The 144,179-nt window shown below is 45.1% G+C and overlaps 5 protein-coding genes, 1 non-coding gene and 6 pseudogenes across 6 annotated transcripts; 7 read left to right on the plus strand and 5 right to left on the minus strand.

Moving 5' to 3' along the window:
* Positions 1-3,582: 3,582 nt before the first annotated feature.
* Positions 3,583-22,853, plus strand: LOC136535986 (L-type lectin-domain containing receptor kinase SIT2-like; annotated as a pseudogene).
* On the minus strand, positions 14,882-18,850 carry LOC136513128 (uncharacterized; annotated as a pseudogene).
* Positions 22,854-40,042: 17,189 nt separating the features above from the next.
* LOC136537706 (L-type lectin-domain containing receptor kinase SIT2-like) lies at positions 40,043-42,809 on the plus strand (annotated as a pseudogene).
* A 1,132-nt stretch (positions 42,810-43,941) lies between these two features.
* LOC136535987 (uncharacterized) lies at positions 43,942-56,349 on the minus strand (annotated as a pseudogene).
* Positions 44,983-45,119, plus strand: LOC136541066 (small nucleolar RNA Z247). Its single transcript, XR_010780171.1, has one exon. It is a non-coding gene; the product is annotated as a small nucleolar RNA Z247 (small nucleolar RNA).
* On the plus strand, positions 55,957-61,429 carry LOC136515474 (transcription termination factor MTERF8, chloroplastic-like; annotated as a pseudogene).
* A 402-nt stretch (positions 61,430-61,831) lies between these two features.
* On the plus strand, positions 61,832-63,355 carry LOC136537707 (transcription termination factor MTEF1, chloroplastic-like). The gene has a single exon (XM_066529667.1). It carries the CDS (start codon positions 61,896-61,898, stop codon positions 63,090-63,092), a length of 1,197 nt encoding a protein of 398 aa, XP_066385764.1. The 5' UTR covers positions 61,832-61,895; the 3' UTR covers positions 63,093-63,355.
* A 4,981-nt stretch (positions 63,356-68,336) lies between these two features.
* LOC136537708 (uncharacterized) lies at positions 68,337-69,675 on the plus strand (annotated as a pseudogene).
* A 5,257-nt stretch (positions 69,676-74,932) lies between these two features.
* On the minus strand, positions 74,933-78,085 carry LOC136537709 (hsp70 nucleotide exchange factor fes1-like). Its single transcript, XM_066529668.1, has 6 exons — positions 77,870-78,085; positions 77,419-77,561; positions 76,707-76,757; positions 76,388-76,609; positions 76,162-76,264; positions 74,933-75,781 (listed from the first exon to the last, which is right to left on the minus strand). The coding sequence occupies exons 1-6, from the start codon at positions 77,956-77,958 to the stop codon at positions 75,271-75,273; spliced, it is 1,119 nt and encodes a 372-aa protein (XP_066385765.1). The 5' UTR covers positions 77,959-78,085; the 3' UTR covers positions 74,933-75,270.
* A 7,274-nt stretch (positions 78,086-85,359) lies between these two features.
* On the minus strand, positions 85,360-87,570 carry LOC136537710 (uncharacterized). The gene is made up of 6 exons (XM_066529669.1): positions 87,440-87,570; positions 87,272-87,358; positions 87,102-87,164; positions 86,900-87,001; positions 85,954-86,212; positions 85,360-85,812 (listed from the first exon to the last, which is right to left on the minus strand). The coding sequence occupies exons 1-6, from the start codon at positions 87,515-87,517 to the stop codon at positions 85,703-85,705; spliced, it is 699 nt and encodes a 232-aa protein (XP_066385766.1). The 5' UTR covers positions 87,518-87,570; the 3' UTR covers positions 85,360-85,702.
* A 16,256-nt stretch (positions 87,571-103,826) lies between these two features.
* LOC136515490 (uncharacterized protein At5g02240-like) lies at positions 103,827-106,006 on the plus strand. Its single transcript, XM_066509064.1, has 7 exons — positions 103,827-103,955; positions 104,309-104,580; positions 104,675-104,711; positions 104,810-104,907; positions 104,996-105,057; positions 105,381-105,504; positions 105,661-106,006. The coding sequence occupies exons 1-7, from the start codon at positions 103,895-103,897 to the stop codon at positions 105,778-105,780; spliced, it is 774 nt and encodes a 257-aa protein (XP_066365161.1). The 5' UTR covers positions 103,827-103,894; the 3' UTR covers positions 105,781-106,006.
* Positions 106,007-106,424: 418 nt separating this feature from the next.
* Positions 106,425-109,419, minus strand: LOC136515481 (scarecrow-like protein 30). Its single transcript, XM_066509059.1, has 2 exons — positions 108,970-109,419; positions 106,425-108,884 (listed from the first exon to the last, which is right to left on the minus strand). The coding sequence occupies exon 2, from the start codon at positions 108,721-108,723 to the stop codon at positions 106,768-106,770; it is 1,956 nt and encodes a 651-aa protein (XP_066365156.1). The 5' UTR covers positions 108,724-108,884; positions 108,970-109,419; the 3' UTR covers positions 106,425-106,767.
* Positions 109,420-144,179: the final 34,760 nt, after the last annotated feature.

Below are 144,179 nucleotides of genomic sequence, written 5' to 3' on the forward strand. Positions count from 1 at the left end.
ACAGGTTCCATGTTGGTGAGGAAAAAAAGCAGGTTCCAGGTTCTAGACTTCCAACCCAGCAGGCATCAACAACAACAACAAGAGAACAATGCTCCATGGTGCCACCAGGATGTGTCCAGGCGTCCAGCACTCCAGCTAACCAACTTACCATTATCAAGATGCAGTAGCAGTAGTGCTATCCTTAGAAATGGCCAGGGCACCAATTTCTACAATAAGTGATCATGTTACTGCAATAAACTATCAAGATAAACAATAGAAATGATAACAACTTAGACTTAGCATTAAAAATTACCTTCCTCAATCTTGGCCAATGCTTCTGTGTCCTCTTCAACACTGATGTAGTTGTTTCCACGAAGCCAATCATTTGTACAAACGAGCCGCTCAACCATTGTTGGTGTGAGTGATGTCCTAAAATCATCAAGTGTTCTTCCACCTGAACTGAAGGCTGACTCAGAGGCTACTATTGAGATAGGAATTGCTAGAAGATCACGGCCCATACAAGACATTATGGAAAATCTAGTAGCATTGTTCTTCCACCATTTCATAATGTCAAAACTTTTACTAAGCTCCTCATTATCTTCTGAAAGGTATTTGTCTAGTTCAGACTTCACAGTGGTATTGGCACTCCTCTTATTGCTCATCTATTGTGCAATTATGGAGCTCATCAATCCAGAACAAAATTCTGGTGTTTCTTGAGTTTCAGCAGGCACCTTGTCACTTGGAGATGGAGCATACAGTTCTCTGTACTCCTCAAACAAAGCACAAAAATAAGTGTTGATTGTTGCCCACAGTTTCTGACCTATTTCATCACCAAACATTACCATAGTTGCCATCTTGACATAGTTAGAAAGTTTGAACCGAGGATCAATACCAACACAGAAAAAAATAACAATGTTAAGCAATTGATCCCCCTTGTCTTTCTCTCATCTCTTCTCTCTATCCCCCAGCCTTTCTCCATACTTCTCTCCTCAATATTTGTAATACTTCACTAACATTTTCTAGCCTATTTCCTTACATAATGTATCTTCACTGTGACACCATTGTCTCACCAGAACCAAAATATTAGCAATCTCATGAAAGTATGTGTGAGATGTTGGGTGACTTGTGGCAGAGACACGGAGGGTCAGCTCATAGAAGTATTTAAGAAATTGAGCCATTTTCCTTGCCTTTTTCCAATCTGATTTGATTGGAACTCCTGGTGCTTTCTCACTCTCTAACTCGAGACTATAGTATGGGTCTTCATCACTATACCTTTCAAAGGCCTTTTCATACTCTTGTGCAGTTTATAGCATCAGGTAAGTTGAGTTCCACCCAGTGCAGACGTCTAGGTTGAAAAATGCTTTGGTCTGAACCTTTGCTAACTCGGCACATTTCTTGAACTTTACCAACCTAGATGGTCCACTCCTAACATACTTAACAGCAGCCCGAACATGAGCGATTGATCTATCAAATTCTTTCAGCCCATCACCTACTATCAGGTTGATAATATGTGCAAAACACCTCATATGAAGGTACTCTCCTTCAGCAACGCGACCTTTTGATTCATTCAGGACCCTCTGCATGTACTTAATTGCAGTGTTGTTTGCACTAGCATTGTCTACTGCTATTGTAAAAACATTCTCAATTCCCCAGTCAGCCAAGCAATTCTCTAAAGATTTTCTAATGTCCTCCCCCCTATGGCCCTTAACCAAGAAAAAACCAATAATTTTTTGTGCAAATTCCACTCATTGTCAATAAAATGTGCTGTAACACACATGTAATTATGACTGTTCTTAGCCGTCCATGTGTCTGTTGTCAGGCTAACTCTTTCACGGTTGTCTTTCAAAAATTTTCTAAGTTTTTCTCTCTCATCATCAAACACTTTCACACAGGCTCTAGTGATTGTTCTTCTAGATGGCAAAACAAAACGTGGGCATGCTTTTGACATAAACTTTCTAAGGCCAGAACGTTCAGATAACACAAAAGGTTGCTCATCTTCTATTATCATCTCAGCAAAACTCCTCCTTAACTTCTCAGGATCAAATTTCCAAGTAGATAGAGTACCAACACTACTAGGGCTAGGGCTAGGTTGTAGTTGTAAAGTACCTTGATTATCTACTACATGTTTGTGAGGATTCTTCTTGCAGACTTTCAAATGAGCCTTCATGGAGGACGTACTATTTAACTTTGTGTCACAGTGGAGTTGCTTGCCGCAGTACTTGCATTTGGCTCTCTCCTCCCCATTATCAAGTTTGATCTTGCTGAAGTGTTCCCAAACATCTGATCTTGGAACCATGGGCTTCCTTTTCTTGCTTTCCTCATCTCCCACTTCCTCTCCATCCTTGGACTGCTGCTGCTTATCCTGCTTGTCATTCTCCCCATTTACAACTTCATTCTCATTCACTTGAACATTTAGATGCGCCACTGTTTCTTCAGTGTCCCCCATCTACAAGACATCAAAACAAAAACCAGCCATCTAGGTACTTAGTCAGGGTACAAACTAACTAACTAATCAACTCGCATTGTCACAAAGCAACCAACAGGCATCTGGATCTATTAGCCATTAAGCAAGAACAAGAAGAACTAAAGACTTACATTGGAGGACTGCTCTGTTCTTGCGGCCGTGGTTGAGGAGCTTGATGACGGTCGACGGTGGCATCGCCGCTGCTGGACGCCTGGCGCCCTAGCCTTCTAGGTGCGCCGCTAGCCGCCTGCCGTGCCTCCGAAGGGTTAGGGTTAGGAGCGAGAGTGCGAGGCTGGAGGCTCTGCGTGCGGAATGCGGTGCGACTCGATTCGATGCGGGGAACTGGGGAAGTGAAGTGGTGCCGTGGTGCGGGTGTGGCCGTGGGTGGTGGGCCGCTGCCTGGTGGGCTGGCGGCTGGCGCTCAGCGGCTCAGCGCTCACTCCGCTCAGCGCTCAGTGGCGAGCAGTTCAGCGGTTTCTCGGTACTTCGGTTCGGTATGGCATAGAAACCGAAGCCGAAGCCGAAAACTGAACTTCATAGAACTGGAAACCGAAACCGAACCGAAAAATCGAACTACCGACTTTTCAGTTCAGTTTCGGTTCGGTTCGGTTTGGTGTTCAGTTTTCGGTGAAAAAGTGCCCAGGTGACACAAACCACAAGCTCGTGTACCTACCCGCATCGAGATGACTCGCTTCTGTAGTTTAGCGCTGACACATTAACTGAGCTTCGGTCCCCACTTGCCAGCGAAACACAAAACAAAACAACGAACCAGATGGGCCTCACGATCCAACGCACAACGACAGACAGCCAATGATCATCGGACGACTGAAAAATCGTGTGTCCCAATCCAACAAAACAACCGGTTGACATTTAGATTTCAACTTAAATAAAATCAAACAGAATTGTCAAGTAAACAGAGCGTACAACGAAGTGGCGTTCCAGACGTTTAAGTCGCGCTGCGGTTTTTCAAGATAGAGCAGCCAGCCAGCACGCCCCTCCGATGCCGTTCCCGTCGCCGTCCACTCCCACTCCCATGTCCCTCTCCCCCGCACGCGGCGTGGACCACCCCTGCCCTCCCTACACGGGCGCACGAGAAACCCAGGCGCTAGCTCACCGCTGTAGACCCCGATCCATGACTTATTGCAGCCGGCCCGGAAGCCATAACTATAAGCCGAGCACAGCATGAGTTCGCTGGCTACTGTGCTGCGCTGACCTATGAGATCACCATCCTGTTCCAGCTCCACCATGGCGGCGGCGGCTGTTACTGCCGTGCGCGTGCTGGTGCCCGTCCTGCTGCTCGCTCTGGCTCGAGGCGTCGGGTCAGCGCTGGCCGCACCCGTCGAGTTCACGTTCATCGGCTTCGCGCACGAGAACGTGACGACCAGCGGCGCGGCCGTCACCTCTGCCGGCCTCCTGCAGCTCACCAACGCGACCAACTGGGTGTTTGTTCACGGCTTCTACCCGGCACCGCTGCGCTTCAAGGACGCCACCACGGGCGCGCCGCTCTCCTTCTCCACCACCTTCGTCGCCGCCATCCTGCCGCGGTACCCGGACGCGCACGGCCACGGGCTCGCCTTCGCGCTCGCGCCGTCCGTGGCTGGCCCGGCGCGGGCCGTCGCGGGGAAGTACCTCGGCCTGTTCAACACGTCGGACAACGTGGGCAACGAGACGACGAGCCAGGTCATCGCCGTCGAGCTCAACACGGCGCTGGACGTGGAGTTCGATGACATCAATGACAACCACGTCGGCGTCGACGTCCACGGCCTCAAGTCCGTCGTGTCCAAGTCCGCCGGGTCCGTCGACGTTGCCCTGGCCAGCGGGAAGCTCCTGCAGGCGTGGATCGAGTACAACGGCGCGACCACGTGCCTCGAGGTGACCATGTCGGCGGCGGCAGTCGGCGTGCCCAGGCCGCGTGTCCCGCTCGTGTCCTGCGAAGTCAACCTCTCGTCGGCGGTGGCGGGCCAGACGTACGTCGGGTTCTCGGCCGCGAACGGCGCCGCCTCGAGCTCGCACTACGTCCTTGGCTGGAGCTTCCACCTCGGCAGCGGCCACGCGCCGGACCTCAACCTGTCCAAGCTGCCGCGGCTCCCACTACTACAGAATTTAACTGTAGGGGTGGCTCTAGAGCCTTTGTAGGGGCGGCTGCGCCAACCGCCCTTCCTAGGGTGTTCCTACAGAGCCTCTGTAGGGGCAGTTTCCTGACTGCCCCTGCAGTGCCTCTGTAGGGGCGGCTGGTGTTTTCAGCCACCCCTGCAGTGCCTCTGTAGGGGCGGCTGGTGTTTTCAGCCGCCCCTGCAGTGCACTCCGCCCCTACAGTGACCTCTGTAGGAGCGGCTGGTAATATCAGCCGCCACTATAGTAGACTTCTGTAAGGGTGGCTGTATCACCAGCCGCCCCTGCTGTGTGTATTTGTAAGGGCGGTTCAATCAAGAACCGCCCCTATAGTGGATTTTTCAGAAAAAAAATAATTCAAATTCAAATCTGACCATATATATATAATTCAAATTTGAATCTGATCGCCACAAATATACATATATACATCCACAAACACAAGACCATTATTTAGAACATCATCACAAGTCATAATTCACAAAAGTCCATCATTACAACATAGTCCATTATGAAGTCCATCATTATAACATAGTCCATTAAGAAATCCATAAGTCCACATACAAAACAAAGTCCAAACCGTTCCAAAGTCTGATCCAAATCATACCACAAGTCCACATTGTCATCAACGGCCTAGGGATAGCCTATCAGTCTCACGAAGGTGTTGGTATAGAGGATTACTACCTAAGTCAGAAAGAAAATGATGGTAAGTGCCTTTATGGTACACAATCTGGTCCATTATGAAGTTGCAAAGGTTGCCGACCATCTCTAAGAGCTCGTCATCCTTGTATGGGTTTCTTCTCGTGTCTTTATCTTTCTCCAACTACAAGAGAACAAGTTTAGGTTTACTATATCACAACATATGCGAACTTTTCATACTACGAGCGAAGAGGTTCAAACTTACCAGATTGGGATTTCTATTGTAGCCACCGATGGTACTCATCATAATACATGTGTAGTATCCACAATGTAGACTCCCAGGCTTCTGCTTGGGGCACTATGTGTTTTGCATATGGAGACGTTAAGTAATGCTATTGATAGACACGCAATATATGGAGTACCAAAGTAAATGACACTTACCGCACATAGAGTTTTGACATACAACTTTTCCTTCCTATTTGGATGATGCCTCCCCTTATGTTCCTGGACATAGTACCTGAATGCCCTGTTCCAATGGTTTTAGCAAATGCAACTTGTTAGTATCCCACATTGAACCTTACAAGTATGTATACAAATATAGTAGCTAAAATGAGGATTGTCGATATGTATACGTCTTGACAATCGCTATGAAGTCTTTGTATGTCTCGACTGGGAAATCCGCTGAATCAAAGACCCATGCCATGCTATGTGAGAGTCAGACGCCTATGCAAATCCAGTGATCGCTGCATGAATTTAGTCATAGAAGGAACACATAAGCTCTTTTGCATCGAACAAAGTATATTGAACAAAGCTAAGTATACAGTCGAACTTACTTGAAGTGGTATGGTATCCATATATTATCGTGTTGTTGGAGATTTTTAAAACATAGGGCAATGTATGCCACAACCTTGAGGGACTCTTCCAATATTTTCTTGTTCCTGATATCCTCTTTTTCCTTAAGTGTCTTTCCACCTCCTAGTTCTTTGCAATCTAGTTTCCACTCTTTAGGGTAATTAAAATTTATTGATGCTATAGGTGAAGGGTCTATATACCCATGTTTCAGAGCTGGCCTCTTTCTCACAAAGTCCGCTTGCATTCTATAAATCACGGCGCGGGTTAGTTACAACAAAATCAAAAGATTACATTCATATCATATCGAGAGGCAAGGACTTACAGGCACCACATGCGAATTAGATTCATTTCCATTCGTCCGAGGTGGAAGTATGCCTGGATATCCTTAAACTCAATGGCAATTTGCCCACCTGGGGCTCCAAATGTGCTGGCAGGGATCCATGCTTGTAAGATTTCTAGTTCTGTTATCTGAGCATGTAAGTACCAATCGTGGAACTTTCTCATTCCACGTGGCAAGCACTATATGACTCGGTTTGGTAGGAAGTTCTTGCCTTTTTCATATTTATCCAGGCACTCATTTGACCATTTGAGGTTATCAACAGCTGGATACTTTTTAAACCCTTTGTGCAGTTTGCTAGTGGTGCCCTTCTCAGAAGCTGGCGCTCTGAATTCTTTTACTTGGTTCTTAGGCTTGAACTGGTCATGGGCCATCCACTTGTGCACCGACGAGACGTCATTAATGCCCACATACGATGGCCTTATCTTGATTGGGATTTTGTTTCGAGCTTCCCATTCAGGCATGTCCTTGTCAACTTGTGCATCACCTGCTCCAGGGGCCACTTGTTCTTCACGTATCGGCTGTTCACGAGGCAATTGCTATTCATGAGACACTTGTTGCTCATGTATCAGCTGTGCTTGTTGAGAAGGATGTTGCATCTCATCATGCCTTTGCTCGGTACGAGCTAGAGAAGGATGTGGCATGTCATCATGCCCATGCTCGGTACGAGGTGGAGAAGGATGTGGTATGTCATCATGCCCTTGCTCGGTATGAGGTGGAGAAGTATCTAGCGTGTGGTGGTCAAGGTCATGGGCCGGTGAGTATACCTCCCTGTCCTCGACGGGTTGCTCCAGAGGATGAACTTCAGTCAGAGTTGGTGAAGACTCGGTCAATACAATGTCCCGTCTGTGCCAGAGGATGAACTGGTTCATGACTTCTCTGAGTAACACGAGCCCCTCGGGAGTAGGGTGTTCTATCTTCTAAGTCATGAACTCGGGCTTCACGGTATGCACCTCGACCCGAGTGTAGTCCTGCGGGATGTCCCTATTGTGCCACGTGCTGCCTGGAGGATGTGCCACGCCCGTTGCCACCTCAATGATCATGTTTTGCCTGCCCATCGGAACCACCAATTTGCAACTGGTTGGTGCCCGTATGCGATCGACAGGGGTTCCGGTTGCATTGGAACCTTGACTACTGGGAACATCCAAAGGGCTGCCAACTACCACCAGTTCTCTGGGTGGCCCCATTAGTGTATGTGGCTCCATCGTAGACAGTCCTTTCTCCACCAACATCTTTTCAAATAGAGCCTTCACTTGGCACCCAAGATTAGACTCTCGGTCTCTGCCATATTTCTTATACATGTGCCTCTCCTCTACGAATCCGTGCTTCTAGGACATCCTCTTCCCTAGCCCCCTGGTGCGTCCTGTGTGCTCGGGGTTTCCCAAGGCAACGGTAAGCTCGTCCCTCTCTCTGGAAGGGTTGAATGCGCCCTTCTCCTTGTCTTTAGCAAGTTTCAGTATCTTTGATACCACCTCTCCGGTCTCTGGCTTAGCAAACTGGAGGCTACTACCGGATGAATCCACACTCCTCGCGTATATCCACTATTTGAGGCGTGGCTTCAACTTCGGCACTTCTGTATTCCTGGCAGCTTCGGTCTCTACGTCCATCTTCCTAAAGACCTCTTGCTTGCCAGCGTAGCCACCGGGGCCTAGACGAGGGTAGTGTTGGTTCTTCTTCACCTGCTCGCTGTTACGGGCACTGAGGGCCAATGATGCCTCTGAAGTCTTCTCAGCCACGAGCTCCTCCTATTGACTAGGAGTTATGTTGCCATACTCATGGAAAGGAGTTAACTTCTGTTGGATAAAGTTCTTGTTCAGATCCAACCGCCAACGTCGGAAGCTCTGCCCCATTATCTTAAAAGCATTTTCTTGTACCAACTCGTGCGTTCCCTCCGGAAACCTAAAGTTCTGCTTCAGCTTATCCCATAGGTCTACCTTTTGGCTCATAGGTACAAGATTCCAGCCACGGATAGCTGGGTTCAACTTATCTCTAACTACAAACCCGATGTGATTACGAAATTTCACCCTGTATGTATATGGCTCAAGGATCTGCCCGTCTGGCCCGACCTCCGTTATCACATAGCATGCCTTGTTGTGATATTGGTTTGGCTTTCTAATTCCCCCTCATTTCCTCTTTGGCTGGGCAGTCTCAGTCGTGGTTGTGTCCTGAGGTTGTGGAGCGGAGGCCTCATTGTGAGTATCTGTGGCTCCTTCCTCTGATCTCCTTTGCCCCGCTACGTATTGTCCGGCAAGATGAGCCGGAGGCCGACGTCGTCTTTTCAGAGGTTGAGTAGGGACGACTTGTGTTTACGGCAGGTCAAAAGTGTTAGTAGAGGTAACATATAGCCATAGCATTAGCCAAATTTACAAGCTTGTAAGGCTTTATCCGTACCTCATCGTTCGGATCAAAATCCTTGTCCAACTCGTCCTCCGTTGGCCTTCGTCTAGGTTCTAGTGGGAAAGAATCCTCGGGACTTACATATCCCCCTGATGAGGTGTCGTCATCCTCATCATCATCCCCTTCTTCGCCTTGGGCATCCTCTCCGCCTTCTCTTCCCTGGGCTCCCCCCACTAGATCTTCATCATCGACAAGGTCCTCCTGAGTAAGCATCACTTCTAGACCCTTTTCTAACTCGTTATCGAACTGCTCCTGAGTAAGCTGGTCATATAGTTCTTGCTCTCCATGGGATGGCTGCTCATCATTCACGGGGCATCGGGATGCACTCTTTGATGTTCGCGACATTTCGTGCCTTGTTCTATGAGATGCAAGAAAAAAGTAGTAGAAGTAGTAGAAGTAGTAGTACTAGTGGTAGAAGTAGTAGTACTAGTAGTACTAGTACTAGTAGTAGTACTAGTAGTACTTGTAGTAGTAGAAGTAGTAGTACTAGTAGTACAAGTAGTAGAAGTAGTAGTACTAGTGGTAGAAGTAGTAGTACTAGTAGCACTTGTAGTAGTACTACTAGTAGTAGTAGTACTTGTAGTAGTAGTACTTGTAGTAGTAGTAGTCAAACAAAGAGAAAGTAGGACTAGCCCACTGCATATGTTGTATGACTCAAACAAGATGGACAGAAGAAAAGATAAGCACAACAGTATGATACCTACTCTAGAGCGAGCTGAGGTCACGGCACATATGTTCAGAGATCAGGCTTTAGCTTATATAATATTGGAAAGCTGTCATCCCGCCAATATTAGGAATGTATGCTCAATAATTTTCTGTGGCAAAGTGAACTTGACCTGAACCTAATGATTTGTTTTGTTTGCTCTTGATTTTCCAAGACTCATACATGCATGCTTTGTAAAAGTGTCATATGTAAATGAGCATGGGAGACCCTCCCAAAAATCAGTAGAAGCAAGTGGCACTGCAGCAGAATTGATACCTATAAGCAGGATACTGATTACTCCCTGGCACCAGCATGATGTGAATTTGTGTTAATTAACAGGTGTTTTGAGGTGGTGCATGCAGGCCATCTAGATAATATATAAACACTATACTATTAGATAAACATATGGAACCAAATATATGAGTAGTGCTATTTTGGAAGAGATTCAACCACCAAGTCTTTTTGAGGATCACAAGCCTCAGCCTTTCAGGTGTCGTAAAAGTGTTAGTCAATTTAACACATGAAATGGCATCTGAACAATCCATTCAGACACTCGGTATGAGTGAGTTCTGTAACAGTGTGTGAGTCCAGCTTGAACAGCTAGCCATTGATACGATTGGCAACCAAATGAAACTGAAAATATCTAATGTGAAGGGCATGCATTCACTGCCCCCTTCAGACTTGATAGTTAATAGAGACAGATCACAAAATCAATGTCTTGGCATGCACCTTTTAGGTAGCAAGCTAACTGCATGTGAATATTTCTTAGAGTACTAAGCTCTCCACGCATGAGCCTCTAAGCCTCTCATAGCTATGAAAGTTTGCCGATGGTTAAAGCTATGTAAGCCAACAGTGGTGCCATTCCGATGTGTATTCAATCGGGAAATTTTGATTGTGCAATGCAAACAATGTGTCGTGGCAACACGTCCCGGGCAATCTACGGTGCCATTTATTTGTCCTAAAGAATTTCATGGTATAAGCTCAGGGCAACTTGCTTGTAGAGCATGAGTTTAGATATTTGTTTCCACTAACGATATACTATTTGCTCAGCCTAAAGATTTATCCATGCCTGATATGCCTGGGTTTTCATCATAAAGTCTCTCAACCCTCGAGTAATGATCAACAGTACAACAGTACAACAGTATCATAAAGTCTCTCATCATAAATCTCCTAACCTTTAAACTAAAATATGCACTGGCTGACAATCTCAAACCAGAAAAAAGACAACTAACACAACAATGACCATACTAAAATCCAAACAACTGAAACTGATTTCTATCCCATGTTATGAAAAGCACTGCTAAGCATAATTCATAAACAACAAGTCCATGAAATAAAATGTGCACTCCTACAGTACTAAAATCCAAACTATAGTACAATGAAGAAGTAAAATTCTTGTGATAGATAGATCTGGTGCTCACCTGCTGGATACTCGCTCCCGGATTACACAAATGGGGCCGCAGCCCAGCTGCTCTCGCTAAGAGAAAAAACCTGCAGTAGTAAAGAAGACAAGAGAGGATGAAAGTGGACTCGAGACAGACATGAATGTTGAAGATGAAGAGATGACGCATGAGAGATTGTGTTTCTAATATAAACGAGGATGGGGATTCATTTTCAGAGATCACAAGGAAAAACTCTCATGGAGGGTTTAGGATCCCACTCAGCGATCCTAAACAGCTAGCAGCATTCAGTCTCACACAATAAGTCACTAACCGTAAAGTTGAGGTGTAATTCACACAATAGGTCACTAACCATAATATCAAAGTTGAGGTATGATAGTGCACCAGTTAATTGATCAATACAGTGGCAGCAAGCTACTAGATTGGCCTGCCTATCATGGCATACAATTTACAAAGTCATGTTAGAAGGAGAAACGTGTACTATGCTATTTGGCCCCTGAGCTGCTACACAGGCTGTTACTTGTATTAAACACACTGAGCTACTGTGAAGAAGTGCCCAAAAAGAATATATACACTTACTAGTTTGGAAATGCGTCTACAAATCTTGATACTTCAACAGATAATCCATCCTTTCTATACATGCCACAAACAACACTAATTATACCTTCACGGCCAGGCTGCCTGTAAAGCACAAAATGGTTTAAAGATTGTCTTATCAAATTTTTTGGTCTGTTTGCTTGGTACAAGAGATCTACAGGATAATGTTAAGTTACAGTTCACATGGTCCACATGGTTTAGAGACTGAACATTGTAAGACTTTTAATCACTGAAGGAAGCATAAACAACATGTTGGTAAGCTAATTAAAGGATTGGTGCTAATCTTCTGATAGCTAAGGAAATGAACGCTGAGGAAGAGGAGATGGGGGAGCGGATCTAGAGGACTGACTGTACACATACATTTCTGTACTGACTGTACAAGAACTAATAAAATCAATTTAGTTGCACTTCAAAGCACAAATTGATTTCCATAGCAATAGGTGTTAGTTAAACACCAGGAACTGCAGGCTGTTGCTGATATTGGCAAATTAGCAAAATTTAGTCCGGCACTGTCGCTCACAATAAGACAGACCGCACTATAGTCAGACTCATGGTTTTTCTATGGTAAAAAGGCATCATAAAAGTCCAATATAGAGCCTGAGTGATCGAAAAGAAAATGCAAAACTAAAATACAACCATCGTATGGTTCACAATGAATGTAGGTACAGACTGTTCTTGCTCAACTCATCACGAAAACTACAGTATCTATCTGACGAACTCACGGCAAAGATAATGCGATTTCATTAAAAAAAATCTGGGCCGTTCAAATTTAGGTGGTCGACCTCACCTCCATGGGCACCATGATGAATCTGAGCGCCCGCGGCTGGGCGACAAGTTGCCCCTGCAGTAGGGGCCCTGAGACGGTATCTCCCTGCAACAGCGGCTAGGTGACAGCGTCTTCCCTTCGGCTGCTGCCCTGCGACGGCGGCCCGGCGTCCACGGCCCCAGCGACCTGCGACGGATGCACAGCGACTTCCGGTGGGGGAGGAGGGGTGACTAGGCGGTTTTGATGCGACCCGATTCACCGTTCCGGTCCGACGGATGCGCAGCGACGGATGCGTAGTCAGTACAGAAATGTTGGTAACCCTAGCCGCCGTCGCGGTTGCTTGCTCTCAGGAGGTCGAGGTCCCAAACCCTAACCTCGTAGCTGCGCGGAGGATAGAGTGGTGTGGTGGTCGGAGGGGAAGGGGAGAGCGGGTGGCGGCGCGGAGCGGGCGAGCGCCGGCGAAATCGGGCAGCCTGACGGTGTCTGTAACTGATTTCGCCCAACTTCTAGCTTCTAGTGCCCAGCGGACGGTAATATATCTTAGACCACGGTAGGGGCGGCTGAGCTTATAAGCCGCCCCTACAGTTGAATTAGCCACTATAGGGGCGGCTGAGGTTATAAGCCGCCCCTACAGTTGATTTTTTTTTTCAAAATTCTAAATCAAAATGAATTATTCACATGTAAATAATAAGTAATATAGTACAAAATTTTATATTTATTTTTTTATAGATATATTTACATATACAATAACTAAAACAACTACAACAGTTTAAAATTGCAAAATTGAACCTTAAAAATGTGAAAAAAATTTAAATTTTAAAAATTAAAATCAAAACTACTAAAATAATTTTGAGACAACAAATGATCTCAAATAAAAATTTGATAAACGTCAAAGTTGTAGAGGTCATGAAGATCTACAACTTTTATTTTGGTCATCTTGTCATTTTACAAAATTTGAACCTTTCGATTTTGAAATTTTAAAAAATAACAAGTTCGAACCAAAATTTGAGACCCAAAATGATTTCAACATAAAAAGTGATGAATATCAAAGTTGTTCAACTCATTAATATCTACAACTTTTATTTTAGTCATCTTGTAATTTGATAAAATTTGGACCTTTCAAATTTGAAATTGTGAAAAACGACAAGTTCGAACCAAAATTTGAGACCCAAATTGATTTCAACATAAAAAGTGATGAATACCAAAGTTGTTCAACTCATAAATATCTACAACTTCTATTTTGGTCATTTATTCATTTGATAAATTCTTAGCACACATTATTCACTAATTTTACATATGTCTCATATAGTTTATAAAACCTTACGAGAGATGTGTCACATTTGTGAACAATGTTATTACCACTTTGTCATATGAAGAAATGACAAATACAAAAGTGGTAGATCTTGATGAGTTATTCAACTTTGGTATTTATCACTTTTTCAGCTGAAATCATTTAGGGTACCAAAGTCTTGTCTGAAGTTGCATTTTTTTTAAATTCAAATTTTAAATTGCTCAAACTTTTCATATGTATATATTGACAAAACCAACAAAATAAATTGATAGAGCATGATTTTAAAAAATTTTAGGAAAAAAAATCATCAGATTTGGAGTTAGTATGAGGAAGAAAAACTAGTTACAAAGTTGACCCACAGATTAAAAAAAGAAATCACATTGTTCGCTATGATCATGTAAGGATCATCTAGAACAGTGTGATTTCTCTTTTTAATCTGTGGGTAAACTTTGTAACTAGTTGTTGTCTCTCATACTAACTCCAAATGTGATGGTTTTTTTTCTGAAAATTTCTAAAATCATGCTTCAGTATTTAAGTGTGATCAAACTTGGATGTGACAATGTTTTACACATTTTAAAATTTGAAATTTGAAATTTGATAAGTTCAAACTAAATTTTCAAACCCTAAATGATTTCAGATGTAAAAGTGATGAATACAAAAGTTGTTCAACTCATCAAGATCTACAACTTTTATTTTGGTTATCTTATCATTTGACTAAATTCGAACCTTTCAAATTTTGAAATTTGAAAAATGACAAGTTCGAACCAAAATTTGAGACCCCCAAATCATTTCAATTGAAAAAGTAATGAATACCAAAGTTGAATAACTCATGGAGATATACAACTTTTATTTTGGTAATTTCATAATTTGATAAATTCTTAGTACACATTGTTCACACAAACATACGTGAATGTAGTCTTAAACACACACATAAATGTAGTTTCAAACACACATACATAAATGTAGTCTTACATACATGAATGTAGTCTCACATACATATACATGAATGTAGCCTTATGAACACTGACACACTTACATAAACTAGCTAGCCCACCGTGATAACTTTCCCCTTGACACCTTTTCCTTCCCATGGCAATACATCTTTGGGTAGGTTCTTTTCCACAGCCTCGATCTTCTTACAAAAGTCTGTGAATAGCGGCATCTCATTGCACTTATTATAAGCTTCAACATCGTCCACGCCATCAACTCCGATGATATGTTGTTTCCCGGAGGCCACCACGTGCTTTGTCTTCTTCTTCGGGGGAGGTTACTTTGCAGGTCGTGCATATAGAAGACTTGCGCGACATGTTCAGCGAGCACCCAAGGATCATCCTGGTAGCCTACATTCTAGAGGTCGACGACTCTTTGTCCGATCTCATTGAATTGATGTTGCTTGATCCAGCAGCATCGAAATAGGGCCACCTTTATATCCCTTCCATAGTCAAGTTCCCATATATCTTCAATTATGCCAAAGTATAGGACCTTTCACCCCACTCCATCGAGAGCCTCTATTCGGACGCCGCTGTTCTGATTCACAGATTTCCTGTCCTTTATGTCGGTATAGTATGTGTACCCATTGATGTCATAAGCATTCCAAGACGTCACATGTTTCGATGGCCCGGCCACCAACCGACTGATGGTAATAGAATCTATGGTTTCTCCAGGCTGTATGTTCTGGTCCTTCAACCATGATGTCAGGCGTTGCTTATGCTGTTTCATGACCCAATCATCTGAACGGCCATTCCTCTCGGTCATAATGATAGCCATGTGTTCATCAATGTACAGTTGCATCACTGCCATACTCTGCAAGACACTATAATGCGCCCGACTCACCTCTCTGTAATCATTGTCAAGGAACACTTTCCGACCACTTGTGCCCTTCCTAGCTAGCCTTCCCTTGTGATGAGAATTGGGATTACCAATCCTTCTCTGTACTTTTAGCCACTCTTGGCAGCACTCAATGACTTCTTTGGAATTGTAACCCTCTATCATGGAGCCCTCTGGGTGTGTTCGGTTATGCACGTATCGGCTTAGAACCGACATGAACCGCTCGTAGGACCACATTTCATGCAAGAAGCTAGGGCCCAGCGCCTCGATCTGATGTACCAGGTGAATCATGAGATGTACCATTATATCAAAAAAAGCAGGAGGTAAACACATCTCTAGCTGGTTCTAGGTCTCCACCATGAATTCATGTAGGTCACTCAGCTCTTGCCTACGAATCGTCTTCTGTGAGATCTTCGAAAAGAAGTAGCACATGCGGGTGATGGTCATCTTTAGGAACTCTGGCTTTATAGCCCTGATTACAATTGGTAGGAACACTGTCAGCATCACATGACAATCGTGAGCCTTGCAGTATGTTAATGATAGGTCCTTCATCGACACTAGCTTCTTCGGGTTCGCCGAAAACCCAGTCGGCACTCTGACCCCCCTAAGGAAATTGCATATAGCTCTCATCTCTTCTAGGGTTAGGTTGAAGCTAGCCGCGGGAAGACTGTACTTGCCATTGTCCTGCTGTACCGGCCAAAGCTCCCGCATCACGTTCAGCTGCACCATGTCTTTCTGTGATCTGAGACCATCCTTTGACTTGCCTGTTTCCATCAAGGTAGCCATGAGACTCTCAAAGATATTCTTCTGCACATGCATCGCATCAATGGCATGGGGGACCTCCAAGTCTGGCCAATAAGGTAGGTACTGAAAGAAGATCGATTGCTTCTTGAATGGTACACCTTCGATGGGAGGTGTGCTTCTATATCTAATCGTTCCATCCGGATTCTTCTTTCCATAGACGACGTGTATATTTTGGACCATTCTGAACACATGTTCTCCATTATGATGTCTCTCTGGAGGGGGTTCATCCTCCGGGATGTTGCCATAGTATCTTAGGTACAATTTGCCGTGATACTTGTGACCTGTCTTTAAGAAGCGCCGGTTCCTTATGTAAACTATCTTCCTGGATCCATCTAGAAACACCCATTTAGTACCATCCAAACAGACTAAGCATCCAGTCTTGCCTTTGAACTGTCCAGATAGGGCAAACAGCGTGGGGTAATCATTGGTAGTAACAAATATTATTGCTTTGCATATGAAGTCCTCCCATCAGAACGCATCGTACATTGGCTCCCCATACCTCCATAGCCTCTTCATTTCTTGCATCAGAGGCTCCAAGAACATGTCTATATCAATGCCTGGTTGTTTGGGGCCGGAGATAAGAATGGTGAGGAGAAGGTACTTCCTCTTCTGACACAAATACGTTGGGAGGTTGTACATGGTCAAGATGACTGGCCATGTGCTATGGTCAGTCATCCTCTCATTGAAGGGATTCATTCCATCGGTGCTCAAGCCGAACCGTACATTCCGTGGGTCATCACTGAATTCTGCTTTGTACTTGGCATCGAACGCTTGCCACTGGCTACAATCGGCCGGGTGTGCGATCGTATCATCATCCACCTTGCGCTCATCATCCTACCATGTCATCAGTGCGGCTTCCTTAGGGTTTAGGAACATACGCCTTAAGCGGTCGATCACTGGCAAGTACCACATAACCAAGGCAGGAATTCTTCTCTTATTTGTATCGTTGCCTAATGGAGTTTCCTCTGGGGGCTAAGATTCTTGCACCACCTTCTTCCCACCCTTCTTCCTCTTTCCTGTGGAGGCTTCCACCCCACTTTGAAGATCATTGTTCTTGTACCGACTAGCCCCACACCTAGGACATGTATCTAAAGTCTTGAACGATGTGCCACGTCGAAAAAGGATATAGTGGTTGGGGCATGCATGGATTTTTTCAACCCACAATGTGAGTGGACTTATAACCTTCTTCGCTTGGTATGTGTTGGCGGGAACTGTGTTTGGCCGTGGGAGCAACCGTGACATGAGGCACAACAGATCATCGAAACTACAGTCTGACCAGCCGTACTTAGCCTTTAGGATGAATAGCTCAAGCACAAAACGTAGCAGTGTGAAGTATGTCGGACAACCCTTCTCAGCATCATACACAGTCTTCTTCGATGCTTTTGTCACCCTCTCAAGATTTTCTAGACCTCTCTTGCTCTTTTCTAATATTTCTGGTCCAAAGGCCCCAAGCATTTCGTCCAAGTTGTCACCGTCATCTGCATCCCCCTCACATGCTTCGCCATCATTGCTGGCACCACCAGCATCATCACCACCTTGTTCATTGCCAAAGCCACCACCTTGTTGATTGCCAAAGCCACCACCTTGTTGATTACCATAGTCATGATCCATTTGTTGCTCAAGATCGTCTGTGAATTGGGACAAGTATGCTTGGGTTTTAGCTTCATCAGCTAGATCATCGTCGCTGTCATCAACAACCACTGTTTTACCATGATGAATCCACACTGTGTAGTCCGGAACAAATCCTCTTCTAATCAGATGTTCTTTGATGGTACTCACATCTCGAAATGCAATAAGGTTCTTGCAATCTTTGCAGGGACAAATAATCGTGTCGCTATTCTCTTTCAACATCGCTGCATGCTTCTCTGCGGCTTTGATGAATTTGTCCACCTCATCACGGGAAAGAGCGTCGTGTCTTAACGAACCATACATCCAAGAGTTCCTGTAGTCCATCTTATAGAAACAAAATAACCAAAGAAAGAATATTACTCGAGAATAATTGTATATACCTGAGATACGCACCATGGTAGTAGAGGATAGTTAATTAATTAACTATTAATGCATAAATATTTTAAAATATAAATTAATTGGTTCAAATAAACAATTTCAAATAAAACAATTAGCAACATTTAATATTTCATCCACTACCTTTCATGCAAACTCCATTCCAATTTCATGGTAGAGGATAATTAATTAATGGCCTATTTATCCATAACTAATTAAAAACACATATTATAGAAAGGAATCAAAATAAATATTAAATGATAATTAGTAGCCATGGTAGAGGATATTTTACACATTAGCAACAATTAAAATCTTACACATTCACCTACATGCAAACCCTAGTCACATAAAGGAAAAATTGAAAAAAAAAAAACAAAATCCTAGATCTAGATATAGGGTTTCATGACACATGCACCAAACTTCACTAATACTACACTAAAATCAACAAAGATGTACTAATAAAGGGTGCAATCTTACTTTCCTACCTAATTTACCCTAGTATAGTGAAAATTAGGGTCTAATTTCACTCATAACTAGCTCAAGCTCCATGGAAGAGAGAGAAAACCTAAAATCAAATTACTCACTAACCAATGAATTAAACTTAAATAAAGAGTTGGAGAAGCATTTCCTTACCTTTTAGAGCCTCTTCACCAAAGGATTTGAGATCAAAACCTCCCCCATTAGTAGAGCAATTTTTAGGAGGAGCCCAAGGCCTCCCAACCTTTTTTTGTGTGTAGAAGAGTGTGTCCCGAGGTGAAAGAAGGGGGTGGCTGCTATTTATTCGTGCGCCATCAGTAGGGGCGGCTGGTGATTCAGCCGCCCCTACAGTCGGCACTACAGGGGCGGCTGGTGATTGAGCCGCCCCTACAGATCAACCCTAACTGTAGGGGCGGCTCAGGTTACCAGCCGCCCCTATAGTGACATCTGCTGTAGGGGCGGCTGGTGATTGAGCCGCCCCTACAGATCAGCCCCAACTATAGGGGCGGCTCAGGTTACCAGCCGCCCCTACAGTGACATCTGTAGGGGCGGCTGGGCTGCTGAGGCCCGAGGACGCCCACTATAGGGACACCCCAAACCCTAGCCGCCCCTACAGTAAAAATGTCCCCGTTCCTGCTGTAAGAATCTGGCGTAGTGTCCCTTCGCCGTCTGGGCACAAGAAAGCGACGGAGCTGCCGCTAATCCTATCACTCATCCTCCTCGTCGTCGTGGTGCTCCTCGCGGCGTCAGCGGCTGTCACGGGACTCGTCGTCTGGCACTGCCGGTGGTTCGTCAAGGAGCAGGAGGACTAGGAGGTCGAGTACGGCCCTCACCGGATCAACAACAAGGACCTACACGCCGCAACCAGGGGTTTCCGTGACGTCATCGGCGGCGGCGGCTTCGGCGTTGTGTACCGCGACGTGCTCCCGCTGCGGCCGGGCAGCGTCGAGGTCGCCGTCAAGAAAGTGTCCCACCACTCATGGCAGGGCCTGCGCAAGTTCGTCTCGGAGATCGCCAGCATGAGCCGACTGCGCCACCGCAACCTGGTCCACCTCCTCGGCTACTGCCAGCGGTGGGGTGAGCTGTTGCTCGTCTACGACTACATGGTCAACGGCAGCGTCGACAAGCACCTGTTCGGCGCCGGCGGCAATGAGCCAGCTCTGAGCTGGGAGCAGCGCGCCAAGATCGTCCGGGACGTCGCCGCCGGGCTGCTGTACCTGCACGAGGGGTGGGAGCAGGTGGTGGTGCACCGTGACATCAAGTCCGCCAACGTGCTCCTGGATGCCAACATGAATGGCAAGCTCAGCGACTTCGGCCTCGCGCGGCTCTACGACCATGGCAGCGACTCACGGACGACGCACGTCATCGGGACGCTGGGGTACCTCACGCCGGAGATGATCGAGACGGGGAAGGCCACGCCCAGCGCCGACGTGTTCGCCTTTAGTGCCTTCCTGCTCGAGGTGGCATGCGGCCACAGACCCATGGATGTTGGCTCTGCCCAGGAACACTCACACGAACGCAAAGAACAAGAAGCTCGGCGACGAATGCCCCGGCCGACGGACGGCCTGTATGTTGGCTTTCTTATTCATTGGACTTGGCAAATGAACACAGAGGAGTGAAGGGGCTACAAATAGGCCACGGACTGGCAAGGAGCTAACCTCCACGTCCGGCCATCATGCCATGATCCACATGACTTGCTCAGCGACATCTAAGAGCCACTCGCTCATCCAGGCATCACGGCTTCTCCATGCAAACCGGCAACACACGCACACCACTCACTCTTGCATGTCATCATGCAACGAACTAGTCTCCTAACAAACTATGACTTGATCCTAGACACTAAGGCCCCGTTTGGCAGGGCTTCTCCACCGGCTTCAGAAGCTGTTTGGAGCCGTTTTCTACCAAACAGGATAAAATAAAATAGCTTCACTTGTGAAGCCCCTAAAAACATGCTCTCATAGTGATTTGGGGTGGGATGGAGCCAAAAAAAGTGGCTTCTCCCGGCTCCTCCTCCAGACCCCTAAAAACATGCTCTCACAGGGAAGTCATTTTGCCAAACGGTTTACCAAAACCGCTTCAGCTCCACCAGTGAAACTGTTCGTGGAGCTGAAGCCAAAAAAATGGCTTCACTAGTGAAGTGAAGCCCTGCCAAATGGGGACTAACTCGCACCGCGGCTAGCCTACATGGCACGAACCTGGAATACCAAATTAACATGACACCACCATGGCGCAGCACACTAACACACACACCATGGCACTGTCGTGGTTTATTCTAACAATCGCCCCCTAAACCACAACACCCCCTACGCCCAGCCTACATGAGCGTCTGCTCGTTGTCGACATCAGCGAGGAGAGCTGTTTCCTTCTTTTTCCCACGGCAGTCCTTGCCCATGTGGCCGCGCTCGCCGCACTCATAGCATCGCCCATGGAAGCAGCTCCCGCCACGCCCGCTTCCTGAGCTCGTGGTGCTGCGAGCGTCATCGTCGTCGCGGCCACCGCCACGGCCGTTCTGCGCATCTCCCGCACGTGCACGATCCTTGTTGTGTCACTGACGACGACGCGCCTCCCACTGCTCCTCCGTGAGCAGCAGCTGCCCGGTGCGCTCACCTCCAAGCTCGCCGCCGCCACAACGCTCCTCGGCCACGCGCAGCCTGCCGGCGAGCTCCTCGAGCGACATCTTCTTGAAGTCGGCGAACATCTCGATGGAGCATGCAACTTGGTTGAACCTCGATGGCACAACCCGCAACATCTTCTTGACGACGCGCTCGTCCTCCATGTCCTCGCCCAACTCGCACAGCTCCACGGCAATGGAGCCGATCCTCACGGCGAAGTCGTCGATCACCTTGCCGTCCTTGAACGCCGCGTTCTCGAACTGCTTGAGGAGGTGCTGCGCCTTGGCTTCCTGCACATGCATGTCTCCCATGCGCAGCGACTTGATCGCCTCCCAAGCCTCCTTGACCGTCTTCTTCGTGACGAGCCTAGACTTCATCTCCGGTGGCACACCACGGAGAATGACAGCCAGTGCCCGTCGATCCTTGCCGCGCTCGGTGTTGCCGCCCTCCACGGCATCCCAGAGCTTCATGCCCTCCAGGTTGCACTGCACTTCAAGTGCCCACTCGCGGTAGTTCGTCTTCGTCAGCTTTGGGATCTCAATGCCACCAAAACCGCGCTCCACCACGACCGTACGCGGCGAGCTGGCTTCACCCTTCTCATCACCACCGGCCATCGCCGTTGCCACCGGCTGTCTGCGTGGGATCACACGCTTCTTCTTCGATGGTTGTCGTGGTGGACTGATGGAACCTCCGTAGTACATACACCAGCTCTGGTACCAAGTGTTGGCTCTGCCCAGGAACACTCACATGAACGTAAAGAACAAGAAGCTCGGCGACGAACGCCCCGGCCGACGGACGGCCTGTATGTTGGCTTTCTTATTCATTGGACTTGGCAAATGAACACAGAGGAGTACAGGGGCTACAAATAGGCCACGGACTGGCAAGGAGCTAACCTCCACGTCCGGCCATCATGCCATGATCCGCATGACTTGCTCAGCGATGTCTGAGAGCCACTCGCTCATCCAGGCATCACGGCTTCTTCATGCAAACCGGCAACACACGCACACCACTCACTCTTGCATGTCATCATGCAACGAACTAGTCTCCTAACAAACTATGACTTGATCCTGGACACTAACTCGCACCGCAGCTAGCCTGCATGGCACGAACCTGGACATACCAAATTAACATGACACCACCATGGCGCAGCACACTAACGCACACACCATGGCACTGTCGTGGTTTATTCTAACAATGGAGTCGCTCGGCAACAATGGTGACCCCATGGGGCTCGTCGACAGCGTCCTCGAGCGCTGGAAGGCGGGAGGATCAAAGACGCCAGGGACCATCAGATCGGCAAGTGCGACGAGGACGATCTCGAGCTGGTGCTCAAGCTCGGGTTGCTGTGCTCGCACCCTGACCCCCGCTGCCGCCCAAGCATGAGGCAGGTGGTGCAGATACTGGAAGGCGCTACGCCGGTGTCGGAGACGTCGCCGGAGGATCTAGGCGACGCCGGCGGCAGGATCTTTGGATACTACGAGACGTTCGATAAGTTCGTCAACGTGTTCCCGACGACGTTCGAGATCACCGCTGCCACAACGCCGCCACCTTGTTCGCCTTCCAGCGCCGAGCACCAGCAGCTAATCTCCGCCTGAGCTCTGTCATCACCATCAGCTCTCATAACTAATAAACTGAAAATAAATAACTTACTGTCAGTAAATTAAAAATTATCTTGTCACTAAACAAATTTATACTACCGTGCGTAGGATGCATGGTTGGAATTAAAAAGCAAATAGTTAGGGGATTAGGTGTTGTAAATCTTATCTACTAGAAGTAGGATATCGATCATCAGACAGTTTTAGGCATAATCAAAGAGAGATTTTGAACTTTTGATGTTGTACATATCCTGAGGCAGTAGAGCACTATATCAATCAGCTTGAATTATTTCTTGCATATTTGAGAAGACTCAAAATCTGTGAGAATCGAGAACAGACGAAAACTAAGGGCCCGTTTGGTAGGAATCCAGATTCTTCCAGAAACGTTTCAGATCCAGATTCAATCAAGAAACGTATTACTTGGTAAGAATATGTGAAACGTTTGGCTATTGATCCAGATTCTCGTTGAAATGAACTAGAATCACTGCGAAACACCTATTTGGGTGATTCTCATTCCTAGTAAAAAAATGAGAATCAGAAATGTTTATGTCACCTATTTAGGTGTTTGGCAGCGATTCTGGTGATTTACCTGAGAATCTGAAACGTTTCCATCATCCAAATGGGCCTAAGATCATCGTTACATTACGTTTGGCTCACATACAAGGTTTGATGAGAATCTGAAACGTTTCCGTCCTAGTTTTTGGATGTCATGGTCCCACCTTCTCGTTTGCCACTCCTTGTGCTATTTTCAGTAAAATCCGTGGTCCACTAGCGGTTGCAACATGATACGTGACCGCAGGCACGTCTTCACCGTTAGTGGCACGTCCTGAGTAGTCCACTAGGATGGTCCAGTCACAGTTGTAAGACCACCTAGGACGCTCATCAGAAGCGTGTCGTTTGTATGGTTAAATTCTTCTTCTTAATTACAATAATACACAAATCTTTTGCATAATCGAGAAAAAAAGGTTCGTGGCCTTTTCACGACCTCACGGAAGAAAGTCTTCTACCTTTCCGCCAATGCCTCGGGGGTGGTCTTACCCTCAAGTCAAGTTTTTTAAGGATAGAGTTATCGTTGTCTTGTGTTTGGTAGGATGGATATCAATTTGATTTCCTATTAGCAACCGTTATTGTGAGGTCCACATGTCATCCCGTTCTCACCTTCTTCTCTCCCCGGCCAGTCCTCATCCACCACGGCTCTGCTCAATTCGGCCTGCTGAACCCCCGCCATTCTAGCTTTGAGCACACTCCATTCACCTCCACCGTGGGCCGCGAGGGAGCTTGCTCCGCTGCCAATGGCGGGGCCTCCCGGTAGCCCCCGCGCTAGAGCTCAGTGGGGCTCTTCCTACCGTCCCCGATGGCCCCTTCCCAAGCACTCTCCTCCATGCGGAACATCCACTCCCCTCCTGCCCCCCTACCCACGTATGGAAGAGAAGCGAAGAGATGGAAGAGAACAACGTCACCGGGGGACAAGTGCCTAACACATTTTTGGGAGACGGATGCATCCCCAAATCTAGAGGAATATTTCTCTCTAAGGATGATTTCGTTCCCTTTGTCTCCGAACCAAACATCAGTGAAAGTGGGATTGCCCTGCTCCGTCCCGTCCCATTCTCTGAACCAAACGTTATTTAAGGACTTGTTCAGATCACGTGACTAAAATTAGTTCGTCATGGGATAATGGGCTAAACATGGATTAACCATGAACTATTTTTAAATAGTTCTAACCATCAATTAGTCTCCATTAGTTCTTTTAGTCTATGATTAGTCCATGTTTAGTTTTTCTATTTGACATCTAAAATCTGCACAATTTTTTGTCCGGGTGATCCGAACACCCCCAAAGAAGCAAGTGTGAAGCATGGCCTTGGCTCGAAGGAACTGAAAAAATATTTCAACCTGCTTATCAGGGGAAAAATGATCACAAGAACCTAAAAGCCTAGGTAAAACCGTAAAAGCCTGCTTTTTAACCGAGATGGACTGGAGCACCGGAAGAAGATATATATGAACTCTAAATATCTTAAGGGCCTAAATAGATAGTAAGAAACTAATAATAAATTACTCTGCTCGTCGTCTTCCTGGATAAAAAACACCTTTTTAATTTTGGAGCTTTTAAAACAGGTCTTTTAAACATTGTTTGTAGAAATATGGAAGAAAGACACATATGATTCTCTCCATGTGATTTGCTGGCTGCCTGGTTGAATAATCTCCATCCAGTTTGTTTGCTTAGATGGGCCACTGGGCCGGAGAACAATGAAGGTCTATCCACATTCCACAATGCAGTCACCTACTAGTTTGGTCATACAGTATTTCACTAAAAATAATCCAAAAACTTGAAACTCAAGGACGATGTGCTCCAAATTAAACCCAACGAAATTTGAACTTTAGGTGAATCTCGGCAACTCAGCATAGATAACGTATTATAAATGAAGCACGTGAAAACATCAGTAAAGTTGAGAGTTTTTGGAAAACTATCGTTTCCTAGATATATGGCAACCTAAAAAAATGACATCTAAACGAGTTCGCGGGATCATGAATGTAAGATGACCATGTAAGATTTACCCCTGATCATAGTGCCAATGTGAACAATATGAATACACGCTACTAATTGTGGATTATCTGTACTAAACCTCATGTACGTGTTGTTTTATACATACTCCTACATTACATGGTGACTTGATTGGGTGACAAACAATCCTAGAGACAACTAACCTAACATATCAACACGAATACTTCTGGACCCTTGCCAGATTCTCTAAACTGAGGTAGTCATAACATGAGCAACACGGGCGCTCATAGTAAAGCGGAAACCAAACTAAAACCCTTTTAATTTATTGCTGAGATACTAGTTGAGAGTAGCTATAGCACTAGGAATGTCACCATGAAAGAGGCTGTTACAAGAACAAATTACAGACACACAAGCACAAATAAACACATACACAAAATCAGCTTGATTGATAGCCTAGATAGTGTTGACAACCTTGATTGCATTTGTATATATGAGTTGCATTACGTAGTCGTTCATTATTGGCTAAAAAAGAAAAGTTTTATGCGTATGCAACATATTAAAAGATGTCATTTTGTTGGACTTGTCGCAATGAAACATAATGACCCTATTCTACTGCACTACTTTAGCAGTACTTTTCAGTGAACGAACAATGTTTTTCTCTCATAACAAATCAGCATAAGTCAAATTTCAGCGAAACGAACAGCAGCGAAATTGAAAACGGACAAGACACGAGAGAGCGACAAGAGTATTGAAAGAAATTAAATTGAATGGGGAGATTACGACGATGCTAGGGGACCACATTGAGCCTGTAGACAATGTAATCTGCGATCCAGGGTCAGTCCTGCACTGCTGATGCCTTGGCGCCGTGCGCCTCGAGGTGCTCGTTGATGAGAGCAAGTTTAGTAGTGAACGGCACGACACACAGTGATTTCGAAATACGTTCGCTGATCTATTGTGAGAGAAGAATACAGTAACTGATAAGTTAAGCCAACATCGCCAGTGACAAATTCCGCTCGTATATACAAGCGAGCGAGTACTAGTAGTGATTATTTCGCTCTGTTGGCTTAACTGCTTATTATCAGCTATCAGCCGTCAGCCAACCCGTGCGAAACGTTGTCTATTCTTGGGTCCCTTTCTGGAATGCAGGAAGCAGTTCTACCTGTTTGACTTGCATACAATGCAAGTAGCAAGGGTGGTTGTTTGGTTTGGTGCAGTGTAGTAGGTGTGTGGGGCAATGGACGATAGACACGGTGGTCAAGTACTCCTGGAGTTTCCCGTGATATGCGCATGCACGCAGTACCCTCTCCTTCTGCTTGCCCGGGCCGTTCGTCCTCAGTTGACTGTCGTTCAGTATCATCAGCTGCCGCGTAAGTTAGGCCAAGCCTACAACTTGGCCCTGAAGCTAACCCCGGCCCGGCCCTGGCGGTTTAGTTGCCCAGCAGCCAGCACACGATGTGCCTCTGGAGTATACTGCAGTACTCTCCAAAGACCCAACTATTACTAAATGCATGCAAATGCGACCACAGAAGTCTTGAATTAAAAGGGGGGCTCTAGTCTAACCGTCTACCTAAGTATTTGACTGGAAAGCGTATTTTTTTTAATGAATGGAAAGTGTAAAAATTTCACTACCACACACGTACTCTCATGCATCATATGCATGCATGCTCCTCCATTTTCACTGAGACTTTGGGGCGTCACCTCTTCTCATGTGACATTCAACCAGAGAGAGAAGGATATATAAAGTCCACAAAGAAAGGGGTGGAAGTGAGGAGGTGCTAGTGGAAACAAAAGTTTATGTACCACTGAAATGAATTGAGAGGAAAACCATATATATATATATATATATATATATATATATATATATATATATATATATATATATATATATATATATATATATATATATATATATATATATATATAGGAGGTGCTAGTGGAAACAAAAGTTTATGTACCACTGAAATGAATTGAGAGGAAAACCATATATATATATATATATATATATATATATATATATATATATATATATATATATATATATATATATATATATATATGTGTGTGTGTGTGTGTGTGTGTGTGTGTGTGTTGCGCTAGTTGGTATCCAGGGTACTAAATAATATTCAGAACTCGAGCCCCTCCGCTCCACCACCGTCCCGTGCGCCCTCAGGCGTGTTTTTTTGTGGTTTTTCCTCTGTGGCCGTGTTTTTTTCCACATATGGACCCGTTTTTCTGTTTTGTTTTGCGTTGACTGAGTTTCTGTTCCTTATTTGCGTTGACTTTTCACTTTTTTTGTCGTGAACTTTTCACATTCTTTTTTTTTTGCATCTCTTTTGCGTGGACTTTTCATGTTCTTTTTTGCATTTTTTTTTTTGCATTTTTCTTGGTAGTGCTCACGCTATATCGCCGTCAAGAACAATGAATTTTTGTTATCAGTATAAAATTGAGATATGCTTTTAATTGTTAATCCCCGTCAAGAATGACTTTTTATAGTTAAATATAAAATTGTTAACAATAAAATTGTCAAATCAAAGTATGTGCAGCATTTTTTATGCTCGTCTAGGATCAAAGCATAAAAGTAAGTTGGTGACAAACATGATTTGTTAACCAAAGTGACTTGGAAATTTGTAAATTTAATACAATTCTAGTGGCTACTTGACTGCTCTTTGTAACATGCCATGTATGAAGAATATACAGCTGCAAGAACCATTTATTGGTATCCAGGAGCACCGTGAGGAGGACATGCTGCAGCAGTAGCACTGTATAGGGAGCATAAGCAGAGCAGGGCACGAAACAGAAACAACCACCCTACTGAAAGCATAGGTTAGACAACCCCGAATATATCCTGCTTGATCAAAACCATTATAAGTAATAATATAATTAGTTAATTAAGTACAAAAATAGCAAACAAAATATAAACTATTCATTGTAGAGCAATCTCCCCCTAATATCTACTTAAGATTGTGAAAACTACAAATATTTATATTTTTTCTTTTAGATGAATATGGCTAAAAAGCGTGCTATCCATGGAGAATGTCTTGTCTTTTTCAGAGAGAAGAATATATATACAAAATATCTCTTTCAATTGAGTATATCTTAAATGTGTCATACATGCTATCTCAAATAATCTTCCCTCAGACCTGCAACATGTGTCCCAACAACATGCTTATTTGTACACGTCATGCATATCAATCGGCAAAAGATGGTAAATATCTGAATTGTATAACTGTATATGAGAAGCAGTAACATATTTTTATAAGCGAAGTATGGTGATTGTAGCGTGAGCATAAAAAACTATCAGTTCCTTCTGATTCTGATTCTAAAAGACACCCACTTCACAATTCATGAGAAGGCTACTTACAATCACTGCTACCTTTGTGCTACAATAAACATCAACCAACTAAGGGCCTGTTTGGGACTACTCTGCTCCACCTTTTCTAGCTCTGCTCCACCAACTCCACCACAGAGCAGCTCCACTGTGGAGTTTCTGGAGCAAGTGGACCTGTTTGGCACACAGTTTAGCTCCAGCTCTGGAAACATGAGGTTTCTATAGGAAATTTCTACTATGCCCCTGATCGATGTTTGGTGTATGTTCTGTTGTATGCAGAGCATGTGTAATTGAATATTTTTTTTACCAATTCAAATATGGTGTAAATATTATAATCTCATTTAATTTATTGGAGAAAAGTAAAAAACAAATATTTCGGCTAAATAATTCCATACTTTTGTCACGTAAATTTCAAAGCGCTTGATGGATAATTGATAAAGTTCATATTTCGGATACAAATAATTGTCCGTACATGACTAATGATAAATAAGATAACAAAGTCCATTATTCTAATAGAAATAGTTGTCCATAGATAACTAGAGAATAGTGACTAATACATAATTCTAGTTCCAAGCTAGAGAAAGAGCGGTGGCCAAGTCATCATGGAATTTGTCCATAGTAGGAGCATTCGGTGCATCAGTAGAGCCATTTGATCTAGCCACATATTTTAGGTACCTTTCCGGAATCTCTGGAACATAATTTGGATCACGGTCGCACCGAGCGAAGTCCAAGTCTTCACCGCCATGCTCACAAATGAAGTTGTGAAGGACCATAGTAGCCACAACAATCATTTTTGCTTGAACATCGGGTAGGACGCCATTTTATATAGAATCTGCCATTTCATTTTTAGCACTCCAAATGATCGCTCAATAACATTGCGGATGGATGAGTGAACACGATTGAACCTTTCTTTAGGAGTCTTTGGTTCCATTCCTCTATGCCACTCCGGCATATGATACCTCTCACCTTTATAAGGACAAAGGTATCCCGGACGATTAGGATATCCCGCATCGACAACATAATATTTGCCTATAATTATTAGAAACAAAATATCAGATCACATTTGTAAGCATTTGATCAAATAATAAAGTGCATGGTCATATTTTTAATACCTTTTGGAGGGTGTGGAAAAAAGCTCTCGTCCACTCTAATTGCATTGTACAGAACACTAGTATCATGCATAGAGCCCGGCTGTCCCGCCGACACATAAGTGAACCTCATATCAAAGTCACAACTTGCTAGAACGTTTTGAGTAGGTATACCAGACTTTCCAATATATCTTACTTGATCGTCAGGTGGTAACGAAACTCGGATATGAGTACCATCTAGATCACCAATGCAATCTTTGAAATGTGGATATGCTCTACGGTCATCTCTTATCCTCCTGTGAACAGTTCGGAAGTTGGGGTCCTTTGGTCTAATAAAATCTCTAGACATATCCATGTAAGCATTCAGTACCTCATCAAATTTCCTATGAATAGTTTCACCCGAGTGCTTGAACCGGTTTTGTGCTTTTCTATTAGATTCATTTCCAGATAACACAAATAAGAACACTGCCAACATCTCCTGAGTGTTTATATGTAGGGATGGTTTCAGACCATACCTTCCAACCAATAAATCATGAAGGTCATAGAACATCTGTGTGCTCATCCGAAGCTGCGAATGACATTCTCCCGGTGTGTTCAGCGTCTCTAGCAACCAGCCCATACCACTAAGGAGTAATGTCCTAGGTGGATTTTTGTCAAAATATAATTCAACATAAGCTACAGCAAGTTTAGCACCAGCCAATACAAGATTCCAAAATGCCATGCTCTCATTGTCAGAGGTATCAGTTTCATCATCACTCTGCATAGAGGTAAAAAAAAGGCCATACAGGATGCCAATTAGAGACAAAACAGCAACACACAGAGAAAAAAAGGACATACACAGAGAAAAAATAGACGTACATGCACCAATACATAGATAAATAATGGTCAAAATAATAATACATAGATAAATAATGGTTCAAATAGCAATACATGGTTCCAGGGTCACAAATAGTAGCATACAGGTGCACAAATAATAGCATATATGTGCACAAATAATAGCATACAGGTGCACAAATAATAGCATACATGTTGCCAAAAAAACTAACTTTCATATTTGTCATTGTGCCTCTTCCTAAGCCAATTGAGCCTAATTTCTCTAGTATGCAAGGTCATAAACATTTCTCTGTGTTCCTTCTTCACAAACAGCTGGGTGGCAATGTCATGCTCATCTGAACCATACGCCGCACCACAGTCCTTCACATGCTCCATTATTTTCGTGATGGTGATCCCTTCTTGCTTCTTTGCTGTAAATGAACTTGAACAGTCAGATATCTTTGAAATTGCTTCAACCATTAGAAGAGCTGTGCTTGACTTTGCCTTTTTCCTATCCACAGCAGCAACACAAGGTTTTTTATTTGGAACCGCACTTGGAGTGACTTCCTGAACCTCCTCATCCCCCTCCTTGTTGGCATCAAATAGGTCACCTTGGACACTATTCTCTCCATCAACATATTCACTGTCGTCTACATCAAAAGGTTGCTCTTGGCTAGTAGGGATAATAGGATTGTCACTAAAAGGGTTCCAATGATCTGCTTCCTCATTTGTAATATTTCTAAACATTTCCCTAAGCAAATCCTCATTTTGGATAGGCTTTTTCCTAAACTTGCCACACCCTGGAATATCCTGCAAAAAACATTAGTACATATATCATTACATCAGTACATAAAGCCATACAAAATTATTGATACGTTGATAGCACTCACATTTTTTGCTTTCTTCCACCACTCAGCCTCCATGTCAATTGTTTGGGTCGCATTGTTCCAACCAGTACATGTTTACCTCCTCTTCAACTTTAGCCAAATTGTCCAATCAGTCTTTAATTTATCCCACTTGTTCTTAATTTGAGTCTTTGATAATGAGATACCAGTCAGAGTTCAAATGAGTATTTGGGCGATTGCCTCTACTAACTTGTTCAGCCATCAACTCGTAGGCTAATTGCAAATGTGCATCGTTCCAGTCCATTTGATCACCCCGACCATGATATTGCAATAGTATGTTCAAGCACTCAGGACAATCTATTGAATTTTGCTAGCACTGTCGCACAAATACTATCTATTCAAGGCATCATGAAGCTCATTTTGAAGTTTTACAGCAAGGAGCAATACATGTTCATCTTTCTTCTTTGCTGGTAGTGGTCGTTTGCGTGAAGCACATGCCAGAGGGCATTGGTCAGCCGTGGCTTGTGGGGCGGCCTGCCCTGATCAGCCAGCAGCTGGTCCTGGACGGCCACCACCTGTCCCGGCCTAGACGGAGGCCACCGGCGGCGCTGCCGGAGGAGGCCGCGCCAGCCCCACCCTAGGCGCCGGCGAGCTTCCTCGACCCACGGACACGCCGGCAGCAGCTTCATGCGAAGTTGTGGGAGGGAAGACGGAGGGGATTTGGGGGTAAGAAAAGAGAGGATCCAGTTCAGGATCAACGGATCTATCTTCTCCGTCCATCACCTAGCCGGATGTCTTGCCGTGGTGGCTGGAATGAGCAGCGGCGTTGCTAGGGTTTGGGGAGGACGGGCTGGAGCCTAGAGGAGAGAGGCGACGGGAGTAGAGGATGATGGCGTCGGGTGGGGGCGACGGGAGGAAACATGAATAGAACAAAACGGTATTTGCGTAACTAGTGGCAATTGCGGGTAATTACCTTCAACTCCACGAGGACATACGAAACGCTGGTTCGTGGAGTACCCTCTGAGGAGCTCTGGGAAAAACATGGAGTTGGACCAAAACTCCATCTTTTTTTGGGAGCAGAGTTTGTGGAGTTGGACCTATTTGGCAGGAAAGTTTGGGAGCGGAGCTACAAAAGGTGGAGCAGAGCAGTCCCAAATAGGCCCTAAAGATCTCTACCGGACAAACTACAGTGCTTATAAGCAGCACCAAATGGACCAAGCAATTATCTTTGTCAAATAAATATGAGCAAACAAATTTGGTACACATATAAGCAAACTAAAACTCTTGTTTTTTAGAAAGATCAATTTCTGCAAGGAATGAGTACCAAATCAGATCGTTGTAAACATTTGACTATGGTGCAGAAATCAATGACTCTATCGTGTATAATGAAAATATAGTCCTAGTCCTAGCTAATGCCTATTGAGTAATGAAAGGAACAACATATCTGGTACATAGGGCAAAATACAGTATCAACTAACTTGAGATATGCATATTTAAATAGAGTGGGAATATTTGTGATCTAGAAGTAGCGTGAGCATAAAAACTATCAGAACAATAACGTGTAAGTTTTTACCATGGGACGCCGGAGCTAAAGAAAATGAGTTTATGAAGTTGTTCGATGAAGGTTTTAAAATGCGATAAAGAGATATGCACATTTTCCATGCAACACATACCTTGCAGAATGAGCCAACATAACGCCCTGTTCGCTTGGCTTATAAGTCGTACTTTTTCAGCCAACGAACAGTATTTTTCTCTCACAATAAATCAATCAACAGTACTTTCAGCCATGGCTTATCAGCCAAGCGAACGGGGCATAAATTAATAGGAATAGTTTCAGTGAAACAAAATCACAAACCAATTTGAGAAAACTGTACCAGCAAAAGGTCAAGTGATGTGATGCAAAAATTAATTTTAGTTATGCGAGTTAAAACCAACAAATACAAGATCCAAGCCGAGTAAAGAACTAGAACACCCAGGCAAATTCGGTAGTACTGGGCACGTACTACTCCATATTCTCCAGGGAGAGAAAGTTGAACCAAACACCACCATAGGCCACCATGCCAAACGGGCAATCATGCTTCCCCAACAAAAACAAAAACATCACTGCTTTACCTAACAAGCGGTCCCATTGCTGAGCATTGAACGATTTCAAAATAGCTGAAATCAAAATTAGCTAATGCATTTGATGCTTTCATCTCAAAGAGCTATAGGCTATATTGAATTACCTATGTGCTGAACACAATAAAATTAATTTCTCTTGTCAAATCAACAAAAAAAATTAATGAGTATGAATTATCTGAAATAGCATAAATACTTTTTCCTGACTTCTAATCTATTGTTGAATACATAGTAAATGAAGGGTACAACGTCCACTAACCATTCAAATATGATACGATTATAGGACCTTCAAGTTGACATAAATGGGAAATAAGTATGCAAAAATAATTTAGTAAGCACATGATACATTCTACATACTATAGAAAAAGGTGAAAGATAAACATAGTCACCGAATTAAAGTATTATACTTATACTCGTATAAATGGATCAACTGGAAGTCTTAGTGACATGCAAAAACTTCGAAAACACAGGTTTAAAAAGATACTTTACAGTTGTTGAAGTGCAGTGGAACTGACCTCTGCAGTGCACCTAGTCTTCCCTTGTTAGAGTTCTCTGCTTGCTAATTTCCTGCCATGCTGAATAAAGTATCTATCATGCTAAATCATAGTACAATTTTACAAGCACAAAAATCATGTTTAAAGTTAGTGCCAAACCATAAAAATCAGGTTTAAAAAGTGATTTGCTAGTGTCAAGGTACCAGGCAAGGTTACTCTAATGGCCTTGCTTTGTTTTCTACTCCATAAGCTCTGTTTTTCTTAGGCATATGTGCCTTAGATGAGCTACTACCGCAAGCACGCTACCCATGTATTAGTGATGGGCGAAATCTCATCTGTTTATATTAATGGCTTGCCAAATCTGGACTGAACTATTTATTCATGTGACGTACAAACATACATACAAGGAGTGAAAGCTGGAACTACAGCTTGCTGATTGATGAAATTTACTAATGCAAAACTGGACCTATGCTCTCTAATACTCACATTGACCTAGGTAACCGTGAGCAGAGACACATAATCTGTATGCACTATTGTGTTTCTAAATAATAATTTTTATTATTATTTAGTAGGCTAGGATTTCTATGACCACCTGTTTTCTGGAATAATCCTAAATTCCTAATATCTGTTTCTAGAAATGAATATTTATGGTGATAGCTAATTGGTTAACCATTAATTGTTCATTGGACCGTCTGCAGCTAATATGTTTTGCCTAACATATCAAGTCGGTGACACTTGGACACTTGAGAACCAAAATAGAAGAGATAGCCTGGCGGTACTACAACAGCTTGATCGAGCTCATGCATTCCTACTCCAAATGTAGTTGGATGCAGAAACATGGTCAATTTATAAATATGTATTTTGTGTAATAAAGAAGGGCACGATTCCTGAACCTTGGTGCTTGCACATCCATTATCCGCATGCCATGAGGATGTAGAAATTTGTGTCAAAAATCAACTTCATGCATGGTTCGAATCTAGCGAAGAAGGCGCAGCCGAGCAACATGCAGATCTGGCCTGCAGGACCAAGAGGATGGGAGAAATTCACAGGCGATCCTGGCACTGATGTTTCACAGGCGATCTGCACAAAAACAAGCCAATCATATTGTTGCATAATCCTGTTAGGTTCTAACGGAAACAAAAAAGAAAGAAAGAGTCGTAAGCTTGCCTCCGCGATAAAGGATGCAACGCACTTCATATAGATGAATTTGGGAGGGGATCATCCAACCAATCTCCTGGATTTAGGCAAAAAAAAAACCAAAACAAATCATACGATAATAGAAACAGTTGTGGTTCGTGGCGACGGCAAGCTGATTGGGTGAGGTGAATGTAGGGTCGAGATGGTGGACTAGAGGGGGATGAATAGTCCTTTCTAAAATTAATCACGTGCGGAATTAAAACTATCGGTCTAGCCAAGACTACACCCCTCTATTTATGTTCTCTAGCACCTTCCAAAGATGCTAATTAAGCAACAAAGGTGCCGGGCTAGCTAGAGCTCACCTAACCAATTCTAGAAGCAAGGTCACACAAACCTATGCCACTAGTACTTTAAGCAACAAGGGAGCTCCTACACATGCTAGTAAGCAAAAGCGCAAAGCCACCTAAGCTTACCAGCAATGCTCAATAACAAGGCAACCAATGCCAAATTAGAGAGCACAAATACTTAGCTACACAAACTAAGCAATGTGACTAACAAGGTTAAACAAACTAAATTAGCCACGCAAGGGAGCTACTTCTATGCTACACAAGCAAGAAGGTAACTAGTGAGCTACACAAGCTAACTAATTACAAGAGCAACTACACAAGCACAATGTATATGAAATTAATTACAAGCTTGTGTAACGAGGATGCAAACCAACGGGAAGAACAAGGTTGACACGGTGATTTTTCTCCCGAGGTTCATGTGCTTGCCAACACGCTAGTCCCCATTGTGTCGACCGCTCACTTGGTGGTTCGGCGGCTAATTGGCATCACCCACCAAGCCCGCACATCGGGCACCGTAAGAACCTACCCCAAAAGTAAGGGTAGCTCAATGACACGCTTTACTAGAGTTGCTCTTCGCGGCTCCCGCGGGGCGAGCACAATGCCCCTCATAAGGCTTTTCTCTGGAGCACCGCACAAGCTTCTTGCGGGCTTCGACAGAGACCACCACCAAGCCGTCTAGGAGGTGGCAACCTCCAAGAGTAACAAGCACCACCGGCTTGCAACTCGATCACCTAGTGCCACTCAATGCAACCTCACGATACAATCGCACTAGAATCGCTCTCTCACACAATCGGATGATCACTATCAAGTATATGTGAGATTGAAGGCTCCCAAGCACTCTCAAGCATGGACACAAAGTCCCCCAAGGTGCTCAGCCCCAGCCATGGCCGAGGCCACCTTCTATTTATAGCCCCACGGGCTAAACTAGCCGTTACCCCTTCACTGGACAAAACTAGGGACGATCGGACGCTCCGGTCGTATCGACCGGATGCAGGACCTCAGCGTCCGGTCAACGGATGCTCGCCACATGTCGCCTCCATTCAACCTTAGTCACTTGATCTCAATGGTCAAGTGATGACCGGACGTAGCTGCTCAAACTGACCGAACGCACCAACCCCAGCGTCCGGTCGTTTCTAGTAAGGTACTAGTCGCGACCGGACGCGTCCGGTCGGTCATGATAGGACGCATCGTCAGCGTCCGGTCCTTCTCCAACTTTTCTGTGTTGCCTACGTCACCGTACGTCAGCCTGACCGGACACACCCTGCCAGCATCCGGTCACTTCCAGTGCTAGCGTTCGGTCGAAGACCGACGCCTGCACGCTCTCTGCCGCCACTGACTGGATGCATGACCCCAGCGTCCGGTCACCACGTGACCAGCGTCTGGTCCACTCTGTGAGACCCTATCTTTTCTATATAGGGCGCCGGTGGTATCGTCGGACTATCCGCACTCTACGGGCGAACACTCCACCGGTGGAGTTTCGAACCCTTGCCTCCGTTTCATCGCCGAGTTGATCCACATCAATTCCAACTTCATCTTCTTTGTAAATGTGCCACCACCACTAAGTGTACACCACCATGTGTATGTGTGTTAGCATTTTCACAATCATTTCCCAAAGGATTAGTCACTCAACTTGCCACGCCACTCAATGTTAGCAACGATGCAAGGTTAGATCACTCGAGTGGTACTAGATGACCAATATGCAAATAAGTTTGCCCCTCTTGATAGTATGGCCATCTATCGTAAACCCGGTCATCAACTTCTCTACACACCTATGACCGGTAAAATAAAATGCCCTAGGTTATACCTTTGTCTTGCGTATTCCATTCCATCTCCTCCAATATCGATGCAACACATGCATCAACATGATCAACAATGATATGATCCACTTCATATCATCACGTGATCATATTGGTTCATCGATCTTGACTTCACTTGCTTTTCACCGTTGCCTTTGTCTATCGGCGCCAAGTCTTGCTCAAGCTTCACCGCCACGCGGTCCATCGCTCCAAAGCCTGCGACTTGCCCTTCACGCTTGCAACCAGTCCATCAAGCCAAGTCATGTCTTGATCTTCTCCACCTTGATCACATGACTCAATGCCATGTCTCATGTGCAATGAGCTCCTTCATCATCACATGTGTGAGCTTTGCAACATCTCCAAGTCATTTTCACCTTCATGGCATATGTTGCTCACACATATGTACCTGTGGACTAATCACCTGTGTATCTCACATAAACATAATTAGTCCACCTAGGTTGTCACTCAATTACCAAAACCATACAAGGACCTTTCAGTGAAGACGGTGGTGCTGGGTGTGCCCACAGCAGCGGCGAGGCAAGGAACGGAAGGGCGGCGGTGCGAGGAGGATGGCCGCCTCGGGTGCGACGGCGGCATATATAACCAAGTGTCACCGGAGTTTTGCCGGCGGAGGCACACGGGCAGTGGGGAAGGATGGCAGCCACGGACCACGGGAGCGACGGAGCCGGATGCAACCGATTCTCCCATGACCGGCACGGAGGGGTGGTCGGGGGGGGGGGGGGCTGAGGTCATGTGGTGGCGATGGATACGGATGAAACCAGTCAATTCTTTTTTACCGGGAATAATGGTGACCCATGGTGGAGCAGAGGGGGGTGGTGCGTGCTGGCTGCTGCTGGGTCAGCTACGGACTGGGGCCGTGGAATGGGTGCGCGTGGACGGGCTCGGGTACTGAATATTATTTGGTACCCAGGATAACATATAGGAATACTATATATATATATATATAGAACTACTACTCTGTAGCCACTTTGAGTTACGATAATTACTATATTAATTTACAAGATTATAGTAACTCCTTACTAAGTGGTTTACTATAACGTTATGGTAAATATCCCCATGTGTTATAGTAACCCAACTATCGTAAATATGTATTGACATTATCGTAAATTAGTATATAAAATTATCGTAAATAGAGGTGGCTACAGAATAACTTATTTTGTAGCTGACTATTGAATATACTCTCCACATATATATATATATATATATATATATATATATATATATATATATATATATATATATATATATATATATATATATCCCTTAGGATCGTTTGGTTCTTCAGGTACTATGCCCTGGAACAATTCCTACTAGAAATGCTCGACTAATTTATATAACCTTTGATGAGCTAGAATAATTACTGGGTAGATTCCTAGCTAACCGAACAAGCTCTTAGAGAGTCCTCCACCGTTCTAAATTCCTGGAGTCATTGGACTCATTGTCCACTGCTTGAATGCATGCTTTGTCAAAAGCTTTTGTGCTCGGTGGCCTACTGATCCTGTTATATATATATATATATATATATATATATATATATATATATATATATATATATATATATATATATATATATATATATATATATATATATATATATATATATATATATATATATATATATATATATATATATATATATATATATATATATATATATATATATAAAGAGCGAACGTAGTCTTCCTACGAGTCTTTGCCACATGTGAATGATGGACTACCCTCCACGGCGATGACATATATACATATAAGTAATCCGTATTCCTTTCATGCTACCACTAGTCCACTACTGTAGAACACTTCCTCATCAATATGCTAACTCTCGTCCGTGTTACTAGTAACTACTATCTGACTAGAACTATAGAGACGACGACCTGGTCAACATCAATGGCAGCAAGGATAACAGTGCAATCATGTCGGCTCTAATCATGTGCCGACATAAATAAGTATCACACAAATACTAATTACTATGTATTTGTGGGGATGATAGCATCTCTACCGATTTACTATAGCCAAACAAAAAACACAAATTCACACTACAATTTACAGCTGCCTCAGGTAGATGGTTGTCATGTCCAGAAGGTCATATTTAACTCGAATCAAACTAGTTCATTATTGACACAAACTGAATCTAACCTAATTATTTCATAGTTATCTACCAATCACATAGCAACTTGAATCTAACCTAACTATTTCATCATCCATAGCAACTCATCATCACATAGTTGTTTATCACCACGAAATAACTTGCTAAGCTCACCACCATCCACATCACAAACTAAGTAAATAACTTAATCTAGAAGTTCATAGTCATGTAGTAATTAATAACTTATCTTTCCACTCCTGTCTACGTTCCAAAAGCAACGAAGTAAGGCTGTGTTTAGTTGGGTGAAATTTAAGAATTTGGCTACTGTAGCACTTTCGTTTTTATTTGACAATTAGTATTCAATCATGGACTAATTAGGCTCAAAACGTTCGTCTCGCGATTTCCAACCAAACTGTGTAATTAGTTTTTTTTTTTTTTTGTCTATCGCAAGATTCGATGTGATGGCTACTGTAGCACTTTTTAAAAAAAAAACTTTTTAGAACTAAACAAGGCCTAAATAGTACTTAATTTGCCTGTGATGCTGATATCTCTAACAAGAAGCCGCCTTGACGAGACAGCCGTGGAACTGACAACTGAATTAACTCCCGGCATCTGAACACTACTGACTCAGCAGTCAGCTTCCACGTCCGTCTCGCGGACCACCAGCTGATCCGGGCTCCCGACGACCCGACCCCCTCCGGTGCCGTCCACTTCCACGTCCCTCTCGCGGACCACCAGCTGATCGAGGCAGCGACGACGCCACCAGCAGGCCAACACCTACGACCCGACCGGCAGCAGACGAGTAACCGATGGAGCGCCTCATTCCATTCCTTTCAGCAAGTCCCAGATTCCGTTCCACCGCGCCGGACCCGACCTGATATAAGCAGACGCACACCCGCGGCTTTGCTCGTCGCTGGCAGACACCCCAGTCCAGGTCACTGCCTGCCTCGTTCCGCGATGCCAGCGGCCGCTCTTGCCGTGCGGGTGGCCGTCCTGCTCCTCCTCGCCCGAGGCGGATCCGGATCAGCAGCCGTCGAGTTCGTGCTCACCGGCTTCGCGCGTGACAACGTCACGACCAGCGGCACGACCGTCCTCACCTCCTCGGGCCTCCTGCAGCTCACCAACGAGACCAACGAGGTGTTCGGGCACGGCTTCCACCCCGTGCCGCTCCGCTTCAAGGACCCCTCCACGGGCGCGCCGCGCTCCTTCTCCACCACCTTCGTGCTCGCCATGGTGCCGCGGCACGAGGACTCGCATCGGCACGGCATCGCCTTCGCGCTCGCGCCGTCGGTGGCCGTGCCGGGAGCCCTGGCAGGGAAGTACCTCGGCCTCTTCAACACGTCTGACAACATGGGACCGCTTAGGAGCGAGGTCGTCGCCGTCGAGCTCGACACGGCTATGGATGTCGAGTTTAACGACACCAACAACAACCACGTCGGCATCGACGTTGGCGGCTTGTGGTCCGCGAACTCGACAGCTGCGGGGTACTACACCGACGGCGACGTCGGCAGGTTCTCCGGCATCAGCCTCGTGAGCGGGGTGCCCCTACAGGTGTGGGTCGAGTACGACGGCGCGACCATGCGCCTGGAGGTGACGGTGGCGCCGGCGCGCAAGCCCCGGCCGTCCCTCCCGCTCGTGTCTTCCATCGTCAACCTCTCGTCAGTCGTGGCCGACGACACGTACGTCGGGTTCACGGCGGCGAACGGCGCGGCCTCGACCTCTCACTACGTTCTTGGCTGGAGTTTTCGCCTAGGCGGCGGCCGCGCGCCGGACCTCGACCACTCGAAGCTCCCGTCCGTCCCGTCGTCAAGGTTGTCCAAGAAGACGACGTCGCAGCTACTGGTGGTCACGCTGTCCCTCGCTGTCGTCGTGGTACTCCTCCTAGTGTCGGTGGCAGTCGCGGTGCTCGTCATCAGGCGACGGCGGTTCGCCGAGGAGGAGGAGGACTGGGAGATAGAGTACGGCCCTCATTGGATCAGCTACAGGGACCTGCACGCGGCGACCAGGGGTTTCCACGACGTCATCGGCGAAGGCGGCTTCGGCCGCGTGTACCACGGCGTGCTCCGGCGGCCGGTGGCCAGCGAGGTCGCCGTCAAGAAGGTGTCCCACGACTCCCGGCAGGGGCTGCGCGAGTTCGTTTCCGAGATCGCGAGCATGAGCCGGCTGCGCCACCGCAACCTGGTGCAGCTCCTCGGCTACTGCCGGCGGCGGGGCGAGCTGATACTAGTCTATGACTACATGGTCAACGGCAGCCTCGACAGGCGCCTGTTCGACGCCGCCGGCAAGCCGGTGCTGAGCTGGGAGCAGCGCGGCAAGATCGTCCGGGATGTCGCCGCCGGGCTGCTGTACCTGCACGAGGGGTGGGAGCAGGTGGTGGTGCACCGCGACATCAAGTCCGCCAACGTGCTCCTCGACGCTGACATGAACGGCAAGCTGAGCGACTTCGGCCTCGCGCGGCTGTACGACCACGGCAGCAACCCGCAGACGACGCACGTCATCGGGACGTTGGGGTACCTCGCGCCGGAGATGAGCAAGACGGGCAAGGCCACCACGAGCACCGACGTGTTCGCGTTCGGTGCCTTCCTCCTCGAGGTGGCGTGCGGCCGGCGGCCCATGGAGCGCAGCGACGATCTCGACTCGCCGGGGCTCGTCGACCTCGTCCTCGAGTGCTGGAAGGCCGGGAGGATCGTGGAAGCCAGGGACCCAAAGATCGGCACGTGCGACTGGTGCTCAAGCTCGGCCTGCTCTGCTCGCACCCTGACCCCCGGTGCCGGCCGAGCATGAGGCAGGCGGTGCAGATCCTCGAAGGCGCTGCGCCGGTGCCGGAGACGCCGCCCAAAGATTTAGCCAGCAACAACAGGTTGTTCTACGGATACAGCGAGTCTTTCGATGAGTTCGCCACCATGTTCCCAGCGACGTCGGAGGTCACCAGCGTCACCACGCAGTCGTCTTCCTCACACTCCACCGGCGAGGAGCAGCAGGTCTCCTCCGGCTCCGGCTGAGTAGTGGCACCATTTGTCTTCAACAAATCACCAAAGTTTAGTCATGTGTTTACAATAGCTGGATCAGAAATGCTATACAACCGCACGTGTATTTTAGCATAAAAAACATATAGATTTTCTCTCTCTTTTCAACTGTGGGCAGCCGTGGTCCATCAGTTGCGTCGTGTCTGCTGCGGTCGCGTCGTCGTCCGTCAGTCTGCTGCGCCGCGTTTGTTGCAGTCGCGTCTGCGGCGGTCGTGGCCCCTCGCTCCGATCAGACCTGGACGTGATTTGTCCTCTTGTCTTTACATAGAAAAAATTGTTTCTTATGATATGTGGGTATGTGGATAGGGCCATGTTTAGTTACTCCAAAACTTCCAACTTTGACACTATGCAAAAAGAAGATTCCCTGTCATATCAAACTTGCGGTACATGCATGTAGTACTAAATGTAGATGTAATTAAAAACTAATTGTACAGTTTGGTTGAACTTTACGAGACGAATCTTTTGAACCTAATTAGTCAATGTTTGAACAATAATTCACAAATACAAACGAAAATGCTACAATGTTCGCCGTCACATCGAACACTGTACAAACGCCAACTTTGCCACGAACTAAACGAGGCCTAGGTGATCTTGTGTGTGATTGTCTAGAGGTAGAAGAACGCTGGAGGTAGAAGAATGCTGGAGGTAGAGGGAGGATGGAGGTTGTTGGATCTTAATTCTATGATGTAAAAAAATTCATGTGTTGAAATTACATAAAATACATGGTTGTTGGGTAGACAAACTCTAGTTAGATAGGGAAGCAAATAGTCATCATATGTTTAGGTGTTGTGTGATATTTTCTTGGAAGTAAATATTGATATGGTCATCCATTTGTGGAGATGACCAAAAAAATAAAGTTTGATGTATAAAGCTTTAACTGCTGAGGGTGAGACTAGACCAATCAACTTGAACTATTCCTCGCTTGTTTGATCATGACGAGAATAAAAAGGTGAACACCAAGCCTTAACTGACTGTAGGTGAAATTCTTCAGGTAAGCAGTCAGATATAAACATCAAAAGAAACAATAATATGGTATCATAAATTCTGTTAAGAATCGGAATCAAGATGTCGCCTTCGCTCAGAAGGAGCTGAAAGACATCAACCTTCTTTATCATGGGAAAAAGATCGTGGCACACTGGCACGAGAACCTCAAACTTTATTATGATAAAAATGTGTGATGTGGACCAATGATGGACTTGGGAAAGATATGCAGCCTATTCGTTTCGGTTGGATTGGCTTATAAGCCATGGCTGAAAGTACCACTGACGGGTTTAGCGTGAGAGAAAAATATTGTTTAAGCCATGGATTATAAGTCAGATACGGGCAATCCAGCCAAAACGAACAGGCTGATTGAAGATATCTGAACTCTGAAGTATCTGAAGAGCTAGGTGACACAATAAGACGGCCCTATTTCGAAAAATACAGCACGCAATCCCAGATTTTAGCCATGCAACATTAGCTTACAGGTTAGCTGACTAGTTAATCTATAGCCTCAGCCACAAGCAGGATCATTGTCATCTCTGGAAGCCCTGTGCAGCACCTTGGATCATTTCGTCATCAACTCCTGAAAGGAAGTTTAGAACGTCGAATATTCAGCTTTTGTCATTACCCCACAGATAAAGCCTACAAAAGGAAATGCATATGGACGTACCTTCAATGAAGAATTCAGATTCATCTTCAATTGGTTCCCTTGATGTGATTCGGTTGACTGATTGATTAATCTGTTAAGAATATCCAATAGGATCACATAACCGTAATATCTAGTTGATTGATATCTCCTGAAGATTGGTTATGCGCTCAGGCTTGGATTGCGGGTGAATGCAAGTATCACGGCTTCGGTTAGATAGGATAGGTATCTCCTGATTGATGTAATCTTGTGATGTAATCTAGAGTTACCAAATTAGTTAGCTTCTTCTTGTTGTACAAGTTGTACCGCCACGCCAGGGGCTCTTCCTGGCTATATTAATAAGAAGCCGTGAGTCTGAGAGGGCATCACGTTCCAACCATTTTCACATGGTAATCAGAGCTAGGTTAGTCTACAATATTCTCGATGGCTTCCTCTTCCGCGCTTCAACAATCGTTCTCTCTGATCAGTTGTCCCGTTACCGAGAAGCTGGGCAAAGAGAATTTTCCCCTATGGAGCGTCCAGGTGCTGTCTGCTCTTCGCGGTGCACAGATAGCGCATTATCTCGAGCCCGACATTGTGGTGCCGGCGAAGTAGATCCCCAAGGCGGCCGACAAGCTGACTGAGCCCATCCCCAACCCTGAGTATGAAACTTGGGTTGCGAAGGACTAGCAGATCGTTAACTATCTGCTCTCCAATATCTCCAAGGAGATCCAGGTGCAAGTCTCCAATTGCGCCATATCGGCCGAGATCGGGAAAGTGATCTCAGAGATGACGGCTTTCCAGTCTCGGGGCTGTATCATCAACACGCGCATGGCGTTGGCCACAGCGTAGAAGGGCTCGTCTACAATCGCCGACTACTTTAACAAGATAAAATCTCTTGCTGACGACATGGCGGCCGCCGGCAAACGTCTTGAAGATGAAGAGATCATCTCCTATGTACTAGCCAGACTTGACATGGATTTTAATCCAATTGTCTCGGTTGTCGCGGCGCGCATGGAGCCGCTATCTTTGGGCGAGCTCTACACCCAGCTAGTGAGCTAGGAACAGCAGATGGATCTCCTGCACGGTGGATCTGGTTCATCTTCTAACACGGCTACACGTGGAGGCCGTGGCGGTTTCAACCGCGGCGGTGGTGGCCGAGGACGCGGGCGTGGCCGCAACCGTGGCAACAACAACAACAACGGGCGCTCCCGACAGAACTACAACGGCGATAAACCCATCTGCCAGCTCTACGGCAAGGAGGGCCACACCGATGAAAGGTCCTAATATGGCTAGAGGGGGGGTGAATAGCCTATTTAAAAATCTACAAATCAACTAGAGCAATTTGATTAGTATGACAAATAGCGTAATGCAAACTTGCTCTATCTCTACAAGGGTTGCAAGCCACCTATCCAACAATTGTAGTTGCAATGATTACTTAGGCACACAACTTCCAAAGTAATTACTCACTAAGAGCTCTCAATCTTGCTACTCTAAAGAGCTCAACTAGATGAATGTAAATAATAAAGCAAGCTCTCAATTCTAATTACACTAAAGAGCTTGTATCAACTAGTTTGCAAGAATGTAAATAAGTGAGTAGGGTGATTATACCGACGTGTAGGGGATAAACCAATCGTAAGAAGAATATATAGCCAATCACCGGGAGAATGCCAAAGACAAGAGACAATTGATTTTCTCCCGAGGTTCACGTGCTTACCAACATGCTATGTCCTCGTTGTGTCGACCAACACTTGGTGGTTCGGTGGCTAAGAGGTGTTTCACAAACCTCATCCACACGATTGGACACCGCAAGAATCGACCCACAAGTGAGGTAACTCAATGACACGGGCAATTTACTAGAGTTACCTTTCGGCGCTCCGTCGGGGAAGGTATAACTCCCCTCACAATCACCGGAGACGGCCACGAACAATCACTAACTCGTGCCGATCCTCCACCGCTGCACCAAGCCGTCTAGGTGGTGGCAACCACCAAGAGTAACAAGTAAAATCCGCAGCGCAACACGAATACCAAGTGCCTCTAGATGCAATCACTCAAGCAATGCACTTGGATTCTCTCCCAATCTCACAAAGATGATGAATCAATGATGGAGATGAGTGGGAGGACTTTGGCTAAGCTCACAAGGTTGCTATGTCAATGAAAATGTGCAAGAGATATCCCTTGAGCCGGCCATGAGGCTATAAATAGAGCCCCCATCAAATAGAGCCGTTATAGCCCTTCACTGGGCAAATCGCGCTCTGACCGGACGCTCCGGTCATACTGACCGGACCCTGGACACAGCGTCTGGTCCACAGATGTAAGCCATGTGTCATTCTAAGTTAAACTTGAGCCGCCAGATCACAACGGCTATTAACTGACCGGACACTGAAGCCCCAGCGTCCGGTCGTTTCCAGTAAGCTCCCCGAGGCGTATTTCTTCGACCGGACGCGTCCGGTCCACTTTGACCGGACATAGACCAGCGTCCGGTGCTAAACCCTAGTCACTGTGTCGCCATGTCAGTTTGACCGGACGCAGAAACCAGCGTCCGGTGCATCTCAGGTCGAGCGTCCGGTGCAACACCCTCGGTACTGTGCAGACCCGTCAGTTTGACCGGACGCACGCTGCCAGGGTCCGGTGCTTTCAGAACCAGCGTCCGGTCAGTTGACCGACGCCAGCGTCTTCGTGATCAACTCGTTTTCACTTCTAACTTCTTCACCATTGCTCCAATGTGCCAACCACAAGAATTTGCATCCGGCGCAATAGAAAATAGGCATTCCATTTTCCCGAAAGCGCCGAATCCATCTCAACCCTGCAAACACCGCCTCCTTTGTAGATGTGCCAACACCACCAAGTGTATCACCTTGTGCACAAGTGTTAGCATATTTTCACAAATATTTTCAAGGGTGTTAGCACTCCACTAGATCCTAAATGCATATGCAATGAGTTAGAGCATCTAGTGGCACTTTAATAACCGTATTCCGATACGAGTTTCACTCCTCTTAATAGTACGGCTATCTATCCTAAATGTGATCACACTCACTAAGTGTCTTGATCACTAAAACAAAATGGCTCCTATATTTTATACATTTGCCTTGAGCCTTTTGTTTTTCTCTTTCTTCTTTTCCAAGTTTAAGCATTTGATCATCACCATGCCATCGCCATCGTCATGATCTTTGCCATTGCTTCATCACTTGGAGTAGTGCTACCTATCTCATAACCACTTGATAAACTAGGTTAGCACTTAGGGTTTCATCAATTAACCAAAACCAAACTAGAGCTTTCAACCGGACTCCGCTGCTTCAAGCGGTTTGACGCTTCCTTTACCGGCCCACCAGAGCAATCCCGATCTGCCTCCTCTGCGTCATATGGGATCTACACCAACTGGTACACCAACACTGGTGCTACCGACCATATCACGAGAGAGCTGGAGAAGCTCACCGTGAGGGACAAGTACCATGGAAACGACAAGGTTCATGCTGCTAAAGGCGCAGGTACGAGAATCAATCAAATTGGTCAAAGTTTTGTTCGTACCCCAAATCAAAATCTCGTCCTAAACAATGTTCTTTATGTTCCTGAAGCTAACAAAAGCCTTGCATCTGTTCATCGTCTTACATCCGATAACCATGCTTTTATTGAAATATCATCCCAACTATTTTTTGATTAAGGACCAAGCGACAAAAAAACCCATCCTTAGAGGGGAATGTGAAGGCGGCCTCTACCCGTTGAAGTCTAGGCCGTTATCGAATAAAGGGGCGTTTAGTGCTGTCAAGTCTCCTTTGTCAGGTGGCATAGTCGTCTCGGCCACTATTCTTTTGCAGTCGTCCAGCAAGTCCTTAGCAAAAATAGTATTTTCTCTGTTGTCGATTTGAATACAGAAACTGTTTGCGATGCTTGCCAAAAGGGCAAAAATCATCAGCTACCCTATCCTAGATCCACGAGTATCTCATTGAGTCCCTTAGAATTTGTGTTTTCTGATGTATGGGGTCCTGCGTCGACTTCTGTTGGCAAAAACAGTTATTACGTTAGCTTCATTGATGATTTCAGCAAGTTTACATAGATTTATTTGCTTCGTCATAAATCTGAAGTTTTTCAAAAATTTCATGAATTCCAAGCTATGGTTGAACGCCAATTTGATAGAAAAATTCTCGCTATGCAAACTGACTGGGGAGGGGAATATCAAAAGTTGAATGCCTTCTTTCAGCACATTGGCATCTCGCATCATGTCTCATGCCCTTATGCACATCAACAAAATGGCTCCGCTGAACGCAAACATCGTCATATTGTTGAAGTAGGTCTCTCGCTTTTAGCCCATGCTTCTATGCCCTTAAAATTTTGGGATGAAGCTTTCATCACTGCCACCTATCTTATTAATTGCCTCCCTAGTAAAATTATCAATAACCAAACTCCTCTTGAACGCCTGTTTCATCAAACACCAGACTACTCCTCTCTTCATACTTTTGGCTGCGCATGCTGGCCGAATCTACGGCCTTATAACGCTCGTAAGTTGCAATTCCGCTCTAAACGTTGTGTCTTCCTAGGATACAGTAACATACACAAGGGGTTCAAGTGTCTGGATGTCAATGAATGGCATGTCTATATTTCCTGAGACGTGGTCTTCGATGAACACGTCTTCCCCTTCGTCGAACTCTACCCAAACGCCGGTGCTCGATTACGATATGAAATTCTCCTCCTTCCTCCAACTTTGACAAATCCTTCACATGATTTTGGGGACGACAACTCTTCAGATCATTTTGATAATGATTCCCTGCATACTAACCCTATGTCTAAGCGTGCAGCACATAAAAAAAATTCGGCGTCAAATGAACTAAATTTGGCTGGAAACGGGCGTCATTTCATGCTCCCCGAGCAATTTCCCGTTTTGGCAGGAACAGGCGGCGATCCCCAAGCTGATTCACCTGCACCTTCCACTGCGGAGCCGATAGGATCGGTCTTGGATCCGGCGGCATCAGCTCCTGCGCTCGTGATGAACGCGTCAGCTCCACCGGCATCCTCTCTGCGTGCGCCACCTGTCTCGAACTCGCCTCGCTGGCTCCACGGACGGGGGGACAGGATATTTCGACCGGTGGTGGAGAATCTCCCTTGGGTCCACCGCTCGCCGGATCTTTTGCACCAGCCACAGATTAACCCACCGGATCTTCGCTCGCTGGATCTTCTGCGCCAGCCACAGATCAACCCACCGGATCTTCTACATCGCCTGCAGCACCGGCTCTCCAGCGACCCACCACGCGTCTACAACAAGGTATACGCAAACCAAAAATTTACACTGATGAAACTATTCGATATGGTCAGTTAGCAGCCACCACTGAAGGTCCTATTGATTTGCAACATGCCTTAGTCGATAATAATTGGAAGTGTGCTATGGATGTTGAATTTGATGCATTGATCAGGAATAAAACTTGGCATCTAGTTCCACCTCAAAAAGGTAAAAATGTGATAGATTGCAAGTGGGTCTATAAAATCAAAAGAAGATCAGATGGTAAAATTGACAGATATAAGGCATGCCTAGTAGCAAAGGGGTTCAAACAACGATATGGCATTGATTATGAGGATACTTTTAGTCCTGTTATGAAAGCAGCCACAATTCATCTTGTGCTCTCTCTAGCTATGTCTAAGGATTGGTGTTTGAGGCAACTCGATGTTCAGAATGCTTTCTTGTATGGTTTCCTTGAAGAAGAGGTATACATGAAACAACCATCAGGTTATGAAGATAAGACCAAATCACATCACTTATGCAAACTTGACAGATCCCTGTATGGTTTAAAACAAGCACCACGGGCCTGGTATTCTAGGTTGTGTGGTAAACTTCAGAGTCTAGGCTTTGTTCCCTCCAAAGCTGACACATCATTATTCTTTTATCGGAAAAGAAATCATGTCATCTTTATGCTTGTATATGTTGATATAATTGTGTCCAGTTCATCACAGGAAGCAGTGGATGCTCTTCTTCGAGATTTAGAGAAGGACTTTGCAATCAAAGATCTTGGGAATCTTCACTATTTTCTTGGCATACAGGTTCAAAGAAAGAAAGGTGAATTGCTTTTGACATAGGAACGATATGCTTATGATATCCTTAAGAGAGTTAATATGTAGCTGTGTAAAACCGTCAAAACACCCCTTAATACTACCGAAAAGCTTTCAGTCACTAGTGGCACTCGGTTAGGAGTGGAGGACTCAACCAGATACAGGAGCATTGTTGGAGCTCTCCAATATCTCACCCTCACACGACCAGATCTGACTTTTTCGGTCAACAAAGTTTGTCAATTCCTTCACTCGTCGCCGACCGTTCATTGGAAAGCTGTGAAGAGAATATTGAGATATGTACAAGGAACAATCGGCCTAGGGTTAAAAATTAGAAAATCTAACTCTATGCTTGTAAGTGCTTTTTCATATGCTGATTGGGCCGGTTACCCTGATGACAGACGATCTACAAGCGGCTTTGTTGTATTTCTAGGTTGCAACCTAGTGTCATGGTGCGCAAGAAAACAACCTACGGTTTCAAGGTCAAGTACAGAAGCTGAATACAAGTCTTTAGCCAACGCTACTGCAGAGGTAATGTGGGTACAAAAATTACTTGATGAGTTAGGTATTCCACATCCTTTGGCGGCATGTTTATGGTGTGATAATCTTGGCGCAAAGTACCTATCGGCTAACCCTGTATCTCATGCACGCACCAAGCATATAGAGATCGATTTTCATTTTATACGCGAACAAGTTGCAGCAAAGCGCCTGGATATTAGATTCATCAGCACTACGGATCAGATCGTCGATGGCTTCACTAATCCTCTTCCAGAGAAGCAAATGATAACGTTCATAGACAATCTCAACCTCGCTGATAAGTTGTGATTGAGGAGGGATGTTAAGAATATCCAATAGGATCACATGACCGCAATATCTGGTTGATTGATGGTTGATTGATATCTCCTGAAGATTGGTTGTGCGCTCAGGCTTGGATTACGGATGAAGGCAAGTATCACGACTTCGGTTAGATAGGATAGGTATCTCCTGATTGATGTAATCTTGTGATATAATCTATAGTTACAAAAGTAGTTAGCTTCTTCTTGTTGTACAAGTTGTACCGCCACGCCAGGGGCTTTTCCTGGCTATATTAACACGAAGCCGTGAGCCTGAGAGGGCATCACGTTCCAACCATTTTCACATAATCTCCATCCAGTTTGGCTACTCAGCTGGGCCAGAGAGCATTGCACATCTATCCACAACCCAGTCATCAACTACGTCTATGTAGTCCACTGAGAGAGGATCAAATGCTTTCACTTTGCGTTGTTGTCTATCAAAATCATCACTCAATTGGTTAATCCATTCATGCTTTGTTATCAAGCAAAACATATCCCATTTTAGCAACTAATGGCAAAAACTCTCCGCAACAAGATGATTTCATTACCTTTGCTGCAGCCGTAGGTTGTATTGTACAAAGGTGAGATCATGCATTCGCTGACGCTCAAAACTGTTCATTCTTTCGTCATGAACTTGTTCAAAAGGAATGTTCGTCCGGTCACATCCTCTAGCGCTGCAGGTTTGACTGAGAATACGGACCGCTAGACGTGTTAAATTTGGGCAAGCTCCTCCATATGTATACCACCATTCAGCTGCAAGGTAATAACAATAGTAAAGAATAAAGTTCAGTACTTCACCTTATGGTTACCTCGAACAAAGGATGCAATAGGTTAACAAGGTTCCAATTTTTGAAAGAAGGCTAACAAGGTTTGTCAGAAAAGTTACATCTTGTTTGGTATGATCTAAAACTACAAATGTGTAACTCATGTTTGTAAAAAACAAAAACATAATACTAGCCAGTAAACTAGTTCACGAGAACTTTAAAACACTAACCAGGAGGTAAAGTTCGTCTAGATCTGACAGCCATCTGCCTACGAAAATCCCCTGCTGTTTCACTCCGGTACATGTGGAGTTCTCGCTGTATTTTATCTTGGATTTTCACATCAGATACCAGCCTTTCTATGCAGTCTAGCATTCCTGAGAAGATTCCGTTTGATATGTCACCTCGAATTCCATAAAAAAATAGAGGGTTCAGGATGAAGCCAGCTGAATGAAGTGGCTGTGGTGTCTGGTTGTCCCATCTCCAGTCGATAATATTCCAGTAAACCATGTAGTCGTTCTTACTCACCAGCTGTTTCTTGATTGCCGCTTTGGCCTTGTACAATCCAGCATATACGTACCCCATAGAAGGCCTCTTGTTGCTACTGACTAGCTTAAGAAGGTGCACAAGTGGCTCGGTGATGTGAATGACGGCAGCACAAGAGTTCCAAAACTGCAAACTATTAACAAGATTGCTTGCTTCAATCCCTCCTTTCTTTGGCAGCAAGTCTATCCATTCATCTGAGTTGACCATAGCTTGCAAAGCCTCCCTCAAACTGTACATGTTCTTCAATGTCACAAAGTTCATAGCCGCACGAGTCTCTGCAGGAACTAGCAGATCCTTCCCTTGCAGATACTTCTTCATCAGATTCAACGCATATGCGCTGTTGTAGACAAATCTCGTGATGGCCTTTGCATTGCTTATTATCTCACTGATTGCCTCCACCTTGCTGAAATCTTCGAGCATGCCATCAACACACTGGAAAGTGCATGGAAACCAGAACAATGTGGGAAATGTTTCGCCTAGCTTTTTTCCCGCAGCTGCATGGATCTCAGAATTGTTTGTGATCACTTGGACGACTTTTTTCTCGCCAACCTCCTCAACAATACTTTTCAGTAACTCGTACAGTGCATCTGAAGATGTGACAATGCTGGTTGCATCCACAGACTTGAGGAACGTAGTACCTTCCGGGCAATACACGGAGAAGTTTATCAAGGTTCTGCCTTTTTCAGTGATCCACTCATCAGCCAACACCGAGCAGCCCGTCCTGGTCCATGGACCCCTGAAGAACTCCAAGCGAGACATCACATCGTCGAGTGACCTCTTAAGAACGTGACCGCGAACGTCATGGTAAGAGAGCACCTCAGGCCTCCCTCCTGCCGCCGCAATGGCCTCAAGCATCGGCTGGAAGTAGACTGAGTTCACTGCTTCCAATGGCACACCAGCGTCATACAAGAACCTCCCAACTGCCACGGAAACCTGCTCCTTCTCCGAGGGGACAGCATGTTCGAAATGCTGTGCCGGTGCCACTGCGTCCACTGCCATCACAACCTGATGAAGAGGGTTCGTCTGAGGAGTAGGCGTAACATGCTGCAGCCCGTGAACAAGATTGGTCTGAGGAGTAGGCGGAACATGCTGCGGCCGAGTCTGGGGTAGGGTGTGTTTGGAATGAAGGAAAAATGAAGGAAAAGTATAGGAATTGCATTCCTTTGGAAAGGCTTTCTCTCTCACCGTTTGGAACGTAGGAAGTGCTACAAAACTTTCCAGAGGAAAGGCTTAGGAAGTTGTACTTTTGGAGGAATCTGAAAATGAGCTTTGAGCCGAGGGAAATTTTCCTGTGGTTGCTTTGCTGCTTTCTCATTGCATTTGAAGCTAGCAGCTTCGCTAATTGCCATGGTGCCGCAAGATTATATTTAATAGTTCTTTGGCTACCTGCAGTTGACTAACTTATGTGCTTTTATGTCAATTAGAAGTTTGGACTTTGGAACAATAGCACTGGTCAGGAAGAAAATAATAGGTTAATTTATATATCATTAAGCACTCATTATTTTTTTATAACTTGCATGTGTTTTGATTTCTGTGATAGGAACACATGTGTTCCAAACACCCCTTTCTATTTATCTCTTTTAATCATATCTCATGTTTTGGAAATCCTGTGTCACAGTTCCTGCGTTCCAAACACCCCAATCTATATTTTCCTATGTTTTTCCATTCCTCTGTTTTCCCACAACAGCTATACCATATTCCTGTGTTTTTTTTCTTTCCTCTGTTTTGCATTCCTTTGTTCCAAACAGGCCAAGTGGCGGAGCAGGGGCGTAGGTCACCTGCTTCCTCTTCTTCTTACCACTCAAAAAGAAAAAAAAATCCTAACCATAAGTGCACAAACCACAACACACTGTTTCTTCCTGTGTTGGGACTTAGGATTAAGCTATCATATAGAATTTAGGATTAGATTTTAGAAGATATTAGTTTCAGATTTTATGGGATTTGATGGTTTTAGCATAATTTCAAATTGTAAAATTATGGAACTAGGTTTTTGCCTGCAATTTAATGCTTTAGAGTTTATTTTTCTACTAGAATATGTGAAACTTGAGCCACATCTTCTCGCAGAAAAAAAAACTCATGCCACAGCACATAAGGGCCTGTTTAGTTGACAAATTTTTTTGCACAGTACCCATCACATCGAATCTTGCGGCACATGCATGAAGTACTAAATGTAGACGAAAAAAAACTAATTGCACAGTTGGGTGAGAAATCGCGAGACGAAACTTTTGAACCTAATTAGTCCATAATTAGACACTAATTGCCAAATACAAACGAAAGTGCTACAGTAGCCAAAATCCAAAATTTTTTGGATCTAAACGGGGCCTTAATGTAAAAAAAAATTGACGAGTGGAGAGGCAGGCTTTGCATGGACGGATGGACCACTAGGCGCCCAACTTTTGATGTAGGTTAGTACTATTATTATTATCTAGTCTACGGTATAAAAATTAAAAAAAATGTTTGAGAATATAACGTTCTTACCTTTTCATTATATCACTGGTTAAATGTTACTAATAGGAGCGAGCTAGGGTATAGAAATGTTAATATTAGTAGTTTTTCATGTATTAGAGTATATGAATTCACTTTTATATATGTTCGAAAATTTATAGTAGACATACATGATAAAACCAATAGTAATAAGGAACATCTAGGATTTTAATTTGCTACAATTACTATGCGAATTCACGTGCCGTGCACAATTCTAGTCATATTTAGGTCCTTCGTAATTTGAATCCAAACTAGAGGTATTTCCAATATAAGCTGTCAGAACTTAGAAGGGGTTATGGCGTCCATAGCTAGGCATCAAACTCTTAGGGCGTGATGGTAATATGCATGAGATTTCTCAACCAAGCTCATGTGAGACATGCTCACGGGAGTCAGGCTAGCAAGAATAGAAGTGCAAAAAGTAAGCTTGTTTGGTTACATGTATTTAAATAACTCAAGCTTGAACCCTTGCACATAACTAAACAACCATAAAACAAAAAGATGTTGCATGCACGCCCTACAGTGAACAACAAGGCACAATAGTTCGGTGCCATCCTGACTCATGATTCGTGAGAAACACCCTCAATCTATGTTTCTCTATAGCCTGGCTGAAGGCACTTTGATGTTCGTGTGCTGAGAAGATCGGAGCAGTGAACCAAATAAGTTGTTGCATGACGTGGACTAGGCCTAAACCTATTTAGGCTTTCGATCATGCCCTTAGTCTCTAAGTCATGTTGGGGTCATCACGTAATAAACTCTCTTAATTATTTTCATAATGAAAAGCATGCATTGCATATTATTAGGAAAAAGTTCTCTTCTTCTAAATGAAGTTACAACTTCTTCTAGTTCAAATACTGATAACTTTGGTGAATCAAAGTAATAATGAAATGAAGTAATCTCAAGTTAATGCCTGTCTAAGGTTCATAAGCTAGGACCTTTCCTATTGTTTATCCACGTGTCATATAACCCGGTACCAACAGGAAGCTAGTATTCCACAATCATGGCCTCATGGGATGTAGAGTTGGGATAGAAATACTACACTTAACTGCGAGTACCAAATCAATGTTCTGAGCGCTATTTGGAATGGGCTAACTAGCTTTGTTATCAAGTTTTTTTTAGGAGGAAGCTTTGTTATCAACTTATTACGTCACAAGCAATTTTGATGCCCAGCCCAAGCCCGCGAGGCAGGGTTGCATAACCGACGATTTTGATGGCCCAGCAAACCTTCTCCCAGCCCAGCTCGGCAGCCCGCCTCCCTCGCTCGGTCTCTCGCCGTCGCTCGTATCGCCATTCGCCAAACAGAGCGGCGGTGCCCTCCTTGGCTCCGGCGACGCTCCCCTACCACAAACCCTAGCGGCGAGTCCGAATCAAGGCGAAGGGCAGCGCGGGCGACCAGCAACCACGCTGGCCGCAAGGCAGGCGGGGGCACGGCAGCGGCCGTGCGCGCGCGACACATCGGGGCCAGGCGGCGGCGGTGCCAAGGCCTCCGCAGCCTCTCCGTTGCTCCGCCTCTGGTCCCTGGCCACCTCACCCGGCAGGAGATAAGCAGCAGACACGGCCATCCATCTTTCATTCCTTGCTGCTCGCTCTCGGACGACGGCCGGCCTCAGCGCCTCCCCTCCCCCCTCGGCCGCCGCCATGCTGCGCCTACGAAATTGCCTCCTCCCTCTGCTCCGCGCCGCATCCCCGCTACCCTTCCCCATCCACCCCCATGAGTGTCGCCTCCTCTCCACCTCCCCCTCCCCCTCCCCTGCGCCCTTCTCCCTCGAGGACTACCTCGTCGCGTCCTGCGGCCTCGCCCCAGCCCAAGCCCGCGAGGTGTCCAAGAAGGCGTTCCACGAATTATCCAGAGTATACAAGAGACCATTAGAGGAGCTCTACTACTGTCGCCTCATCTCTGCCTCCAACCCCGATGCCATCCTCGACTTGCTCTCAGGCGCCGGCCTCTCCCGCGCGGACATCGCCGCCGCCGTCTCCGCGGACCCGCTGCTCCTCCGTGCTTCCGTGAAGAACATCGCCCCCCACCTTGTTGCTCTCCGCGACCGGGTCGGTCTGTCTACTCCCCAGATAGCTGGCTTCCTCTTGGTCGGCTCACTCGCTCTCCGCAAAGGCGACGTCGTTCCAAAGCTCGAGTTCTTCATCTCCTTCCATGGCTCGTTTGAGCAAGTCCTGGTGGCCGCAAAGAAGTGCAAGGGCCCCCTCACGGCGAGCCTTGAGAGGGTAATCAAGCCTAACATAGCTTTGTTTCGCTAGTGGGGTGTTGGAGAAATTGCTAGGCTGTGTTTAGAAAAACCGTGGGTGCTTACCTTCAACCAGGAACGTGTGAAGGAGGTTTTGCTACTTGCAGAAGAACTTGGGGTGCCTACCACTTCGCGGATGTTTAGGCACGCAGTGACCGCCGTTGCCGATATTTCCAAAGAGAAGGTTGCTGCCAAGCTTGAGTTCTTTAAGAGGACTCTTTGTTGTTCTGAGTCTGAGGTTTTGATTGCAGTGTCCAAGATGCCAAAAATATTAGGATTATCTGACGAGAATATTGGACGCAAGATTGAGTTCCTAATCAATGAAGCTGCGATGGAGCCACAATATATTGTTGAAAGGCCTGTACTGCTCTCCTACAGCCTGGAGAAGCGGCTTGTGCCCCGGCATTATGTGTTGAAGGTCCTGCAGGAAAAGGGATTGCTGAATAGCAATATGAGCTTTTATACATTATCAGTAACTGGAGAGGAGACTTTCAAATCGAAGTTCATCGACTGTCACAAGGACTCTGTTCCTGGCCTTGCACATGCTTTTGCTGCAGATCGTGCTGGTATTGTGCCCTCTAGAGTGTAAGCATCACATTCTGTGGTTTAGGTGGATGCTGGAACAACAACTCATGCTCATTAGCGGCTGTCCATCCTGCAGGCTTTCTCCGTTCTGATATCTGCAATATAACCACTAGTGATCACTGACCAGTCATAGTCCAAGGTTATTTATGGTTATTTAGGAAGGAGCTGTGTTTGACTTATTTCTTGATCTTTAATGCACATTTTGTTGGTTTCATCTTCTGCCTAGCACATGGCTGAAGATTATCCTTAACTTTGTTTTCTACTGTGAAAAGTATTTGTACGGGAATGAGATACTAACAGCTGAAAAGAAATTCCAAGTTCTATGGGTGACGGCTTCATAGCGGGGAGTAGTTATTATCATATAGTTTTGTTTTCCACAAAATATACATAGCAAGAATATAACCCTTTTATACTGCCATCTTCATTTGTCTGCCTGTGATTGAAGCATTTGATCTCATATATAGAGAATGTGCCTCTTTTGTCCAAGGTTAAGTTATGGCATCTTGACTTGTTACTACCATTTTCTTCACTTTTGTGATTTTAAGTAGGTGTTTCTCTCGAAATATTTCTATTTTTATGCCTGTGCATGATAGTAGCAGGAGTCTATTACTAAGCCAGATCCTGATCCAATCTAACCATCGATGCCCTCTGTTTTGAGCTGCTGCTGAAATTCCAGATCTCTGGGGATATTGTGTGATCGATTGCCAAATTAGACCTGCTGGCCTGGATGCTGTGGTTGTTTTGGAAGTGTTGCACATCCGACCAATCTGAACTATGTCATGTGCACTGCTAATTAGTTGCCTCCGTTTATGTATGTTGGTTCTGAACTTCGGTGTCATGTCAACTTGAAAACTTGCATGAGTTACAACTGGCAACGCGAGAGCTGCAAAATGCATTGTGGTCCATCATGATTTGTGAACGGGTGAGTGGCAACTCAACCAAACAAGACTCATCACATCTATTAAAACAGCTTATCGCCATTTGTCATGGCTGAGAAGTATTTAAATCTTGCAAAACCCTACCATTCATCTCTTGTCTCATTGCTGCGCAGCAAGAGAAGGGGATGGCGAAGGACACCCCCCCCCCCCCCTCGCCCTCTACTAGAATGACCTGTCGAAGTGGAGCCTTGCCGACAGCAACGGCACCAACCCGCTGCACGCTCTCAGGTCTGCTCCTGTCACATTCAGATCCCCTGCTTCCTCCCTCTACTTTTGTCCTGTGTCAAAACCTTAATGACTCCTCCGTGTTCGTCATTTCATATGCTTAGGTTTTGCTGTATTAATCTGCAACATTTCTCCTGTCCATTTGTACTCATTTTGTTGGAAAACAAAAACCCTGTAGACCTTAGGGGCCAGACTAAATATGCTCAATTTTTGTTGTCTTAGTGTGTGTTTGAAAGCAGACAGGTGACGAGATTTAACTTCCTTTCTCTGATTCGTGTGGCTAGTAGGTTTAGCATCTCATAATAAAATTACTGTACTTAATTTTAGAGAAGTGGATCAAACGTTTGTGTTCTTAATTTAATTTTTTTGGTTCTGTAGGAAGGAAGACAAATAAATGTTTTATGGAGGCCATGCAAGCTAACGCAATGATGTTGTGAAGAGGATGAAGGATATCACTCTGGTTATGAAAAGTCAATAAGATGTCTTGCAGTCTCAGGGTGTGACCCTTGAGAACATTGAAGGTATTGTTTGGGCATTCCGATACTTCCTCAGTCGATTGCTATTCAAGTTGATTTGTTCAGTAATTGGTAAAGATTATTGACACTTCTAATCTGACTGAGGACGTAAGGGTATTTAACGCATTGGCATGCATGCAACTTTTAGTTTGTGTAGCATGGTATGGTAGGATCATAGCTTGATGTGCTAACACAATAAACAAATAAACTATATGATTGTAATGGTCTAGGCTGTTTATTGATCCGCCAAACGATTTTTGTAGGATGCAAATATAGCAGTGGAGGCACTTAGCAGTTATATAGTTTGTTTGCAAAAGGAATTCATAGCTTATGGTCATATGAGAGATTCGTTATTGAGGGTGTTCATGTGTTGTGATGTTGTCACTTACCTGTTAGTTAACCAAAGCTTCCAATGTTATTTTTGTCGTGTAATCATGTATCCTCCTTAGAATTTGACTTGATGAACATATATATTTGTCACCCTTAAGTTCTAGGGGTTGTTGGCTCCGGAATAACGATTTACTTGATCTGTTCAGGTATATTGGTTGTGCTACAAGAGCATGTTGAATCCATTGACATGGCAAATGGTATGATTCATAGTTGTAATTAAGACTTCCTTGTAAATGCTTATTCTAATGGCTATTGTGAACCTAATGCATATGCAATTATTCAAACAGATCTACATTGTACTTGGTTACTTGAAAAATTCAAATGCTTGCATCCGAGCAAAGGCGGCATAAGTTGCGAGTACAATTGTGCACTATTATCCGAAGAGTCAGCAACCTGCCATGGAATTTAATGGACTGGAGCCACTGCTGACAAACTTCATATAAGATCCAAGTACCAATGCACAGCTTTAGGAGCCATGTCCTGTATGTATCACTCAGTATCATGCAGAGTATAATCCTTTGGAGGAACTTTACAGTTAATTTTCACACGGTAGCTTCTGTTGCTCATGCTAACAAAAACTTTATACAATTGTTTGCAGCTCTTTTTCGTCATAATCAGCCTGGAGTTTCTACATTCCGCGTGGGAAATGGCTACGCTGGATCGAAGGATGCTCTTGGTTCCTATGATGCCGGACTTAAGTGTAATTTCGTATGATAACAGTATTCTCAGAATTCTGTAAGACATGTTTACAATTGGGTTGTTTATCTTAAATCAGGTGTCATAGACAGTAGATTTGGGGTAAATGGAGTGATCTGGACGGGGCTCTGGGTACCGAAATTATGCCTAGAATCCTAATGGACCCTGTGAACAAGTGGCTGTATACCAACAGAGCTATACTATCACATTGGGATAGTTCATGTGATATTGAAATTTCTGTGCTAATGGTAGTGTTGGTTTGAAGGTCATTTTATTTAGCTGTAGTACTCTATTTTGCTGAACTTCAACCTAATTGTATTGCCTGAAACTTTTTTCTGCTGGCAGAATTACGCAGCTGCAATGTGAATGACATAACTTTGTTGTATCGTTTCAGGAAAGCTCTGAATCTCATACCTGCTGCACAGCAACATGGCAGACAGGAGTGTTGCTACAGATCTTGATCTTCCAAAGCTGATTATTGACCTCGTTTCCAGTGTGCAAGGAGCTGCGCTAAGCGGTCTCCTTGAGTTGGTACAGCACAAGACATCTGGTAACGCTCTACGTGTCCAAGACAAGCTGAAAGAGGTCCTCTAGAACCAAAGGGATCAGCGCGATGGACACTGACAATCTCCATGCTGCTCGCGAGGAGCTGCATGTGGTCGACTCGCTCTGGAAGAAGTGCTAGAACGAGCTGTCGCCCCTCAGGGAGAAGGGCATCGTCGTGCTTCCTGCCTTGCTGGAGAGGACACGGCCAAACAGCTGCCACCAGATGTCACAGGGAAGATGTTTGAGTTGCGGCTTTGTGCATGAGCAGAAAGATGATTCTGATTCTTATAGTGGGAAGAAGGATTCTGATTGTTATAGTGGGAAGAGGATCCACCATTGTTGCCTGGTGTCGGGCTGTTGTCAAACCCCAATTCCGATTCTTTAGCTTAGTGATGGCCTGATGGGTGTGGAAGGCTGAAAGAGGCCTGATGGAAGTTTGGCCTTTTGTCCCGTGCAAATTCTACGTCATCATATACCCACCTGTACTCGTGTTCTGAATTCTGATGATATGTTTGCATTTTAGTTGAGTTTGCTTTGTGGGAGGATGATAGATATCTGTCTCTCTGATTCTCGTATTGGGCGCAACTTGAGAATTCTCTTGCACGAGTGTCTGATGCTTTATAACTGATTGATTATCTGATCCGGCTATTAGTTTCACAGTGTGCGTCTGCTACGGTACAAAAGACATGAACAAGAGCTGCTTATCGGCAATTTATTACTGCTACTATACTGGCACCGGCAGAAGGCTGCCTCACTTGGAGACTAGAGATCAGAAACATTGACGAAAGCAATTAATATATAATAAAGCTCGTTAGCTCTGAGTAACCCTACTTAGATTTTGATTACGCAGTGGCCCAGTTCGTCCCACCCAAGTCATCCGTTTGATGGCCCAGTAAGCGGACAATACGGCCTTCTCCCAGCCCAGTTGGGCAGCTCCGCCTCTGTCCCTTGTCGCCCGCATCGCCGCTCGCCGGGCAGCCTGACGCCGTGACGCGCATAGGCATAGCCCGACGGCCCCTCCGCAGCTGGCGGCCGATCCTGCGCCGCCGCCATGCTGCGCCTTCGAAATAGCTTCTTCCCTCTGCTCCGCGCCGCCTCCCCACTACCCTCCCCCATCCACCGCCGCGCGTGCCGCCTCCTGTCCAAGTCCACCTCCACCGCCATCACCCCCGCGCCCTTCTCCCTCGAGGACTACCTCGTCGCGTCCTGCGGCCTCGCCCCAGCCCAAGCCCGCGAGGTGTCCAAGAAGGCGTTCCACGAGTTATCCAGAGCAGGCAGGAGACCATCGGATGAGCTCTCCTCCTCCCGCATCAACTCCGCCTCCAACCCCGATGCTATCCTCGCCCTGCTCTCCGGCGCCGGCCTCTCCCGCGACGACATCGCAGCCGTCGTCTCCGCGGACCCGCTGATCCTCCGCGCCTCCGTGAAGAACATCGCCCCCCGCCTCCTTGCTCTCCAAGACCGGCTCGGTCTGTCCACTCCCCAGATCGCTCGCTTCCTCCTGGTCGGCTCACGAGCTCTCCGCGACTGCGATGTCATTCCCAGGCTCGAGTTCTTCATCTCCTTCTATGGCTCGTTTGAGCAGGTGCTGGTGGCCGTAAAGAGGTGCATGACCCTACTCACTGCGAGCCCTGAGAGGTTAATCAAGCCTAACATCGCTTTGTTACGTCAGTGGGGTGTTCAAAATATTGTTCAGCTTTGCACAGACAACGCGTGGGTGCTTACCTTCAAGCCCGAGCGCGTGAAGGAGTTCTTGCTGCGGGCAGAAGAACTTGGGGTGCCTCCTACCTCGCGGATGTTCAGGCATGCAGTGGCCACCATCTCCCGTAATTCCAAGGACAGGGTTGCCGCCAAGCTTGAGTTCTATAAGAGGATTCTTGGTGTTTCTGAATCTGAGGTTTCCACTGCAGTGTCCAAGATGCCAAATATACTAGGATTCTCTGACGAAATTCTTCTTCGCAAGATTAAGTTCCTGGTCAATGAGGCTGCAATGGAGCCACGATACATTGTTGAAAGGCCTGTCATGTTCGCATTGAGCCTGGAGAAGCGGCTAGTGCCCAGGCATTATATCATGAAGGTCCTGCAGGAAAAGGGACTGTTGGATAGCAATATGAGCTTTTACTCAGTAGTTGCTCTTGGAGAGGATACTTTCAAATCGAAGTTCATCGACCGTCACAAGGACTCAGTTCCTGGCCTTGCAGATACTTATGCTGCAGCTCGTGCTGGCATTGTACCGTCTAGAATCTAATTTTAGCATCTCATTTTGTGTTTTGGGTGAATGGTGGAACTGCAATTCATGCTCATTAGTGGCGGTTTCTGATTTTTTCTGCAATAGAAGCACTAGTGATCTGTGACTGCTCATAGTCCACGTTTAAGTCAAGACTATTTATTAAGGAGCCGTGTTTGGCTTATTCTGGATCCTTAATGCACATTTTGTTGGTTTCATCTTCTGCCTAGCACATGACTGAAGAATACCCTTAACTTTACTTTTTCTTCCACGAATAAGTCTTTATTATTGTAGAATTTAATGATATTTGGAATTTGCCCGTATTAGCTTATAACCATTTTTTTATCAGTGTGTTCTATCGCAACTGATGTTTTGCATGGCTCTCACTTTTTTTGTTTCTACTGATGCTTAAATTGTAGTACTTCGTTGAAGCTGAACTAGTAGTTTCAGGTAGTGGCCTAAAATGCTACCGAGAAACAAGCTATATAAAACAATTTTAAAAGCTGGTGTTGTTAAGGGCCAACGATGTATTCTTGATTCTGCCCATGTGTCAATGTGTGAAACATGGTTGCCTGTTTGGCTTGTAAGCTGGGAATGAGATACCAACAGCTCCTTTTGTTTCGAGCTGCATCTTAAACTCCGGATGTCTGGAGAACTCTTTTGTTGATGGCTGTGTGATTGATTGCCAAATTAAACCTGCTTTCCTGGCTGCTGTGGTTGCTTTGGAGGTGTTGCCTCAGGTTATGTATGTTGGACATGGTGTCTGTGGCTCTGAAGAATCTGAACCGTGGGCATGGTATGCCATTGCCATCTGTATTGCATTGGTGTTGCCTCAGGTTATGTACTCCGGACATGGTGTCTGTCGCTCTGAAGAATCTGAACCATGGGCGTGCTATTGCATTGCCATCTGTAGCGCTGGCTAGTTTAGTTTGTTTTGTTGCCTGATCGATCAGTGCGACTGACGGAATCCTGCGTAATTGAAGATTACCATCTGATAAGCGCAGTTTCATACTGATGGAAGTCTGCATAGTTGAAGATTACTATCTGATAAGTGCAATTGCATGATCGATCGATCGAGTGTGACTGACGGAAGCCTGCATAATTGAAGTTTACTATCTGATTAGTGCAATTGCATACTGATGGAAGTCTCCATAATTGAGGAATACTATATCTGATAAGTGCAATTGCATTTGAATCAGTCAATGTAAGGTTTACGCTGCATGCGAGGGGTGATGGAAGGCACAGGGCAGCAAGGAGGGCAATCGGTCCCAGGATGGATGGTTTCTCTATCTGCTCCTAGATACGTTTGGAGGTACTCTTTCGCCCTAACTTTTGTTTTGCTGTGAAAAGAGTGGAGGTATATATACGCTTGGATATTGGAAATCCCAATGGATATTGGATTCGCATAGAGCGGCATCTACGGAGAGAGAGAGAGAGAGAGAGCAGTGATAAAATCATCTGTAGACTGTGGATGGCAAGTAGAAAATGGGAGGAAAAATACTCAAATATCTGGCCGTTGACTCTTAGGGCAAGTTAATAAAAAGCGAAAAGGAACAAAGGGGACGATTTTCTTTCTTTCTTTCTTTTGTAAGAAAATGTATAAAAAGGATTTTCATTTTACTTCGTATATAAGCAGAGTACTGATACGGGGCAGAATGGACCCCATTCGTGGAAGTTTTTGAAGGGTTAAAAGGCTGAAACTTTTGTGAGTTCCAGACTCCTTGTTCGTGCGAGATGTGGATAGGTTAAAAATTGGGACAAATCAAAAAGTATGCATGAAGGAATCCTTAGGTTGAGCCTAGCCCTTTTTCGGAATAGAATGCGAAGAAAATAGACTAAAATCCCATCTAAATCTCAGAATTTGGTGTCGTAAAAAACTCGACGAGACGTGGATAGGTTTTTTTTGAAGAATTGGATAGGTTAAAATTGGGACAAATAAAAAAATATGCATGCAGGAATCCATCTAAATATCAGAATTTGGTACCGTAAAAAACTCGACCTGCGTGAATGACAGCCCTTGGATGTTGCATCAAGAAGAAAACCTTCTGCCTGAAATTCCTAGAACCCCCGCCCCACTTTTTTTAACCCAGACCACCTAACCAGCTCAGCTAGTGCCCCTTTCGCAGAATTTAGTGCCGTAATAGAGAGATTGCAGATTGGTGTTTGGGACAACTCCTCTAAATCTGGATTAAAAAATAGATCCACTCTATGAATTGGTTGCCACACATCCCTACCTTCATGAAATCTAGATCCAAAAAAAACATGAATGTAGGGACTAGATCCATGACTTTCACAAAGCTTCTCAAGGGTGCTCTGAAAACGTTTGTTTCGTATCTACTCACGTAGTTGAAGAAAATTACCCACCACTGCCACTTATTTAAATTCATTTTTTGTGTCCGCCTCCTCCCCTTCTTCGCTGTGGTACCCGACGGTCTCCATGGCCTCCTTCGTGTCCCCAGCGCGTAGCTCCACTTCATTTACCATGGGCGCAACCACTTGCTAGACGTTGGTGACATCTCCCTCCTCCGCATGTGCTCTGGACAACATCTAGTTGAGCGCGTCGTCATAGGAAGCCGGAGCGGGTCAACGTCATGGCCGCGCTCAACTCTGCCTTGGCCACACTCATAGCCACGCTTCGCCCCTGCCCCGCCATGGCCGCACCCCATGGCTATGTTCTTGCATTTTCTTTGATTTGGCAATTGAATTTGTTCCTTTCTATTTTTCATTATGTATCTAAAATTATTTTTATATTGCACATCAATCCAAGGACACAGGTCTATATTTGGAGTTGAGCTGCAACTGCTCTACAGTTACAAGCCGAATCCACGGTGGAGCTACTCCATGCTAGAGTTGTTACTCCGGATCTATATTTTCACGGTTGGAGCTCTTCCAAATAGGACTATACCATCCTTGCACGTGAAGAGAGAGCGACATTGGGGAGTCAGGAGGGAGGTGTAGCGGAGGCCGTGCTCCAACCAGAGGTTGCAAGAATGTTTATTCTTATTTAATTTGCTTGTGTTCAACCAATATGGGGTATAGATAGTTAAATGGATGGCACTAAAAGGCACTGTCTTTATTCTTGTCGTGTCATGTCGGCACATCATGCCGACCTCTCAGCCAGGCATAGTCTCTTAGTCGTGTCATGTTGGCACTGTGGGCATGATGGCATATGCTAGGTCAAAAGGAGCTCAAAGGCATGTTCGCTTGAACTTATCAGCCGGCTTATCAGCTAGAATCTACAATATTTTTCTCTCACAATAAAATAGCTTCAGCCGGCTTTAATACCAGCCGAACAGGGCCCAAACTGCTCTCCTCAGTAAGAACTTTTCAAAAACACAAATCACAGATTCACAACACATCATATATCAAGAAGAGAACTCATTAGTGTTTAAAAACAGATTGACAAATAACAGGGGATCCAAGTCCGTCAAGGAACACAAATCAAGAAGTATTTATATTTGTTGAACTAAAGTGTATATTGTGGTGGATCGATACAGTAGTTGCCGCTGTCACTGTGTGAGGCCAGTGGAGTGCTCCCACGCCTCCACCATCGCACGAGAGGGAAACGAGAAAGGAGAGGGAGACGAATCATGGAAAGGAGGCTAGGGTTTCATGTGCAACCACATCTATATATGCTACTCTTCGCGCATCCAATGGTCGTGGTTGACCTGTGTCCATCTAACGGCAGTGAAGGATCGAGCCATGAGCCACCACAGTGCATGACCCATAATTGCGGGCGCCATGCTTCGGGCCATGCCGTCACTAGCACTATAGCCATCGGGACAGGTCATGTTAGTGATATGCTCTTTAGGATCAGGTCTAGGATTGCCAAACCATGGCTATAGCATCAAAGCTAGCTTTTATTGTACATAACCTTATGTAGTCGTATCCTACAATAGGAGCGGAGCCACCCCATTTTCATGCTGTCACATGACAACAATGATGTCTTGTATTTTTACTTGTAAAATAGTGTTCATAGGTGAAGATTTATCATGATTTAGTGGAGGTGACATCAATGAGTTCTGAACTTGGATCCTCCCCTGCCCTACAACTAGAAAGAATAGTTAGGAAACATTAGTTAGTGCTTAGACTTTATTAATTGATATCCAGTTTTTTTAGAAAACTTAGGATAAAAATCATTATAATTGGAAAGTTGATCAAAATAGTTATAGAAAATTTTTCTGAGAGTCTGCGTGTGGAGATGTTATGTGGTATTCGGTTTCTATGTAGTAGTAGCAGATAGTATTTAACCAAATACATTTATATCTTATGTAATGTTACGGTATAAAAGTAGTGTTAATAGTAGTTATATTCAATTTCATTATAAACGGTTGGAATTTATTAATTGATATTCATGAGTTGGCACAAACCTAGGTCTTAAGGTTTTGGAATTAAAATATTAATTGGTAGGCATGTATTTGATTAGAGAATAGTAGTAATCATATTTTGTTTGTTAGGCATGTGAGAGAGATGTATAAAATACTCCATCCATCTCTAAATAAATCGATTTATATGTTTGTTTTATGTCATATATTTTTAAGTTTGATCCGATTTATAGAAAAAAACTACTAAAACTTATGACGCCAAATTAGTATCATTTGATGCACCATAAAATATATTTTCATAATATACTTATTTGGTTTCATAGATATTTATATTTTTTCTATAAATTCGGGCAAACATAAAGATGTTTGGCTTGAAACAACTCTAGGACAGAGTGAGTAAGCCATTACTTTTGAGGTGTTTTGTGCCACAGGTTTTGTGTGTTGAAAAAATTAGCTGGCACGGGTTAATACAGCATCGTATCAGGGATGGCAGGTGAATTAGTGGATTATTTCAGAATTTATCACGGGGACGGTGAAATTAGAACATGTGTGCCACCGGGGTACACTTGGCCGGCTTTCGGTATTTGGACACCAAACTGAATGAGGCGGCGTCACGCGGGCAAGTATTATCAGCGTGGTTGCATGAGATCTTTGGAGTGAACCCGTCGCAGCTACCAAAGTAGCAACGGTTCGGCCAGCGTGGAGAACTCTGCTTAGATTTTGATGGCCCGGTCCATACGGCCCAAGTCATGTGCCCGTTTGGCAGCCCAGCATTCCAAATCGACCACACGGCCTTCTCCCAGGAGCCCAGCTCCAGAGGGCTCTCGTCTCTCTCGACTGCCTCCCTCGCCCCCGAATCAAGGAGCGGCAGCACAGACGACTAGAGTAGCCACGCCGGCCGCAGGGCAGGCGGGAGCGCGGCAGCGGCCGTGCGGGCGCCATGCTGCGCCTCCGAAATCGCCTCCTCCCTCTACTCCCTACTCCGCGCCGCCTCCCCGGGGCTTCCCTCCCCCATCCACTCCAGCGCGTGCCGCCTCCTCTCCACCTCCACCTCCACGGCCACCGTCCCCGCACCCTTCTCCCTCGACGACTACCTCGTCGCCGCCTGCGGCTTCGCACCCGCCCAAGCCCTCGAGGTGTCCAAGAAGGCGTCCAAGGAGTTATCTAGAGAATCCAATGGACGACCATTGGAGGAGCTCTCCTCCGGCCGCCTCATCTCCGCCTCCAACCCCGATGCCATCCTCGCCCTGCTCTCCGGCGCCGGCCTCTCCCGCGCCGACATCACCGCCGTCGTCTCCGCGGACCCGCTGCTCCTCCGCGCTTCCGTGAAGAACATCGCTCCCCGCCTTGTCGCTCTCCGCGACCGCGTCGGTCTGTCTACTCCCCAGATCGCTCGCTTGCTCCTGGTCGCCTCACGCTCTCTCCGCCGCTGCGACGTCGCTCCCAAGGTTGAGTTCTTCATCTCCTTCTTCGGCTCGTTTGATCGGGTCCTGGTGGTCGCAAAGAGGAACTGGAGCCTCCTCTGGGTGAGCCTTGAGTAGATAACAACATAGGCACATAGCTATGTATCGTCAGCGCGGTGTTCCAGATGTTGCTAAGGCGTGTTTAAACAACCCAAGGTTGCTTACCTACAACCCGGAACGCGTGAAAAAGTTTTTGCCACGGACGGAACAGCTTGGGGTGCCTCCCACTTCGGGGCTGTTCGGGCACGCAGTGGCCGTCATTGCCTGTATGTCCAAAGAGAAGCTTGCTGCCAAGCTTGAGTTGTTGAAGAGGACTCTTGGTTGTTCTAAGTCTGAGGTTTCCATTGCAGTGTCCAAGATGCCACAAATACTAGGATTTTCTGATGCGACTCTTCTTCGTAAGCGCGTTCGGCTGGCTGGCCGGCTGGGGCTGGGCTGGCCAGCGCACTCACAGTGACACTGTTCACGTGAACAGCCAGAACAATTTTTTTTTTTACCATTATTTTGACTTATTTTTCGGTTCTCTCGAACCGCCTGAGTTTCTGGTCAACGAGGCTACGATGGAGCCACGGTATATTATTGAAAGGCCTATCCTGCTCACATTCAGCTTGGAGAAGCGGCTAGTGCCCCGGCATCATGTCATGAAAGTGCTGCAGGAAAAGGGATTGCCGAATAGCAATATGAACCTTTTCTCATTAGCTCATGTTACAGAAGAAGCATTCAAATCGAAGTTCATCTACAGTCGCAAGGACTCTTCATGGCCTTGCAGGTGCCTATGCTGCAACTAGTGCTAGTATTGTGCCCTCTAGAGTGTAATCTAAACGTCTCGTTCTGGCCCTGTTCGGTTTGCTGAAACTTGACTGAATTGGCTGAAAAATACTATTCTGGCTGAATTGTTGTGAGAGAAAAATACTATTACGGCTGAAAAAACAAGCTGAATAGTGCGGATTATAAAGTAAACCGAACAGGGCCGTGTGGGTTAGGTGGATGGTGGAACTGCAACTTATCCTCATTAGCGGCTGTCCACTGTGCAGGTTTTCTCAATTCTGATTTCTGCAATATAGCCACTAGTGATGACTGATTGGTCATAGTCCAAGGTTAAGTTACAACTATTAATGAAGGAGCTGTGTTTGGCTTATTACCGATACTTAATGCACATTTTGTGGGTTTCATCTTCTGCCTAGCACATGGCTGAAGATTATCCTTAACTTCGTTTTCTTATGTGGATAAGTCTTTGTTGTAGAACAGTATTTGTAACGGAATGAGATACTAAAACCTGAAAATAAATTGCATGTTGTATGGGAGACGACTTGATATGAGAGAGTAGTAATATAGCCCTTTTGGCTGCCTGTGATATATAGAACGTGCCTCTTCTGGAACTAGTCTCAAACTTGTGTATTACCATTTCGTTTAGTTTTGTGAATCTAAGTAGGAATTTCTCACGGAATGTTTCTACTTTTATGCCTGTGCATGATAGTAGCACGCATAGTACTATTTATAAGGTTTAGCAGCTCATATGATGGGTTTACGCCATCAACAAAACTTTACTAATTTATAAGGTTATAAGCAGCTCATATGATGGGTTTGCGCCATCTACAAAAGTTCACTAAGCAGGATCATCTAATTTTTTACAATTTGGCTATCTTTTTTAAGAAAATTTACGTTTGGCCCTTTGAGAGATTTAAACTCATCTTTGGACCCTAGGGGTCGGCGTCAGGACTCATGACGCCGAGGTAAAAAGTCTCGACGCCACAGATCTTGGCTCCGAGGTGCCTGGCCGTGCACAGCAGGATATCCTAGGTGGCGTTCACGTGACCGGTACCTCGGCGTCAGAATACATGGTGTCGAGCTTGGCGCCACATATCTTGGTGCCGAGTTCGACGCCAAGATATGTGGCGTCGACCTTAGAGCCATGTATTCTGATGCCGAGCATGGATTCAAAGCGTGTGACCGCAGTTATTCTGACGCCAGAACAGGGGTGAAGCACACTCGAGCAGGGGAAGAATGCGATGGTGATCGGCGCCAGATATTAACGATGGTGGTCGTCTCCGCACAAGAACAGGGGTGGAGCACACTCGAGCAGGGGAAGAATGCGAGCGCAGAGCTGCGGGGCAGGACGGCTCAGTGTGGCTGCAAGGAGAGGCGAGAGGAGCGCCCTTCTATAGACAGCCCGAGGCGAAGATTGGTTGGCCGGCTCGCTCATGGCCATGGCAGAGCTGGTACGTGGAGGGGCGACCGGCATGCGTGGTGCAGCAGCTGGTCGGCGCTGAGGCGACGCCCACGTTGACGACGCGCGCGACGAGACGGACAAGGCTGGCGAGGACGGCCGCAGCGACGTGGGTGTTGCAGGGCGACGTGCGTGATAAATGCTACCAGGAGTGTGTGTAGCTAGCTTGCTCTGTTGTGGTCTGCGTGTGTGTTTGTTGTGTGCTGTGCTTGCTGCTGCGAGCGGAGGAGAAAGGAGGGAGGTGGGGCCCATGACGTGCACGACACGACAGAAAGGTGGGGCACATGTCGTGGTGTCGTACGAGAAGGATGTTCCTTTTATGAATAGTAACATTTACATTTTTCTCTATTTCTTGGCAAATAATAAATTTAAATTTAAATTTTCAAAATGAAACCCCATCCTAAAAAAATGATTTATTAGCACCAAAAGCGAAAATAAAAGGAACTATATGTACAAGTGAAAGTGCAGCTTACTGATTTTCTTGGATTTCTCCTATACGTTACAAAAAAATAAACAAACAATTGTCTTTTTCTGTTTGCTAGGTTTACCATCTGCCAAGTTTTCTCTCTTTTTTTCCCTATATATACATAAAAAAAGTTCTCTCTCTTTTTCTAATTGGATGGAATACATGTACATGAACTTGCATCCTCAACCATTTGCTTTGGTTTGTTGCATCGATCACAGTTCGTGCACGTAATCGACTTGTCCGGCCCGGCGGCTCACCCCTGGCTAAGGATGAAAACGGTACGGAAATATTCCGAATTGATCGTTTTCGTTTTCTATATTATGATATCGTTTTTTATATTATGATACTATTTTTGAATTTTATCAAACATAAAAATTTGTCATTTTCAATTGGTTTCACAACCATTTTCAACTATTTTTTTTACTCTTTAATTGCTAAAATGTAAAAATATTCTGAACCGATTGCTTCCATTTTCTATATTGTAATACCGTTTTCAACCTCAGCTGTTCGTACGACACCACGACATGTGGGCCCCACCTTTTCTGTCGTGTCGTGCACGTCGTGGGCCCCACCTCCCTCTCCTTTCTCCTCCACTAGCAGCAGCAAGCACAGCACACAACAAACACACGCAGCCCACAGCAGAGCAAGCTAGCTACGCACACTCCTGGTAGCATTTATCATGCACGTCGCCCTGCTCCACCCACGTCGCTGCGGCCGTCCTCGCCAGCCTTGTTCGCCTCGTCGCACGTGCCGTCAACGTGGGCGTCGCCTCAACGCCGACCAGCTGCTGCACCACGCATGCCGGTCACCCCTCCACGTATCAGCTCTGCCATGGCCATGAGCAAGCCGGCCAGCCAATCTTCGCCTCGGGGTGTCTATAGAAGGGCGCTCCTCTCGCCTCTCCTTGCAGCCACACTGAGTCGTCCTGCCCTGCAGCTCCGCGCTCGCATTCTTCCCCGGCTCGAGTGTGCTCCACCCCTATTCTTGTGCGGAGACGACCACCATCGTTGATCTGTGGCCGCAGTTATTCTGGCGCCGAGCCATGTATTCTGGCGCCAGAATACATTTAAAAATACAAACAAAATAGTACTGATGCATAAACGCACTTCGACAATAATTCAGTGAACTTTTTACTTCAACTATCAGCTATAGCAGTAGAAGCTATCAGACTTGCAGAGTAGCAGTAGCAATCTCTGTCTCGAGGTAGCATTCAGCAGAGTACAAAATCAACAGGACCATGCAAGTTCCCATGTGAGTAGCAATCTCTGTTGCCGCATTCATTAGCCGGTCTACTTTTGCTATCTGGTACGGTCTTCTCGGCCATCAGCGCAGCAATCAGGCAAAGCACTATGCCGCAACACTAAACCCTATCTGAACCCTACCGGCGCGGCAGAATCGAATTGGATGAGTGGTCCATACCGCAACCCTAGGAGCCGCCTCCGTCGAAGATGTGGATCGTTGCCGGCGTGGAATCCCCTGGACGGCTACTTGGCTTCGCGTGGATCGCCGGCGTGGTCTCTCCTGGACGACTCGACTTCGCGTGTGGAACACCGTCGCTTGACGAAGCCCTTGGCGCGGGAAGGGAAGAAGCCCTGCGCGTGCGCGGGAAGAAGGCCGGTGGCACGTGTAGAATCACGATGCGAAGTCGTATCCCGCGCGCATATATGCGCGCTGGGGAGGCGTTTTTCCGAACTTGCCAAAGATGGGGAGGAGGAATGGGAAACCGTTGGAGGTGTTTTTTCTCAATTTGCCAAAAAATGAAGGATGGGGAGGAGGGATGGGAAACTGTTGGAGTTGCTCTGATGCGCCTTCGAAATAGCCTCTTCCCTCTCCTCCGCGCCGCCTCCCCGCTACCCTCCCCGATCCACCACCGCCATTGTCCCCGCGCCCTTCTCCCTCGAGGACTACCTCGTCGCGTCCTGCGGCCTCACCCTAGCCCAAGCCCGCGAGGTGTCCAAGAAGGCGTTCCGCGACTTATCCAGAGCACACAGGAGACCATCGGATGAGCCCTCCTCCTCCCGCATCAACTCCGCCTCCAACCTCGATGCTATCCCCGCCCTGCTCTACGGCGCTGGCCTCTCCCACGACGACATCGCCGCCGTCGTCTCCGCGGACCCGCTGATCCTCTGCACCTCCATGAAGAACATCGCCCCACGCCTTGTTGCTCTCCGAGACCGGCTCGGTCTGTCTACTCCCGAGATCGCTTGCTTCCTCGTGGTGGGCTCACACGCCCTCCGCGACTGCGACGTCATTCCCAGGCTCGAGTTTTTCATCTCCTTCTGCGAGCCCTGAGAGGTTAATCAAGCCTAACATTGCTTTGTTACGTCAATGGGGGTGTTCGAGATATTGCTCAGCTTTGCACAGACAATGCGTGGGTGCTTGCCTTCAATCCCGAGCGCGTGAAGGGGTTTTTGCTGCGGGCACAAGAACTTGGGATGCCTCCTACCTCGCGGATGTTGGCCACCATCTCCCGTAATTCCAAGGACAGGGTTGCCGCCAAGCTTGAGTTCTATAAGAGGACTCTGTGTCTCTGAATCTGAGGTTTCCACTGCAATGTCCAAAATGCCAGCTATATTAGGATTCTCTGACGAAATTCTTCTTCGCAAGATTAAGTTCCTGGTCAATGAGGCTGCAATGGAGCCACGATACATTGAAAGGCCTATCCTGTTTGCATTGAGCCTGGAGAAGCGGCTAGTGCCCAGGTATTATGTCATGAAGGTCCTGCGGGGAAAGGGACTGTTGGATAGCGATATGAGCTTTTACTCAGTAGTTGCACTTGGAGAGGATACTTTCAAATCGAAGTTCATGACTGTCACAATGACTCAGTTTCTGGCCTTGCAGATACTTATGCTGCAGCTCGTGCTGGCGTTGTGCCGTCTAGAATCTAATTTTTGCATCTCATTTTGTGTCTTTGGTGAATGGTGGAACTGCAACTCATGCTCATTAGCGGCTGTTTCTAATTTGTCTGCAATAGCAGCACTGGTGATCGTTGACTGCTCATAGTCCACGTTTAAGTTATGGCTATTTATGGAGCTGTGTTTAACTTATTCTGGATCTTTAGTACACATTTTGTTGGTTTCATCTTCTGCCTAGCATGACTGAAGAATATCCTTTGTTTACTTTTTCTTCCATAAATTAATCTTTATTATTGTAGAATTTATTAAGATATTTGGAATTTGCCAGCATTAGCTTATTAACATTTTTATCAGCATGTTCTATAGGACGGCCATCCTTGAAGCTGAAAGCACATAAGCGTGCAAGCAGATAAATCACCAACACCTCTCACACCGAAGTTAACAATCGGATTCAGATAAATCATGAAAACATCACAAAATGAAATTAACTATCGTGCAAGAGAATTCACAAGTAGGCCGGCCTCGTTCGTTTCGCTGAAAAGCCATAGCTAAAAGTACTGTTCACTGATTTATCGTGAGAAAAATATTATTCCTTCGCTGAAACAATACAGCTCATAAGACAAGCGAACAGGGCCTTAGTGTTTAATTTACGAGCATCACATAATACAATATATGTCATCGTCTGTGTCTCAGAAAGCAAACTCTGAACCAAAATGCAGGGCACATTATCAGAATCGCTACTGAACCATACAGGATGATGTAGTGTGTGCACAGGGCAAAAGACAGGCATCCATCAGGTCTGCCCTTGCAGCCTTCCAGACCCATCACCAAGCCTAAGAACTGGAATTGGTATCTGAAGACCATCAAAACTTAAGCATCAATGGCGGATCCTTCTTTCCGCTGCCAGAATCAGAATCGTCTTCCTGAGCAGGTCTTGCAGCTGCCCACACGCGAAGTGGCGGTTCAAACATCTTTCCTGCAACATCTGGTGGCAGCTGTTGGGGCGCATCCTCTCCAGGAAGCACAACGAGGCCCTTCTCCCTGAGAGACGAAGGCTTGTTATAGCACTCCTTCCAGAGCGAGTCCACCAGCTGCCGCTCCTCGCGAGCGGCATGGAGATCGTCAGAGTCCATGGCGTTGATTCCGTCGATTCGGCTCTTGAGGATATCTTTCAGCTTGTCTTGGTCAGGAAGAGCGTTACCAGCTGTCTTGTCCTGTGCCAACTCAAGGAGGCCGCTTAGAGCAGCTTCGCGCACCAAGGAATCATCACTGGACGCAAGGTGCATCATCAGCTTTGGAAGACCAAGCTCCGTAGCAACACTCCTGTCTGCCTTGTTGTTGTGCAGCAGGTATTGTATGAGATTGAGAGCTTTCCTGCATCGATACAACAGAACTATGTCATTCACATTGCACAAAAAATCGGACTTCAACTGCAGAAAAAATTCAGCTAATACAAATCGGATTGAAGTTTAGCAAAATATAGACTACCACAAGTATATAAAACATCTTTAAACCAACACTACTATTAACAAGGAATTTCAGTACGGCATGGGTAGTATGACTCTGTTAGTACACGGCTGCTTGTTCATAGGTCATTTACTCATTTAGGATTCCAGGGATAATTTTGGTAGGGATGTGCCCTGTCAGATCACTCCATCTACCCCATGTCTACTGTCTATGACACCATTTTAAGAAAAAATAACCTGATCGTACATGTCTTGCAGAATGCTGGGTGTGCTATTATCATGACATACCTTTGAAGTCTGGCATCATCAGAACCAAGAGCATCCTTCAATCCAGCATAGCCATTTCCCAGGCGAAATGCGGAAATTCCGGGCTGGTTATGACGAATTAGAGCTGCAAAATAATTGTATGGAGTTTTGTTAGCATGACCAACAGAAAATACACTGAAAATTAACTGCACAGTTTGCACGGTTCAATCAAAGGAATATACTCCACATGATACTGAGTGATACTTACAAGATATGGCTCCTAAAGCTTTTGTGCGTGCATTTGTACTTGGGTCTGATTTGAAGTTCGTCAACAGTGGCTCGAGTCTATTGGATTCCATGACAAGTTGCTGACTCTTGGGATTATTCTGCACAATTGTACTAACAACTTCTGCTGCCTTTGCTCGGATGCCAGCATTTGAATTTTTCAAGTAACCAAGCAGAGGATCCAGCCCACCAATAGAATGTAGATCTGTTTGAATAATGTATATGCATTAAGAGTTGGGACTTGTACAGTAACCACTAGGACAAGCATTTACAAGGAAGTGATGATTAACTATGTATCTTACCATTTGCCATGTCAATGGATTCAACGTGCTCCTGTAGCTCATCCAACATATCTGAAAATAGAGTGAATAATTTTTTATTCAAGAGCCAGCACCTATAACTTAATAATAAGGATGATAAATATCAATGTCCATAAAGTCAAATTTCAAGGAGGATACACAACCAAGTAACATTGGAAACTTCGTTTAGCAATTAGCAGGCAAGTGACAGCACATGAACACCATCAATCATGAATTCCTCATATGACCATGACCATGAACTATGAATTTCTTTTGCAAATGAAACATGATACTGCTAAGGCCCTCCAATGTTAAATCATTTGGCAGATCAATTAACAGCCTAGACCATTACAATCACACGGTTTCTTTGTTTATATTGTGTTTCCACACCCTGCTGCACATAATAAGTGTCGCGTGCATGCTGATGCGTTAAATACCCTCATGTTCCTTTGGCAGATCAATTAACAGCCTAGACCATTATAATCACACGGTTTCTTTGTTTATTGTGTTTCCACACCATGCTACCACACCTTGCTGCACATAATAAGTGTTGTGTGCATGCTCATGCATTAAATACCCTCATGTCCCTAGTCCAACTATAAGTGTGAGGATCTTCACCGATTACTAAACATATCAGCAATAAAGGTCAATGATTTAAAAATGAGCCATTTTTGTAGTGAAACTAAAAATCAACTAAGGAAGCACCAAACAATACCTTCAATGTTCTCTGGGGTCACACCCTGAGACTGCAAGACATCTTCTGGAGTTTTCATCACCTGAGTGATCTCCTTCATCCTCTTCACGACATCAATCGTGTTGGCTTGCATAGCCTCCATGAACCATTTTCTGTCTTCCTCGCTGCAGAACCAACCCAATGAAATTAAGAACCACACTATCAATTTATCCCACTTCTCTTCAACTAAGTGCAGCAATTTTGGAAACAGATATTAAACCTACTAGCCACACAAATTAGGGGGGAAGAAAAGGAACCCGTAGCAAGACAGCAAATTTGAGCATATGAAGTCTGACCGCTAAGAATCTAGAGTACAGAGAGTACGACAGCAAAATCTAAGCATATGAACTGATGAACACGGAGTCATTAGGGTTGTGACACAGGACGAGAGCAAAGGGAGGAAGCAGGGGATCTGAACGTGGGGGTCGCAGACCTGAGAGCACGCGGCGCTTTGGTGCCGTCTCCGTGGGCGATGCTCCACTTGAACAGGCCGTTCCAGTCGGGGCCCCCATCCTTCGCCATCCCCCTTGTTCTTCTTCTGCAGCTGGTGCTGCGAGATGAGGCGACACGAACTGTAGGGTTCTGCTCACGATAGGTGCGGATTACTTCAGCCGAGAATCGAGATCGATAGGGTTCTCGGCTTTCGCTCTGCAAAGCTCTCTTGTCTGCTTTTATGCCGAATTTTTTATTTTTTTAGCTTTTTTATATAAATTTTCACAAATTTACCCTTGAAGTTAAGAAGTTAAGATTTCAAAATCTGTACCCTTAACTCGGCGCCAGTACACGTCTCGGCGCCATCGTTGCTGGCGCCGAGCTCTTGGGCTCGACGCAGACGTGGCGGTGACATGACAGGCAACTTGGCGCCGAGCTCGGCGCCGTGCTTACTGTATAGGCCATCATTTCCTTTTTCTCTTGCTCTCCCTCTCTCTCGCACCGCCAGCGCCCGCCCGACCAAGGGAACCGCCGTCGCCCGCGCCCTCGCCCTCGCCCGTGCCCGGCCGCCCGCGGCCGCGGCAAGCCAGCGCGCCCCGCGCCCACGCCGGACCCCACGCCCTCTCCGCGCCGCCGTCGCCTGCGCCCTCGCCGTCGCCCGTGCCCGGCCGCCCGCGCCCTGCGGCCGTCGGTGGCCAGCGCGCCGGCGCCGCGCCCTCTCCGCTCGCCACTCCCTCCCGCCGTGTCGTGCCGCCCTGCCGCTCGGCCTCGCTCGCGCCACGCCGTGCCACCCGCGCCCGTCGTGCCGCCTCGGCCGCACGGAGCGCCAGCCATCCTGCGCCACCGTCGGCCCCGGCCCCTACAGCGCCCAGTCGTGCCACCGCTGGCCCGGCTCGTCGACCTCACCCACGCCCGGCGTCCGCTGCGACTTCGTCGACTTCCGCGACTCCGTCGTCGGACAGGTAAAAATTATGAATATGCAGTGTACATACTTAGTTAGCTTTGATTGTAGTGTAGTAGTTTTGGCATTGATTATTTACTAGTTAATGTGATGACTCAGGTAGTTGATTGAGTTAGTGATCTAGTGAGATAGATATGTAGATAGATAGAAACATACATACATATGTACATACATATAGTTAGATAGCTACTTAGATAGGTAGTTATATATTTAGTTAACTAAATATGATCTAGCTATTTAGTGAGTACACTATATATATACGTAGTTATTATCTTATTTACTTAGTTTATAGTTAGAAAGTACTTGTTAAGTACTATCTATCGTCTAATTTGGACTAAAGGACATGTGTTTCGTTATATGTTTGAACTAGATGGACAACCTAGTGACCATATATCATGGAGGCATCGTTGAATACGATCACTATGGATATGTTGAGTTTGTTGACATGCAAAGCGTGCCTGTGCTATTCAATGATAGGCCTTCATTTAGCGAGATGGTTGCAAGGGCTTGGGAGGAGCTGCATTGCCTTAGAGATGATGATGATGACATTGCAGTTGAGGGTGTACTGCACCTAGGTTCTCCTCCCAACATCCTTAGACGAATGATCCTAATTGGGTGTGCGGATTAGTGGGAGAACTATATGAGATCGGCTATGAAGAGTCAGTTGCAATATTTGGACGTGGTTGTGCGTCGAGTGTTAGTTGATCCCATCCCTCATGGGTTTTCCCCACCAATGGGTCAGCAGGCACACATCGACCCTCCCGTCCTGGAACCTGATATGGATGTGGAGGTTGCACCTACGGTTCCCGATGCTCAATCTACCCCCAATAAGGTAATTGGAGATGCTTGTCAGACTCATATTGTTGTGGCAGATCCTCCACATTAGACCCCTTTGACACAGAATTATCCGAGTAAGTGTCTTAACCGTATGGTTGTTGGGAGCTTACCCCCTTTCTTACATCCATTTCTTTCATTCTTTCCTTATTTCTCTACTTATGTTGCAGAAGACATTCCTGAGAATGTGGATGTGCCCCCTATTGCTACGCAAGTGCACTGTGGATATGGATTCCGTGGCTCCAATAGTGTTGAAATTATGAATGATTCGGAGCCATATGAGATGGCAATGGCTCTTGATTCTAATAATGATCGCCCTATTGGAGAGCTGATAGAGATTGATGTTGAGATGCTGAGGCGTATCTTTCCCGACCGTCGTGATCCAAGAGTTCACGAGTTCAGCGATCTTGCTCATTCCGATCAGGCGTGTGCAAAAGGACATGATAATGAGCTCCTAGAAGCTCCTAAGGGCGGCCCTAACATGGTAATTGAGAATTGGAGAGTATTCAAGGACCTCTCTGCATTTAAGAGGTGGTTGCAGGCGTTTGCAGTGATACGAAAGAGACCTTACAAGGTCTTGCATTCATATGCGCAGCGCCATTACATAGTTGTGTGTGATAAGAAACGCTGCCCATGGAGGGTTTGTGCAAGGAAGCAAAAGGTCACCGAAAAATGGAAGATCACAAAAGTTGTCGGGTCACGCAATTGTGCTGACCATGAGCTAACACTGAAGCATCGGCAGTTGACATCTACCCTCATTGCCAAGTGATTGATGGGAATATTGCAGGGAGAACCCAACATGAAGGTTAGGATAATTATCAGGACCGTTGAGGCGTTGTATGGAGGTTATGTGATAACTTATGGTAAAGCTTGGAGGGCTAAGCAGCGAGCGTGGAAGATGATATATGGGGACTAGGAGGATGGGGAGGGCTAAGCAGCGAGCGTGGAAGATGATATATGGGGACTAGGAGGATGGGTACGAGCAGCTGCTAGTACTTTTTAATGCAATCAAAGCGGTGAATCCAGGCATGCATTATGAGTACATCCTAAAACCAAATGCATGGAAGGATGGGAGGCAGATATTCTTTCATGCTTTCTGGTGCTTTCCTCAATGTGTCGAGGCCTCTAGGCACTATCGTCCCGTCTTCTCCGTTGATGGTACGTTCTTGATTGACAAATACTAGGGCACACTTCTTATAGCCATATCATGTGACGCGGACAATAAGTTGGTTCCTTTGGCATTTGTTTTGGTTGAGAATGAGAACAATGACAGTTGGGGATGGTTCTTGAGGCTTGTCCAGATACATGTGGTTGGGCCTGGTAGGGAGGTTGGCATCATATCTGATAGGCACCATGGCATACTTAATGTCATGCGAGAGCAGATAGAGGGGTATGCACCTTTGCACCATCGTTGGTGTACTCGGCACCTTACCGAGAATCTACTCCGGAAGGATGGTGTGAAGGGTAACTTTGATCTATTCCAGGAGGCTGCTCGACAGCTTGAGGACAAGTACTTTTAGAAAAAGTTGGAGCAGGTCAGAACTGCATCAAATACAGAAGGTAGACAATGGCTCATAGGTTTGATGAGGGATTTAGAGAAATAGACAAGAGCTCACGACGCCGGTGGATGGAGGTACGAGTTTCAGTGCATCAACATGGCAGAGTCATTCAATAAGTTGCTATTGAAGATACGTGGTATTCCCGTGAATGCAATCGTTCAATTCACCTTCTATAAGCTTGTTGCCTGGTTCAACGATAGATACGCCCATGTATTGAAGTTGCGGAGTGATAGAGAGATATGGGCTCCGAAACCAAAGGCACACCTAGAGAAGACAAATGAAAGGGCTGACACACATGAGGTTACATGCTTTGACCATGCCATAGGGACTTGTCAGGTCGAGCATAGGGGCGGTACAACGTCCGACGGCGAGGTCCGAGAGTCGAGGATGCATGTGGTTATCCTCAAAGATTTTAAATGCACTTGTGGTAAACCAAGGTAGTACCACTTTCTATGTTCCCATTTAGTGACAGCAGCTAGGCATCGCAACTATAATTTCAAGAGTAGGATACCTCACGAGTTCAATGTCGACACGCTTGTGCACAAATGGAGCCCCCGCTTCGTGCCTTTCTGGGACCCTAGAGAGTGGCCTCCATATGATGGGCCAAAGTACATTGCGGATCCAGCTTACCATTGGAACAAGCGTGGATAAAGAAAGATGATGAGGCACAGGATGGTTATGGATCAGATACCCGGAAGAACGAGGTGTGGGAGAGAAACTCCATTTCTTACTGACCCCGAGCAGTACAAGTGTGGTAGACTTGGCCACAATTCACGCAGTTGCCATTGGCAGATTAGTGAGGTGCGACTATTGGTTGTTTTCATTATTTCATATTTGTCATATTCATTTAATTAATTATGCATGTCTCAATTTATGCATGTAATTGTGTCAATTACTTGTACATTTCTAAGTTCATGTTTCATTGTATATTGAATTTCTAATTCATTAACTTTTTTATAGGATGACGCAATTCCACCTACTCGACCCGACGTACGAGGCGACCCACTGAGGACGCCTCATAGCTGAGGGGCAGGTAATAATCTATATGTTTTGTTCAATTTTTTGTGAGCGTACATATGTTCGTGAAGTAACAGGAGACTATGTTTTATTCTATGCAGGACCTTCCGCTCCTTCGTCCTAGAACCCACAATGGGTTCTTGGACATGTAGTACGACGACATGTATACACCCTTCCTGCAAAGAGCTAGCCTGGATGTCATCTCTTTTCAGGTTCGTCGTGGGTTGCCCAAGTTCAACTCAGCGGCCATAACTGTGTTGGTTGACAGGTATTATCTTCAATCATTGCCTCCATTCATGGTCATTTGTTCATGCGCTTACCTTTTTGACATGTAATCTTTCTTTGTCTAAAATGTAGGTGGCGGTCGGAGACTTACAACTTCCACCTACCTTTTGGGGAGATGACAGTCACGCTCCAGGACTGTCAGAAGATGCTAGGCCTGAGGATTCAAGGCAACACAGTCACCGGGCAGTGCAGGTCAGAAGGCTGGAGAGCACGAGTAGAGGCCTTCCTTGGGTGTGAGGTTGGCGAGCAAGGGGCTCGCACTTCTAGAGTTCTAATCTCCTGGCTCCGGCAAGAGTTCGCACAGTGCCTCGAGGAGGCAGATGAGGAGACAGTTGGGTACTACTGCAGGGCATGGATCATACACCTGTTTGCCTGTGTTCTCTTCCCTGATGCCACGGGTGACACTGCGTCATAGATGTGGGTCCACTGCCTCAGTGACTGGGACCAGGCGGGTCAGTACAGCTAGGGCTCTGCAGTCTTGGGTTTTCTTTACCGGTAGTTGTGCGAGGGGTGTCGTCGGACTTCGTCCACAGCGTCACTTGGTGGATGCGTGTACCTGCTCTATGGATGTGGGCTGGTCTACCAGTTGGCCGTCCCGAGGTTCTGGCTCGTCGTGAGTGGTTCGTAGGTCAGCCTCCGCCATCGCCATGGTCCGGCGACTGGAAGTACCCGCCCTTGGGCGGGTCCCGGCGCCTGCCGCCATCGCGACGGCCTTCTTCCTCGGTGGCGCCACCGGGATGCGGCAGTCCTCGCGCCTCGACATCTGCCACCCCTCCTCCCCCGCCGCCACCACCATCATCTTCTCGCCGCGCTCCACCTCCATCTCTCTCTCAGTGTCTCCCTCGGGATGATGTCTTGATCTCAAGCGGTGTAGTCCGTCGCTCTCCACCTCTCCCCTCGGCACGATAGACACAGAGCAAGCAAACAAGCAGGACAATGGCGACATAGCTACGCAAGCGAGAGCGAGTCTGTGGTGAGCCGGCGGAGGAGGGAGGTGGGAGGGGTAATATAGGCGGTGGCCGGTGGGTGCTGGACCTGCTGGTGGTTCAAGCGCAAGCGCAACACCACACCAGCGCGCGAGCTCAAGTGGAGTCCAGTCTAGCTCCAGCGGCGTGGCGGTGCCGTACTGGCGTGACGGGAGGGGGCGGGCCCACGTGCGGTGCCCGAGCGCTGCATGATTCGTGGGGCCGTGGTGGAGCCGAGCCCGGATGTCAGTGGGACGTGGGTGCGCGGTCGCTGGTAAGGGAGGTGGCGGGATGGTTGGGAGAGTTACGTGTCACCAACTCGCCAGTGCGCTGGAAGCGCGTTGGTCGAAAGTGGCGGAATGGTCTAGACCTCCGCCGAGGATTCTCTGTGCATCGCTTCGCAGGGTGTCTTTACAATGCACTAATTTCAATTGTATACAGAAATCACTTTATTTATAGAAAAACAGAAAAGAAACCTGCATTTTAAATAGAACCTAAAGAGGTCTGACCTTTTCTAAAAAAAATGGAGTCTCTACGACTCTACCTAAGTAGAGTACGTACTCCGGTTCTCTTCGTTTTACTTATGGCAAACAAAAACTTATGCAAGCCTAATGTGCACGTGTCTTATTGAAGTTACCTAGCTGTATGTATAAGAATGCCAAATACACAAGTATAGTAAGTGTAGCGGAAGCTCCCCTGTTGGCTTGAACGGCTTCGGCGGTACTTTTTAGCGAACGAATAGTGTTTTTTCTCAGACCACGGATCAATACAAGCGTATAAATCAAATTTCAGCGAAAAATAATCAAACAAAGCTAAGTTTTCACAGTGGCGGCAAATGACAAATTTGGAAAAGTAAACGCCTGGTGACAAGACTTACAAGTACTAGTATTTGAAAACCAAGGGAGGATAAGTACCACAATCCAACCGAGGAGTTGAGAGCGAGTATCCTAATCGCAGTGGATCCCAGGCTGGTGTGGTTGCTCAAATGCAGCCTCAAACATTGATTAGTCTCCGGAGAAGCCGTGGATGGATGGATAGGCTAGAAAATGGTACGGTCTCTAGCAGAGCAGACAAGCATGTTTGGTTGACGGGTTCGTATCGTTGCTGGTTTATTTATGAGAGAGAAAAATATTGCTGGCTAGTTTATATGTGTGAGAGAAAAATATTGCTGGTTGGTTCATATAAACAGTGTCCACGAGAGAGCTGGCCAGCCCAGCCAGCCCCAGCCGAACAAGCGTGTACGTGGGCTCCACCTCGCGCACCGGCAGACCAGGTTGTGATTGGGGCGCGACACGTGGAGCCAGCCGGTTGCTTGACAGACAAAAGGTTTGCGCCAGCGTGGCACGGTCGTGTCTCCGTGGCACTGTCTGTGTCTGTTCTCGGCTTCTCGCAGGTCCTGCAGTTCAGAAATTTCTGGCGCGCGTCCGCGTCTGGCACTTCCACCGGTCCATCACCGCGCATAGCTCGCTGAGACGCTAGGGTCAGTTTGGTCGGGCTTTTCGCTTTGGCTTTTGACTCCAAAAGTCAAAAGCCCAATTAAAGAGGTTGCTTTTTTAGACAGTTTTTTTAGAAACAGCTGCTTTTCCGTAGTACAGTTTTGAAAGCTGGTTTGATCCTGCTTTTGGCTTTTAGCTTTCTGCTTTTCAAAATTGGTGGAATAAAAAGCTCTTCCATAGTTGTTTCAAGAGAAATAAAGATAAAATATATATTTTATACTTGTTTAATTAAACAACTTTCAGCTTTTCTACAGCTCACAGCCCACAGCAGCTTTCTCACAGCTCACAGCCCACAATAACTTTTTTCTACAGCAACAGCTCAACCAAACACACCCTAACTCGCCAGGCCATCGCAAGCCGCAATGTGGGGGCGCCCCAGCTGGACCATGGCCCGCAAATGTTCTCGCTTTTCTCGGGGCACAACCTGAGTTGGCCTGGAGGAATGGAAATTAGCAACACAGAAAGCAAGTATTTCAGGCTCACAGAAAGGATTTAACTCAATCTTTTTTCTCCTATAGACGAACTACTAGCACGGTTCAATAAAATTTATCACACAGGCAACACCAAGGTTTTGCTGTATCTTTCCCTCGAAGGATCAAAACACAGTTGTGTCAAATTGCCAGTTAGCCAGCAGCTAGAACAATGGCCTCCAGTTCAGGGCAACTGAAATGACCTAGCGTCGTGGAGTCTCCGCTTGCCTTTATGAAGGCCTCCTTTCTACCGCAAACCTTCGCAGATCATGTAGATCTCCCTCGAGCTAGGTCGAGTCGCCTTGGGTCTCAACAAGGATACTTTCTTGAACTTCACCTTGCAGAATTTGCCAAACCCTGCGCCACGCAATGGTAGACAGTCAGGGTCAGTTTTAACTGGGCCAAATTGTCACTATGTCAGTTGAAACAGTACAATTAATTTAAGCTTTAGTGGAAGAGCAGCACTTAGACCAGATAATGGTCAGAACTTATAATGACCTGATATGTCCTCATTCTCAAGAAACTTCATTGCTAGGTTGCCTCCACGACGAAGAACACCATCCTCATCAGGATCAGGCTCGGTGGAGCTCAGATACTTCTCTAGAGTATCACTGTAATCAGACTCTTTTAACTTTATCTTCCCTACTGCCAACGAGAGAGCACGCATGCCCAACTCACAAGATATAGCTCCATCTTTGGTTGTGATCCCTGAAACTGGTGGACACATGTCTGACAGTATCACAGAGAATCCTCGTTCCTGTACACGAGGATAAAATATTATTAAAATCCATTAATCAAACTACAGCTAATACTGGTTACAAGATCACAGGACACACTATAACTGAAATGCTTGCTAAAGTCTTTCTAACCATATTTCATAAGCTGAAAACCAAGAAGGGAAATATTGGTTTTCCGATAGATGAATCCTCCTAACATTAGTATTGGAGGAAAGGAACGAGGGTTTGCTAAACGTAAATCACAAAGGGGAGTGCTGAGCAAAATAAGTGAGCTCTATGTTCAATTTAACAACTGACAATTGTTATTTTCATTTCACCGCTGAAGGCTGAATAAATACATGGTTTTCTTACAAATTTACAGAACCACAGTTAGCTCTACGTTCAATTTTCAGTTATTTAGAATCCACACTATCAATTACTGCATCTCTAGTCCCTACTTGGCTACTCGCTATAGTAAATTGCCTGACTCTTTTTGAAAATATAGGAATTCTTGCCATTCCATCTATCTAATCTAAGAACTAGCTTCGCGAGTTATACAAACAAAACAAGTAGTTAGGACAAATACGAGATTCAGTAAAATCCAAACCTAACTGAGCAACAGTAAAATCCAAAGCTAACTGAGCAATATGCCACGCTATTCGTTGTTGTAGCAATCATCACATCGAAGCAAGTATTCAATCAGTCCACTAACAATCAAGTATTCTAACCTGCGGCGACATCGCCTGAGCCTGCTGCTTCATCAGAGTCATGACATCTGCGCGGACTGTCCTGACCCGTGAGTCACAGTGCGCAGAGGGGACCTTCACCTTCTGCTCTGCAACAACCGAGTTACTGAATCAGACAAACCACCAATCCAGCAACAATCATCGCACCGACCAATGACAATTCAACTGCCAAGTGCCAACTGACCTTAACATCGACGCCGACAACAACGCCACCCTTTTCGAGGGGGCCCAGGTTCTGACAAGCCACCTGCAAGCAGCAGCCCCACCGAGCAAGTTAATCAAACACATGTGGAAATGAGGACTGATTGCGTACTCAGAGCTTGAGGAGACGACGAAGAGGTAATGGACGCTAACCTGGAGCCACGCGCCGGGGGCGCAGCCGAGGTCGAGTACGGCAGCGCCCGGCGCTATGAGCTTGTGCTGCTTCTGCATCTGGATCAGCTGCAGCGGCGAAGCAACTGCTCAGCGTTATGAAAGGGGAAGAGATAACAACAGGGGTTCAGGGTGGACGCGGGAGATGACCTTAAACGCAGAGCGGGCGACGTAGCCCAGCCGCTGCGACTCGCGGTAGAAGAAATCGGCGGTGCCCCCCGCGGCCATGTCTGCCTCGTCCCACGGCGACGGCGAGGTGGTTTTTGCTAGGGTTTTAGCCCTTTTCCTTTCTTCTCTGATCTGACGATGATGTGGGCAGTCAGCCCGTTCTATCGAGAGCGGGCCTTGTATGGGCTGGGCTGGGCTGGTTCGTGTCGGCCTACTACTTTGACAAGGGTGACGTGGACACCCTCCGCGCCGCGCGGCACCCTCTTGGCTTTGGGGCGTGTCGGATCGGCACGACCTTCTAGATGGTTCTCAAACCCACCTCCGGGCTACCGCCGAGGCTATCTACTAGGGCTTTTTATCAGTGTGCCATTATAAAAGATCCAAAGATGTATCATCGAATTTTTTAAAAGTTTCTCACCACCCTTGTCTAAAGTTTCTTTCGCCTGAATGCCACTCTCGTCACCTTACCGTTTGTTTTTAATAGAGCTGGCAGGCAACTAGACACGAAATGACTCCTTTGCCATTACTGTGTCCAGTCAATTCCCCATCGTCCATGGGCTTCTCGTTGGACTCTCTGGTTCATTCCCCACTCCTATCCAAACCCTAAGCAGACTAGCCACTCAGGTCGGCGGGGAGGGAGCTCGCGGGTGAGACACGGGCGCTGCAGGTGGTTCGCGCGTACGGGGAGGATCCGCGGGGGCGCGGGCTTGCGCGCGGGGAAGCGAGTCGCGGCGCGGTGCGCTTCTGCAGGGCTTCGCGCGGGCGGGCGAGATGGTGTAGCGACAGAGCGGAGACAGGATGGGCACGAGCGGGGGCGCTCGCGGCCCCAGGGCGCGACCATGGTGCCCAGGCAGGCAGGCTCATGGGCCCTGAGGAGCAGAGGACCAGTGGAAGCACTTGGTGGCGCTCGCCATCGTCGCAATCCTCGGCCTCGTCCTCGTCGCCAACCCCGCCGGTTCGACGCCGCCCGTCGCGAAGAAGGTGAAGCCTCCCCTTTCTCACGCGCCCAATGCTTAGGAATGAGAGATTGCTGCCGGCTTGCCGCTGTGGCTCAAGCGTTAGTCCTCCTTGATTGGGCTGGGGAGCTTACAGGATGGAAGGATCTGTTCATGTTTTTTCGGCCTGGTACACGGAAACGATGTAATTTTGGTTTTGGGCCTTTCGATCTGCATCTGTGCAGTTGATTTACGGATGTATGTATCCGTGATGTGGAGGTTGGAATATTTCATTATCTGAAAATCTGGGTAGTTGAATTGCCGTAGTGATCTGTAGATTTGGAGGGAGCTGAAGTAGAATAATGTGTGCATGTACTTATTTCAAGTTTCTTCTTGCTAGCTGTACGCTGATCTACCTCGTAAGATTGTTGGATGTGATGTTCTAGTGTACCATATGTATCGCAACCACTGCCTGATAGACTTGTATTAGCAACTCAAGGTACTATGTGGCAACCACTGCATGTTGCTTCAGGTGCGCAGGCAGGCGGGCTCACAGGCCCTGAGGAGCAGAGGACCAGTGGAGGCACATCCTGAGGACCAAAGGAGCAGAGGAGGGAGGAATTGTTGTGGATTCATAAAAGATGGTGGAAGGACGACCAGCTTGGCTTCTAGATGGGTGAGTGTCTGAAAGTGCATCTAGCCCTTTAGTGAGTTTTGGATGATTGAATGACAACACGATTCAAGGACTAACATGTTTGCTAAGTGTTAGACAGGAAATTGATTATCTCACAGATACTTGATGAAATTGTATAAAGCCAAAATGATGTATTGTTGTATAAACAATCTAGTTCAAGCACAAGACAACAATGCAAATGGAATTCATGCAAAGGCTTATTTATTGTGGGATTTCAATGATCTATGTGAAAGCAAGCACGATAAGAGTTAATTAATGAGACATGAGGGATTGCATATAGAATGGTCTCATATTTGAAGCTTGCTAAATTGAAATAAAAAAGGTGACAATACATGAATCGATGATTCAACACAAGATGTGACTTGATGGCTTGAGATGGTGAAGATAGCAAGGAAAGGCTTCGAGGTACTAAGCAAGGGTGAAGGGCAAGCGACGGCTTGGCGGCCGAAGAACCTAGCTAGGGTGAAGAAGGAAGTACTTGCATTTAGTTGAGGTACTAATCAAGCTATGATGGCCATATTTATGTGGAGGATCAAATCACTATTGGAATGTTTGATGGAAGTGACTTGATACATTTTGGAGTTATTCATATTTGATGAATGGAATCAAGTCACGTGCTCAAGATGGCTATGCTCAAGTGACAAGATCAATATTGACATGATTGGCACCCTCACTTGATAAAGATTGAAAGACACGGCATCAATTCAAAGAAGATCAACTCAAAAGGTTTAATTTTATTTTTCTTTTGATCTTGAGTTAATAGGTATGCCGTACTATTAAGAGGGATGCAAGTTTAGGTGGTCTGAGAAAGATAGAGTGCTCAAGCATAATAATTAAATCAAAAGAGAGACACTCTAGCACTTCACGAGCACATAGAATAATTTTCTATGACTGTCGGTGTCGGAAGTCCCGACGTAAGCCGGAACTCCCGACAGTCGGAAGTCCCGACCCAAGCCGGGAGTCCCGGCATCGATGGTTCTACTGACCTGCTGTCTGTGCCCGTCGGAAGTCCCGACGATCGTCGGAAGTCCCGACGTTTGTCGGGAGTTCCGACACTGACTTGACCTAGGCTGGGAGTCCCGGCATCAGTGGTGCTGACTGTTTGTTCAACTGTGCACGTCGGAAGTCCCGACGAACGTCGGAAGTTTCGACCGTCGGAAGTCCCGACGTTTGCTGGGAGTTCCGACACTGACTTTCACCCATGGACTTTTGACCTCGTGTGAACAGTGTTTTCTTCATATGTCGGAAGTCCCGTGATCTGCGTCGGAACTCCCGACGTAGATCTGAACGGTTAGATTTTGCCTTGGAGTATATATACCCCTCTCCTTCAATCTAACCGTTGCCCACTCATTTCATTACAACGAACACTCGGCCAAAACAGCCCCCAAGCATTCTAGGCTCTCATCTCTTCACTCCTTTGCTTCCAACTTCGATTCCCAAAGGGTTTGAGTGATTGGAGAGTGGATTAAGTGAGAAAAACACTTTGAGCAAGCTTGAGCACTTGATTTCTTCGTCAAGCCGGTTTGATTTGCATTTGTTACTCTTGGGGATTTTCCCCTAGCCGGCGAGGCGTCGCCCAAGAGCTTCCATCTTGTGGAAGAGCCTTGGGAAGTTTGTATTACCCTTGTTTTCTAGTGAAGAAACTCAAGTGACCTTTGTGGTATCCTTGAGTGAGGCAAGGAGGTGGAAGAGACTCCGACCTAAGTGGTCACCTCAACAACGAGGATGTAGGAGCTCCTTTGTGGTGCTGCCGAACCTCGGGATAAATTCTTGTCTCCCGCGTGCTTGTTGTTGTTGTGATTTGCTCGAAATTACATGTATTTGGTTGTCTTCCTCTCTCTAGCTATTTCTTAGGGTTTAGGCCTCGATCTACGAAGTGGTGGCTTATCAACATCAAGAGAGTGACCCAACACCTTACCTTACCACTAGGAAGTGGGTTTGTAAGCTATCGGCATCACAAAGTTCATTTTAGCACTTGTAGTTCATTTCCCATAGGGGTCGGAAGTGCTGACAGTTTGCGTTGGAAGTTCTGACCCAAACTGTTGGGACTTCTGACACGTCGGAAGTTCTGACCCAAACGTCGGGACTTCTGACACGTCGGAAGTTCTGACCCAAACGTCGGGACTTCCGACATTAACTGACTAGTGCATTTTGATTCAACTCTTTGGTTGCAACTGTTTGGCTCCCTAGGTTTATCTAGTATCTTTTATATACTTTGTGGCTAACTTGTGAGGGTGGTATTACTTTGATTTGGAGTTTCCATTTTGGAAACTCCTATTACTAATCGTTTCCGCTTTTAAAGGTGTTGATTTTTCAGAAACGCCTATTCACCCCCCTCTAGGCGACATCCTAGATCCTTTCAATTGGTATCAGAGCGAGGTTCTCACCTAAAGCTTCACCGCCGTGAGAAAAGGATGTCGACGCCTATCGAGTTGGAGCCGGTGCTTCTCCAATATGATGGTTCAAACTTTCTACCTTGGTCAATTCATGTACTCAATGCTTTTAGAGATATTAGTCCTTTTGTTGAGTATATTGTGTTTGCAAGCATACCTCTTCCTATAGTTGATTGGAGCAACTATAAGAATTTATCAAAAGAGGAAGAGATATGCGTGCAACTAAATACTCAAGCTATTAATATCATTTTGAGTACATTGAGTGCAGAGGTTCAAGATGAGGCAATATTCAATGGACAACCACCTCCGGAGAGTGCTCATCTCATTTAGACCAAACTCATTGAGTTATATGGAAAATCCAAATGCGATGATGCACTTGAGGTCGAGTCAATGGAAAATATGTCCATTATGTCTTCATGCAGCGAAGAAGCCTCACAAGATCTCAAGAGCGCTAAGCCGGAGCAAGAGGTGCAAGCCGAGGTGACTGCGCTGTCTACAAGCGCATGCCGGACATGTCCGGTATCCCTACCAGACGCGTTCGGTATGGCTGAGGCAGCCGGACAGCAGGCAGTCTATGATGATGAGGCTCAAGCTCGGTGGCGGCCAAGTGATGAGTCAACCTCAGTATCTCATGATACTCATCACTTGTGTCTCATGGCCAAGAAAAGCAAGAAGAAGGCTAGCAAGAAAGATCAAGCCAAGGAGATAGCACGAGTAGATGATCAAGAAGAGAGTGATATTGAAATTGAAGATAGCTACACTCTTGATCATCTAAGCAACAAAGACAAGCTCATTCTCATGAAGCTAGTTGAGAAGAATGATGAGCTAGAGGAAGAGAATGAGAAACAAGAGCAATCACTTCAAAATCAAGAAAAGTTTCTCATCTCCAAATTGCAAGAGCTAAAGGCCATAAATGAGAGGTATGAAAAATTATCAATTGAGCATGCTTTAGTTACTAACTCCTCTTCTAGTGTTTCACAACTAGAGAAGGAAAACTTTGAGCTCAAGGCAAAATTAGATGAACTCTCAAGCAAATATAATGTGCTACAAGCAAACTATGTTCATCTCAAGTGCTCTCATGAAGAATTAGTAGAATCAAGCATCATGCTTGAGGTGGCTCATGAGGTTGTGATTACAATGGTAAAATCATCTCAACCTCCTACTCACACACTCACTTGTACACAATCTCAATTGAATATTTCTTGTGCTAATGAGTGTGCTTCTCAAGCAAGCCAATCTTCGATTGAGCAAAAATTTATAGAAAACATAGAGCTCAAAGAAGAGGTGAAAAGATTAAAGAAAGATGTGATTCGATTGAAGGGTAAGGAGAAAGCACAATCTTCTCAAGATAACCGTGATAACATGGTGAAGAAGCTTGAGAAGGGTTCAAACCTTGCTTCCTTCAAAACCCAACAAAGGAATCACATTTCAAGCAAGGCCAACACAACCAAGAGCAAGAAACATGGAAAAAGTATGTGCTATGGTTGTGGATTATATGGACATGAGTGGGCTACGTGTCCACATAAGAATTGGGCCGACAAGGTTGAAGCCGCCACTCAAAAGGCTTCAATCAAGGAGGCCAAGCAAGTGAAGAGTGATGGACAAAGCGCTTGTCTCATGAGCAAGAAATTGGGGCATCCTACCAAGAAATGCCCAATATATCAAGAGTCAAGAAAGGTAGCCCAAGTTGCAACAAGAAGATGCTATGGATGCAATGAGATGGGCCACAAGGTTGATGGATGTCCATACAAGCAAAACAAGCATAGAGCAAACAAAGGTCGCATATGCTATGCTTGTGGAAGAAAGGGGCATCTAAGCTATGATTGCCCAAATGGTAACATCCCTAAGCCGAACACATTTGTTTATGATAATATGCTTAGGAAGACCACAAATGGAATTAGCACTAGCAAGGTGATGTGTTCACCACAAACTAGTACTAAGGCCATTTGGGTGCCTAAGCACTTGTTGACTAACCCAAAAGGACCCAACAAGAGTTGGGTACCAAAATGTGCTTAGGTTGATAATGTAGGTACTTAGTGGTGAGATGAAAGCTTCAGGATGGTTGAGCAAGTAAATTGAAAATATTCACTCAATCTATCAATCAATTCTTATCATAATCTCATATATGGTTGACCCGAAGATAAATTAATGACCATATCGTTTACTTCATCTCTACCATTGGTAACAAGTATCTAAAGACCTTATAGGATAGTCACTTTGTGTTTAGTGCTCAATGGCTCACAAATAAGCATATTTGTGAAATAATTGGAAGTGACTAATTAGTTTTATTTAATCATTATCATATTTGCCATGTGATGCTTTTAATGGCTCTCTAGTAGAGCAATGCATTTGTTCAGATGCAGGCATACAAGAAGTACTAGAGCTAAAACGAAGAATCACAAGCAGCGCTTCAATTGTTTATGTCCTGCGCCTACCAGACATGTCCGGAACCAGAGCACTAATTGGGATGCAATTGAGGTTTGATCCATATGATTTCATATATCCTTAATTTGCTCAGAAGCTTGTGATCTATCAAACCTAAGTGGGTTGTGAGTATGTCTCAACGAAATTTAAATATGGCAAATTACTTTGTGTTGGTCAAAATAGAAAATTGACTCCCAAATTCTTAAAAGAATAAAGTGCTTGTTGAAAGTCATTCAAATTACTTGTGGTACTTATTTAGGGGGAGCTCAGTTTCTATTTTGCACCATTGTGGACTAATAAATTTATCTAGCATTATTTGTAGTCCTTTAGATGAAAATTGATTTCATATATGGTATGATTATTTGACAAGTGAGGTCAACATGATGTTGTAATGCCATGTATTATCTCAGTGGTGATATTGTGGACTAACAAATTTATCTAGCATTATTTGTAGTCCTTTGGATGAAAATTGATTTCATATATGGTATGATTATTTGACAAGTGAGGTCAACATGATGTTGTCATGCCATGTATTATCTCAATGGTGATATTGTGGGCTCAAGGCAAAGGTATGTATTTACATATGTGCATTGTAAGTGCATCTAAGGCCCTTTATATGCTAGTGTGTGCATTTGTGTGATATAGGATAGATGTTTTACAAAATCCCTAACTAGCATGTGTAGGTGGTGTGGTTTTTGAAAATCATGTGGTTTTTGGGTCTTTGTGACCTAGTCATGTCATATTGTGATTGTTGCTACCCTTGGTTGATTATTTGCCTAATCACATGTGACATGGTTCTCTCAAGTCTATAAATATTCCTATGTCCCACTAAAATCTCTCTCAAGTTTTGAAAATCATAAATTTGCCAAATATTCGAAAAAGAGAAAATCAATTCTTGGCTAATTTATGTCCCCTAAGTGAGAATCCTAAGCCTATTTCAATTGATGCAAATATTATGCCTAGGAAGGTTTGTTATGGTACCCTATTGGTTAGTATTGCAAAAATATTCCGCTATTCATACTAAGGCTATGCCTAAGTATGTTGCGTCTAACATGGGAGGACCCAAACTAGTTTGGGTACCATCGAAAAGTGGATGATCGTTTATAGGTACCATGGCATTGGAGACTTGATTCAATGGAATTATTATTGTTCATCTTATGTTGAGTCAAGCATTGAAGCCTAGTGCAATTCTATCCCAATGCCAAGTCAAAATTGAGTGAAGTCCATATGCTATCAACATACAAGTGTCATATTCAAGTTGTGGGAATTTATTGATATATTTGAAGGCATGCAAATAAGTGGAGTTGAAGCTTGCAAAGATGATCATAAGCTATCAAGGTATATCTCTTGTTGATCAAAGTTTATTTGGGTGCATATGAGTCAATTGAATTGGATATATGTGCATATGTTGCTTGCTATGAGATGTTTGAATGGATTAAATGCTTAAGTAATCAAGTTTGAAGTTGGTTTGATTGGATATGTTCATAAGATTTCTTCTAGTAAGTGGTTTGAATGGACATATGTCTTGTGAGAGTATTCAAACAAGTTGATTTCAAGTTTGGTTCAATTTAGAGAAAAATGGCTCAATTATTGAAATCTGTCCAATATTAAAAATCTGAGCTAGCAGTGATCATAGACATGTTTGAGTAATCAAATCTATTTGTATTGGCTTGAAATTTGGTCTACATGCTCTACACTTATGGTATTAGTTGCTGTGCAAATTTCATGAGATTTGGATAAGTGATACTTCGGATTTGGAGTAGATCTTGTCAGCTATAGTGCAGCAGTTTTCAGCATGTAGCAGTGTGGAAAGATGTGAAATCTGGTAGCAATATAGAAGTCAAAAGAAGCTCAAATTTTTACAGCTACTAGAAGACTTAGTGTGTCACATCTTCACCAAATTTCGTGGTTTTTGGATATGTACTTTGGGAGATATGATTTGTTCTTTGAAGAGTACAGAATCTGCCAGGAAAGTGACAATTATCGGATTGATCAAAAGTCACTTAGATTCAAAGGTCCTCAAATTAGAATCATATCTATAAGTGATTGAGGTACCTATGTTTTGGGTTTGGTTTGAGATAGAAGCATGACAAATGATGAGTACAAGACAATTTGTTTGAAGAGTGTATCTGGTACACATTTGGTACTCAAGCTAGAGATCAAGACCAAGATCAAGATGAAGATGGAGTTTAAATTCTAGTGATAACTGGAGATCTTTTGATAGAAAGAAAAGGACTTAAAGAATGATTCAAAGTTATTCATCAAATTAAGTCCAACAATATGGATCAATCAAACAAAATCTTTCAAGTGGATCAAGTGATTTTCTTTCAAGTTATTTCAAGTGAGTATCAAGGATGGTTCTTTGGAGAGAGGTCACTTCGCCCTAGGCTTAGATGGCTAAAATCAAAGTGGTAATGTAAAGGGACATTTGAGGTACTTGGTTGAAGAAAATCAAGAGATTGGTCTAGAAAGCAAGCAACACCCAAAAGAGAACAAGTCATGAAATTTCAAGTGATATCATGAAATTTCAAGTGGTATTACAAGTGGTGCATCTTTTAGTTCTCTCAAGCAAGCAATGATCAAAGAAGAAGTAAGCCAACCACAACAAGAAGAATGCACTTGATCATTAGTGATTCTCAATTCATATGGGTGAAGAATAGGAATTCAAAGAATTAGTATCTATTGGTCTTCACCAAGCTTATAATTGGACTTTATGGTGCTATTGGAGAAATCTTCCTCTCCAACATAGCAAAGGTATCATTGTATTGTGCATAATCATTTTTTATCCCTTACTAGTATGCGGTTAGTGCATATAGTACATGCTTATAGGATCATGCATTACAAATGAAAATTTTTAGATTCATAGACTACCACTATTGCTTGAATGATTATATGATCTAGTGGTTAGTGTATGAGTTTGTTCATGAGCTAGTGAACCCATGTACTTGATATATTTTGAATTGCTAACAAGTGACAAGTACAACCTCTTTAAGATGACAAAGGGGGAGAGTTTAATACAAAGTTTGAACCTTAAGCACCCTCTGTGCTTTGTGTGACCCTTTTTGGCGATAGATGACAAAGGGGGAGAGATATGATTAAAGCTTAAGGAGGAGAGAGATGAAAGCTTAAGGGGGGGAGATATGTTTAAAGCTTTAGGAGTGCAACCTTGTGTCTAGCTATGACAAGGGGAGAGATATGACTTGAGAAATCTTTGTGATGAGTGCTATGTGTGTGATATATATGATGTATTTACTTTCATAAGGACCATGCATGTTTTAGAGTGACTTTGTATGGTGTGATGCTTTCTGTTTAGTCTTGTGTGATATATCATGTCATATGCATCACGGTTTTTTATTTTGACACACACTTGCACCCCACGGATACAATGATTTAAGGGGGGTCTCCTATGTATTTTAGTATGTGCAAATTGACATTTGAGGTCATTTATGAATTCAATTCATATTGCACATATTAAGGGGGAGCCTCTCATAAATCATTAAATCTAAAAGTCTAATTGTTTATATTTTTTTGTAAGCTTTAATCGGGTTGTCATCAATCACCAAAAAGAGGGAGATTGAAAGTGCATCTAGCCCTTTAGTGAGTTTTGGATGATTGAATGACAACATGATTCAAGGACTAACATGTTTGCTAAGTGTTAGACAGGAAATTGATTATCTCACAGCTACTTGATGAAATTGTATAAAGCCAAAATGATGTATTGTTGTATAAACAATCTAGTTCAAGCACAAGACAACAATGCAAATGGAATTCATGCAAAGGCTTATTTATTGTGGGATTTCAATGATCTATGTGAAAGCAAGCACGATAAGAGTTAATTAATGAGACATGAGGGATTGCATATGGAATGGTCTCATATTTGAAGCTTGCTAAATTGAAATAAAAAAGATGACAATACATGAATCGATGATTCAACACAAGATGTGACTTGATGGCTTGAGATGGTGAAGATAGCAAGGAAAGGCTTCGAGGTACTAAGCAAGGGTGAAGGGCAAGCGATGGCTTGGCGGCCGAAGAACCTAGCTAGGGTGAAGAAGGAAGTACTTGCATTTAGTTGAGGTACTAATCAAGCTATGATGGCCATATTTATGTGGAGGATCAAATCACTATTGGAATGTTTGATGGAAGTGACTTGATACATTTTGGAGTTATTCATATTTGATGAATGGAATCAAGTCACGTGCTCAAGATGGCTATGCTCAAGTGACAAGATCAATATTGACATGATTGGCACCCTCACTTGATAAAGATTGAAAGACACGGCATCGATTCAAAGAAGATCAACTCAAAAGGTTTAATTTCATTTTTCTTTTGATCTTGAGTTAATAGGTATGCCGTACTATTAAGAGGGATGCAAGTTTAGGTGGTCTGAGAAAGATAGAGTGCTCAAGCATAATAATTAAATCAAAAGAGAGACACTCTAGCACTTCACGAGCACATAGAATAATTTTCTGTGACTGTCGGTGTCGGAAGTCCCGACGTAAGCCGGAACTCCCGACAGTCGGAAGTCCCGACCCAAGCCGGGAGTCCCGGCATCGATGGTTCTACTGACCTGCTGTCTGTGCCCGTCGGAAGTCTCGACGATCATCGGAAGTCCCGACGTTTGTCGAGAGTTCCGACACTGACTTGACCTAGGCCGGGAGTCCCGGCATCAGTGGTGCTGACTGTTTGTTCAACTGTGCACGTCGGAAGTCCCGACGAACGTCGGAAGCTCCGACCGTCGGAAGTCCCGACGTTTGCCGGGAGTTCCGACACTGACTTTCACCCGTGGACTTTTGACCTCGTGTGAACAGTGTTTTCTTCATACGTCGGAAGTCCCGTGATCTGCGTCGGAACTCCCGACGTAGATCTGAACGGTTAGATTTTGCCTTGGAGTATATATACCCCTCTCCTTCAATCTAACCGTTGCCCACTCATTTCATTACAACGAACACTCAGCCAAAACAGCCCCCAAGCATTCTAGGCTCCCCTCTCTTCACTCCTTTGCTTCCAACTTCGATTTCCAAAGGGTTTGAGTGATTGGAGAGTGGATTGAGTGAGAAAAACACTTTGAGCAAGCTTGAGCACTTGATTTCTTCGTCAAGCCGGTTTGATTTGCATTTGTTACTCTTGGGGATTTTCCCTTAGCCGGCGAGGCGTCGCCCAAGAGCTTCCATCTTGTGGAAGAGCCTTAGGAAGTTTGTATTACCCTTGTTTTCTAGTGAAGAAACTCAAGTGACCTTTGTGGTATCCTTGAGTGAGGCAAGGAGGTGGAAGAGACTCCGACCTAAGTGGTCACCTCAACAACGAGGACGTAGGAGCTTCTTTGTGGGGCTGCCGAACCTCGGGATAAATTCTTGTCTCCCGCGTGCTTGTTGTTGTTGTGATTTGCTCGAAATTACATGTATTTGGTTGTCTTCCTCTCTCTAGCTATTTCTTAGGGTTTGGGCCTTGATCTACGGAGTGGTGGCTTATCAACATCAAGAGAGTGACCCAACACCTTACCTTACCACTAGGAAGTGGGTTTGTAAGCTATCGGCATCACAAAGTTCATTTTAGCACTTGTAGTTCATTTCCCGTAGGGGTCGGAAATGCTGACAGTTTGCGTTGGAAGTTCTGACCCAAACTGTTGGGACTTCTGACACGTCGGAAGTTCTGACCCAAACGTCGGGACTTCTGACACGTCGGAAGTTCTGACCCAAACGTCGGGACTTCCGACATTAACTGACTAGTGCATTTTGATTCAACTCTTTGGTTGCAACTGTTTGGCTCCCTAGGTTTATCTAGTATCTTTTATATACTTTGTGGCTAACTTGTGAGGGGTGGTATTACTTTGATTTGGAGTTTCCATTTTGGAAACTCCTATTACTAATCGTTTCCGCTTTTAAAGGTGTTGATTTTTTAGAAACGCCTATTCACCCCCCTCTAGGCGACATCCTAGATCCTTTCAGTGTCCCTTTTCTTCCTCAAATGCATACATTAGTTCCATGTTTTGGTGTTGTTTGGACTGAATTGAACTGCATAGATGTTAATAAATCGTATTTGTTCATGTGTAGGAATGACATCGAGACCAGTTTCAATCTAGAAATCAGGATAATTAGCCCAACTATGCGAGGACCATGGTATGGCATTAATAAAGTTGTTGATTCAGACACCATAAATTTTAAAGACCTTGTTGATAAAATTTTGTATCAGTTTCCTTGCGGGTATGGTGATGTAGTGAAGCTGTTCTATTTCTGTACTGATAGCAAGTCCAACATACAAATTCATTCAGACCAAGAGTTAATGCATATGTTCGCGAAACATATGAGCTCCAAGTGTTGTTGCATGTCAATTGCATATCATAAACCTGATGTTGATCCACTAGAAATCCCACTATGGGACAATGTTGACATCCCATGCACCCCCATCAATGCCAGCCCCTAGCTATGTAGAACCTAGCAAAGCAACCCAAACTAGGACTGCTACAGAACCAGATGATGACATGGTAGATGCTGAGGATACTTATCTTAAGAATCCTGAACCAGAGAATGAACATGTGGGGGTTGATGAGGAGGGTTTATACCTTGACATAGTACCTGCTTCTCATGCAAATGTTGACACAACTGACAAAAAGGATGAAGATTATGATTCAAGTTCAAACTCTGAATCTGATTCTATGTCTGACTCCGATATAGATGATGAGGTAGATGAGATTGTTAATGATAGATTGCCATCTGACATGCCTCAAGTTGCATATAACAAAGATGACCCTCCTATGGAAGTAGGGAGCATCTATCCAAACATGTCTGAATTTAAGTTGGCTCTTGCAACACATGCTATCAAGAAAGAATTTGAGTATAACATTGAAAAGAGTGAACCAGGGAGGTATCGAGCATACTGTGCAGGAGTGGAAGATGGTTGTAACTGGAGGCTTCATGCATCGATAATGAGTGATAAAGTTACTGTACAGGTAATTTCTCTTTTATTTATTTTAGTAATTTGTTTATATTTCTGAATTTATTTCAGTACTGTGTTCACACTTCTGAAATTATTCTAATCTAATTGAAACTAAACTTTGTAGGTCAAGGTGAACCCTTGTGATCATAAATGTCAAAGTAGTAGGAGGATTGGGAAAGTCAAACATGCTACCAAGTTTTATGGTAACAAGAAAGTGTATGATGGAAAGGCACTTGCTTAAGGATGGCAACGGGTATATACCCGTCGGGTATCGCCGGAACGTTCTCTTCCCCGCTACGGAGAATTCATCCCGTCCCCATCCCCATTAACTGTCTCGGGTATAGATTCTTGCCCATCCCCGTACCCGTCGGGTATCGGTCGGGTAACAGATACCCGACGGGTACTGCATACCCGATAAACAAGGACACTAGGGGTCGCAGCTTTGCAATAGGAGACGTTTCTTCTTCACTCGAGTATAAGTGTCGGAGTCTCGGAGATGCCGAGGAGAAGGAGCGAGGTTGCGAGGAGGACGAGCAAAGGTGGCAGAGAGACCGAACTGAGGAAGCGAGGGGCACGAGCGCTCGTGAGACAGGCGTGCTTGTGCTGCTGGCGGAGATGGTGAGGAAAAATTGAACGAGGGTTCTTAGAACACACAAATTATATATATGACTGTTCAGATTTGGACCAAAATATCTATGTTGAGCTTCTTTGGGCCTAATACTCGCATGACAGCTCAAATAGTCGGGTTCCCCAACGGGTAACGGGGACGGGTAAACAGGGAACGTTCCCGTACCCGCTATACCCGTCGGGTATGGATTCTTGCCCATTTAGATGCCCGCGGGTAAAGATATGATCCCATCCCCGTCCCCTAATGGATCAAATACCCGTCGGGTATCGGGTATCGGGTCCCCGTTGCCATCCTTACACTTGCTATGTACGAGTTGTATGGTAACTCACTAGCTCACTTGATGGCATTGCAGAGGTTATGGCAAGGGGAGGTTCTACTTACATGTTTGTTGTGAACCTAAAGGAAAGAACATGCTCTTGTAGAGCATGGGACGTTTCTGGATTACCATGTAAGCATGCAATTGCCTACATCACCTCTATACCTGGAGAGAAGATAGAAGATCATGTGGACAACTACTACTCTGTACAGAGCTTCAGGGCTGCATATGATGGTACAATCCCTTTTATACCAGACAAATCCATGTGGCCCAAAAAAGAACTTGGTTTCTTCCTGCATCGTCCATTGTTGAAGTCGATGGCTGGTAGGAGAAGGCAAAATAGATACAAGGGCGTAGCAGAGGGTGGCAGCAAAGGAGGCAAGGGTAGGCATCAGTGTCCGATCTGTCAGCAATATGGACATCATTGGTACACTTGTAAGGATGGTGACCCAGCAGACATAGCAGCAATGCTTACTGAAAGGTAACATAGAAGTGCCAATTTATTCTGCAATTATTTCCTTTTATAGTGCCAATTTATTCTGCAATTATTTCCTTTAGTGGTAGAAGACCATGTTCCTGTTCCATTTCTGTTCGCAGCAAGTCTTGCTTCTACTTGTGCTTGTGCAAATGGCAATGCCTTTGTCTTCTAAGTTGTAGTTCAAGTACATTCTAGACACAAACTTGCATAACTTGAGGAACATAATGATAGTGTCAGTAACCTTTGTACCTAACCTGACATATGGGGCATAGAACCATGGAACTTGATCATCAGATTATGCTGTGGGCTTGATCATCCCAACTCTGCTTCTGCCCTTACTGATCTACACGGCCCCAATTCATAGTCTGTTATTTCATAATGAGACTTTGTTGTTATTTTGACTGTTTGCTTGCCCAGTATACTCTAAGGCTATATCCATTGTCTGTTATCATTTATGTATTTGAGACTATAATTACTGGATGTTTACATTGTTGCTAACCTATCTGTCCATGCAGAGGTCCACCTAAAAAGAAGATAGAACTAGCTACTACTGAGACTAGCATTGTGCCTGCAGCACCACAAAGGATGGCCTTTCCAGTTCTACCTACTGTTGTGGATCTATCAAAGAAAAGAAAGAACAAATCATCCTCATCAACTCGTGCGAAGAAACAAAAGAGTACTTCCAATACTTCAACTACTAAGGCTAATGACCCCTCCGTGAGGTAAGCTAATTTTCTATAATTATCTTTTCACCACTTTAATTGATAAGCCAACTGTTTTATACCCATGTCTCTTTTTCCAGAGAATCTGGAACAGGATCAAATCAGCTAGACCCTTCAGGATCAAGTGAACAGCACACAACTGACAAGAGTGCAAGTCAGCACCAGCACAGAAGTAGATGGCCATTTCAAAAAGATTGACTCCAAACAAGGGTAATCCAACCATGTCAACCCGCGGCAAGGCCCCTAGTTCCCCTTCTAGTCCGGCCATGGGAACTAGAAGCAAGAAAAAACTTGATCTGTAATGAGTTTGCATCTCTGTGGCATGCTTTTGTAGTGACCAGACAATGTTTAAACTAGCAATGAGGTCAATGTGACCATCTTTTGTGTGCAAACTTGATTCAGTAATCAAGCTGACTATGCACATCATGATAAATTTGGACCTCTATTATGCCTGAATGTACTTAGTTTAAATGTTTATTGTGGTTGTCGCAATTATCGAGTATTTTGGATGCATTTTAAATTTATTATAATTATTAAAGTTTACCACGTGCACACACAAGCTGTTACCGGGAATTTTTCATAATGGTATAGAGAAAAATGCGTAGTTTTTGGGATCACATGAAGTGTTACAGTGGCATATGAGGAAAGAATGAAAATTTTGATGCATTCTATAACTGAGGACAAAAGCGTCTTTTTTGCTGGCTGTTAGCGACTGTTAGAGGCAAAATAGATAGAAATGATACCCGGATAAAAAAAACCTTAGATAATGATATTGAGAATTTTTTTCAAAATTTAAATGATACGTAGGTCATCTGAATGTTTTATAATGGCCCATAGCTAAAAAGCCCTATCTACAACACCAACCGCGAGGGTGTGGGTGTCCAGCACGAATCGAATCGTCGCGACAAGTCATGGCGGATTCGGCCGCTTCCCGTCCAACCGTCCTCGTCACCGGCGCCGGCGGCCGCACAGGTAGCTCTGCTTTCCCCGTCAGCTCCGGTAGCGCAGCATTTAGGCCCTCGCAGTCGCCGCGCGTGCTGCAGTACTGCTTCATAGGGAAGGGAAGAAACAGACTGATGATCAGCCGATTCGCCTGTTGTTCAAAGCTGTTGATATGGGGAATTTGGCTGGCTAGAGTGGTTAGGGAATGGTGATCCAAATGGGAACGGCCTTGGATTTTGGTTTTTTGCTCAATTTGGCTGCCGTGCTCCTACAGTTTAGTGCTGAATTGTAACGCTAGTGAGGCTGCAGTGGGTCTGTAGCTATTTCTGCAACTGTGTTTCTGTTTTCATTCACTGTTCACTCGGGAGTTAACTTGATGTTAGGCCAAATTGTCTACAACAAACTGAAAGAGAGGTCCGAGCAGTTCGTGGCAAGAGGGCTAGTCAGGACAGAGGAGAGCAAGCAGAAGATTGGGGGAGCCGGTGATGTTTACATTGCTGACATACGAGACGGAGATCGTCTAACACCTGCTGTACAAGGGGTTGATGCGCTCATAATCCTCACCAGTGCAGTCCCAAAAATGAAACCGGGTTTCGACCCTAGCAAAGGTGGGAGGCCTGAGTTCTACTATGAAGATGGAATGTACCCTGAGCAGGTGGGTTGATGAATCTTGTCCAAGATTGTATGCGCATTAGTAGAATTTGCTTGAACAGTTTAATTTGTGATAACATTGGTTGTGGTTGTTTTAGGTGGATTGGGTTGGCCAAAAGAATCAGATTGATGCTGGTATGTGTTCATTCTGCTCAGTGCTTCACTTTCTGATTTTTTGGTAGATCGTATACTTCAGAGCATAAATGATTGTTAATTTGGACCTATATTGGCAGCTAAAGCTGCTGGAGTGAAGCATATTGTGTTGGTGGGATCTATGGGAGGAACAAATCCTAACCATCCGCTGAACAGCCTGGGTAATGGCAATATACTGGTAAGCTAAAATCTGACTGTTCCATTAGGCAACTACTATTCACAAATTGTAAAAGTGGGATCTTGATTATTGCATATGTTTGCTGTAGGTATGGAAGCGCAAGGCAGAACAGTATTTGGCAGGCAGTGGAGTCCCTTATACAATCATAAGGTACAGAGTAGTATAGTACATAATATTTAGAACAGATAGAAAATTCTACTGCTACTTTTTGTTATGGTAGTCTCGATTCAGTAGATTATTACTCTTTGTTTTGTGCATGTAAAGAAGTAAAGAGGTATTTACCTGGACTCTTAAGGGACAATGTGCTGATCCTTGTTTTTGGACAACTGAAAAAATACTTTGTGTACTATCTAGTACATCTCTAGTGTAAAGCCTGGAAATCGCATGAGGCTAATACAAAAGAAAATATGCAATCTCATTTCCTTCTCTGTTACATAATCTGATGCTGCTTTCTTCTGTGCCTTAAATTTTAGGCCAGGAGGTCTACAAGACAAGGATGGAGGAGTGAGAGAGTTAATTGTGGGGAAAGACGATGAACTTCTCCAGACTGACACAAAGTCGATTCCTAGAGCCGATGTGGCTGAGGTTTGTGTCCAGGTATATATATATATATATATATATGCTCTAAGACACCATCTCTATACAGATCTGTCTGAAAGGACCTGGTTAAAATTGTGTAATAGCCATGGGTCGATTGGACAGCGTGGTGAGACAGCCATTCTGAGTTTAATCATTTTTCTTCTCTGATAATAGGCTCTGCAGTATGAAGAGGCCAAGTTCAAGGCATTTGATTTGGCCTCGAAGCCTGAAGGTATGGGCACACCAACAAAGGACTTTCGGGCACTGTTCTCCCAGATTACTGCTCGGTTTTGAGTGAGCTGCTGAGAAGCCTACTCCAAGTTCTAGATTTTATGGTGTCTGGAGATATAACCAGGTAGCTTGAGCATGGAGCTCCAGTTTGGTGCAATTGCAAAGCTGTATTAAAACTGAAGAAAGAAATTGGTGCATTGTTTGCAGTACACTGCTGAATGTCTAGTTGCCATTGTGTAAACTGTTAAGAGCCAATATGATAGTAATTAGGAACCCCTATTTGCATAAATCGTTGGGCACAATTTATCCAGCACAGTTAGCCACCTGCTTGGATTCTTCAGCTGCAACTTCCCCCGACGTTCCAGTGACATCCTAGCGGTGAAAGCTGCAGCCATCCTGCTTGTTTTCTGAACAAGGCAGATATAGGAGCTTCATCAGACCCCTATGGCCATGGGAGTGCTGCTGCTGACGACTATCACCTCAACGTTTTTAACTCAACTGAAGCGATGATTTCAAACATTGAAACCATGAAGTGAAACTTCGTGGTGCTACAGCCTACCGGTTCAACGAAACAAAATTAGCGTACTGTTACCCTATTACACAAATATGTCAGGCATATACCTAGAAGTTATATTTATTCCAGTCAAATCGAACTTAACATCTTTACTCCCGGAGAAGGTCAAAATTCATCAACATAACATCACAGAAGATTAATTGGCAAAACAGTTTACAGATTTGTAAAAGGTATCAGCTGAGCCTCAACATCTTTTACTCAAGAGATGGTAGCAAACAATGAAATGATACCCAAAAAAAAGTGCTAGTGTCTTCTACCCTATGATATAGGGACAAAGAGAAACCTCTTACACTATTACGCAAATATGTCAGGCACACAGACAAAAATCTTTTATGGCAGTCAATTCAAACTTACAAAACTTTGGTTCCTAGACGAGGGACAGATTCATTAACGTAATCATAATACAACAAAATGAAATGGTGAAAAATCAAGAAATTAATGGAAGATGTCAGCTAAGCTCACTAGGATTTACAAGTCTAGCTACTCCATACTGAGAGAGCATATATGACACGACCCTTCCAACCTTGTAGCATCCACTTGTTATCTTCGTCCACGAGGAAATCCCTCGGATAGGTCTTGCTAACCTTGTACCTTGCTCTCTTCATTATCTCTCTGTCCAGAGGTAGCTGCCGGAAGCCTGCCCTGAGGTTTCTCATCTGCCATTGTTTGTAGGTCTCTGGCCTTTCAATCCTCTCTGTACCCTCACAAGCAATCACATTAACAGCTTCCCGTCCAAAGAATTCTCTTTCTATCAGCAGCCTATGTTCATCCATCCGTGAGGCATTTGCTTCAAGCATATCAAAGATTGAAGAGAAAAAAAACATAGCCTCCTTAAACCGTGTCACAAAGAAGGGTGCATTGTAAGTACCGTTGACAATCCCATGAACGAACAAATTGGGATTCAACTTTCTGATTGTGTTCAAAACCCTTGTTCTCGGGCTGTCATCTGTCGCCGTCTCGTCCATCATGTTCCTCATTCGGTAAAGGCAGTTAACGACAATGAACTCGTCGCTCTTTATATTGAGATCTTTAACTTGGATAGTATCCCACTTGGCAGCAATGGCTTGATATTCAAATGGAACATTGAACATACGGGCATACTCATGTAACCGTCGCCCTGTCGCCTCAACACGCTCTGCAGGGCGGAATCCTGACAGGGGAAAGTCTATACCAGTGATTCGAAGGATTGGGGGGCCACCAGATCTCTTTGAGAGGTGCTGCATGAGGATTGGCCACTGGAAACCATACATTATCCCGTATTCTATAATGTGCAACCTTGTCACACTCTTTGTAGCATTTAAGATGGTCATATTTGCAACATAGTGCGATATTATCCTAAATGGACATGCTTTAACATATAAATTGAACGCTTTCAGCATATCACCAGTAGAAGTTCTCTTCGCAGCAAGTGAACGGTAGATGCTGCTACCAGTGCCAGCTAGGCGAGCCTCGAGCCCATCAGCAAAGTAGTGCGCCAATCTCTGGCCAGCATCTCCAGTAGCAGAAGAATGCTTCCTAGTCTGTTTCAGCAGCTCACTTGAGTTTCTGTGGTCATCAATAGCCGCAGCCTGAGCACAATGGATAAGTAGGGTTGCGAGATCGACTGGCTCCTGCTCTGCACCAGCACCGGATCCTCCCTTCCTTCGCCCTCTTCTATTTCCAGATCCTTTCACATATCCCCCGCTGATTTGTGCATCGGCTGGCATTGGTGACTTGAACGCACAATTCTTATCGGTACACAACAGCACTTTGTCAAACATCTCTCGGACAGTCTCCTCATCACACAATGCGGACTGTTTGCTCTTCCTCCCCTCCACCTCCAAGTCATCGTCACGTGGGTTCTTTTGACCCTTATGAACAGCACCAACTACATCCCCCTGAACCATTTCACCAGGCAATTGGGTAGAGTCCAGACTACTTGTGACCACATCATGAAATCTTCCACTTCCCGTGGAATGGCAATCATCAGTAATCCAGGATTTTACTTCATAGGCCTTTGCTGTGATAGGCTTAGCAGACTTGAGGATGTCAACGAATGGTTTCTCCACAGCTGCGAGGAGTGCTGAATCCTCCACAGGCGCACTGGCAACAGGATAGGACTCCTCATCCTCATCTTCAAGAAGGAACTGGTTGATGTAAGCAAGGATTGCATCATCAGCAACAGCCTCGGAGAAATCCTCGGCGTTGTCTGGCTCGGTTGTGGTTGTTGATGCCGGGCTTGGCGTGGTGCAGCTAGGCATGACCGAGGGTGGAGATGGATGTGAGCTGACAGGAGGGTTGTTGTGGTTGTGGCTGTGGAATCCATATGAAGGGAAGAACTGAAGCTGTGGTTGTTGGAGGGAGAAGCTAATCATGTGAGGGGTGGGTGGATTTGGGGTGGGCAATCGAGCACCAAAGTTGAGATTATCACGAGGACGAGGGTCCATTATCATTCCTTGGAGCTTCCCACAAGATTTTTCTGACTCTCGCGCTTCAGTGCCACAAGTCACTTACAGGTTCACAAATCTCACATCTACGCTACCTTTCTATTTTTTTTTTCTCCCTCAAGAACACAAGGATTCCGCCTAGAGAGAAGTACACATGGGAAGAAAAGCTGATGATGGAACGATGTATTAGCAGCATATCATGTACTTCGCCGACAAGCATATATCCAAGTTAAGAAGGGAGACGATATTTACCCTGCAAATCGATGGAAGAGCAAACAGAACTTCTCCGCACCAAGATCTGCGAAGACTGCACAAGAACTTGTCTGCACCAAGATCTCTGATCTCCGGCTGTACCCTGCACAAAGACTGGGAAGACGGCAAGAAGACGCGGCTTCCCTAGTCGCGGCTAAGAAGACGCGGTGCCCTCCATCCCAAGTCTTGGATGCTGATGCGCGGAACATTGAAGAAACTAGGAAGAAAGCGGCGCCGATTGGGGGAACAGCGGCAGCAAGAGTCCAAGAGCAAAAGAGTTCTCTGCAGGCAGGGCCAGGACCGCGGCAGCGGCTCTCTCTTCGTCAACTGGGGGATTTGTTTACCCTAAACTGCAGCACCAGCGAATCAGCGACCGGATCAGTGTTTGGTAGTCGAGGTGGAGGGGAGCGGGAGCAGGGGGCGCACCTCGGTGACGCGTGGGGAACGGCGCGGGATTCTCTGCGGAATGGTTTGCCGCCTGCTGCAGCCTGTAAGGAGCCAAAGACGACGGACGAGAGCCATCTTGATTTTTTTTTATTTCTAACACTTTTTTTAAACTATTTTTAAATCTGATACTGTTTAACACTTTTGGCCGCGTCCATTGCCATGGCGCGGCCAAACAATGTTGCCGCGCCATGCATGGCAGCGTGGTAGGGGGGTGATGTGGCATCGGCCCGAGCCCTGACCGACTGACGTGGCAGGCGCTGCCGCACCGCAGATCTTGCGCGTCAGTGCCGCGCCACGCCGCAAGGCGCGGCAATGATGACTACATGTCGCGCCGCGAACCTCCTTCCTTCTGTCTGCCTTACTTCGAAAAGAGGTGGAGGGTGACTGCGCTGCCCCCTCCCGCCTCTCCCAAGGGCTGTCGCCGCCTGGTCCTCGCTGCCCGCCTCCCTTCCTCCCTTCCATTCCCCCCAAGCTTCTCCTCGGCCTCGGTCACGGTAATGATGCTGTTATTTGTCGTTTGAATGGTGGATTCAAATATTATGAATAGTAGTTAGGGTTTGGAGGAAAATTATATTTGGGAACTACGGGCTAGGGTTTGGAGGAAGATATTAGTTTGATTTTATCAATGTTAAGGTTAATTAGTTAGTTAGAAGTATATTTACCATGTTTACTGTAAGGTTTATTTTTGTTCCTATAAGTGTTGGTTATATTATTTTAGTTGCAATGCAAATGGTTATCTTTTACATTAATTTGCAATGTTTTGATTGATGTTAAATTATAACCATGTTTTTAGATGGAAGACATATTTCGGGAGTAGTTGTGGCGAAAACGGGGTCGTCCTTCAGAATTCTACCCCGACGCGTATAGCAAAGATGCCCCAATCCCTCCTGACCTCCCTGTCCCTAACTATGACTGTGGTTTTCCGGGCGACGTGTTTCAATCGAGACATCTGGACACAGCGACGCGTTGCTTCTACACATGTCATTTTAATATAAGTAATTCTATCCGTACCTTTTTTCTTTATTTGTGTTAGTAGGTTACTAATATTTTATTGAAATCTTGTTGTGTAGGCTCATGAGATGTGCTTTTTCTTTCAGTAGATCGACGGTGCAGACAAGTTTGACCCAAGGTTCCTCCTTTTCGACGATTGGTGGAGAGAAAGACATCCACGTGAGCACTTCGAGCGAAGGATTCCACCTCTCCCTAACCCACCGCCAATGACGGCTAAGGAGAAGCACCTAGCCGCAGTTAGACGACTCGAGGAACCTCCTCTGTGCGATTGCGGAGATCGAGCTGTGATAAACCCTAAGAATACGTTGGAGTTTGTGTGTCCCAACAAGTACGAAGTAAGTGGATAGTGTATCTATTTAAATATTTAGCACTGTGTGTTCATGTACTAATGTCACCTCTTTTAGGTATTTGCATTTGCGAAGTGTCATTTCAAGGAGTGGCTCTATGGTCCTAAGAATCAATGGCCGGAAGAGCTGCCAAAGGCAAAGGAAAAGAAGAAAGAAAGGGTAATTTTCAAAGCACCTCCTGTCATGTGCGAATGTGGTGTTAAAGCCAACTACAGCCTAGTCCCTTTGGAGCTTGGAGTGGGCTATTATTGCGGCCATATGGTTGACTATGATGAGGTTGGTTATTGTTGTGGAAAACATGAAATCATTTTTTTCTTTTCCAAAGAGTTATGATCTAATTTTTCATTTAAACAGAACACTAGGAAATACAAGTGAGAATCTTATGATGATCAAGCTAAGTTGTTGGATGACTTGAAGGGAAATCAAGTACTTGCAGGGAAGAGGGGATATAGACCTCAGTACGTCGACCTCTTCGTTAAACTGCACATAAAGAAGATGTGTGAGTTTGCTAGATAGCGTTGTATTCTTAACCCGATCGATGTTAGGCTTGACAAATGGGGGTTGGAGAGACGGAGGGCATTAGAGGAGGAGAGAGCAAGGAAGGAGGCAAGGGAGGAAGAAAGAGTACAGATACAGGCTTTGAACGACTATGTTGTTGCATTATGTGTTAGTGAGTCATTGGAAGCATTGTTATTTTCATTGCCTGCTTTTAAATATAATATAATTGCGTTGCTAACTTATTGTAGTTTATACATGAAGGGATTAGATGCAGTGAGGATCATGCCGCAGAGGTGGCCCGTGCAAGGTTTGAGGAAAATAAGTTACCTAAGCACAGAACGTGAGCTGGTCGCACCGTTCAATCTCTGATTGTGTTGTCCGATGATGAGGACGAGGATGAGGACGACACTACCAAGTTGAGCGATCTCATCGCTCTAGCTGAGGCAGACTTGCAGGCGGAGGAGGATGAGGACGACACTGGCAGACTAAGCGAGCTCATCGCTCTAGCAGAGGAGGGCTTATAGGCGAAGGAGGATAAGGACGCGTTCTTCTCTCAAGCCGCAGAGGCCGTAGATGAAGTGGAGACCGCTTACTACAGGTGATAGGTAGAACAGGGCAATGCAGGTGAGCCTAGCCATAGCAATGAGGATGTGGTAGAGGATTGGTACTCGGACGATGAGTTGCTTACTCAGTATGTTTCTGACTGAGGATTTGTGATTGCGCCATGTGTTAGTTTCATGCTTTAGATTTAGTAGTTCCACGCTTTATTAATGAACAATGTTGTTATGTACTATAACTTTCAATGTGTTGTCTTGTGTATCATGTGACTATTGATGTATTTGAACTTTCAATGAGTAGCCTAAGTGCTTTCGAAGTGGTTAAGAAGAAGAGTGTTTCATTTGAACTATTGTTGTATTGTACCCATATGTTTGTCACCCGCCTGTAAGGAAAATGGACCCTAGGCCCATTTACTTTGGATTTTGGTGTTTGATGACCAACACAACCAAATAGGACTAATGAATTTGCAAGTGTTTGTTTTGTAGTCCAACAGGGTGCAAGACGTGACTTGGACAAATGCGACGTGATGATCCGATGATCAACACCTTAAGCAAGACCTTAGGAGCACAAGAAAAGACCCAAGATATCAAGCAAAGTCCAAGCATGAAGATAGGAACCAAGCCGTACGCAAGATCGCGAAGAAACGAGCTCACAGAGGTGACCGGACGCTGGACCGGACGCTAGAAGCGCGACCGGATGCTGGACCGGTGGCTCGGCAGACAGGCGACCGGACGCAAGGACCGGACGCTGGTGGCAACCGACCGGACGCAGGGACACAGCGTCCGATCGAGTACAGAAAGGTTCTAGAGCGGCATATCTATGACCGGACGCGTCCGGTGGCAGGCGACCGGACGCTGGCCAGCGTCCGATCAGCATATTGCCGGCTTAATGGTCAGGACGACCGGACGCGTCCGGTCAGGACAATTCAGCGTCCGGTCAGTAGCAGTTTCGCGGGAATTCGACCCCAACGGCTACTTTCTCAGCGGGGCTTATAAATACAACCCCCAATCGGCCATTTGAGGGAGTGGAGCTGAGGGAACATACCAAGGGTGTTGATACACCATTTTAGTGATCTCCACTTGCATAGTGCTTAGTGTTTCATCAGGTGATTAGCGTAGGTGCTTTGCGAAGTGCTTAGGTTGATTAGACCACCGCTTATGCGCTTGCTCTAGGTTTAGGCCTAGTGTTTAGTGAGGTTTGCATACCTCTTGCCACCCCGTGCTTGCGAGCACAAGTGCTGTACATCAGAGGGGCTTGAAGTCTTGCGAGATCACACTAACCGTGTTTGTGGTGTGGCTTCCACCGTGTACCGGAGGGAACAAGGTCTACGGCGTTTCGGCCGGAAGCTTGATAGTGAAGACGGCGGGGAGCATCCGGGAGAGGCTTGCCGGAAGGCATATCGGAGACCCACTTGCGCGTGGGGAAGGCCCGAGGCTATCCACGGAGTTACCCGACCGGGAGCTTGGCCCTTGCGAGGGATTCCTTGCGAGGGGCTCCAACGAGGACTAGGGGGAAGCTTGCGCGCTTCTCGATACCTCGGTAAAAATACCGGAGTCATCGACGGGAGTTTTCATATCTCTACCTTGCTCTTTAGCTTCCGCATTTACATTGATTTCTTTACTACGTTTGTGGTAGAGATAGCAACACACTAGCAAAACCATAGTTGCACATCTAGATAGCTTATCTATTGCATAGGTTTTGCTAGGGTTAGAAAAAGAGGCCATAGTTTTTAGTTAGTATTTTAAGTTACCTAATTCACTCCCCCCCCCTCTTAGGCATCATGGTCCCTTCAATTAGTATCAGAGCCGGTTGGCTCATATTTGGACCTTTGGCTTAACCGCCGTTGAGCCGACGCTATTGTAGAGTGGTTGGGATGGATACCGCTAGGCCTCCACAATTTAATGGCACTAACTTCCTCTACTATAAGGCTAGAATGGCTTGCCACCTTGAGCGGTTGATTTAGGTGTATGGAGAGTCACTCGTGACGGGATGAAACCCATTAAGAATCCCGAAAAGCCCACAAAGAGTGACGAAAAAGAAATGCATTTTAATGCTAGAGCTAAGAATTGCTTGTTTGAATCATTTAGCATGGATGTGTTTAACCAAGTGTTCACCTTAAATACGGCACATGAAATTTGGTTAAAACTCCAAGAGCTCCATGATGGCACAAGTAATGTCCGTGAGCAAAAACATTGTCTAGCTAAGCAACATTATGATTCCTTTACTATGAATGATGATGAGCTTGTTCGTGATATGTATTCTCGATTGAATCTAATTATCAATGAGCTCCATTCAATAGGATTATTAAAGCTAGATGATGCGGACATCGTGAGGAAGATCATCTCCGTTCTACCACAAAAGAAATATGCAAGCATCATCACCATCCTTCACAACATGGAGAACTTGAGCACCATGACCCTGGGCATTGTCATTGGCAAGCTAGTGGCATTTGAAATGTCACGTAAGATGGGTTAAGGAGAAGCATCTTCATCAAGCAAAGGCAAAGCTCTCGCTTGTAGCGAAAAGAAAAAGATGAAGGGCAAGAAAGTTGAGTCAAGCTCAAGCTCAAGCTCCTCAAGTGAAGAAGAAGAAGATGAGGATGATGATGATGATGAACAAGAATCAAGTGATGATGATCAATCTTCCTCGTCCACCTCCGACCTTGATGAAGAATCAATCAAACTTATCAAAAAGGTGGAGAAGATGATTGTAAGGCTCAATGTCAAGGGTGTGCCCATCCAAATTCAAGACCTTATTTTCACTAATCAAAGAAACGAGCAAAGAAAGAGAGGATGCTATGGATGCGATGAGTTGGGGCACTTTGTGGAAGTTTGTCCAAACAAGCCCACACCCAAGGCAAAGAAGAAGGCGTGCAAGAACAAAGCCCTCACATCAATAAGGTCATGGGATGATTCTTCAAGTGAAGAAGATTATCACAAGAGGCAAGGGCGCAAGCACTCATCATCAAGCTCTTCTCGTGTGTGCCTTATGGCACGAGGTAATGAAAGCTCATCCTCTAGTGAGAGCAATAGTGATGATGATTTGCCTTCTTATAATACAATTGTGCAACAAAATCTTAAATATGCTAAAGTTTGCACTAGTCAACAAAAGAAGCTCAAAAATTTAAAAGAAGAGCTAGGTAGTTCACAAGAAGCATACAAAAATTTGCTTGAACAATATAAAAACTTTGCAAATCTCAATGTTGAACTATCTACTAAAATTGAGCAACTTGAGGCTAGTGCAACAACAAATGCATGCACAATCAATGATGAGCAACTTTTAAAGAAAAATTAAAAATTAAAAGAAAAGTTAGCTAGCTCACAAAATGATTATCAAAGTTTGCTTGCTAAATTGGAAATCATGTGCAAACATTGTGATGAGCTAACTATTAAAGTTGCTAATCTTGAAGCCATCAAAAATACCCCCACCAAGGCATCTAAAAAGAAAAGTTCTATCATTAAAAAGGATGTCTCTACTTCTTGCAATGATTTATGTTTAGACTCACCTTTGTGCAACCAAGTTTGTGTTGAGAAAGTTGTTGTAGATACATGCACACAAGAGGTTGCAAAGGAAAATGAGCAACTCAAGCAAGAAGTAGCTCGCCTCACCAAGGACTTGACTCAAGTGAAAGGCAAGGCGAAGCAAACCCAACTTCATCAAGATAACACCGTCAAGGGAGTGAAGAAGCTTGATGAAGGACAAACCGTGGTTTGTTACGAATGCCACAAGGAAGGTCACAAGTCCTATGAGCGCAAGGTGAAGAATGGGGGAGGAACAAAGAAGAAGGAGAAAAAGCAAACAAGCAAGTTCTCCAACACCTACACCAACATGGTGGACAAGAAGGCCTCCACACCTTATCTCTTGAAGAAAAAGAAAAATGACAAAGTGGTGGCCATCAAGGTGAACAAGCAAGCCAACAATGGGGTCAAACGCTTTTGGGTGCCAAAGAAGATCATCTCAAACATGAAGAGCACCAAGAAGGTTTGGATCCCAAAAGGGAAGTGAGGAGTCCGTTGGAAATCAAGGAATTTGGAGACTTGGCAAAGTTTGGGTGCATTTCATGGGGTGCATCATGATGGACAAAGTCATTGCCAAGTGGGTTAGTGAATACTATGGACCTAAATTCCCCTTCCCATGTTAGGTAACTAGATGTCATTACTTTCAATTAGTTTTCATTTCAATTGGTATTGTTTTTCAATTGATTTACTCTTAAAGCATCTAGCTATCTTTCATACCTATGTTTGCATCTACATGCTTAAATCTTTTGTCATGCATTCAATAGGTATATCATATGGTAGGCTTGCTCGGTTTCATGATCAACCCTTGGAGCAAACCTACATGGTTTAAAATTGTTTAGGAGCACGGCACATAGCTTGTTTTACAATTATTTATCTAATATGTGCCAAAGTCCAAATTATAGATAATCTCTCCCAAATATCATCTTTCAAATGGTATTTTGATACTTTAAATCAATGTGCACAAATTTTACAAGTATTCAACACTTGTGTGCACAAATTTAGGGGGAGCCTATTCTACAACTTGGGTGCTTTGAGACTAACACTTTTTCAAATGGTATCAATTTTTCAAACCTATCACATGTGTAATAGTCTCATTGTAAGGAAATTGGAGTCCCCGGAGTTAAGCATCATTCTTCAATTGGCATAATCATATTGATTTTATTTCATATGTATATACTTTCTCCATGCATTATATAGATTAAACTCTCCTGTACAATAAATTGCTAATTATGCATATGCTTTGCTTTCTACCATATGTATGCATACATTTAGGGGGAGCTTAGTCTATATAATGTGAGAGTCAAATTTTGTGATCCATTTTTCTACACACAAAGGATCATGAAATTTGACCCTCCCTTGTGCTACTAATGTCTTCCTTTTCGGTGTTTGATGCCAAAGGGGGAGAATTTGAAGGACCAAAGGCAAGCATCAAGTTGATGTCTACAAGTGGTAATGGTCCAAGAAAGGGAGGAAAGTGGATTATGGATTATACTAAGTAATGGTAAAATTTGTAGGAATCCATAATGACACATAGGGACGTTTGTAAGGGCAAGATGGTCTTCAATTGGTATCTAAGTAGGATTTTCTAGCATCATATAACCTTGCCCTTTGCATTGCATCCTATCAAGTAGGTAGTTTTTAACTTCCAAATTCTTATTATTTGCTTGCTTTGGTTGTGTTGTCATCAATTACCAAAAAGGGGGAGATTGTAAGGAAAATGGACCCTAGGCCCATTTACTTTGGATTTTGGTGTTTGATGACCAACACAACCAAATAGGACTAATGAATTTGCAAGTGTTTGTTTTGTAGTCCAACAGGGTGCAAGACATGACTTGGACAAAGGCGACGTGATGATCCGATGATCAACACCTTAAGCAAGACCTTAAGAGCACAAGAAAAGACCCAAGATATCAAGCAAAGTCCAAGCATAAAGATAGGAACCAAGCCGTACGCAAGATCGCGAAGAAACGAGCTCGCAGAGGCGACCGGACGCTGGAAGCGCGACCGGACGCTGGACTGGTGGCTCAGCAGACAGGCGACCGGACGCAAGGACCGGACGTTGGCGGCAACCGACCGGACGCAGGGACACAGCGTCCGATCGAGTACAGAAAGGTTCTAGAGCGGCATATCTACGACCAAACGCGTCCGGTGGCAGGCGACCGGACCCTGGCCAGCGTCCGATCAGCATATTGCCGGCTCAATGGTCGGGACGACCAGACGTGTCCGGTCAGGACGATTCAGCGTCCGGTCAGTAGCAGTTTCACGGGAATTCGACCCCAACGGCTACTTTCTTAGTGGGGCTTATAAATACAACCCCCAACCGGCCATTTGAGGGAGTGGAGCTGAGGGAACATACCAAGGGTGTTGATACACCATTTTAGTGATCTCCACTTGCATAGTGCTTAGTGTTTCATTAGGTGATTAGCGTAGGTGCTTTGCGAAGTGCTTAGGTTGATTAGACCACCGCTTATGCGCTTGCTCTAGGTTTAGGCCTAGTGTTTAGTGAGGTTTGCATACCTCTTGCCACCCTGTGCTTGCGAGCACAAGTGCTGTACATCGAAGGGGCTTGAAGTCTTGTGAGATCATACCAACCGCGTTTGTGGTGTGGCCGCCACCGTGTATCGGAGGGAACAAGGCCCGCGGCGTTTCGGCCGGAAGCTTGATAGTGAAGACAGCGGGGAGCATCTGGGAGAGGCTTGCCGGAAGGCACATCGGAGACCCACTTGCGCGTGGGGAAGGCCTGAGGCTATCCACGGAGTTACCCGACCGGGAGCTTGGCCCTTGCGAGGGATTCCTTGCGAGGGGCTCCAATGAGGACTTGGGGGAAGCTTGCGCGCTTCTTGATACCTCGGTAAAAATACCAGAGTCGTCGATGGGGGTTTGCATATCTCTACCTTGCTCTTTAGCTTCCGCATTTACATTGATTTCTTTACTACGTTTACGGTAGAGATAGCAACACACTAGCAAAACCATAGTTGCACATCTAGATAGTTTATCTATTGCATAGGTTTTGCTAGGGTTAGAAAAAGAGGCCATAGTTTTGAGTTAGTATTTTAAGTTACCTAATTCACCCCCCTCTTAGGCATCACGGTCCCTTCACCACCGATCCATCCAACTATAACCCAAGTTTTTTATAATAATAACGTACATGAGTAACTTAGATGTTGGGACGACAAGCTTAACGATCTATCCAACTATAATCCATGTACTTGTCTTTGCAAGACCTACGAGAAACTATCGTCGACCGTCACTTAGGCATTGTCTGTGTTTAGCCTGGCCTAGGTTCTGCCACGCCACCGCCAAAAGCGCAACAAGCTTGATGCGCCAGGGAAAATGGCACGGTAGCCTGACACGCCATTGCTCACGGTGTGGCAAGGCAAGGCTGCCGCACCATCCATCATGGCGCGGCAAGGCCTAGACGTTTCTAGCAAACCGAAGCTGAGCAAGTTCAATGTATGTTCAACATAGGCAGAACAAGATGCGTGGATATAGCAGGCTCGACATAAGTTCGACACATGCACAAGTGTTCAAGTTGCTACATAAAACTCGATTCATTCGACATAAGTTCAACACGATACGTTGGTACATAAGACTTGTAGCAAATTAAGTTCATGACCACATAAGTTCGACCAAGTGCACAATTTGGTACGTAGGTCTTCAATCACAAGTGCAACTAGTACATAATTTGGGTACTACATGAACTCCAAAATAAGTACACAAGTTGATGGTCGTCTTGCTGACATGATCCTTCAAGATCTTGAGCATCTCAAGGCCTTGGTGAAGGTGTACCTACATTATCGTCAGAAGGGTAACTAAGGAGGCAAGACAACAAGTCTTGCAATTTAGGATACGTGGAAAATAAAACATGGGCTATGCTTACCTAGACCCTACGTCCTAGGAGTGTAAGGGTTCCTCAGACGCCTCTATCTCTTCAGATTTGTAGGCAACTGTCGACACGGAATTTTGCCCCACGCCGAGGGCACACGAGCAAGCCGAAAGGGTTCGCTCGATGGAGCTAGAGATCCGCCTAGCTTCAGCGCAGGGGTGATCGATACTATGCACTCCTCCCGAGACGTGCCAGTCAATTTAACCCTGCAATTGACAAGGAGAGAAAGCTTATCAGTAATTAAGGGTGGAACATGCCGGTGTTGCCAGACAGTCCCGAATGTGCGGCTCTGAGAGCCGATATGAAAGGAGATCGACTAAATAGCCGATTCCAGCATATTCATAAGAATAAATCGGTTAAAGCTCATGGGGTTGTGTAAGAATAATCGATTATCATTCAGGATGATTATCGTTGTTTGAACAAATATTGGTCAATGGCAATAAGGTATTAATAATAATTAGTTCATGCTGAGCCAATGACTGCAAGTAACCGAACCCCTTTTTATAAAAGAAACTGTTCATCATCATCCAACCATTTAATAGAGGTAAATCTAATGAACATATTAGATCTCATCTATCGCTATGACCAGTGGGGCATGAGGCAAAATCATGCAGGCCATAGAAACAACAATAGACTCGACGACCCTAACTTATTACTAATATCAGTGGGGCATGAGGCAGAATCATGCAGGCCGTAATACAATAATAAGATCATTGGGCTAACACATCTTTCAACCTAACGCTACTTCAACGATCTTGTAATGTGAACTATTCGTGAAAGCACTCGATATCGGCTAAAACAGCCGATTCAGGCATAGTGCACAGTTAAGGTCATGTCCTCTCAGGAACAAATCTACCAAATAACGATCCCCACTCCACGGTGCTAGCAGTGGGGTGTGAGGTAGAATCACACAGGCCATGATAACGGACCATGGAACAGTTTTCGCTAGCCAATAGATCTACTCAAGATCAAACATGCCTTAACCGCACGCTATGCATGATCAAGATTGATGTAAAACAACCAATAAAACATAACTCATCGTTTAAAGTGCAAATTAGATCAATTTAGATTAACAAACGATGGGTTAAAAAAGATATAAGGCCGATCTAGATCAATCCTAATTGGGCGAAGTGATATTGTTGTAGTTAAATAAATAATGGAAGCAATAAGCAATATTGGTAACTTAATGAATCTAACCAAAGGAGTGCCACCCTTAGATAGAGCCGATAACTTGATCTTAATCTAGTTCGAGCAGTGGAGGTCGACCAGATCGATGCAGCCGTACTTGAACTAGACAAGAGTCGATCACTAACTCATACCAGAGTCACAGTGGAGGTCGATCGGATCGATGCAGCCATACAAACAGAGGTATAAGCCATGACGGTACTTACAGACAAGCAGTGGAGGTCAATCGGATCGATGCAGCCATACTTACTGAAGAACTCGCTGAGATCTACTCTACTCCTACTCCTAAGGGGTGGCTAGAGAAAAAAACTGGTATTTGATTGATTGTGTGTCTTTTACAATAGTCGGGGTTTGATATTTATACCCGGGACCTGCACATGACTCCTGTCTAAGCACGACTCATCACGATTTTTGACCCTAGAGAAAACATTCCTAATTTAAGATAACTTGGACTCTAATCTTTCCCTTTTTGTAGAGTCCAACAAGTCTCGTCCTGGCACCGATCATAGCCTTTGTCGTTATCTGCAGGCGCTATCTGAAGAAAGCTGATTCTAGTTTTGCATTCGAATCAGCTGGTTTTGATTTGCACGCAATTGATTCCTTGATGACATGATCTTGGGAGTTTTCAAGTCCCTATGACTCTTCTTCCAAATTTTGGTGTAAACACCTGCTGACATCATCTTGGGAACTTTTGAGTCCATTGCGACCCTTCTTCCAAATTTTGGTGTAAACACATGTCCCCCAATTTTGGGATAAAAGTAATTTTATCCCAAAATTATCGCATTTGTATCCTCGATAGGTCTACAGTCACGGGTAGAGAATCTTGATCTAGGGTCTACCGTTTGTCGTCGCCTATGTCAGCTCATGATCCCATGTTTTAAAACTTTTTATGCAAGCATCATTGCTTAACGGGCACTTGGATTCATCTTTCTAGGTCGGCTATAAAATGCCTATCCGACCCTAGCGAGAGCAACTCAACAATTCAGCTATGTTTCTCTTTCATCTACCCTCTCGAGTGCTTCTAACTCCGCTAGACCCTCCATGGTCTATCCTTTTGCTATAAAGATCTTGAGCGGTTAGAAGAATTCTTGTGCATAGGGTGATTGTGTCGCACATTCTAGCGCCTCGTTGAGCAAGAAGACCAGCTATTGCGGTTAGAAGAATTCTTGTGATATCACCTGAGTCTTCTCTCCATGCTCGCAAAGCTGTTCTAGTGTTTGCAAGGGCTAAAATGTGTGGACACCTTCCCCTTGTTTGTTCCACCAAATGGCCACCGGGAGAGCCACAAGCTTCTTTCCCACAGTTTCCCAGTTCATCGAGAAATTGGCTGGGCATCTGTTAGGTGGGTGGCCTTTCCTTCTCCGGCACACTTTTTTCAATGGGCCAATGTAATTCAGTTCATGATGACCTTCGGCCTTGTGGGGACCTGGACTCCCTTCAATCCAAAGAAGCCTTGATGGGTTGATATCTGAGTCAATGTAAATTCTTCATATCCGTCCTATGATATTTTGTAATTTGGGGAAGCAATAAGTTTGAATCTGTTATCTCTTCATTATCCGTCCCTTGAATTTCCAGAGTGTCAATCCGCTTCCGTTTCTGATTCCAATTTCACACCCCCGGCGAAATCTATCTTCTCGCCTTCCCAGGCTATATATACGGGCCACGGCTGTGGATCGAGCAACAACCTGCTTCATCTCAAACCTTCTGCATCCTTAGTATAGTTCCTACTTCTCTTGTAGGTCTGAGATCATGGAGAACAGTAAGAGGTCTACTAAGGAGGCCCTCGATGGATCTGCACCATCACGCCAGTGCCTTCATCATCAAGAGGGTGCAACTTGGGCTGCTCCCATCATTCTGGAGCAAAGGGCTGACTCTATTCAGCCTTTGGAGTCACCTTCAGCACCGATTCACCACTAGCTCCCCCACTGCCCGAGGAGGTAGATCAACAATAACGATCTGCTGGCCTCCATCGATCAGACTGACCAGAATCTGGCCAGCTGTCTCTCCCTCATAGAATCAGCTTTGGCCATGATTCAAGGCTGATCATCTCTTGAGGCTAGCCCAGTGGGGCAAAGGTTGGCCAGAGCTAAAGCCAGAATCGTGGGTGAGACATCTACCACAATTTTCTGTCTTCTTCTTAATTTTGCTTTCAAGATTTCTGATCATTCTTTTCTTAAATCTTTTTAGATCTAGCTGCTCAGTTGGAAAGCCTTCGATCAGTCATGGATCACGTGGCGGGATTTGTCAATGCCAGGGGCGCCATTCCAGTGGTTCGCTTGTATGACATCCCGAACCGTGTCAGGGAGGTCGCTCTTCATGGCGTTCATCGTGGTGCTTCCATGGCGTTGGCGGCTGCACAAGCCCATTCTGGCCACAATCTTCGTCTTCTTCCCCACGGTTTTCTAGACGTGACGCACCCTGGGGAGCATGAGTGTTTGGTTGAGGGTTTTTCTAGCGCTGCCAACTCTGTAGCCTTCAACACCCTGGCCGATGATATAGTAAGCAAAGTGTTTTCCGACCCGTAGCTTGTAATAGGTGATATTTAGCAAACAACTTCTTTGTCTTGAGTGATTTTCCTTTGTTTCGTACTTTATACACATTACTTCATCCGTGTTTGCTTTGCTTCTATAAGCGATACGCATCGTACCAGCTTTTACCACTTCGGGCTTATTTTTGCACTAGAGGCGATACCTTTCTGATATCAGCTATCAGAGCTGACGACCGAACAAGCTAGTTATTAAGTATTAATCCCAATGCTAGGGTAATATTTTTTTAGATATTTCCCATTGATTGCTCGACCAAATTCTTCCTCTCCTCTTAGTGTTTCTAAAATATAAGCATTACCAGGCGCACAACGTTTGATCTGATAAGGTCCTTCCTAGTTAGGTAACCATTTACCGAATTTACTGTCCTTTGACCCGATCGTCAATTTCACTTTTCAGACCAAGTCTCCTTCAGAGAATTGCTTAATCTTGACCTTTTTATTGTAATATTTTGCAACCCTCAGTTTGTTGGCTTTGATATTTTCAAGAGCACGCAGCCGAAGGCAACTCAAGCACTCCAAATTGTCTATCATAAGATTCATGTAGACTTTGGCTGACAAATCATTCTGCAGTGTAACACGCCTCCATCCAGTCCGAACTTTTCAAGGAAGAACTGCATTATGGCCATATACAAGTTCATAAGGAGACGTTTTAATTGATCCATGATAGGCCATCCTATATGCCCATAGTGCCTCATCTAGCGTCGAATGCCACTTCCTTGGCTGTTCCTCGATCTTTTTCTTGATCAGCCTAATCATAATCTGGTTGAACGCCTCTGCCTGGCCATTAGCCTGAGCATAGTAAGGAGAGGAATTTAGTAGCTTAATTCCCATACTGGCAGTAAAATCCCTAAACTCTTCTGATGTGAGCATTATCCCTTAATCGGTAGTTATAGTTTGAGGAATCCCAAAACGATACACAATGTGCTCCCTGACAAAATCAATCATATTTTTTGAGGTTACCGTCTTCAAAGGAATTGCCTCAACACATTTAGTGAAGTAATCTGTTGCTACCAATATGAACTTATGTCCTTTGCTTGAAGGCAGAAAAATCTGGCCAATTAAATCAATTCCCCAACCTTGAAATGGCCATGGCTTGATTATTGGATTCATGGCTGACACAGGCGATCTCTAGACATTACCAAAATGTTGACAGTCCTAGCACCCCTTGTAATATTCAAAATAATCTTCCAATATCATTGGCCAGAAATATCTAGTTCTGCGAATATTCCATTTCATCTTATAAGCCGATTGATGAGCTCCACATATCCCTTCATGCACCTCACCCATCAACACCTTAGATTCTTGTTGGTTTAAGCATTTAAGCAACACCCCATTGACTGTTTTATAATATAATTGATTATCTAACAAAACATACTTAGCCGATATATACCTTAGCTTTCTGGTAACTTTCTGAGACAGATATCTAAGGTAATCGGCTATTTCGACTCTCCAATCATCACTTGAGGCTTCACTACTCAAGACTTCTTGAAACACTCGATATCCTAATGCACTTTGAGCTAGATGATTAGCCTCTTAGTTTTGTGCTCTCATAATATGTTGGAAAGAGATATGAAGAAACTCCTCGAGCAACTTTTGGCACTCATCATAGTATCCTTTCAAAGTCTCTTCTTTGCACTCATATAGGCCGATCAACTGATTAATAATTAACTGTGAATCTCCAAATACTTCAATTGCCTCAGCCTTTACTTCGTGAAGAAGTTGAAGTCGCTTAAGAACAGCTTCATACTCTGCTTGATTATTAGTAATCATTGGTTCAGTTGGAAGAGCAAACTCAAAACTTGCCCCCCGAGGTGAAATAATAACAATACCAATGCCACCACCTTGCTTGCATGATGATCCATCAAAGAATAACGTCTAAGGCATCGGCTCTACATAACCAATGCTTGGCTTATGATGCTGGGTGACAAAATCGGCCATTATTTATCCCTTGACTGCTTTAGTCGATTCATACTTCAAGTCAAATTCTGATAACACAAGAATCCACTTTCCCACTCTTCCATTCAGTATTGGCATTGATAGCATGTGCTTAACCACATCGGCCTTGGAAACAACCGTACACTAGGCCGATAATAAGTATTGTCGCAACTTAGTGCAAGAGAAATATAAGCACAAGCATAACTTCTCGGTGGGAGAATATCTTGTCTCTGGATCCAGTAGTCTTCTACTCAAATAGAAAACAACTCTCTCTTTTTCTTCAAATTCTTGCATCAACGTCGATCCAATTGTCTTGTCATCAGCCGATATGTACAACTTAAAAGGCTTACCTTGCTGAGGAGAGACCAGCACAGGAGGACGCTTCATGTATTCTTTTATCTCTTCAAACGCCTTTTGTTGTATGTCACCCCACTTGAATTATTGATCATTCTTCAACTTCAACAAGGGAGAAAACGACAGGATCATTTCCGATAAATTTGAAATGAATCTTCTGATGAAATTGATCTTACCAAGCAAAGATTGCAACTCTGTTTTGGTAGTCGGGGGAACTGCCTCATCAATTGCTTTTACACTTTTCTGACCAACTTCGATTTCTCTCTCATGGACCATCAATCCTAAGAATTGTCCAACTGATACTCCAAAAGCACATTTATTAGGATTCATCTTTAAACCATGTTTTCTTGTGCATTCCAGTGTCTCTCGTAAGTCAGCCAGGTGCTCTTTGTACCCTTTGGATTTTTTCATCACATCATCGATGTAGATATCAACAATCCTACCGATCAACTTATGGAAAATGTAATTCATCACCCTTTGATAAGTTGCACCGGCATTATTCAGACCAAAGGTCATCACAACCCACTCGAATAGACCGATTGCACCGGGGCACCTGAAAGCGGTCTTTGCTATGTCTTCCTTAGCCATGAAAATTTGGTTGTATCTTGCATTACCGTCCATGAAGCTAATAACCTTTTGCCCAGCTGCTGCATCCACTAACATATCAGCTATTGGCATCGGATAACCATCTATGGGTGTGGCTTTATTTAGATCCCTGAAATAGATGCAAACTCTCAATTTCCATTCTTCTTATATACAGGGATAACATTCGATATCCACTCTGCATATCGGCACGGTCGGATAAATTTTGCTTCCAGTAACCTTTCAGTCTCCGTTTTGATATCATCGAGCACGTTCGGGTTGAATCTCCTTAGAGCTTGTTTAAATGGCCGATATCTAGGTTTGATTGGCAACCGATGTCCAACAATTGATCGGTCTAAACCAGGCATCTCATAGTATTCCCAAGCAAAGCAGTCTTTAAATTCCTTTAATAAATCAATTAATTTCCGCTTATACTCTGGATCCAACTTAGCACTTACGTACGTCGGCCTAGGTCTATCTCCAGGACCAATATCTACTTCTTCTAATTCATCAGCCGACGTGAAGCCATGTCCTAGTTTGCCATCTGTACCATCTATTGGATTATCCATTAATACAAATTTTTAAAGCCGACTGCTTGGATCGGTTGTTGACTTTCACCATTGACTCTAAATTCTGATGGCAGCAAAAAAGCCATTTAGATATTAGCCAATGGTTGCTTTTTATCGGCTATCTAATTAGTACGCCATACTTGAGGTTTACCGGATGCCTGAGCCTGTTTCAACTCTTTATTCCTTAAGCGTTGCACCCTTCTCTTCTGGTTTCTTATTAAACCTCCTGGACACCATTGGCCTTCCTGCCAAACATATTTTATTTCATTGCCTTCTTCTTTGTAATCAGCCCAGTTCTGGTCAACAACTCTTTTTCCCAGCCGATTATGAATACTTTTATTTTTTAAGCGTCGATCCATGTTATTACGATGATATGCATCTTGAGCATGGATAGACCGGCGGTTGGTTTGAGATTGCCTAAACTCCCAATACTGATTGCTGTATTCTGGATAGTCATGTTTAGTAGGCAACTTCAAACCTTCATTCTAGCAAAGTCTGAAAAAGGACAATTCCAATGTGATTTGGCTTGTTTCCTTTCATACCTCTCTTTTTCCAGTTGATGCCGGTATTCTTGATCCTTTAACCAATGCTGATAGTCCTTTTCTTTCTATCGCTGCCATTTATTCAACAGGATCCGAGATGTAACTCGTCGCTTTATCGCCCCATCTTTTGACGTTTCCCCCTGCTCATATCGGCTCTTTTGCTCATCGTGACGTCTCTTAATTTCCTTGTATTCGTCGGTCGATATTTGCATCTTGGGATCAACTGTTCTAGCTTCTTTTGATTTGGTTGATGTTAGAACCTTAATCTTTCCTTTGATCAGCCTAGCATCAACCATGTTTTGATATCCTAGGAAAGGATTATCATCAACTTTCATTTTCCGAGGCGTATCAAATTTGAACCTCCCTTGCTGAATAGCCCTCTGTATATGCTGTCGGAAAATTCTGCATTCATTCGTGGAATGAGAAGTAGCATTAGGGAACTTGTAGAACTTCTTATTCTTCAACTGATCAGGGGACAACATAACATGACCATCAGGCAACTTGATCTGCCCCTTCTCAAGCAAGAAATCGAAGAGCTTGTCTGATTTTGTGACATCAAAGTCATAGCTCTCCTCGACTCCTCTTCCCAAGGATTTGGCACCATTACTATTTTCTTGCCCTAATTCCATTCAGCCGCAGCAACTTCTTCTTCATCTTCATAGCCATCATCAACTGAGTATGGATTATAAGCTTCGGCCACTATGATACTCTTCTGGAATTGGGTATCTCTACGCATACTCTAGAATTGGCTATTGAGCTAATTGACCTAAGTTGTCAAATTCTTGTCCCAGCAGCTTTTCTTTCCACATTGGCAGCATTCCTTGAACAGCTAAAGTAGCTAGTTGATCATCAGTCAAGTTTATGGAGAAGCACAAATTCCTAGTCTCTTGGAACCTCTGAAGAAACTCGGTGCCCAATTCATTATTCTTCTGCCTTATAGTTGTCAGATCAGTTATCTTCTTTTCCCCGGTCCCAGTGTAAAAATATGTATAAAACTTCTTCTCTAGGTCATCCCAATTGGCAATAGAATTAACTGATAATGATAAGAACCAAGTGAAGGCTGGCCCTGATAGAGACAAGGAGAAGAAACAAACTCGATGTGCATCCTCAACTGATGCTTCGCCCAATTGTGTAAGATACCGACTGATATGTTCTATCGTGCTTGTACTGTCTTGGCCAGTGAACTTAGCAAACTCTAGAAGCCTGTAATTTATGGGAAGAGTGACCAAATCATACCATTCTGGATATGGGTGTTTGTACAAAAAGGTCAGCCCTTTTGGCTTCAGACCAAACTGATTCTTCATCATCTCGGTCACCCTCAGCAATAACTCATCAGCTTGCGGATTTGGATTCCTCTACACCTGCTGACCCATCTGTGGATTAAAATCCCGTGTGCCTTGATATCCTGGATTTGGCATCATGTGAAGGGTATTATAATCTGTGCCATAGTGATACCCTTGTGGAATCTCGATCTGATGGTTTCTTTATTGGCTTGCCGCTTAAAGTCTTTGATTATAGACAAAATGATCTATATCTCTATAGATCCTTTGAATTGATGGAGCTATTTTTTTAGCCAACGACGGTATGTGGCCTGATGTGCCAAAATTGATCACCTGGTTCTAACCTTGCCCCGCCAGCTGTTGCACATGTCGTACTAGCGGTCTAGGATTATACTGTATTTGATTTGCAGTAGTTCCTTGAGTTTGTTCAGATGAACCCTGAACTGCCTGGACATCACCATTACTAGCTGGTGCTGCTTCTTGATGGCTGGTACCGACTTGATTAGTCCCTTGGGTTGATGGATCTGGAATGTTGTAATAAGCCGACCCAACTTAACCAACTAGACACCCATGAATCGCTTCTTTCATGGCGTTGTGGAATATGTCCAAGAAAGCTTCATTTTGGCTTGATATGGCATCACGAATAGATTTGTCTACAACCTCCATAAAGAAACACCTGTCTTTAGCTTCAGTTGTATCTGTCTACCCGTGCAATAGAACTCTTGGTAGTGGAAACTTCTTAACAATTGTGTTGTCATGTGTTTTGGTGTAGGACAACAAACACTTATTCTAAAACTCTTTTGTAGCTTTGCGGATGACACCTTTATCTCCATCAGGCAGATCTTCATAATGTACCATAAGGATGTCGTTGTTGTCATCAGCCGCCATGATGAATATGGTGTCCCACCAGGCGTGCCAGAAACGTGCGTCGACACGGAATTTTGTCCCACGCCCAGGGCACATGAGCAAGCCAGAAGGGTCCACTTGATGGAGCTGGAGATCCGCTTAGCTTCAGCGTAGGGATGGTCGATCCTGCGCACTCCTCCTAAGACGTGGCAGTCAATTTGACCCTGTAATTGACAAGAAGAGAAAGCTTATTAGTAATTAAGGGCAGAACATGCCGATGTTGCCAGACAGTCCCGAATGTGCGGCTCTGAGAGCCGATATGAAAGGAGATCAACTAAATAGCCGATTCTAGCATATTCATAAGAATAAATCAGTTAAAGCTCATGGGGTTGTGTAAGAAGAATCGGTTATCATTCAGGATGAATATCATTCTTTAAACAAATATTGGTCAATGGCAATAAGATATTAACAATAATTAGTTCATGCTGAGCCAATGACTGCAAGTAACCAATCCCCTTTTTATAAAAGAAACAGTTCATCATCATTCAACCATTTAATAGAGATAAATCTAATGAACATATTAGATCTCATCAATCGCTATGACCAGTGGGGCATGAGGCAGAATCATGCAGGCCGTAGAAACAACAATAGACTCGACGACCCTAACTTATTACTAATATCAGTGGGGCATGAGGCAGAATCATGTAGGCCATAATACAATCATGCAGGCCGTAATACAATAATAAGATCATGGTGCTAACACATCTTTCAACCTATCGCTACTTCAACAATCTCATGATGTGAACTGTTCATGAAAGCGATTGATATCGGCTAAAACGGTCGATTCAAGCATAGCGCACAGTTAAGGTCATGTCCTCTCTGGAACAGATCTACCAAATAATGATCCCCACTCCATGGTGCTAACAGTGGGGTGTGAGGCAGAATCACACAGGCAATGATAACGGGCCATGGAACAGTTTTCGCTAGCCAATAGATCTACTCAAGATCAAACATGCCTTAACCGCACGCTATGCACGATCAAGATTGATGTAAAATAGCCGATAAAACATAACTCATCATTTAAAGTGCAGATTAGATTAGTTTAGATTAACAAATGTTGGGTTAAAAAAGATATAAGGCCGATCTAGATCAATCCCAATCGGGAGAAGTGATATTACTGTAATTAAATAAATAATAGAAGCAATAAGCAATATCAATAACTTAATGAATCTATCCGAAGGAGTGCCACCCTTAGATAGAGCCGATAACTTGACCTTAATCTAGTTCGAGCAGTGGAGGTCGACCAGATCGATGTAGCCGTACTTGAACTAGACAAGAGTCGATAACTAACTCATACCAGAGTCGTAGTGGAGGTCGTCCGGATCGATGCAGCCGAACAAAAAGAGGTATAAGCCATGACGATACTTATAGACAAGCAATAGAGGTCGACCAGATCAATGCAGTCGTACTTGCTAAAGAACTCGTCGAGATCTACTCTACTCCTACTCCTAAGGGGTGGCCAGAGCCAAAAAAATAAATAACTGGTATTTGATTGATTGTGTGTCTTTTACAATAACCGGGGTTTGATATTTATACTCAGGACCTACGCATGACTCCTGTCTAAGCATGACTCATCATGATTTTTGACCCTAGAGAAAACATTCCTAATTTAAGATAACTTGGACTCTAATCTTTCCCTTTTTGTAGAGTCCAACATGTCTCGTCCTGGCGCCGATCATAGGCTTTGTCGTTATCTACTGGCGCTATCTAAAGAAAGCCAATTTCAGTTTTGCATTCGAATCAGCTGGTTCCGATCTGCACGCAATTGATTCATTGATGACATGATCTTGGGAGTTTTTGAGTCCCTGTGACTCTTCTTCCAAATTTTGGTGTAAACACCCGCTGACATAATCTTGGGAACTTTTGAGTCCCTTGCAACTCTCCTTCCAAATTTTGGTGTAAACAACAACACATTAGGAGTGTACCCAACGTTAGTGCGGTCACGATGATGGGGCTGACGGTCATACTGTTGCGTATGGCTCGTACCCTGCAAGTATAAGATAGGCAAGATTAGTTGCAATCTTTATCATTGCTAATTCATACATGCTAGGTATTTAAAAAAAGTTGGTTTGTTAGTACCTGTTCGTCTTCTTGGGTACCAAGCAGGGCACCATCTAGCTGAGACATGCCAATCTCATCCTGCTGTCAAGGGTCCCACTGGTGGTGGTGTATGTGGAAGCCTAGGGTGTTGTTGTCATTCTCGTTGTCCTCGTCATCCTCGTCATCCTCATCTGCAGGCCCCTTCCCAGTGCTATAGTGTGGTGGTGTACGCACAGCGAAAGTCGCACCTATCACTGGCTCAGAAGAGCTGGCTGGTGTCCTCAAAGAGGCTGAAGCCATGCCACTCGACTGCGCCGGGTACTCGGGTTCCTCCCACGGAGTGTCCATGCAGCTCAACTTCTGAGCTAGGTTCCTGTAGCTCTTCTTCACCTTCAGCATGAACAGATGTTAAAGATAATGCATTGAGACTAAAAGAATATTTTCATAATGGACAATTTTATGTGTACCTCCACAAAGGCTTGTAGAATGCCTTGGCCCTGCCCTGTAGACTCATGAAGTCAAAACGCTCCTTCATTGGACAACCTTTACAATTGTGTGTCCTGGGTACAGAAATACGGCTGGACCATTTTAGTACACTTACTAAATGCCAAATGGATAAAAATTGAAGCATTCGAGTATCTTACCATGTATCTCTGAAGTGGGGTTCTCTGTGGTTGTGTCTCCTCCCTAGTGGCAATGTCGTACACATCTTCAATGACATCTTCCTCGTTGTCCTCGTCAATTGCGTCCTCAGTGTAGGGGGGCTTGATATGTGTCCTCATAGACATGTGAAGCCACCGCAGGTACTCGTCGAAGGTGTGCTGGTCATGGGGGGCCTGCATTGACCACTCGCCGCTCCCTGGTCTTCCACAGCTAGATGAACTCATAGTGCTTCACGCGCCAATCCTTATCCTTGTACCTCTTCATGCGGTCAAACCTGCAACAAAATGATAGTTAGTTCTACCACAAGCACACATCACAATTGTAACTTTGTGGTGTCCGATGATGCACCCGTGTAATTTTTTGTTGGTGGAGTAAAGCAGTGGTGGGTAGCCTATAATTCTTCCGAATTGCATACAAACCCTGATGGGCAAGTGGATCTTGACCACGTGGAAGAAAATAAGAGGGACGTTGCAGCGATACTCGTCAGACCCTTCCCTAGTGACAGGACTTAGGTACTCTTGGAGCTCCGGAGCATCCCAAGGACACCAAGTGACCTGAACATTTCGTAATTGAGTTAGCTTGTGATATAGTGTACATCCAACAAGACACATGTATGATACAAAAGAGAGTGTAACCTGGTGCTATGTTAGGACATCGAGATAATCCGTGTACTCCCTATACTTGCACCACGCATTCCCTCTAACTAACTTTACTTCCTTCCAAATATATAGAGCAGTAGGCAGTGTATCCTACCTCTTCCAATGCTGCATTGAACATGACAATGAATTAGGCAATCATAATTTCATGATATGCAATAGCTTTGAAGTAACTAGTGAACCAAATTACTTACAGGCAAACCATTAAGAAGGGGCCTCCCAATGGGCCATCTTGCCCAACACCAAACCTGGAGTAGGTAGGAGCAACCAGCAAGGCTCGCAAAACCTGAGGTGCGATGGCAGGCAACGCATAGCTGTCGATACATCCATGCCAGGACCACGCTGCCCTAGCTGTACATCGCTATGTTCTCCCATGGCTGGCGTAGTATGTCAAGGAAAATCCAGCTGATGGTGTTGCCCAACGCGTCTAGGAATAGGAAAGGGCCAAGGAAGTGCCAGAGCCACACTCTAGCAAACCTGTCAATCCTAGCATCATCAGCTTGTGGGTGAAAGTTATCGAAGCGCTCTGTGATCCATGACGACGAAACACCAGAAGTTTTCCTAAAATTCACCAAAGACAATGAGACGCGATGGATTTAGAAAAGCAATGCAAGTATTGAATAGGGTTCAATTGCTTACTTATTTTTTGCATCCTCGTCCTCCGATGGAAGAAAGCCATAGAACTGAGCCACTAGCTCTCTCCAGTGATCGTTGTCAACTATACCAGTCACTGAAAGTCCCCCCAATAGAAGGCCAAAGATAGCCTTCACATCCTACAAGGTCATGGTCATCTCACCGCAAGTTAGGTGGAACGTGTGGGTCTCAAGCCTCCACCTGTGAGGTTGCATTACAAAAATAGAACGAATGTTAGTTACCTCAATTTTTGTTATAAGAATGTTTACGGAGAATGAAGGGACTCACACCTGTCTACAGCTGCAGTGAGAAGTGCGGGGTCAAGGGCCGGAAGACCGTAGTTGACAACGCGGACAAGCTCGAGAAAGCCGGCATGCCGTATGTACGGCGCGTAACGCTCGTACAAGACTAACTAATCTAATATTAACACCTATACAAGACTAACTACAATAACTAATTATACTAAATACAATAACTAACTAGACTCACTAACTGTACTAACTAAACTAACTAACTTTACTAACTTACTATCTTACCTATACTAACTAAACTAACTTTGCTAACTATACTAAGAATACTTTACTAACTATACTAACTTACTATACTAACTATACTAACTAATCATTCAAACTAATTTTGCATCTTAACCCTAAGTAACAACAATTTCGATTCAATCAACAAATACACAAGCGGAGTAACTTGACAACGAGGGGAAGATTGGGGCTTAGCCAAATCCACCAATGGCGATGAGGTGGCCGGCGTTGGCAATGGCCGCTGGTGGTGGGCTTCTTCTGGGAGCAGGAGAGAGAAGGAGAGGGGTGTGGCACATCGCTGGCTGGCCAAGGAAGGGACATGGGTGCACAAGTGAAGGGGATGATGGGGAGAGAGATCGGCCGACGGTGGGGAAGGGCTGCTGCGCCGGCGACGGGCATGGCTCCTAGAGTAGGCTAGAGAGGGAGGAATGGGGAGAGAGGGAGGCGGGTGGTCACAGGGGGGAGGGGGGAGGCGTGGGCGGTGGCCTCGGTGGCGGCAGTGGCGGTGGGTGGACACGGGCGGTGGTGGCGGGTGCGTCTCCCCCTCGATCCGTTTGACTGGAGTGAAAGAGAGACAGTGATGGGGGAGGTCGGTCCGTGGGCCTTGGCGTAGCACTACCAAGCCAAGATCTACGGCGTGACAGCGCCTACCACATCAGTGGCCAGGGCCTAGGGAAGTGCCATGTCATCGTCGCTACCGCGCCGCCATGCATGTCGCATTAGTTAGATTTGAAAATAAAAAAAATCAGTGTCAAATTTGAAAATAGTTTAAAAAAATGTTAGAAATAAAAAAAATTCACCATCTTCACCTCTAGTACTACTCCTACTCCTATAGTTGATTTGTTTTTATTACCTCAACCTTCGATTACAAGCTGTAGTATCTAAACTCACGCACCACCTACAACCTATATCTAAGACTAGAAGTACACGGCTGAAAGGTATGACAGAGGTGCCACATCCGTACAAGGCAACTAAAACATATATTTATTGGGGAAAACCTCGGTGAGGAAACATGGATGGTCCTAGGGATCGAACCCACGCCCGACTGCTCGTCCACTGCGAAAGCGTACCGACCGGGCTAGCGCTCGTCCTCCTCCGATAGTTGATTTTTGGCTCTACGCTTACGATGTGATACTGACTCGATGTGAGTCGCGTCACATCGATCATGATAGTTTCCAGTTGGGGCCACGGTGTAGAGAATCGGGGGAATAGCCAAAACACCAATCAGTGGTGAGTGGTGCTAACGGTGAACTCGATGGGTTGCTGACCTGAGAAGTTGACCAAAGAACCAGGTGAGCCTAATCCACGGCCGAAGCTCGCAAAGCTCCGATTAGCCCGAGATCCTATCTTTTGGCCCACAAAACAAAGCGGAGAGGAGCGCACCACAAGAGGCCCATAGACTCATGACCCCGTTGGCTTGGTCGCTTGCTGCAACCTAGTACATGTGAGGCACTCTGCTTCACTCTTGTCAAAAAAATAGTTGCTTCACTACAAACTATAGCTTTCAAAGAAGACGTAATGACCATAGCTGTAGTATCTGAACTCACGCACCACCTACAACCTATATCTAAGACTAGAAGTACACGGCAGAAAGGTATGACACTGGTGCCACATCTGTGCAAGGCAACTAAAACATATATTTATTGGGGAAAACCCCGATGAGGAAACGCGAACGATCCCAGGGATCGAACCCGCGCCCGGTCGCTCACCCACTGCGAAAGCGTACCGACCAGGCTAGCTCTTGTCCGCCTCCTATAGTTGATTTTTGGCTCTATGGTTATGATGTGATACTGACTCGATGTGAGTCAGGTCGCATTGTTCATGATAGTTTCCAGTTGGGTCCACGACATAGAGAATCACCGCGAGAATCTCCACGCTTGTTTGGTTGATGACTCAAATAGCCTCTTAGTTCTTTCTGTGCTTATCAGTGCGTGGTGGCCTTTTTCTTTGCTATAACTCTTCAGCGGCGCCACAGGTTGGGTCGTTGGCATTGGCTGGGAACCAAACAGCCTCATAATTCTCTATATTGTTCCCATAGATCACACAAATAACTCTCAGATCGCGCCACTACACCATCAACCTTGATCTTCAAAAAAGCTTGAGGAGCTGTCCATTTGGGAGTAGTCAAGCAGATCACCTGTTCCTCATTGACTTTGTTTCAAAATCTTTAGTTAACCCAGTTAGTTTCAGACCATGGAATAAAAAACAATTTTTGTTATAAGAATGTTTACGGAGAATGGAGCGACTCATACCTGTCTACAGCTGCAGTGAGAAGTGCGGGGTCAAGGGCCGGAAGACCGTAGTTGACAACGCGGACAAGCTCAAGGAAGCCGTCATGCCGTATGTATGGCGCATAACGCTCATACAAGACTAACTAATCTAATATTAACACCTATACAAGACTAACTATAATAACTAATTATACTAAATACAATAACTAACTAGACTCACTAACTGTACTAACTAAACTAACTAGCTTTACTAACTATACTAACTTACTATACTACCTATACTAACTAAACTAACTTTACTAACTATACTAAGTATACTTTACTAACTATACTAACTTACTATACTAACTAATCATTCAAACTAATTTTGCATCTTAACCCTAAGTAACAACAATTTTGATTCAAACAACAAATATACAAGGGGAGTACCTTGACAACGAGGGGAAGAATGGGGCTTAGCCAAATCCACCAATGGCGACGAGGTGGCCGCCGGCAACAATGGCCGCTGGAGGCGGGCTTCTTCTGGGAGTAGGAGAGAGAAGGAGAGGGCTGCGGCACACCACCGGCCGGCCAAGGAAGGGACAGGGGGGTGCAGTTGAAGGAGACAATGGAGAGAGAGACCGGCCGATGATGGGGAAGGGGCCAATGCGTCGGTGATGGGCACAGCTCCTAGAGCAGGCTAGAGAGGGAGGAATGAGGAAAGAGGGAGGTGGGTGGTCTTGGGGGAGGGGAGGCGTGGGCGGTGGCCTCAGTGGCGGCGACGCTGGGTGCGGCTCCCCCTCGATCCATTTGACTGGAGTGAAAGAGTGACAGTGAGGGGGGAGGCTAGTCCGCGGTCCTATATTGGGCTTCGCCATGTCCTAGGGAAGTGCCTACCACGTCAGCGTCCAAGATCTATGGCGCGGCAGTGCTTACCATGTCAGCGGCCAGGGCCTAGGGAAGTGCCACGTCATCGTCGCTGCCGCGCCACCATGCATGGTTTTGCTGCCTACCGTATTCAGCTCCCGGATATTTTGTCAGCAGTACATAATGTCTTCCATGTTTCCCAGTTAAAGAAATGTTTACGGATCCTCGATGAAGTGGTGGACATGGAAGGACTTGCCCTCCAGCCCGACTTGTTTTATATTGAGCATCCTGTCAAGATCTTGGACGAAAAAGAAAGAGTGACTAGAAACAGTGTGGTGAAGTTTTATAAAGTTCAGTAGCAAAATCACTCAAAGGACGAGGCAACGTGGGAGCAAGAAAGTTATATCTTGAAGCATTATCCCCATCTTCTTTCTAGTTAACCGAGGTAATTATTTAAATCAGAATTTATTTCTTCTCTTTTCCCACACTAGGCACATGAAATCTCGGGACGAGATTTTATTTAAGGGGGGTAGATTTGTAACACCCTCGGTGTTACACTAAAAATCATTTACTAAAACATATCATGAGCATCATGTTTATGTGTTAATGCATGTAATAAAGAGTGTAGATCAATTTTCGTAACTCAAAACGATCAACGGAAATGCGAAATGAAAGTTAATTCAATAGTCATGGTATATCACTTAGGGTTTAAAACTAATTTTTATTAAGCAAAAATGCTATAGAACATGTATGTGATACTTGAATAAAGTTTGAAGCACAAACTTTGTAGATGACAATGAAATACATGCGGTCCAAAAATGATATTAGTAGCTAAGATTTTCAATAGCTTAGAAATGCAATTTGAAATAGAGTTCAACTTAAAACTTAGAAAAATTTCAAAGTTTGTTAACAGTTAGACACTGCTATGTTTAGCAAATTATTCTAAGGAATTGGGTTAAAGAGCGATGTAGTGCTATAGCTTGATTAAGTAACCTCATATACCATCTTGAGTGTAGTGAAGACCATTTATGTTTAGGAGTAACGGGTTGGTCGTGGTAGAAGCTTTAAAATCAGTGCACAACACGTTTCTGGTTTGTTTCCCTCGCGTGGGCGCGGTCACCGCGCGTCCATGGTCATCATTGCCGCATCGGCGCGCCTCGCGCGTGCTCAGGTGTTGCCGTGCTGGGCGCTGTCGGGTGAGGCCGCCACAGCTATTGCGCGGCCATGCCGCACTGCCGCCCGCCCTACGCGCTGCCGTGCTGCCCCATAGCTGTGTTGCTGCCACTGTAGCCGCTTTGTCTCACTGCCACTCATCATGTCGTGCTACGGGCCGACTCATCGCTGCTCGCTGCCGCGTGTTGCCGACGTGCACGTGGGGTGCTCCCATTGCGCTCACGTCGCCGCCTCGCCTTAATGGCACTATGGCCGCACGGGCCATGCCACGCCTACCATCTCACGCACGCACATGGCCGGTTGTGGAGGGCGCGCTCATCATTTGCGCATTGGATGGAAGCACTTGGTCGTGACATACGCGTCCTGCCAGGGAGCACAGCCATGCCACTGCCGCAACCGTACTTTCCCCTACTGCACCCCTGCCCGGCGCAATCATATCATGGCCACTAGGGGCCCGAGCACGGGCACTAGCCATCAATTCTTTGCGCTCGTGGGTGTGCTCGGTCGCCAGCATCTCAACTGCCACCTCACCGCTTTAAATTGCATCGCGACAAGCTCTAATTTGGGAGCTTCCTCTCTGCCGTGCCATTTTAGGCCACGTAAGGCCACGACCGGGGGCAGCCTCCAGCTCACCTTTTTAAACCAATCTAGCTACGCCTCTAGTTTAGCCTCCACCTCCACTTCACCCTGCGTATCTCACTTGCACCTCTACTACATTACCGTAGCCACTAACATGGCCGCGCCGTCTCAGAGCGTCGCCGCATCCCACCACCCGCACGTGGCCAGCCCTGTTCGGGGAACCTCCGGTCAAACCACCACCGTAGCCACAACTAGGGTATGATAGTGATGCTATAGCTCTAGCTAGTTCACCCCGCAGTGGCTTAGGGTGGTCGGCATGGCCGCATGCCGTGGTCACCACTTCTGTGAGCTCCGCCGCTCCTATAACCTAAGCTAGTGTAGGTGCTAGGGTTGTAGACAGGGGTCGGCCCGTTAGTGGAGCCAGCGTGGGTCCCAGCTGGCTGGCGTGGCCATCCAATGCCATCGCCACCGCGTCGACGCGCGCGGGTGGTCGAAGGACCAGACCGTTGTAAAGGAGAGTAAGGGGAAGGGCTTATTTGCATCAGAGCAGTTTGTAGGAATAGTGTTGTGGACCTCGGGTTGAATTGCCGGCAGCTCAAGGGTGTTTTTGCATATGTGCCAGCTCGCGCGGGCTCCCCGTCATGGGCCGCCTCCACGCATGGCCAGCGCCTCGCCTGTGGGCCACCGCGTGTTCGTGCGCGCGTGGGCCGCGTGGGCCGAATTGAGTTTATTTTTTCATGGAAAAAATAAATAGCTTTTCATTTGTAATTCTGAGCTAAACTTTGGTAAATCATATAAAATCATGTAGGTATCCAAAAATTGTGAAACCCATTTTGTTAGGTTCCTAAAATTGTGCTCTATCTGTTTGTGTATTTAGTTCATATATATCTTTGTTGATACCAGCGGCTATTAAATCATTTGCGAGTGTTTAGTATTATTTAGGTTAGTATTTATAGGAATTTTTGTGGCAAATTGGTAATAGGTTTGACCATGAAATTTATACAGTAGATTCATTGTATTGTTATGTGCTTACTGTAATTTTTATAGCCTTAGAATCGGTTGAGAAATATGATAGCTAAGTACTCCTTGTTGTAGTATATAGGAAATCGTTAATAAGAGTAAGAATATATTTTAGTTGCTAAGTAGCACTTGTAGGTGAAACCCTGCTGGTTTCATGGGAATAATGATTAGCTTGGTATCTTAGTCATTAGAGCTAGCTTAGTGGCTTAGTAGATGTATTCTTATTTTAAGAACTGTTGTTGCCTTAATATTGATCGTTGCATCGTCATTGCATGCATGTAGAAAGTGAGTTGGTGGAGTTCGTGACCGAGGGCGAGCAGGAGTACGAAGAGGTGATTGAAGAGTACGAGGAGGTCCTCGTGTAGGAGGAGGTCCCGGAGCCACACAGACTGACTGAGCTGACACCGTGTCTGCCCAAAGCAAGCCCCGGTGCATAACTCTTATTTTGAATAATCACTGGATATATATATGTGTTTGTGTGTGTGTGATGTGCATTTATGTTACATGCATTTTATGGAAACTACATGCATAGATAACCTACCTATGAGTCCTACTAGCATAGGTCGAGTAGCTGCTATGCTTAGTCTATCGGTAGCGTGAGTAACCTGCCGTTACTCACAATAGGTGATTATTATTATTCCTCATGATAAAATGCTAAAAAGAAATGGAGATCGAACAGTGATATGGTACGGGTATTGGTGGGTGTAAGAGGTTGTGTCCCATGGCCAACGGGGCATAGTTTGTTTACACTGTTTTCCCTGTCCGTGTCGGTTAAGGACCGATCATTGCATTGGATTCTAGTCAGATCACAGACTTATTATCCTGAGCACATACTTGTTTATAGGAGCAGGGAAGGCTCGTTGCTCTCTTGTCGTGGGTTCTGGCTCTTTCTAGATCGATTGATTAGAGGCGGGGATGATGGAGGTCTAAGCACCACACTGAGTCTGGGACTCAGGTGTGGGGGCTTAGAGTCCAAGTTTGGACGAGGGCCTGGACCCCTTGACAGGAGAGTGGTGGGTTGGTCTTCCTTATGCCTAGGGTACAAGCAGGGCGTGTGTTTTGAGGTACCCAGCTGGGCACATTGATTCACGAATCGTTGGGTAATCTGGTACGACTTATCTACAATCTAGCACCATAGTAAGAACTGAAAGATGAAAGATGGTGAAATGGATCTGTTTGCTCAACTCTTGCTAAAAAGTAGAATATGTGCTTACCTATAATGGTTAGATAATGAACTAATCATGACTGCTAATAAGAAACATACATAAGGATTCACTACTAGTATTGCTTTCCGCAAAAAGGAAACCCAGCAACCCATAAAGCTTATCATATCCTTTTGAGTCAGGAAATTATTCCCACTAGTCGGGTAAGTCTTGCGAGTACATTGTGTACTTAGGGTTTATTTATCCCTGTTGCAGGTGCAGCTTGAAGAGTAGCTGTTGTGTGGAAGATTCTTCTTGTGGGCACAGACGGATCCTTGTATTCTACCGTTAGATGTTTATTATATTTCCGCTGTTTAAATTCCGCACTCTTAACTTGGTACTGTAATAATGTATTTCTAAGAACTCTGATTGTATAAATGGACTAAGTATTGTAAACTCGTTCTCATTATTGGATCCTGGAGGGAAAACATGGATTATTCGAGTTCTCCTTGGGGGGTGCTTGACGGAATTCGTCCGATGTAGCTTGCTTTCAGGATGCTTGGTGTCTGGTGGAAGACGAGCACCTCTAAAAATATGTTATTTCGGGTGATTCTGCCACAGGATCAAACCCGCGCCCGACCGCTCGCCCACTGCAAAAGCATATCGATTGGGCTAGCGCTCGTCCTCTTCCTATAGTTGATTTTTGGCTCAACGGTTATGATGTGATACTGACTTGATGTGAGTCATGTCGCATCAATCATGATAGTTTCCAGTTGGGGCCACGGCGTAGAGAATCGGGGGAACAACCAAAACACCAATCAGGCCTTGTTCTGTTCCAAAAAGTTTTCCCAAAAAGTGCTACAGTTACCATCATATCGAATCTTGCGATACGTGCATGGAGCGTTAAATGTAGACGAAAAAAACTAATTACACAGTTTGGTTGGAAATCGCGAGACGAACGTTTTGAGCCTAATTAGTCCATAATTGAATACTAATTGCCAAATAAAAATGAAAGTGCTATAGTAGCCAAATTCCCAAATTTCATCCAACTAAACACAGCCTCAGTGGTGAGTGGTGTGAACTGTGAACTCGACGGAATGCCGACCTGAGAAGTTGACCACAGAACCAGGTGAACGTGATCCACGGCCGAAGCTCGCAAAGCTCCGATCGGCCCGAGGTCCGGTCTTTTGGCCCACAAAACAAAGCGGAGAGGAGCCCACCACAAGAGGCCCATAGACTCATGACCCCGTTGGCTCGGTCACTTGCTGCAACCTAGTACACGTCAGGCGCTTTGTTTCACTCTTGTCAAAAAAATAGTTGCTTCACCACAAGCTACAGCTTCCAAAGAAGACGTAATGACCATAGCGTTTGCGGCAACATAGAGGGTTGTTTGGCTCCTAGCCAAACTTTGCCTCATCATGCATGTTGCTGCCACAAAAAGTTAGTTGTTGTTTGGTTGATGTATTAGTTAAAGTAGCCACACATTTTCTAAGGAGGTGTTTGGTTGATGGCCACTGGCCGCCACGTGGCTCGCCACGAGAATCTCCACGCTTGTTTGGTTGATGACTCAAATAGCCTCTTAGTTCTTTCTGTGCTTATCAGTGCGTGGTGGCCTTTTTCTTTGCTATAACTCTTCATCGGCGCCACAGGTTGGGTCGCTGGCATTGGCTGAGAACCAAACAGCCTCATAATTCTCTATATTGTTCCCATAGATCACACAAATAACTCTCGGATCACGCCACTATGCCATCAACCTTGATCTTCAAAAAAGCTTGAGGAGCTGTCCATTTGGGAGTAGTCGAGCAGATCACATTGTTCCCCTTTGACTTTGTTTCAAAATCTTTAGTTAACCCAATTAGTTTCAGACCATGAAATAAAAACAATTTTTGTTATAAGAATGTTTACGGAGAATGAAGGGACTCACACATGTCTACAGCTGCAGTGAGAAGTGCGGGGTCAAGGGCCGGAAGACCATAGTTGACAACACGAATAAGCTCGAGAAAGCCGTTATGCCGTATGTACGGCACGTAACGCTCGTACAAGACTAACTAATCTAATATCAACACCTATACAAGACTAACTACAATAACTAATTATACTAAATACAATAACTAACTAGACTCACTAACTGTACTAACTAAACTAACTAACTTTACTAACTATACTAACTTACTATACTACCTATACTAACTAAACTAACTTTACTAACTATACTTTACTAACTTACTATACTAACTATACTAACTAATCATTCAAACTAATTTTGCATCTTAACCCTAAGTAACAACAATTTCGATTCAAACAACAAATACACAAGGGGAGTACCTTGACAACGAGGGGAAGATTGGGGCTTAGCCAAATCCACCAATGGCGACGAGGTGGCCGGCGGCGGCAATGGCCGCCGGTGGCGGTCTTCTTTCGGGAGCAGGAGAGAGAAGGAGAGGGGTCCATTTAGGAGTAGTCGAGTAGATCACTTGTTCCTCGTTGACTTTGTTTCAAAATCTTTAGTTAACCCAGTTAGTTTCAGACCATGAAATAAAACCAAATATATATCCTCATGTAACGTCTCCTTTCGTGCTCCCCTGATTGCCTCACACATGATTAGAGCTATCTAAAACTCCTTTGCAGATAACGTTTATTGCATAAAACACAAAACCATCTCTCTTCGTAATAGCTTCAGATTGTTTAGAAGTCATTGTGAATCTACGAGAGGAAAACTTGCGTGCTTATTCCTAGATCTTGAAGAAATTAAAGCTAAGAGCACTTTTGTTTCAGGAAGTTGTTTTTAAACACGACGATAGAGGCTCAAATAGTGAGGCACATGATCTTGCTAAAAAGTGTTTGCAATTTAGCTCAGGGAGATACGTGTGGCTCCTTGGGCATCTAAAAAGTCTATATATACCTCAAAGCATTTGTGAACAAATAAGAGCATACCTTACTCTTAGAAAAAACTACACGTGGGCGCGGAGCACCCTTGGTAATTTTTAAGGGGAGGGACAGATTAGGCAACGGTGACGTGCGATACATCGGCTAGCGGGCAGCACACGTGTCAAGCAGCTGCTAGCGGACCTCAGACAACACTGACTCCGTGCTCATCGTTCCTCTCGTCATCTGTCTATGCGACCACCACCATAAAGACCCAGCGAGATACATAGTATATACTCGCTCCATCCTAAATTATAAGACATTTGACTTTTTTGACCCCAAGTTTGACCACTCGTCTTATTTAAAAAAATTGTGCAAACATAGTTAAATTTAAGCCATTCTTGAAAAACTTTTATTAATAAACCAAGCCACGACAAAAGAAGTGATATTTTGCACAAACTTTTGAATAAGACGAGTGGTCAAACTTGGTGTCAAAAAAGTCAAATGTCTTATAATTTGGGATGGATTGAGTAGATTATATCGAGGGCAAGACGGCGGTTGCTGCGGGCAATTGGGTCTTATGTACTTGTGTTGTGTGTTGGGCTTGGGCATTGGGTCCTATGCCTTCGGGAGCCGGTATCGTAGAAGCTTGGATCCTTCTTCCTC

The sequence above is a fragment of the Miscanthus floridulus genome, chromosome 2 (assembly GCF_019320115.1).
Source record: "Miscanthus floridulus cultivar M001 chromosome 2, ASM1932011v1, whole genome shotgun sequence".
In the NCBI taxonomy this organism is placed as follows: Eukaryota; Viridiplantae; Streptophyta; class Magnoliopsida; order Poales; family Poaceae; genus Miscanthus; species Miscanthus floridulus.

Bases quoted from the DNA above. Each gene is read 5' to 3' on its own strand.
- LOC136537707 (XM_066529667.1), top strand. From the start codon at position 61,896: ATGCTGCGCCTTCGAAATAGCTTCTTCCCTCTGCTCCGCGCCGCCTCC.
- LOC136537709 (XM_066529668.1), bottom strand. From the start codon at position 77,958: ATGGCGAAGGATGGGGGCCCCGACTGGAACGGCCTGTTCAAGTGGAGC. The intron at 76,265-76,387 runs GTAAGTATCACT...ATTATTTTGCAG, and splicing joins AGCTTTAGGAGCCATATCTT to CTCTAATTCGTCATAACCAG. The intron at 75,782-76,161 runs GTATGTCATGAT...GTATCGATGCAG, and splicing joins GATGATGCCAGACTTCAAAG to GAAAGCTCTCAATCTCATAC.
- LOC136537710 (XM_066529669.1), bottom strand. From the start codon at position 87,517: ATGGCCGCGGGGGGCACCGCCGATTTCTTCTACCGCGAGTCGCAGCGG. The intron at 87,002-87,101 runs GTCAGTTGGCAC...GTTGCAGAGCAG, and splicing joins TTGTCGGCGTCGATGTTAAG to AAGGTGAAGGTCCCCTCTGC. The intron at 86,213-86,899 runs GTTAGAATACTT...CCTCGTGTACAG, and splicing joins CTCAGGCGATGTCGCCGCAG to GAACGAGGATTCTCTGTGAT.
- LOC136515490 (XM_066509064.1), top strand. From the start codon at position 103,895: ATGGCGGATTCGGCCGCTTCCCGTCCAACCGTCCTCGTCACCGGCGCC. The intron at 104,581-104,674 runs GTGGGTTGATGA...TGGTTGTTTTAG, and splicing joins ATGGAATGTACCCTGAGCAG to GTGGATTGGGTTGGCCAAAA. The intron at 104,712-104,809 runs GTATGTGTTCAT...CTATATTGGCAG, and splicing joins AAAGAATCAGATTGATGCTG to CTAAAGCTGCTGGAGTGAAG.
- LOC136515481 (XM_066509059.1), bottom strand. From the start codon at position 108,723: ATGATAATGGACCCTCGTCCTCGTGATAATCTCAACTTTGGTGCTCGA.